At 42.9% G+C, this 144,179-nt stretch overlaps 2 protein-coding genes, 2 long non-coding RNA genes, 1 other non-coding gene and 5 pseudogenes across 8 annotated transcripts in view; 2 read left to right on the top strand and 8 right to left on the bottom strand.

Moving 5' to 3' along the window:
- LOC141571649 (class I histocompatibility antigen, Gogo-OKO alpha chain-like) overlaps positions 1-7,931 on the bottom strand; it is a 10,842-nt gene extending 2,911 nt beyond the window's left edge. Inside the window, exons 1-4 of the mRNA XM_088795801.1 lie at positions 7,720-7,931; positions 1,313-1,539; positions 468-621; positions 1-175 (exon numbers count right to left, since the gene is read on the bottom strand). The exon at positions 1-175 is cut by the window's left edge and continues 110 nt beyond it. Coding sequence (XP_088651927.1) covers positions 1-175; positions 468-540 — 248 coding nt within the window. The 5' untranslated portion in view covers positions 541-621; positions 1,313-1,539; positions 7,720-7,931. The remainder of the gene's footprint in view (positions 176-467; positions 622-1,312; positions 1,540-7,719) is intronic.
- Positions 561-1,184, top strand: LOC109439662 (uncharacterized). The gene is made up of 2 exons (XR_002136537.3): positions 561-697; positions 896-1,184. It is a non-coding gene; the product is annotated as an uncharacterized LOC109439662 (long non-coding RNA).
- An 11,595-nt stretch (positions 7,932-19,526) lies between the features above and the next one.
- On the bottom strand, positions 19,527-20,051 carry LOC109439706 (histone H3.3A-like; annotated as a pseudogene).
- Positions 20,052-21,085: 1,034 nt separating this feature from the next.
- On the bottom strand, positions 21,086-31,623 carry LOC109439705 (di-N-acetylchitobiase pseudogene; annotated as a pseudogene).
- A 2,988-nt stretch (positions 31,624-34,611) lies between these two features.
- On the bottom strand, positions 34,612-104,314 carry LOC148758844 (uncharacterized). Its single transcript, XR_016020342.1, has 2 exons — positions 104,206-104,314; positions 34,612-35,843 (listed from the first exon to the last, which is right to left on the bottom strand). It is a non-coding gene; the product is annotated as an uncharacterized LOC148758844 (long non-coding RNA).
- Positions 47,891-51,544, bottom strand: LOC109440227 (class I histocompatibility antigen, Gogo-B*0102 alpha chain-like). 3 transcript variants are annotated; one of them, XM_088795792.1, is made up of 8 exons: positions 51,286-51,540; positions 50,720-51,004; positions 50,204-50,479; positions 49,339-49,614; positions 49,123-49,236; positions 48,652-48,684; positions 48,462-48,509; positions 47,891-48,305 (listed from the first exon to the last, which is right to left on the bottom strand). In XM_088795792.1, the coding sequence occupies exons 1-8, from the start codon at positions 51,356-51,358 to the stop codon at positions 48,301-48,303; spliced, it is 1,110 nt and encodes a 369-aa protein (XP_088651918.1). In that variant the 5' UTR covers positions 51,359-51,540; the 3' UTR covers positions 47,891-48,300. The 3 variants fall into 3 exon arrangements, with proteins under 3 accessions (XP_088651918.1, XP_088651919.1, XP_088651920.1); XM_088795793.1 differs by lacking the exon at positions 48,652-48,684 and having other exon boundaries at positions 51,286-51,543; XM_088795794.1 differs by lacking the exons at positions 47,891-48,305; positions 48,462-48,509 and having other exon boundaries at positions 48,617-48,684; positions 51,286-51,544.
- On the bottom strand, positions 76,508-76,581 carry TRNAI-UAU (transfer RNA isoleucine (anticodon UAU)). The gene has a single exon. It is a non-coding gene; the product is annotated as a tRNA-Ile (tRNA).
- On the bottom strand, positions 92,479-95,421 carry LOC148758846 (patr class I histocompatibility antigen, A-2 alpha chain-like; annotated as a pseudogene). The gene is made up of 5 exons (XR_016019904.1): positions 95,367-95,421; positions 93,442-93,729; positions 93,209-93,325; positions 92,736-92,768; positions 92,479-92,606 (listed from the first exon to the last, which is right to left on the bottom strand). The product of XR_016019904.1 is annotated as a patr class I histocompatibility antigen, A-2 alpha chain-like (transcript).
- Positions 104,315-132,203: 27,889 nt separating the features above from the next.
- Positions 132,204-132,782, top strand: LOC141571782 (transmembrane protein 217 pseudogene; annotated as a pseudogene).
- A 3,076-nt stretch (positions 132,783-135,858) lies between these two features.
- On the bottom strand, positions 135,859-136,894 carry LOC109439661 (dynein light chain Tctex-type 1-like; annotated as a pseudogene).
- Positions 136,895-144,179: the final 7,285 nt, after the last annotated feature.

Here is a 144,179-nt window from a genome sequence, read left to right on the forward strand (position 1 = left end):
TGCTCCACCCAGGGCCCCTCCATCCACGCCGCCCGCGGCTCCTCTCTTAGTCTCGCCGCGTCGCTGTCGAACCGCACGAACTGCGTGTCGTCCACGTAGCCGACTTCGATGAACCGGGGCTCCTCGCGGCCGGGCCGGGACCAGGTGGTTTGGAAATACCTCAGGGAGTGGGAGCCTGGGGACGGGGAGGGGCTGAGACCCAGGCGACCCTCCTCCCGGCGCGGGTCCCGGGTCCGAGGGAGATGGGCTGGGAGGGGCGGGGACCCGGGAGACGGAAAAGGGGGGCACGGAGACGGGAGGGGGCGGGAGACCCTAGTGGGCGACAGCAGGGGGAGAGGCACGGGGCGGGGTCAGGGGTCTGAGGTCTGGGCTGTGGGGACACATCCTCCCCGGGGTCCTGTGTCCCCACTGGGCGGTCCCCTCGCTTTCCCCCCACGGAGATCGTTCCCTCCCGACCCCGCACTCACCCGCCCGGGTCCCCGTCAGGGCCAGGGCCCCCGAGAGCAGCAGAAGGAGGGCTCCGGGGCCCATGACGCGCATCTTCGGGTTCTGGAGACAGTCTGCATGCGGGCGGGTCCGTGGACACTTGATAACCAGAAAGGCGGTGACACTGATTGGCTTCTGCAGAAACCGGACACGCAATGGGACTGAGAACTGGGGCCGCGTCACGATGTCCAGACAGGAGGACCCGACACAGGTTGTGTAAAGTGAAACCGCAGGGAGGTGGGGACTCCCCAACAGTGAGCTTCTGCGCCCTCAGGGGACCTTGGACTCTGCCCTGACCCCTCCTCCTGCTCTGAGCCCTCTGTCACGCTGTCACCCTGAGTCCTGACCCAGGCAGGGGCTGTCTGAGGAAACCAGGGCTCAGCCCCTTTTCCTCCTTTTCTCTTCCCAGAATCCCTCTCCCTGAAATGGACTCCCTGCCTCCCACCCTTTACCTCTCCCCCTGGACTATTCTGGAAGAAGACACCCCCAGGGAACTTGATTCCAGAGAGGGAGCTGGCCCTGGGAACAGAGGAAGGACAGGGCTTTTGTCTTTAACACTGGAGAAGTTGTGCCTGAAAACACCAGCTAGAGATTCTCATAGAGACCAGTCCTTGTTGTTAATTAACTACAGTGGGGAACAATCTTGGAAGCCCCTGATCATCAGGAAGCTAATCTGCAAATAAAACAGTGCAATAATTCTTTGTCTCTTTGGACACTATGAGTCATGTATGGCAGCGTAACAAATTACCCAAAAGTTAGCAGCTCAAAACAACAAACGTGTATTTTATCCTAGTTTCCCAGGGTCAGGAATGTAGGAGAGGTTTACCTGAGCGCTTCTGGCTCAGGGCCTCTCTCAAGGTTGCAGTCAAGTTGTCGGCCAGGGCTGCGTCATCTGAAGGCTTGACTGGGGCTGGAGGACTCGCATGAAACACGGCTCACTCATAGGGCTGTTGGAAGGGGCTTCCTTTCCTTCCTGGATGGTCCCAGGAGGCCTCAGTTCCTAGCCGTGGGGCCTTTTCCATAAGGTGGCTAATGACTTAGGTAGGTTAGTCCCTAAGAGCAAGTGATAGGAGAGAGAGAAGGACAGGGAGAAAAAGAGAGACCGACCAAGCGGAAGCTGCAGTTTTATGTCCTAGACTGAGAATCACACACCATTACATCAGCAGGATGAGAAGTCATGATGTCCGGCCCACACTCAAGAGAGAAGGAATTACTCCACCTCTGGGAGGAGTGTCAAAGGATTTACATACATATAAAATTTACAATTAAATATTGTTTCAGGATTTTATAAAGCATAATCCTTTTATCTGATCATTTTCTTTACTGCCTTAAATTTCACTCTTAGAATGTAACGATTAAAAGTTTGAGACAGAGAAAGGAGATACAACAGTATTTGTAAGTTTTTATTGTAGACGCCTTTAATAACAATGTGTCCGAGAATAAGTTGCAACAAAGTTGAGAACATAAGAGTAGCTGATCACAGTTTAAAGACTGAGGGCCATAATGTTATTGCCTTTACAATAACTATCTTTGCTTTTTTTAGAATTTTCAAATTTGCTTCATTAAGAATGTCAGAAATATTGGCTACAATGCCAATTTTCTTACTAAACATCATCTTCAAAAATATTTGCGTAATGAAATCGCTTTTCAAAATGTTAGAAAAATGTGAATCTCATGTCTCAGTCTATACACCTTGGTATCCTGACAACAATTTTGTTGTGATACAGTGGGCAGCGATGGTTAATGCGAATCTAGGAACAGTGTTCCAAAACTGGCTGTCCGGTTGGAATCCTAGAATAAATGTCACATCTTTCACTGTGTTTTTGAATGAGATTTGGTAGAAGCCATTTGGACACCAGTGTAATTCTAAAAAGCACTGTTGATATGTGACTCTGGACGCTGAAGTTTTTTTGTTTTGTTTTTAATCTTTATTGGGGAACAGTGTGTTTCTCCAGGGCCCATCAGCTCCAAGTCGTTCTCCTTCAATCTAGTGGAAGGTGCAGCTCAGCTCCAAGTCCAGTAGCTGTTTTCAATCTTAGTTGCAGGCGGCACAGCCCACCATCGCATGGTAGAGAGCTCGTGCTCTAACCAACTGAGCCATCTGGCCACCCCTGAAGATTTTTTCAAAGCAGCTCTGTTGTATCTTCCATTCACACTATTTAGATACATATAAAACTTACAATTAAACATTGTTTCAGGATTTTATAAAGCATAATCCTTCTTTTATGTGACCATGAAGCCCAGCCCTTGCCTCGGGCCTTAGAGGGTACTGCTTCTGGGGGAGAAACTGTGAGGGATCCCTAAGACTAATGAGGACTGGGGTTCTTAGCCCGGCCAGGAATCCCAGTGTCTCAGACACTAGGTCACTTTGACTCTTCCATGTAGGGGTGAGAGTACTCAGAGGGTCTTCAGTTTGCGTAGGTAACATTTGGAGGGGCGGTCTTAGGACAGGATTTTCTCCTATAACTAAACTATTTTCATTCCTAACAACTGGAGAAGGTCCCTCCCAAGGAGAGGAGTTGGGCATTCAGGGACCACAAGAAAGGAATGAATGAAATAATACCCATCCCGCTATGGGAGCGCTCCCTCACTATAGATGGTTTAAGCCCCTTCACTATAGGAGCTTTAAGTCCCCTCAGTATAGAAATTTTAAGTGTCCCTTTCCCTAGTTTCTTAGCTCCTTAGCCCCTGGTGTTAATCACTCTTCTAATCAGTTTCTAAGTCCTAAACTAAGGATTGCTCCTGGCCTAAATCACAGAATGTGTCTCACCCCTGCCTAATAACTACTTAAAAGCCTGTGAGCTATAATCATTGCAGCCCAACATCCCCAAGCCATTCCAGACCTAACTCTTGGGTAAACAAATGCCATTCCAGAGATGAAATGGGTTTTAACACTCCTCCAGGCCAGTCCAGACCTAAACCTGGGCTTTGAGTCCCATCCCTGGAGCCAGTTCTTTTGATTTATTAATTAATAGCTGTCTTTCCTCATCTAGGGGCCGTTGGGATACAAATTATGTCCTAGTGAGGCTTCTAATACACCCCGACCAATGAAGAAAAGACCCCCCTTTTTATTGTTTAAGAACAAATAGGGTGAGAGTTCTGTGAATCCCCATTAGGTAGGGACAGCTCTACCCCCCTTCTCGGCTTGAAGCAGATACAGAAGAAGAGACCTCCTGTCCCTCAACTCCCCACAGAGATTTATGGGGATCACGTCTCTCAGGGAAAACAAGGCAGGCAGTTAGAGACAGGTAATGGGGTCTCTGCATTCCTGCACATCCAACACAATCTATGGGGAGCACCGCCTGGAGACCTCCCAAATTCTTCCCATATCTGCCTTAAGCAGTAGCCACTGTGAGGAGACAGACCATAAATTAGACCGCTCCTGTGCAGTAAAGGGCTACAGCGACCTCCGTCTCACCCTGGCCGCATTATACCATCATATGATCATACAATGGCCCAGACATTCATTAATATCATTATAACAGACTGAACTCTGGGAAGGGACATGCGCAGTCTAAGAGGGTGAGGTAATGGCCCCTTGTCAATCACAGGTGTCAATCAAGCAGTCTGGCTCCCAGAGAGGAAGAGCCCATCCCAGAGAATAAGATAAAACCCCAAGGCTCCCGTGAGCAGCTGCCTCTTGAGCCTTGAGCCCCCCCTTGAGCCCTGCCTTTGCGCGGGCAGCTGCAAACCCTTTGGGGTGTATTTTTTCTCCAAATAATGCCACCTGGAGCCCTGAGCCTTGAGCCGCTTTTCTCAGTGCTCGGCCTGCTCCTAATTCTTTGGAGTGACTATCTGTTCTCATAAACTTTCCTCTCACCGCTTCACCTCTGTGTCTCGTTCAATTCTTTGCTCAAGACGCCAAGAACCTGGACACCGTGTCAAGGAGGGCCCATCCTTTGGTAACAGTGGCGAGTTTCCCTGTTCTCCTCCCCAAGGCCCGGGTTCGACCCCCGAGTGAGAGCCAAGCCCGGACATCTCCCAGAGAAGGGCCCCCCTCTCTGGTAACATAATGTGCATCTTGAAACACTGGGAGCGGGATCACAGACTTAACCTTGATGGGCCTTGACGACCTTCATGGACAGGCCACTAAGGGGGGCCGTGCAGCAGTGCGAATGTGGGTACAAAGGCTTCAGCCACTGTGATCTCGGCTCGCCCCCCTGAACCCGGGCTCTCTCCCCTGAACCCAGGCTAGCCTCCCTGAACTAGGGCTCGCTCCCCTGCACCCGGGCTCGCCCCTTTGCACCGGGGCTGGCTTCCCTGAACCCCGGCTCGCTCTACTACACTCAGTTCTTCTAGTTTCGGTGGAAGCTCAGGGTCACTGCTGGAGTAAGACCGAAGCAAGTTACCACGTGACCCAGCCATTCCACTCCTACATATACTCAGAATGGAAAACATACATCCACACAGAAACCTTCACATGAATTTCACAGCATTATTCATAATAGCCAAAAAGTGGAAACAACGTAAATGTCCATCAACTGATGAATGGATAAACAAAATGAGGCACAGCCATATAATATTATTTAGCCATGATAAGGAATAAAATACTGATACAAATGAGCCTTGAAAACATTATGCTTAATAAAAGAATCCAGAAAAGGCCTCATATCACAATACTCCATTTATAAGAAATGTCCAGAAGGTAAATCTATAGAAACAGGAATATTAGTGGCTGCCAGGGGCTGAGGAGGGTGGGGAGGGATGGAGGGTGACTACTAATGGATATGAGGTTTCTTTTTGGGGTGTTGAAAATGTACTGAAATTAGTGGTGATGGTTGTACAAAACCATCATATCCAAGATGAATATACTAAATACCACTGAATAGTGGAAGAATTTTTATGGTATGTGAATTATATCTCAATAAAGCTGTTGTTTTAATAAAGGATGTTTAACTCATTGTGAACTTAGGCTATTTTACCAAATAAAATTCCTATTTGTTTGTCATTAAGGTTGTTGGATCATGATCAAAGAAATTGAAAGTAACCTGACATTGCTTTGAATTTTTACCTTTCAGTTTGCAAAGAAAAGTAAACTGGTTTCACTTTTAGGTTGCAATGGGCCTAAAGACAGTTGTCTATGTCATTTCCCCACTCAGGAGAAAGTGTTTCTTCACTAAAATGGAAAGACTACAAATGCAAAAATTCTATTCTTGAGAAAATGCCCTAACATTTTCCTTAAATCAAAGCACTTACTATCTAAAAGTAGTTGTCCCCATAACCAGGGGATCCTGGAGGCTTCCCGGGTAAAAGCATGTAACTAAACAATATTTCCCCTCAACAAGCAAGGTATAAAATCTATTGTCAATCATGGCAACACTTTGATGTCTCAAGATAAACAATGAACATAAATACCTAGCACCAGGGTAAGGATCTGAGTAAATGTTTACTTGTTCGCTCTAAGAATAACAGTAGTACTAATTACTAGTATATATCGAGGAACCATAATGTACTAAATAAACACTGTCCTTGGTTCTTTACAAATAGGATGTTAAATTAAGTCCCCACAGGAACCCTGAGGAAAGTATTTTTATCCTCATTTCATAGATCAGGACATTGAGGCCTAGAGAAATTGAGCAAACCATCTGTCCTTAATCACACAGGTAAAAGGGTCCAAATAATAACCCAAGTCTTTCTGAACTCAAATGGTCTCTCCTCTATCCCTCTATATTCTTCTTCAAAATGAAAAAGGAAGGCAGAAACTTGAGAAAACTGAAAAGACTCCTCTTCCTATCTTGCAAAAGTAGTGCCTTGAAAAACGGTGACTGTTCCTATTGTCCAAATAGGAAACACAGAAAACAAAAGATTGTGAATAACAACCAGCACTCAGTAGGCACAAAAGACCATGCATGTCCCACATCTCATCTACTGCCTCCTGATTTAACAGTTCTCCCATTGATTCTGATTATAACCCTAGGATGTCAACATTTAATGACCTCACTATGGAAACCCCAGAGAACAACAGTTAGTGAGACTGGAGAGCTCACTAGACCAGGAAGGAAAAGGAATCAGTTGGCAGGAAGTGGTGCTTATCTAAAAACACAGGAGTCTTTAGCACTGACATTAACACTGTGATTCCACAGCACTTTCATCTGAAGCTATCTCTGCATTCCCTTGCATTATTGCAATACTGTGTCACTAGAAGCTGATTCCCACCATTCTCCATATGTCTAATAGGATCCTAAATAAAATAAGTCTGCTATATAGCGACCACTGACCCTCATTTCTCTTTTCCTATTAAAAAACAAAGGTCACAAGTTCAAAGGATTATCCCAGAAGGAAAAGACCGGAATCAATGAGGAAAGGTAGCATGTGGGGCAACCCACATGAATTTCATCACCAAGTAGACTGTGGCTGTCAGAAATCTTAAGTTCACGACTGAAACATACACTCCTCCTTATACTTCTCAGGACTCTGCCCAAGACAAGCTGAAACTGGACATTTGATAGAAGGATGTATACAATTGTTAAGGGTCTCAACATACATCAAAAAGGAAAAAAAAGTAGCTTAGAAGGTGTGCTCTCCAACCAATTAACTGAAGAATGAAAAAATGTAGTAGAACAATACAACTCAGGAGGGTAAGGGGCCACTTGGGGTTCAATAAATCCTTAGAAAAGGCTAAAGAAATAACCTCAATTCTTGGGTCACCCTGTAGTAATTCCTAATGGGAAAAGGCCAACTGAAGATAAAGTAACGTCGGGCCTGAGAATTCTCATTTCTCCTGTCCCCCTGCAGACGGTCCCAAGCTCCCAGCAGAACCTTGTTGGAATCCAGGGAAAGGTTCCTACGTGCCGAGCTGGAGGAGCAGGGGAAGGGGCGACCCTTGTCCAAACAACCACCTGTGCGTGGGGGAGACCCCCCAGGAGAGTTCTGTTTAAAGTGAGAAGCAGTTCCAGGGCCGGGCCTCCTAACCCAGGACGGACACAGGCTACTCATCCCACTCCAGGGTCTCTTACGCGCGGACTCCGGCCACCGCCCGGCTGAGGGCAGTCCCTCCAGAGCCCTCCCCCCCAGACCCCGGGCTGCTCCCACAACCAGCCGTCCCCACAGCTTGCTGCCTGCGCCTCAGCCTGACAGCTGCCCTGCCGCCACCAGGCAGCCCCAGCTCCCCCAGCCGACGTTCCCCAAACCAGCCTGCCGGGGTCGGCGGGACCCCAGGCCCGCGAGATTTAGGGCTTCCGATCTGGAAGGGTTTGGTCCAATCCTCTTCCTCCTCTCAGCTCCTGGGATCACCTCCCGGCAGCTTGGCGCTCCTCTTCCAGAACTGCTCGCTGTTCTCGGCAGCCATTGCTCTGGCCCGGGGAAGGCCTGGTAGGCGGGCCGGCGGGTACTCGGCGAGGTGCCCCCAGGACCCCACAATCGGAGGGCCAACCCAGGCCGCTTCCCCCGCTGCCGGTCACCCGCTCCTAGCTGCTGGGAGCGCCATCTTGGATATGGGCACCTCCCCACCCAGCGCCGCTGCCATTGGTGGACTGCCAGGCCGTGGTCGGACGAACCAATCAGGAGCCGGAATCCTGCAAGCCGCTGAAGCCGAACGGTGACGTCAGGGGCCGGGCGCACAGGTGGACCGGGAAGGCGGAGCTCTGACCGGCAGGGAGGCGGGGCTGAAAGTTCCTTTACCTGGAGAGGGGAAGAAGGAGGTAAAGGACCTATAGGAAGGGGAATGGGTACAGTTTTCTTTGGGGGGGGGAAAGAGGTTCTTGAGTCAAATATTTTTGGGGAAGAGAGAGTATATGTATTTATTTATATACGTAAATCTTGACCTAAAAATGAGGTCCCATGTGTTGTTTGCAGCCCCTTTTAAAATCCCCCACCCAGATCCGTGACACTGGTTATTATCCTCCGTTTCCCTTTCCGTTTGGACCCCAATTTTTTTTTTAATCTGTGAAGGAAGATCAATCCGGGTCAGATAGCCTATGGTTGCTAACTGTTCAACACGTGAGTAACGGTTGATTCATAAGTACCTTCCTCTCTGTTCATTGAACACTATTGAAGGACTTCGGCTGTGGGTGAAGTTCCAATGATCTAATCCAGGGGTGTCCAAAGTTTTTTGAACGGTTTTCACCAAGGGCCATATGCGTAAAATACACAAACAGCCGGGCCACTCACTCGAGGTGAAGTATGTATTGCCTCACCTGGTTTATTTAAGTAAACGAAATATATTTTTGGAATTTGCTGCGGGCAGATTAACAATGGATCGCGGGCCACATTTGTCCCATGGGCTGCAGTTTGGACACCCCTGAATCCCTGTTTTACCCAGTAACTGTCACTTTCTGACCAGAACCCAGATGCTGACAAAGTATTCATCCAATTCAGACCAAGTAATGTTTCTTGCGAGGACATAATATATCTCCATGACGTGAAATACAAAGATTAAGGATATAACCCCAAACAGACTTAATTTCTCTTATTAATCTATTATCAGTTTTTCACCCTTGACGTTATTTTCAGTCTAGTTTTAAATCCAGAATGAGATTTAATATTAGCATTTTGAATCCTTTGAATACTCTTGTCGGTGGTTTTTGCTCTTTTTGAGTTTCTGTGGTTGTGCACCAGTGATGAGGGGCCTGGGCAGAAAGCACACACCAGTCAGAATAGTTTCCATCCCAACAAAGGACTGTTGAGGTGGCTTGTTTACTGCTGCCACATGTCTTTCCACATATTGGAGAATACTTAAGGACCCCCTGTCTAAAGGACATTTTTTATATGCCTTCCAGTGGTCTCTTTCTACATAGATATTACCCCCATTTTGAAGCTTCTTTTACCCCCTAATTTCACAATCATGGGATTTTATAAAAAGAGCTGTTTTTACTTCCTCTGGATCTTTTGTGCTTTTATAGACTTTCATCTTATCTTGTCTCACGTAATCACCTTTATGAGCATTTAATCCATCAAACAAAAGCCCCTCTTATCCGTTTATTCTTATCTTTCAAACATTTTAGCTGCCTCTCTTTGGCTGTGTTTTTTTTCTTTTTTAGGATGCAGTGACCAGCACTGCACACTGAGCTCCAAGAGAGGTTTCCTGAGGTTTTGCTGAAGCTGATATTTTGTCTTTATTCTGGACAGCCAGAGCTTTTGCTGGCATTTTGGACTTTACAAAAGCTGATGTCTTGAAGAAATGACCTACAGTGACTTCTAGATCCTTTCTTCAGTGGATACTGGCAACTCAGAGTTCATTATCTTAAAGGTGTCATCAGAGTTATTTCTCCCTATAGGAGCTGCCTTACCCTTTTCCTTGTGGCAAGTCACCTGTCGCTTTCCAGCCTATTCACAGAGCTTCAGAAATGTTCCAGAAGAGCTCCCTATTAACTTGCTATTTCACATGTGGAAAGCAGAGTATAATTTGTGTACTTAGAAATGTCTTAAACTGTTCCTTTTTTCTTCATTGTTTTTAAATGTTAAATAACACTGATTCCAGGGGATACTGTTAACATTGTTCAACCCAAAGAAGCCCTGTTATCCCTATTCTTGCTTTTCTACATCTAAGCCAGTTTCCCATCCAAGACTAAAAATTCACTCCAGTCTTCTGGTGATAACTTATTAAATAGTCTTTATCAGGAAAGTTGAGTTGGTTGGGACCTTTCTCACCACCACCACTACCATGACCACCCAAATCTAAACCAACCAACATCCTTACAGCAGCCTCCTATTAAGCCTCCCTGCTTCTACTCCTGCCCTCTTAGAGTGTATTCCCTCCACAGCAGCCAGAGAGAGCCTTTTAAAATGCCAGTCAGACATCACTCTGCTCAATACCTTGAAATGGCTTCATCACACTTGACATAAAACCTAAGCTCCTTAAAGACCCTGCATGATTTGGTGCCACTCTCTTCCTTGCTTAATCTGCTCCAACCACACTTATTGGCATTTTTGCTGTTCCTTGAACAATCCAAGCATGTTTCTATCTCAACGCCTTTGCATTGGCAATTTCCTCTGTTTGGAATTCATTTTTCCCAAGTATCTAGATGACTTGCTCCTTCATTTCATTCAGGTACATTCCCAAATGTCTTCAATTGAGGAGGGCTTCCCTGACCATCATCTTATTTAAGATTTATGTTGCGGGCTCCATCACTCTAGTTTTCTTTAAAGTACTGTTACTGCCTACAATGTTATTCACTTATTTTGTTGTCCATCTCCATCCCCCAGAATGTAAACTTTGCAAAGGCAGGGATTTGTCTGTTTTGTTCTCTGCTATAACCCCAGCACCTAGAATAGTGCTTGGCACATGGTAGGTGCTTAACTGAGGATTGAAGACTCTAAACTATTGTTGTCTTTTGGTTCTATGTTGTTCATACACATTTTTTGTTGGAAAAGATGATAGAAAACATTTTCTAAACCTTGTTAGGATGTGTCCACTTTACCAAAGATTCCATATGTTTGTCTGTACTCTTGGTTGAAGAACAGTCTTCCTTTCTTGGGAAAGGTTGTTCTCTTTGAACCCGTTTGCAGCTTCAAAGGAATGAACCGATACCTAGAATGATAAGGGAAGGAAGCTGCCACCTGTCCAAGAGACCAACTGGATCAATCCTGTCCATCAAAGGGGTGATAACTGTGGCAGCCAGATTAATTACTCTTACACCACATTTTGCCCCATTAGAGGTAAATATCATTGCTTTGCGGTTCCCAAGGGATCCTTAGAGCACTTCGACGGAGGCTATAGTGGCAGACACTCGCTGGTCCACTAGACGAGTGCTTCTCATGCTTTAATGTACGTGTGAACCACCTGGAGATCATGTGAAAAGCCTAGATGCTGATTCAGTAGGTCTGAGATGGAACCCACGGTGATGCGTTTCTCACCAGCTCCCAGGTGACACTGAAGCTGCTAATCTGAGGGTCTCACCTTGTAGATCTTCTGTTACTAGGACAGTGTAGCCTGCGATCCTTGAATTTATATCAAGGGTTTGACTATCTTGAAACTTTAAGCAGAGGACTCTCAATGTAGTCTCCTGCAAGTGGTTACTTTCCATTCCTTAACTTGATAGTCATTCGAAGGAAAGTAAAATAACTTAGATTAGGCCAAGTAGAGTTAAGGGAATGAGCTATGCATGGGTTGAATGTAGACTCAAAAGAGATGGGTTTATCCCAATCCTTAGAGAAGGTTGTATGGAAGAGATAACCCTGAGACATGTCAGACAGAGAGGAGAGGGGAGGGGAGGGGAGGGGAGGGGAGGGGAGGGGGGGAGGGGAGGGGAGGGGAGGGGAGGGGAGGGGAGGGGAGGGGAGAGAAGAACAGTAGAGAGGAAATTCCAGAGCAGTATTTCCATGGGGAAGATAGAAATTGAGAAAAAAAAAAAGTCTTTGGACTTTGTTACCAACAGACCACGGGCAGACTTTAACCTCAGCCAGGGAGTGGAGTGGACCCTGTCATGAGAGCAAGGGTTAAGAAATGAGAGCGAGAAGCAGCCCTCACAATGCGCTGTTGCATGTTGGACACCAAAGGGATGGTAAGGTCAAGCTGGGATCTTAGAGCAAGAGAACTTTTTTGGTACCTAAGCAACCACTAGAAAGAGCCAAATGAGATAGATCACTTGTATGATAGAAGGCAAAGGGATAAGCAGAAAGACTGAAGAAGCAAAAGGTTTTTGGAGTTAAGAGAGGAGGGAGAGAGTTGTTAGAGTCGGGGGAGGGAAGATCAAGAATTTCTTTCCTAAGAATGGATTTTCAGAAAATAAGTCAAGGGGGGCGAAGCTCTGCGTACAAAGATGTTCCCTGCCTTGTAACCAGTAATAAATAGGGGAAAATGAAAAGAAAATAAAGGTGTAAACATGAGGAGGAAGTTACACAAATTATGCTGTATGGTTTGTAAACCTAAACCACACTATGCCATTAAAATGTGCAAACTTGAATGCTACATAGCACAACAAAATAGCTTACGAATTGATGTACAAGGGTGGGGGAGCAGAATGCACAATGTCTTTGCGTGATTTCAATAAAAATATATGGGTTTTATCAAAGACTACAAAAAAACAGATGAAAACTATGCACATTTTTTAGGTGGTAGAATTACGCATCTTTTTATTTCTGGAATTTTTTTTAACATTACCATTTTTAAAATTATTATGAAATATATGTCATAGAATAAACCAGGGGCTGGCAATCTTTTTCTATAAAGGGATAGACTTTAATTATTTTTTAATTATTTTTATTTTTTATTTTATTTTTTTTTTAATTGGGGAAGGGGAACAGGACTTTATTGGGGAACAGTGTGTATATCCAGGACTTTTTCCCAATCAAGTTGTTGTCCTTTCAGTCTTAGTTGTGGACGGCGCAGCTCAGCTCCAGGTCCAGTTGCCATTTTCTAGTTGCAGGGGGCACAGCCCACCATTGCTTGCGGGAATCGAACCAGCAACCTGGTGGTTGAGAGGATGCATTCCAACCAACTGAGCCATCTGGGAGCTCAGTGGCAGGTCAGCTCAAGGTGCCGTGTTCAATTTTAGTTGCAGGAGACGCTGCCCACCATCCCATGTGGGACTCGAGGAATTGAGCTGGCAACCTTGTGGTTGAGAGCCCACTAGCCCATGTGGGAATTGAACAGGCAGCCTTCGGAGTTAGGAGCATGGAGCTCTAACCGCCTGAGCCACCTGGCCGGCCTGATTGTAAATATTTTTGACTTGGCAAGCCGTACAATGTCGTTACAACTACTCAACTCTGATTTTGTCACATGAAAGCAACCATAGACAATATGACAATAAACTAGTGTGGATGTATTTCAACAAAACTGTATTGGTAGACATGAAAATCTGAATTTTATATAATTTTCACATGTTATGACATATTGCTATTCTTTGAATTTTTTTCAACAATTGAGAAATGTAAATTCCATTCTTACTCCCAGGCCATCCAAAATCAGATTTGGCTCGTGGGTGGAAGTTTCACACAGACCCCTTTTGCCCCTCTTTTTCCTTCTTCCCCTCCCTCTCTCCAGTGAAAGCCATAATCCTGAGTTCCGTGTTCAGCATTTTTATTCATGTTGTAGACTTTTACTGTATATGTGCATATCCATAAACAACATGCTTTTCATGTTTTGAAACTTTATAAATAGCATCACACTGTACATATGCTCAGCAACTGGCTTGTTTTCATCCAGCATCCTGTTGCTACATAGAGCTCTAGGTCATCCATCTTAACTACGATGTAGTGCTCCACCGTGTGAATATTCCTCAATAATTGTTATGTCTGGTTATTTTTATTTCACACAGTGCCCGGTTAACATTCTTTTACATGTTACCATGGACAAAATTTTCTCTAATGCAGCCTTTTTCAAAATATGGTTTGTCAACTATTGAAGAATTGAAATAGATTTCAAGGTAGGTACCTTTAATGAAATAGAATAGACAGGAATAGAAGATGTTAGAGCGTGTTACATGTAACATGGATAGGCATTGTTCTGCAAAAGTTTTAAAAAGATTTTTATTAAAAATATAGTTTGATACAATATTATATTAGCTTCAGGTGTATACAATAGTTATTCAACATTTAAATACCTAAAGAAGTGATCACCATGATAAGTCCAGCAACCATCTGAAACCATATCATGTTATCAGAATATTATTGACTATATTCCCTATGCTGTACAGTACATTCCCATGACTTATTTGTTTTACACCTAGAAATTTGGACCACTTATTGCCCTTCACCTTTACCCCCCTTTTTAATTATTCAGTTGTAGTTGACATTCAGTATTATTTTGTGTTAATTTCAGGTGTACAGCATATGGTTAGACATTTGTATAATTTAATAGGTGATCTCCTTGACGAGTATGTTACCCACCTGGCACTATGCATAGTTATTACCATATTGTTAACTGCGTTCCCTTTGCTTTACTTTACCGCCTTATGATTATTTTTTAACTACCAATTTGTACTTCTTAACCCCTTCACCTTTTTCACCCTGCTCCCAACCCCCTCCCATCTATCACCCTGATAAATTTAGGACCCATCTTATACCATACAAAATTATTGCAATATTATTGACTATAATCCCTTATGCTGTACCCTACATCCCCATGACTACTTTGTAACAACCATGTGTACTTCTTAATCCCTTCACCTTTTTCTCCCCCCACCGCAACCCCCCCACCATCTGGCAACCATCAAAATGTTCTCTGTATCTAGAGTCTGTTTCTGTTTTGTTTATTTTGTTCTTTAGATTCCACATATAACTGAAATCACATTGGTTCCATCTTTCACTGTCTGACGCTCCACTCAGCACAATACCCTCCAGGTCCATCCCTGCTGCCGCAGATGGCAAGAAGCCATTCCCTTCCATGGCTGAGCAATATCCACTGTATGTATGTACCATTTTTCTATTGACGAACACCCAGGCTGACCCCAAATCTTGGCCACCCCTCACAATAGCATTTTGGGTTTCTTCAGATAAATACCTAGAAGTGGGATTACTGGGCCCTTCTTTGTCTCCTGTTATAGCCTTTGTTTTAAAGTCTGTTTTGTCTGGTATACGTATTGCTACCCCAGCTTATTTTGTTTGTTTTTTTCATTTCCATGAACTATCTTTTTCCATCCCTTTACTTTCTGTCTATGTGTGTCTTTCAATCTGAAGTGAGTCTCTTGTAGGCAGCATATGTAAGGGTCTTGTTTTCTTGTCTATTCAGCCCTCCTGTTTTTTGAGTGGAGGATTTAATCCATTTACATTGAAAATATTGTTGATAGATATGTACTATTGCCATTTTATTATTCATAATTTTGACTTTTTTAATCGTAAAGAAGTCCCTGTAACATTCCTTGTAATATTGATTTGGTGCTGATGAACAATAGCTTTTGCTTGTCTGGGAAGCTCTTTGTCGTATTTCAAAGCCTTTCTGAGTGGAGTACTCTTGGTACTCCAAAACCTTACTATTTATCACTTTAAATATTTTGTACCAATCCCTTTTGGCCTGCAAAATTTCTGTTCAGAAATCAGCTGACAATCTTATGGGAGCTCCTTTATAAGTAACTAGTTGCCTTTCTCTTGCTGCTTTTAGGATTCTTTCATTTTAATTATAATGTGGCTTGCAGTGGGCCTGTTTGAGTTCATCTTTTTTGGGACTCTCTGCACTTCCTGGGCTTTTATGTCTATTTCCTTCATCAGGTTAGGAAAGTTTCAGTCATTATTTTTTTAGATAGGTTCCCAGTTCCTTGCTTTATTTCATCTCCTTCTGGTACCCTATGATGCAATTGTTGTTACACTTGATGTTGTCCCAAAGGTCTCTTAAACTAGCCTCATTTTTTAACATTCTTTTTTCTTTTTGCTATTCCAACAGGGTGTTTTTTCCTACTTTGTCTGCCAAATCACTAATTCGATTCTCTGCTTCATCTAGTCAGCTGATGATTCCTTCTAGTGCATGCTTCATTTCAGTTATTGTATTCTTCACTTCAGATTGGATTGGTTCTTTTTATGGTCTCTATGTCTTTTTTATGTTTGCTATCTGTTTGTTGAAGTTCTCACTAAGATCCTTGAGCATCCTTATAACCACTGTTGTGAACTCCATCTACTAGGTTGCTTGCCTCCATTTTGTTTAGTTCTTTTTCTGGAGTTTTCTCCTGTTCTTTCATTGAGGATATATTTCTTTTATCCTCATTTTCATTGCTTCTCTGTGTTTGTTTCTATGTATTAGTTAGGGCTGCTATGTCTCCTAGTCTTGACCAGGTGGCCTTACGTAGTAAGTGTCCAGTGGGGCCCAGTGGCACAGTCTCCCTGGCAAATGGCACCAGGTGCTTGACAGTTGTCCCCTGTGTGGGTTGTGTACCCTGCTGTTATAGTTGAGGCTTGGTTGCTGTTGGAATGACAGTGGGATTGAACCTCAGTCTGACTAGCTTTGGGGTTTGGCCACATATAGCTTATGGCCTGCTGTGTGTGGGGATTGTTACAGAATGGGATTTGCCCCACTGTGCTCTGGTGCTTGCTGAGACCACCCTTTGGATGTGCTACTTGTGGGGCTAATTAGGTGGTACTCTGCTGTGGTCCAAAGCCAACCTACAGTATGTTGGTTCCTTGGCCTCTAGCAAGGGGCTCTGGTGCAGCCCAGGTCAGCCACTTTCTGTGACTGGCTGAGGGCTACCTAGTAGGAGCTACAATGTGATCCACAGTTGGCCGTGCCTGTGCTGTACCTAGAGGTACATGGGGAGGCCGTGCTGAAATTGAGGATGGTTGCCACCAATACTGGCCCTGGGATAGTTCCGCAAAAATCCAAAACACCCCGGGGCCTACTGCCACCTACCAGCTCCTGTAAAATGCAGGCACTGATAGAGCCTCATGTCGTCCATGAGTTGGATGAGGTGGGATCTCAGGAAATCACCAGGGTGAAGCGAGCAGAGCTTACCAAACCAAATCAGAGTCAGATTTGGCCATGAGTGTCGGGGGGAATGCTCAACACAGAAAAGATGCTACCTCCCTGTCAGCTCCATGGGAGGAGGACTCCACTCAGGGAAAATGGCCACTATCCCTCCAGTCTTAACCCCACAGCCACACAACTTAGTCTTTCCCTGTATGTCTCCAATGCTCCCCAGTCACTGTCCCTCCACTGGGCCCAGGGTGAGTGCCTACAAGTGAAAGAATCTGTGCATGGGTCCCATTAAGAGGACGTAAATAATAAATGTCTAACTATTACACTGTTTTGTGCACCTGAAACTAATAAAAAAAGAAAGAAAGAAAAAGAGGACCTCTGGTGTCCTGCATCCCTCAGTCCCACACGGATGGTCAATCCCCACTGATTTTCACAGTCAGATGTTTTCGGGGCTCTTTCTCCAGGCACCAGTAACCCTGGCTGGAGAGTCCAGTGTGGGGCTGGGACCCTCACTCCTCCGGGGGGGGGGACCTCTGTGGCTGAGATATCGCTCCTGGTTCTCAACCGCCACCTGCAGGTGTGGGGCAGCTCATTTCACGTATCCGTCCCTCCTACCAGTCTTGACGTGGCTTCTTTATATCCTGTTATAAAACTTCTATTCAGGTAGACCTCACATGGTTCTCCAGGTTGATTGCTCTATAATTTAGTTGTAATTTTAACGTGTTCATGGGAAGAAGCAGATATAGCGTTTATCTGCTCAGTCATCCTAGATCCTTCCCTGGTAATCCTCACTTCCTTTTTTAAAAATGTAATATTTTTAATTTTTTAATTGTGGTCAATATACATAACAAAATTTACTATAATAACCACTTTTAGAAAGTGCAGAGTTCAGTAGTGTCTTATATACATTCACATTGCTATGTAACAGCTCTCCAGAACTCTTCATCTGGCAAAACTGAAACTGAAACTTTACACCTGTGAAACACCAGCTCCCCATCTTCTTCTCTCCCCAGCCCCTGGCAACCATCATTCTACTTTCTATCTCTGAATTGACTGCTCTAGGTACCTCACAGAAGTGGAATAAAGCAGCATTTTGTCTTTTTTAGTTTCTCTCACTTAGCGTAATGTTCGCAAAGTTCATCCATGTTGTAACATGGTTGAAAATTTCCATCCTTTTTAAGGCTATGTAACATTGCTGTGGTATGTATATACCATATTTTATCCATTCATCTGTTGATGGACCCTTGGGTTCCTTCCACATGTTGGCTAAGAACATTGTTGTACAAATATCTCTTGGACACCCTGCTTTCAATTCTTTTGGGTATATACCCAGAAGTGGAGTTCCTGGATCATTTGATAATTATATTTTCATTCTAATTTTTTTTTAGTTCTAAGTTTTTGAGGAACTGCCATACTGTTTTTCACCACAGCAGTATTATTTTACATCCCCAGTTTCTCCATATCCTCCCCAGATTTATTTTCTTTTTTTGATAGTAGCCTTCCTAATGGGTGTGAGGTGATAGCTCAGTGTGTTTTCTATTTTCATTTCACTAATGCTTAGTGATGTAGAGCATCTTTTCATGTGCTCATTGGTCATTTATATATTTTCTGTGGAGAAATGTCTATTCGAATCCTTAGCTTATATATAAATCAGGTTGTTTTTGTTGAGTTGTAGAAGTTCTTTATATATTCTGAATACTAAAACTTATCGTATATTTGATTTGCAAACATTTTCTCCTATTCTATGGGTTTTTTCACTCTATTGATTATGTCCTTTGATGCACAGAAGTTTTTTATTTTTATGTGCTCCAATTTACATATTTTTTCTTTTTATTACTTGTGTTTGTTGTCTGTGCTTTTGAAGTCATATACAAAATACCATTGCCAAACCCTGTGTCATGAAGCTTTTCCTCTATGATTTCTTCTAAGAGTTTTATAGCTTCAACTCTTACTTTAGGTCTTTGACCCACTTTGAGTTAATTTTTTACGGTGTAAAGCAAGAACCAAACTTCACTGTTTTGCATGTGGATCACCAGTTAACCCAGCACCATTTTTTGAAAAGACTGTCTGTCCTCTCCCCCATTGAATGGTCTTGTCACCCTTGTTGTAAATCGTTTCACCATATGTGTTAGTCTGCTCAAGCTACCATAACAAACAGCACAGACTGGGTGGTTTAAATAGCAGACAGTTATTTCCTCACAGCTCTGAAGGCTAGAAATTCAGGATCGAGGTGCCAGCAAATTCAGTTTCTGGTGAGAGCTCTCTTCCTGGCTTACAGACGGCCTCCTTCTCTCTCTGCCCTCACATGGCCTTTCTTCTGTGCATAGGTGGAGAGAGAAAGAGCTCTCAGGTGTCTCCTCCTCTTCCTTTGTTAAAAAAGTTTAATGTATTTTAATAGCAAACTTATAGGAACAGCACAGAAACAGAGAACATTAAAAACATGCATTTGCATATAGGACAACTTAGAAAAGTATAGTAAATGTATGGAATCTACTGTATGATTAAAATGCTACAAACACCATTCAGTTGCCATCAATAAGAAATTTACTTGTTTAAAAAAATCCAAATGTTGGCATTGTCCAGAAAAAAAATAACAAGTTTATTTATAGTTGTTATAAAGTTGAACTGCTGAAACTTGCTCACTAAAACATTTTGACTAGCATTAATACTTTATGTCCCAAGAAAATTCACACACAGATGAAAAAAGAAAAACTGCCAATACCTGATTTCTTGCCCTGTTTTTGCACTTGCGATCATATAATTAGTACCTTTTAACTCCACGGAGAAAAAATATCTTAAGTTTAGAACTACCAATGACAGAAAGAAACGATTTTTTTTCCTTTTTAAGAATGATTTTTCCCATCATAGTGGATTCTGAAGCTCGTTCTCCACGTATGCAGCGTGCTAGCTGGGTGTCCTTTGGCGTAATTGTTACATGTTTGGCATGGACAGCACACAGGTTGGTGTCTTCAAAAAGGCCAATCAGATAGGCCTCACTTGCCTCCTGCAAAGCAGCAGTAGCTGCACTCTGCAAGCGCAGATCTGTTGTGAAGTCCTGAGCAATTTCTCGCACCAGCCGCTGGAAGGGAAGTTTGTGAATCAGAAATTCAGTGAACCTCTGATAACATCTAATTTCACGGAGTGCTAAGGTACCCGGCCTGTAATGATGAGGTTTCTTCCCTCTACCAGTAGAGGGCACACTCCTGCGAGCAGCTTTTATGGCCAGTCACTTCCTCCAGGCTTTCCCATGTGTCGATTTGCAGGCAGTCTGCTTGGTATGAGCCATGGCACAGAGATCTTCTTACCTACTTCTTCTGCTGCTGGAGCTCGGTGAGGTGGCGCTGGCATTAGAGAATGACCGCCTCTTCCTCATATAAGGACACCAATCCTATTGGATTAGAATCCCACCCTTATGACCTCATGTAAGTTTTATGACCTCCCTAAAGGCCCGATCTCCAAATACAGTCCCATTGGTGTTTAACGCATCCACATACGAATTCTTGGGATACAATTTTGTCCGTAACACCGTATATGCAAGAGTTTATTTCTGGGGTCTCTATTCTAGTCCACTGGTCTATATCTCTGCCTTTATGCCAGACACTCACACAGTTTGATTCCTATAATTTTCTCATACATTTTGAAATGAAGCCTGAGACTTTCAATTTCGTTCATCTTTTCTGAAATTGTTTTGGCTATTCGGGGTCTCCTGAGATCCCAATATGCTGTTGGGATTTTGATAGGGATTACATTGAATTTGTAGGTCACGTTAGGTAATATTGTCATCTTAACCATCTGTCTTCCAGTCAATGTCTTTCCATTTATTTGTGTCTTTTCAAATTACTTTTAGCAATGTTTTCTAGTTTCAGTGTACAAGACTTTCACCCCCATAATGGGGGTGGGGCTAATCTAATCTAATCACATGGGTCCTTCAAGTGGAAGGTGACTGGAGAAGTGTGAGTCACAGGGAGCTCTGAATTTCATCTGTAGTAATTTCTACATTTACTAAGGTGCCATCATCCCTGTTTTATTTTTATTGTTTAATTTAATGGTGAAGTGCATTCAATGATTTAAAGATTAAATATCCTTGTGCTCTTGGGATACCTAACTTGGTGAAGGTATTTAATTGTTTATAGTATATTTATATAGTATATAAACAAAGAATGTCTTTTTGAGTATTCTAATAAGTAAAATATATAGCAACCTGACAAAAAAGTATATATTTTTTTATCCCTTCGAGAAACGAGATCTGTTTATATAGGTAATATTCTAAATCTCAATAGTTTGACAGAAGATGTTTATGTTTGTACAGGTTGATTTTAAGACTTTCCACATTTCTTCAGTTTGCTGTTTGGCTACAGCAGCTCCAGAGTTTGCCTGCCACATGCCAGTGCCGTGTAAGCCACATGCCAGTGCCGTGTAAGCCACATGCCAGTGCCGTGTAAGCCACATGCCAGTGCCGTGTAAGCCACATGCCAGTGCCGTGTAAGCCACACGTCTGTATGTATGCTGCCTTTAAAGACATACTCACGGGTTATCACACCACACGTCATGGGTACGGCCAGCAGCATCTTTATAGTTATAATAAGGAGGCTTTTGATCTTTATCCCACTGGTTCCAGAAATAGAACTGTTTACTTGCTTCCTAATAATTTTTGTAGGACACCTGACATCCTGCTGCATCACTACAAGGACCCCCGGGGAGGGACTTTTGCAATGGTACAAACGTGATCCTCCAATACAGCCGGGCAGGTACAATCACAATCACACAGGGAACACCCATTACACGTGCCTTAGGGTTAATGCTCACCTTGGTGTAGTGTCATATGCAGTTAATGTCTGATCATAGGGAGACTTGGCTGCTGCAATACATTCTGACCAGACCTGCCTTTGTTCATCACAAGACATAACAAAGTCACAGCATCTGCAATTCCAGTATAATTATAGCACCTGTGTCTATGCACTTTGGAGACCAAGCTACATCACATGTTACCTGGGATCCCTCGATTTCCCGATGGAAAGGATCTGTCGTTTCTTTGACTAAAGCACTTAATGCATCATATTCAGGTGATGAACAATTAGCTTCTCGCTCTGTGTCCATATTAATTCCATCGATCGTGTTTTGGACAAGTTAACTTGTTGAGTTACCCAGGACGCTCTGAGAGTAGGATTGACGATCTTCTTTACCCACATGTCTCCTTTTAGCACTGCGCTGGCCCTTCTTGAATAAACATAGCACATAAGTTCTGAGTCAATTTTTCCAAAGACTGCCACAGTTGTAATCTGTGACCAGTCGTAAGATTCCCCAGTTTTGTCACTAACACGAAATACACAGACCTCGAAGTCGGGGTGGTGGTGGATGGGTTGGCAGAGCGCTGGATCCCGGCACGGGCAGTTGGCCCCTCCCGGAGCGGCGGCATCAGCGCAGTGGCCGTAGCTGCAGCGGAGCCATCCCAGGGGCGCTGCCCGCGGGCGGGCGAGGAGGCGCCAGAGCCTGAGCGCGGGCCTGAACGTGCTGGGGCTTCACCCGGCTGTCGGTACTACTGTATTTTATATATAGTTTATATGTACACACATAATGGCATTGTTCTCAGGATCTAATTTCTGAAAGGTGATTTTCCTAGAATGCTTTCTTCTTCTTTCTTCCTAACTGGCTTTAGGATCAGCGTTACCCCTGCCTACCAAAAGGAGTTGTTTGCTTCCCTATATGTCTCCATTCTTTTGACTATTTTATATAAGATCATGAACCGTCCTCAAAAGTTTTGTGGAACTTACCTGTAAAAGATCCCGGATATTCTGAAGGGAAACAGAATTTTTACAACCGCTTTGACTTATTTCCTTGCAGTGAGACTTTTCCATTGACATAAAGTTCTTCATAGTTTTAAGATTGTTTAAATCTCTCCTATGCCTGCAGTGACATATTTGTCTGAGACGACTCTCTTTTGTTCTTAATTAATTTCACTTATTTCTTTCATAGGAAAGGAATCCAAACCTCTCTGGGACAATGGAAAATATTCTTTGGTTAATAAACAGAGGTTTCTAATAGATGAATGATTTTTGACCATCTGAGTAGGTACTTTAAAATTTCTTACTGTTTGTCCTACCTGAAACCTGACAAGGTATTTAAAATAATTTAACTCTATGATCAGAAATTTGGCAAAATTAGAAGCCTAATAGGAGTTTTCTAAGCCTCAGTGACTTGCAATATCTTGCTAACAGATAATCAGAAATGCAAACACAGCCCACAACTGCCTGAGACTAAATAAATCAAAAAGGGCAGGAGGTGGGAAGAAAGCTTTTTCAAAAACACAAGCAGCTAAAAGAGTTCCTTTGCCTAAGCAGCACCCTCCGTCTCCTTAACTGAAGTGTTTATCAAGGACAAATACAAATCTTAGAGCCTTAGCCACCTGAATGAACACACTTAAATTATTCCAACTGTTACAAATTAATGGAGGTTTTGTCTTATTGTACCTGTCTCATGGCTAAAAGAAATTTTTTTACTGAAACTATCAGGTCTCTGGTTATGTCTGTTTGTATATGTGTATGTATGTCTGCCTCCAAAGGAAATCACTAGACTTGGTTTATATAAAGAGCTCTGTTTAACTGGTTGAAAAATTAAATGCTTATATTAATTAAGAAATATAACAGAAACTAACCCAAATCCTTTACAGGATTATGTGATATGAAAACATATTTACCATTAAAATTGATTTAAATTTGTTGGTTTAATTAAAATGGACACGTCTTTAGAATTATCATTTTTAATATATTATTTATCTGTGTTTCCAAAAAGTTAAGTTCATGTTACCTCCCTTACAGGGTTTGTCAACAAGAAAATAGCTGGGGATAATAATTGACTTTAATGTCTCATAAAATTTTCATGACTAATCCAAGTATAATTATTGAGAATTACAGATTAAATAGATGTAAATAAAATAAAAGAATTTTGGTGAAACTTCTCATCAATAAATGTTTTATCGTATGTGCACTTAAAAATAGTTCCCCAAAGTCTTTTGGTAACTTGAGACCTTAGAGATTTACTACATTAAATGAAAAGATGAAAATTATTGAATATCTTATTTCCAAGTAAGATAAAATACTGAAACATTAATTGCTAAATGAATCTAAGTTTACCTACTTTTGGTTTCTTAATATAGGAAAACTAAAGATATTTGGGTCTATTAATAAAAATGTCTTATGTTAAGGAAGCACCTGGTTCTAAAAATGATGAAATATATTTGCCAGTTGAAAACCTATGTTTCCAGAGATTACAAAATATATTCACAAATTTGTCTATCTAAAGAATGCTAATCAGTCTGAGGTATGGACATATGTTTTCATTAAGGAAAATGAAAATAAGTTTGTTCTGTTTATTTCAGAATGGGAAGAGAGAAAGAAAGAATTTTATCTCTTATAATTAAGCAGGTTAAATTTAAATTGTTATTATAAGGGCTTTTTAAAAAAATAATTAAGCTTTAACACCAATGATGTGCTTATATAGAGCTAAAACTTAATGTTATTTCTTTGTAAAAGCACAAAATTTTCCTGTATTATTGGTGTACTCTTAATAAGAAATTATAAATGGAAAGCAAAGATTTTATGTTTTATTTAAATGATTTCCTGTGTTCTTTATCACCAGGTCTTTATTTGCCTAACTAAACCAAGTCTTCTTAATATTAAAAAAAAAAAAAAAAGTCTACTAAAATTTTGTTTATAACTATGTAACCTTACGTATTTCTCTTTAAAATCTTTTCTGTTACTTTGGTTAAATGCATAATTAAGTATTGTTCTATTAAGTATTGTTCCACAATGACCTATGATTCTATTTCATGAAATGTTTTAAAACTCTTGATGTGTTTGACAAACCTCCCAAGATCAGATTCCAAATTGTCTTATTCACATAGGACTAACTTCGGGGTGTTCCAGAAGGCCCCTGAAACATTTCGAAGAAAACTTCTCTCTTTATGAAAGGGGGAAATTAAACTAATTAGGCTTATTAGGTATATATATATATATTTTTTTAATTTTATTTTATTAAATTTATTGGGGTGACAATTGTTAGTAATCTTATTAGGTATATTAATTACATGGGAAGCACTGTCAAATAAGCGATGCTAAACCTTTGATTATATTTATATAGTAGATATATTATTATGAATGTTCTACAAATTATATAAAATTCTGACATGTCCTGGGAACGCTGAAAAATGTAGTCCTTCTTTGTCTCTTAAAGCTGTAACTCTTCCCATGTCTTCGAGATGTAAACACCAAGGAGTAACTAAAACATCACCCACAGAGAGTGAAGGGGATAAAAAAGTGGCCTTTAAAACACAGACTGCTGTATAGGTTCCCTTGCAGAATGTTGAGTTATAAAGAAATTAGGTTTTTTACAAAACTACTAAAAATTAATAAAGGATAAAACAAATGACTGTACATGAAAATGGGATGTATGTTTTCAGCAGAAAAGGCATGAAGTGTGAAGGTGCATTTTTGTTGAGGGAAAGGAAAATAGAATGTGCTTTTTTTGGGACAAGGTAAGATATAAAGGACATGGGATTATTTTTGTTCTGAGGTTTTTTTGGTAAATAAAGCAAAAGGAAAGTAATTTTGTCCTAAACTAGAATGATTGTTTCAAAATTAGGAAGGAAAAGATAAGACAAAAACGGAAGGTACAGGTCAGTTGCAGGTTTGTGTATATTGCAGAAGGTTTGTGGAGGAGAGATCTTGAGAAAAGAATTTCCATAGGGTCCAGCTAACTAAGACTGGAATGGGAAACTGAGTCAACTACATTATGTGTATATGGATGTATATGAACTCTCAACAGACCTCTAACCATGGCCATCTTTTAAGCCTTTTGTAATTTACAGACAGTTATGGTTTTACTCTGATACTTTGGCAAAATATATTCCGATAAATGTGTTTCATCTTCAAATATTCATTAAAAACACCTTACAAGTCCTCTAAAATACAGGTTTCTGGTAACTTTAAAAACATAACACTGAACTAGGTAAAGATTTATACAACTCTAAGGAAAAACTGGATTTATGAAACTACTAACAAGAAGTTAAAGACCAACAAGAATTAAGAACATGGGTAAGAGTCATTATAATTTTTATAACTTTTCATATGAAATATTACTGGTGAAACAGGTTAGTTGGCATTTTGTTAGGTAGACAGGAATGTCCCTGGAGGAATAAACAAAAGGCAGCCATTTCCTAAAACTCCAGATTCTGAATTCTGATTTAACTCGTTCACTCCAAGACAAACGGAGCAGATTTAATAGATAGGAATGAGTTATTGTGCTAATGCTTTCAGGATGGGCAAACAGAGCAAAAAAAAAAAGCTGGCACACAAATTCCATTTGAAGTTATCAGTTCCTTTCTTCAAACAGGCAAGAGAAGATATAAGAATAAGAGCCTTTGCCCCACGCGGGCACTTCTTTTGGGACCCCCTCTCGCTCAGGAGCTCTGACCCTTTGCTTTTTAATAAACTATCCTCTTTTACAATTCCTTGCCTCTCCTTGGTCCGTGCTTCCTTTCTTCAGTTTCATGAGACACGATCCTGGCACTCACTCAAAAAATCTCCTACATCACTGGTTTTTACTCCCCCCAGGTATAAGAAAAATTTTTCCTAAGCTACTTATGACCTATAGCAATTTGGTGAATTACACCTTTGTAAACAAAATTAAAGCTCTGATCTTTTCCTTCCTACCTGATGCCTCCAGATTTCAGATCCTGTTAACTAATCCATGGGTGACCAAGTGTAAAGGTGTGGACTCTTGGACTCATGTTTCCTAATTTAAAGAAAGCTCTTGCACCAAACTGGACTGCTCAACCAACAGAACATTAGAAATTTAAAGTGAGTGGAAAATGAAGCAGATCACATCTGTTGTGACAGCTAACCCAAGATTCCGGACCAAGCCTGTATAATTCCCCTGCCTTTCTTCTCACTTTAGTTCCTTCCTATCTTACAAATATATGAGAGGTCAGCCACTCACTGTAATAGTTGTTTGCTTTTCCTCCTTAGTTTCTATCTGGGCATAATCTTTAAACCTACTTCACACGTCCAAATGCACCCTCATTACACACATAGACAAGGACATTGCCTGCCTGGCATGTCAGCCCCCAGGAAGGCACCAGATTTGGAAGAATACTTTTTCCTTGGGCAGGTATTAAAATGGAAAAATACATAATTATCAACATATCAAAAACCATGGAGGGAATTGCTGGAGCTACCACCAAAACAAAGCTGACCAGGAAAAATCTTTAAATCCCCGTATGTGAGTTATATTAGGCAGTAGAATTGCTCTTGACCAGCTCCTAGCTGAGCATGTGGGCTTTGCTCTGTTGTTAATACCTCTTATACTTGGATGAAACACCTCTGGAAAATAGGTAGAACTAAATAAAACCCAGGCACAAACCAAATGACTAAATACAGTGCCCAGTGACACCTCAGGTTTTTTAATCAACTAACTGCCCTCAGGCTTTGTCTCTTGGTCCAAATCTATTCTTCAAATTGAACTTAACGTTTATTTGCTTTTATAAAATGTTTGCTGTTCTAAAACATTTGTTTCGCATGTCTTGATGTTATAAAACCACCACTCTGATAATAGTTGCTCAATATTTTTGAAATGCTCACTAAGGCCTGTGAGACTTTACATAAAAAACCCTCAAGAAACTACAGACAATGTCCGCTCTTAAAGGAACACGACGGCAAAGCCTCCTCTGTGCTGGCGCTCTTGCTGCTCCAATGTAGCTAAAGTTCCTAAGAACAAAGAAAACCACTTTCCCTGCGTCGTGGGACATGACATACCAGGAATGACTTTTCCTGGCAAAGAGAGACTGACAGTGGCCCGGCACCCCAAAAATGAGCCGTCCTAACAATGGAGGGCCAGGGACGCTTTAATGACCCATCAGTGCTGCTTTCCAGTGATTTATCAGTGATACTTTGAAGGAAAGATGTTGATCAAAATAGGGGAAATGTCAAAAAAAAAATTAAACAGAGCAACTTTAAACTGGAGCGGGAGCTGCCATCCCAGAGGAACTGCTTTGCACGTCTTATGTCTCAAACCTTTGAGGTATTAAAACCAGGCAAATAATCTTTTCACTGGGCCTAAAGCAGCATTATGTCCCAGAGAACAGTTTGCAAAGATAACAGGAAAGCAGTGATTCTGACTGCTGACCTGAACATTTTAATTCTTTAGTATTAGCATCACTATGTTGCTATTTGCACCAATAGAAATGCCTTCCTTCTATTGATGTAATTGTTCCCCTTCCCTTTCTCATAAATACCCATCCTTTTGCTTCCTAACTGGAATATTATGTATGTTTCTGTCTGAATCAATGCTTCCCAAATAGCTATTTTTTTTGTTGTCTTTTTCTAATCTCAAGTGCTTGTTACTTCTCACTTTGAAAGCCTTTTTATTTTTAGGTTAACACACCCATAGAAAGAGGTGGACGAATCATAAGTGTACAGTGGATTTTCCCAAAGTGAATGTTGGGATAAGCAGCACCCACATCAAGGAACATTTCCAGCTCCAGGAAACACTCTTGAGACATATTCAGTCATAAACCAACCTCTCCCCAAGTAGCTCTTAGCTTGATTTTTAACAGCAGGTTTTGGTAGAATGGAATATTACAGGGGAACCCCCCCTCCCTGTATCTGCCTCTCACTCAACATTATGTCCCCGGGTCTCACCCCTAAGACGGTGTGTGGTTGTGGATTATTCATTCCCACGGCTACGGGAGGTCTGTTATATGAACAAGACCACACTTCTGTCCTCTGACGTTCCTGGGCATTTGTGTTATGCCCAGATTTCACAAATCATGCTGCTGTGAATGATCTTTCTATATATTCTGGCACACACATGCACGCATATCTATTAGGTATATAAATAGGAGTGGAAATTTGGGGTCATAGGGTGAGCAAATGTTTGGCTTTAGAATGTACGGCCAAAGAATTTTTCAAAGTATTTGAATCAATTTACTGTCCCACTAGCAATATATGAGATATAATTAAATATTTGCCAACAATTGATATTGTCTGACTTTTTCATTTTAGCCATTCTGGGAGGTGTGCAATGATATCCTATTATAGCTAATTTGAATTTCCCCTCTGACTAAAACATTGAGCAATTTTTGTAAATTTATTAGGCATGTAAATATCTTCAATAGGACACTGGACTGGACTAATTGCTAATAACCGAATGGGATGCCTGTAATGTGCCAGCATTTTTTAACTGTTATGGTCCTTTTGTTATAAATGGATCTGTCGTCAAAGACCTGTGATATAATAATAAAAAAAAAATTGGTCTCTGTCCCCAATTCCTAAAGCAGAACTCCTAAAACCTTTTAAATCTCCTGAGTGAGAAGAGTGACTTTGGGATGACGTGACTCTTGGCTGCAGGGTCCTCGAGAGCTTCGGGATGAGGGATGTCACCAAAAAGATTAGAAGGTTGCAACTTTCAGCCTCATGCCCTGACCTCTGGGGAGAGGAGCTGGAGGTTGAGTTTAATCACCAATGACCAATAACTTAATGAATCAGGCCTACATCATGAAACATCCATTAAAAAAAACAACACCTACATCGACAGAATTCAGAGAGCTACCAAATTGCTCATCACATCCATATGCTGGGAGGGTGACACACTCCACCTCAGTGACAGGCTCCTATGCTGGGGACCCTTTCAGACCTTGCCCTATGGACCTCTTCATCTGGCTGCTCACTTGCATCCTTTATAACCAACTGTAACAGTAAGCTTAGCATTTTCCTGAGTTCTATGAGTTGTTCTAGAAATTATTGAACTTGAAACGGGGGACCCTCAACTTAGTACCCACATCAGAGCAGGTAACATGAGGGGTACCTGAAACTTGTGACTTGCGTCTCAAGTGAGGGCAGCCTGCGGGACGGAGCCTGTAACCTATGGGGTCTCCTGTAACTCCAGGTAGGTGGTGTCAGAATTGAGTTGAAGTGAAGGACACACAGGTGGTGTCCAAGAACCAGAGAATTGGTTCAGTGGAGAGAAAAAAATCCTTCACCATCCCACAAAGAAATTTAGTGTAAGAGTGAGCAAGTCAACCTCCACCTTGGATGTCAATTATTAGTCCCTGTTCTTACAGCCAAACCTGGCTGCCTGTAAAGTACCAGAGAAAGTTCTAGTCTCAGATCTTTGCTCCAAGAATTGAAATTAGTCATTCTTTTTACATCCCTCACCTTGAACACCTGAACTCTTTTCCTACATTAGGAAAATTCCACACATAGAGTCTTGGTGGGAGGCAGAGGCCACTTCACTCCACAAGAGGGAAACCCACTGTCCTCAACTCTTGCAGCTGGACACAGCATGAGACTCCACCCTCAGGTGACCACATGCCAGACTCTGACTCAAGACGCGGTGACAGAACCGAGAAGAATGCATTTGGCAGTAACAACACAGCTTCCAGGAGCAGCAGTGACAGCAGTCATGGCCACAGGGTCTGGGGGTCCACATGGATGTCAGTGGTGTGAGCAGTGACACGTGTGCCCAGCAGCAGGGGCAGTGGTTCCCACGTGGGACCTGTCCTGGGGGGACTGTGGGTCAGTTCCTGGTGTGTGGGCTGAAGCCTGTTCTGTGGCCTTCTCCACAATAGTATTTTGCCAGAATGTTTTGCACACACACACACACACACACACACTCACACACACACGTGGGCACACGCAAGGTTGGACAATTAAGTTCGTGAACTTGTTGTAACAATGTTGCTAAACTTTTTTGATATCAGAGGGATTATTCATTATGAATTTGCACCAACTGGACAAACAGTTAACCAAGTTTACTATTTGGAAGTGCTGAAAAGGCTGCATGGAAAAGTTAGACGACCTGAACTTTTCGCCAACAATTCATGGCTCTTGTATCATGACAATGCACCAGCTCACACAGCACAGTCTGTGAGGGAGTTTTTAGCAGGTCAACAAATAACTGTATTGGAACACCCTCCCTATTCACCTGATCTGGCCTCTAATGACTTCTTTCTTTACACGAAGATAAAGGAAATATTGAAAAGAAGACATTTGATGACATTCAGGACATCAAGGGTAATATGATGACAGCTCTGATGGCCATTCCAGAAAAAGAGTTCCAAAATAGCTTTGAAGGGTGGATTAGGTGCTGGCATCGGTGCATAGTTTCCCAAGGGGAGTACTTCGAAGGTGACCGTAGCGATATTCAGCAGTGAGGTATGTAGCACTTTTTCTAGGACGAGTTCCCAAACTTAATTGTCCAACCTCGTGTGTGTGCATCTGTGTGTGTGTATGTTTAATTTAGAAAAAAATTGATTCCGTTGTTTGCTCCCTGAAATCAATCTGGGGAACAGTTTCAGGAGCGAACATTCAGAGATTTTATTATACTGACCTGTGACCCACTCCTAAATCTCCCACCTGACTCTACCCCATGGTAGAGAGAACATGTAACTCCCAACATCACGTCTCATAATTAACAACACATGTCCTCCCCTTTCTGAGGAAAAACACTTTAAAAGTATATTTAAGACCGTTCCCCTCCTTGAGCCCCATCACTGACCTCAGAGGTTCCCAAGCTGCATGAGCCCCAGGATTACTTATCGGATTGTTGCAGACACTCAGGCCTCTCCCAGACCCTCAGGCCTCTCCCAGACCCTCTGCCGTGGACCTTGACTCTCCGCGTGTTGCCGTCCCAGTACCCCGGCTCCACCTGCTCCACCCACGACCCCTCCCATCCACGCCGCCCGCAGCTCCATCCTCGGTGTCGAACCGCACGAACTGCGTGTCGTCCACGTCCACGTAGCCGACTTCGACGTACTGGGGCTCCCTGCGGCGGGGCTGGGACCAGGTGGTGTAGAAATACGTCATGGGGTGGGAGCCTGGGGACGGGGAGGGGCTGAGACCCAGACGACCCTCCTCCCGGCGCGGGTCCCGGTCCGAGGGCAATGGGCCGGGAGGGGGCAGGGGGCCCGAGACACGGAAAAGGGGGGGGGGACGGAGGGAAGGGGGCGGGAGACCCGAGTGGGCGACAGGAATGGGGGGACACGGGGCCGGATGGGGGGTCTGGCGTCTAGGCCGGGCGGTGGGGACACATCTTCCCCGGGATCCTGTGTCCCCATCGGGCGGTCCCCTCGCTCTTCCTCCTGCGGAGACCGTTCCCTCCTGACCCCGCACTCGCCTGCCCGGGTCCCCGTCAGGGCCAGGGCCCCCGAGAGCAGCAGGAGGAGGGTTCCGGGGCCCATGAGGCGCATCCTCGGGGTCTGGGGACAATCTGCGTGCGGGCGGGTCCGTGGACACTTGATAACCGGAAAGGCGGTGACACTGATTGGCTTCTCTAGAAACCGGACGCAGTGGGAGTGAGAACTGGGGCCGCCTCCTGAGTTTCTAGACAGGAGGACCCGACACAGGTTGTGAGAAGGAGAAGTGAAATCGCGGGGAGGTGAGGACTCCCCAACACTGAGCTTACCGGCGCCAGACTCCGCCCTCAGGGGACCTGGGACTCTGCCCTGATCCCTCCTCCTGCACCGAGCGCTCTGTGTCACACTGTCACCCTGAGTCCTGACCCAGGGGCTGTCTGAGGAACCAGGGCTCAGCCCCTTTTCCTCCTCTTCTCTTCCCGGAATCCCTCTCCCTGAAATGGACGCCCTGCCTCCCACCCTTTACCTCTCCGCCTGGACTCTTCTGGAAGAAGACACCCCCAGGGACTTGATGCCACAGAGTGAGCTCGCCCTGGGAATAGAGGAAGGACAGGGCTTTTCTCTTTAACCCTGGAGAAGTTGTGCCTGAAAACACCAGCTGGAGATTCTCATAGAGACCAGTCTCCTTGTTGTTTATTAACCACAGTGGGGAACAATCTTGGAAACCCCTGATCACCAGGAAGCTAATCTGTAAAACCGTGATTTGTCCCCCTTGGTGCAGAAATGTGTGTAAACAGCACTGCAGCCAGACTCTCAAAGCTCCTAAGTCTCACTTTCCCAGACGGTGCACCTGTGACTCCAGATGTTTCTACTGTAAAATGATCTTCATTCCACAGTCCTGAGTTTGTCTGTTGAGTCCCGGCATCCTCAATACAAAGAAGCAGGGGAAGCAGTTTGTTCCTGTGTGTTTCAACAAGGAGCATGTACAACCTCAAAGCTGCAAGTGTTCAAAGCAGTTAAAACGCCCTTCACCAGGGCTCCTGTGTTGCCTATTTTAATGAATAATTCACATCTCAGCGCTGTGCATATTTTATTGGGACACATTATTATTTTTAAACTGAGTATCACAAGGAGGCCATTAGTTTTTAGGCAGCGCCACAGAACACCCCACTAGGTCCTAGATAATTTACAAAATATCTATAAAACAACATATTTCAACCCAAGAGTTCCACTGCTTTAGGATTCTTTACCTCTGCCTCTTTCCCTCACCCTGCTTCTCCAGCCCTTCTCTGTCTCTCTCACCCCTCAGGCCCTCTTCCCCACTTAGTCCCCACCACCCTGATTGTGTCACTAGTGCCACCCCCTCACCTGCCAGCCAAGGACTATTCTCCCCACAGGAATCGGGGATCCTGCTAATGTCAGTGAGGCTCTGTCATTTCTTTCCTAAAACCACTCCAATGGCTCTGAATCACCCTGGGAAGCTTCTAGAATGTAAGGCACATGAGCACAGGGGCTTTGGGCTGTTTAAGTCAAAGTTGTATCCCAAGCATATGAAGCCATCCTGATAGATAGTGGGCATTAAATTATTTGTTGAATGAATGAATGATTGTATTAAAATTTATATCATGTAAAATCATAACTTGTAAAATACAAAAAAAGGAAATATTTTGTTACAAACTACTGAGCATATCAGTTCATAAATTCATTCCAGTGAAAAAAATGCTGTGTGCTTATTTGTTGCACACTTGCGCCTGTGTATTAGTTTTCTATTGCTGTGTAACAAATCATCACAACTCAGTGGCTCAAAACAACACCCACTTATTTGCTCACAGTTCCTTAGAAATCCAGGCCCGGTATGGATGGGATTTTTGCTCAGGGTGTCACAAAGCTGTGAGCTCATCCTGAGCTCAGGATCTTCCTCCAAGCTTACAGAGAGCTCTTAGCAGAATTCAGGTTTTTCCAGTTATAGGTCTAAGGTCCCTGTTTCCTTGACAAGTGTCAGCGAGGGGGATGCTGCCCCAGCCCTAGTGTCCACCAGTAGTCTTTGCCATGTGGCCCTCCATTTGAAAGCTGCCAGTAGAGAAAAGGCCTCACACTGAATCCCTCTCACTTGGAATGTTTGCTCAGGGGAAACCCCAGTCAGTCCTCACCTTGACAACAGTAGTTGTAAGTTTTTATTGCAGATGCCTTTAATAACAATGTTTCCTACAATAAGTTGCAACAAAGTTGAGAACATATAGTAGCTCCATCACATAGTTTAAAGACTGAATGCCATAACATAAATGCCTTTACAATAATTATCTTTGCTTTTTCTTAGAATTTTCAAATTTGTTTCATTAAGAATGTCAGAAATATTGGCTACAATGCAAATTTTCTTACTGAACATCATCTTCAAAAATATTTGCCTAATAAAATTGTTTTTCAAAATGTTAGAAAAATGTGAATCTCATGCCTCAGTCTATACACCTTGGTATCCTGACAACAATTGTGTTGTGATACAGTGGGCAGCGATGGTTAACGCCAATCTAGGAACAAAGTGTTCCAAAACTGGCTGTCCAGTTGGCGTCCTAGAATAAATGTCACATCTTTCATTGTGTTTTTGAATGAGATTGAATAGAAGTGATTTGGACACCGATGTGATTCTAAAAAGCACTGTTGATATTGATGCTGGACGCTGAAGTTTTTTTGTTTTGTTTTGTTTCTAATTTTTATGGGGGAATATTGGGGAACAGAGTGTTTCTCCAGGGCCCATCAGCTCCAAGTTGTTGTCCTTCAATCTAGTTGTGGAGGGTGCAGCTCAGCTCCAAGTCCAGTCGCTGTTTTCAATCTTAGATGCAGGGGGTGCAGCCCACCATCCCGTGGTGGAAAGCTTGCGCTCTAACCAGCTGAGCCTCCAGCCACCCCTGAAGTTTTTTCAAAGCAGCTCTGTTGTATCTTCCATTCACGCTCTCTATTGTGTCAATGTTTTCCCCTTTATAGCGTTTTCTAGTTTAACATACATTGATCAACATGAATTTCCATTCTGTAAAAGTAGTTAATTCAGTTGTATGTCAAGTTAAATATAACACACCAAATCCTTCACAGTTAGAATCACCTTGCAGGTCACACTGAACATTGTATCCCAGAAAATCTATAGAGATGCCAGTGATCACATGACCCATTTTTAGCCAAAGCTGTTTACTGTGACACCCCGGCCGTCTCTCTGACATGGCTCATAACAATTGTCTGTGGCTTTGTTCGAAGGTGGGTAGTTCTTTCTAAGGATCATTGCAATAAACTTTGGTATTCCTTTTTCTGTTTCCTTATAAAAAAATTAACCAGGAATGGTTCACAAGTCACAATTTGAGAAATGTCAGTTTAGGAATTATGATCAAGTAAATACCTGGGCACACACCACTGTCAGAAACGGAACCTATGAAGAAGCCACCGTGGCTGCGTCCCCCATCCTGTCCTTCAGATGGAACCTCTATCTTGAGTCTTGTGTTTACTATTCCCTGGAGATTCTCTGAGGATTTTACAATAAGTATATATATCCCAAACCAAATATTATTTACTTTTGTCCATTTTTGAACTTCCTGTCCAGTGAACTCGTACTGCATGGACTCTTCTGAGACTCAGCATTACGTAGGGAGTTACCCCCATGTGTGAGGGTGTCCTTCATTTATTTGTTTTCACTGCTGACGTCTTACATTTCATGCTGACACCACACTTTCTCTGTTTCCCTGCTGATGCACACGTGGTTGTCCCAGTTGCTGTAACATGAGTGTGCTTGTCTCCTGGGCACAGGCAAGGAATTCCCCAGAGAGGACGGTCAGGAGGGAAGGCTGGGTACAGGGGTGTGAGCTTTAAGCACAGTAGGTAAGATGATGTGCACTTGATTTCTGAAATGCTTGTGCCGATTTAAACTTTCACCAGGAGTGTGTAAGGCTTCATGTTGCTGATGTGTCTGTTCTGAAAATAAACCAAACTCAGCTTAAGTAGAGGAATTAAGAGTTGGAAATCAGTTCCTTGGTTGCAGAATCACCCAGATATTTTCTTTTCTGACATACTAATTACTCCCTTTACTTTTAGTCCATATGTTTTTCATTATACTCACCAGAGACACAGTTCAGGACACTGGTTATAAGGATCTTCAGTGAACACAGTAAGAACTTGAACAAAGAGATAACAAGCATTAAAAAAGTCATGGCGACCATAACAAAGAACCAGTCAGAAATGGAGGGTGCAATAACTGACATGAAGAATGTGCCTGCAGACTAGATGGAGCAGAGGATCAAATCAGTGATTTGGAAGACAAGGTAGCTGAAAACACCCATCGGAACAGCAAAAGGAACAAAGAATAAAAAATCATGAGGACAGTGTAAGAGACTCTGGGACAACATCAAGCACCAACATTTTCATCAGAGGGGACGAGACTGAGAAGAGAGAGAACAAAGGGTTGAGAACTTATTTGAAGAAATAATGACTAAAAACTTTCCTAACCTGGCAAAGGAATTAGACACACAAGCCCAGGAAGTGCAGAGTCCAAACAAGATGAACCCAAACAGGCCCACACCAAACACATTATAATTAAAACAGCAAAGGTTAAAGACAAAGAGAGAATCCTAAAGCAGCAAGAGAAAAGCACCTACTGGTTGTAACTTACAAGGGAGTTCCCATAACAATTTCTCTTGATTTTTCAACAGAACCTGTGCAGGCCAAAAGTGATTGGCAGGAAATATTCAAAGTGATGAAAAGCATGGATCTACAACCAAGAGCAGTCTACCCAGCAAAGTTATTATTTAAAATTGAAGGACAGATAAAAAGCTTCCCAGACAAGAAAAAGCTGAAAAAGTTCACCGTCACCAAATCAGTATTACAAGGAATGTTAGAGGGACTTCTTTAACACACACACACAAATCACAAATATGAATAATTAAATGACAATAACTACACATCTATCAACAATTACTTTCAATGGAAATGGATTAAATGCTCCAAAAACATATGGTGGCTGAATGGGTAAGAAAAACGAAATCTTTACATTTGCTGCCTATTCATAGTAACTATGTATAGTGCCAGGTGGGTACTAGACTCATCAGGGGGATCACTTCTTAAATTATAAATGTCTAACCACTATGCTTAAAATATAAAATAATTTCACCATGCCTGAAATATAAAATATAATGTAATATAAAATAATTTTGAATATCAACTATAATTGAAAATGTTAAAAAGGGGGGGAGGTAAAGAAGAAAGAACAAAAGTATCAAATTTCCAGGTATAGAACAAATAAGTCCTGGGGATGTAATGTACAGCATGGTGAATATAGTCACCAATATGGTGACAGCGTGGTACGGTGTCAGGTGTTTGCTGGACTTCTCATAGTGGTCACTTCGTTAGGTATATAAATGCTGAACAACTACGCTGTGCACCTGAGACTGATACAATGTTGTATGTCAGCTATATTTTTCAATAAAAATCATACAAAATAAGTAAATAAAAAAAATAAAGCCGAATGATTTCAGGTGTCAGCCACGTGTACAGAAACCTTCACAGCAACACCTAGACCAGTGTTTGATCAAATAACTGGGTGCTGCAGCCCAGACAAGTTGACACAAGACTCATCAAAGATAAGGTATGAAAACGAAGTCACTGTTCAGAGAGGGAGACATTCAAAAGGAGAAAACAATAAAAATTTTAATTACTCCATAAGCTCGAAGGGAACAGTTTCACTGCCCTGTGTTTGGCAATATGTGGGGGTAAAAGAAATAGAAAGCAAAGTTTATATCCTTAAAATTTTCTTTAGCGACAATATCACTTCTTAGGTGGCCTTGCGTCCACCCCGTTATGTCCATCAGGAGGAGCATGAAGTCTGGTGGCTTCACATTAGAGATGTTAACATTGATTAGGGGTCGGGTGGTGACCACCTACTATCCAACCACTATAAAATTCCCCCATCAATTTTTCATCTAATTGTCAGAGTATCCATTGATGGTCATTGCCTATAGTCATTATTTCATTAGGGCTACAAAGGACAATGTTTCTATCATTCCTTCTGAATTACTTAGTTGGAATTCTGTTAGAAAGAAAAGTGTTTTCCCATCAATAATTTGGATCCCCTCAAATAAATTTCTGACAAAGAAATAGGATAATGATTTGAATTTATTTATTTATTTATTATTTATTTATAAAAACAAGTTTGTGCCAAACATGATCAAAGATTTATTTTTCTAAATAAAGTATAAAACACACATATCATTAGTGAACATTTTAGTGAATTTCCACAAAATTACCATACCCTGATACAGCTACACAGGTCAAGAAATAGAACAGAAAACCAGAGCCTCTCACACATCCCACAATCATTGACTCAGTGGACCAGCGAAATTAAACAGTTATTTTGCCACCAAAGATGAGTTTACTCAGGAATAGCAGAGAACTGCAATTTGGGATGTATGAGCTACGGCAAAACCGTAGGCAAGTGTTAAGAACAAAGGAAAGGAACATTTACAGAGAAAAGGGGACGTTGAGAGGAGCTGTTATAAACAAAAAATCCCCCGGAGGAAACTGGGAGTTCAGACTGTAGTGGCTTTTCATTGGCTGGGTTGTGACAGTCTCTCATTGGCTGGGCCATTGCCAGGGGAGGAGAAAATCTTCCCCCTTTCTGGTGGGGTAGTAGATGATAAGACATTTTCCAACTGCAGTTGTCAGGCAGTTTCTTCCTGTTGGGGGCACCTTACAGTGGTGGGTGTGAGAGCTCCCCCTACAGGCCCTCCAGGCTCCAACCTTGGTTGAGGTCTCTAATTTTTACATCTCCTCTCCTCCCCAAAGGTAGCAACTAATCTTAGTTCTAGCAACCCAGATTATTTTTTCCTATTTAAAAGTGTATGTAGACAGAATCATACTCTATCTGTTCTTTTGTGTAACAATATTGTTTGTGAGGTTCATCCATGTCATTGTGAGTAGCTGTATTTCATTCACTTTTGTTACTGTGTAGCATTCCATTGCATGAACATATCTCAGTTTATCCACTTTTCTGTTGGTGAATTTTTAGGTTGATTCCAGTTTTTGACTATTATAAATAAAACTTTGAACAATCTATGGTGCATATACCAGTATTATCTTTTCTTGTTGTTAGTAAACTCTAAAAGTAGAATCCACAAGTGTGCAGAAGGTGACTCTTTATCTTTGGTATATAAGGACAAACCATTTTTCAAATCTATTGGACCAGTTTACTCTTTCAACAGCAGGACGCAGTTGTTTTATGTCCTTGCCAACACATGACGTTGTCAGACTTTTTTTCATTTAAAACACTACGGTCAGTGCACTAGTGGCTTCTAATTGTGAAAACAAAATGGCTCAAAAGTCACCTAGTCTCTATGCTCGATATGGGAACAAAAGAATTTCATGGTGGATCAGCTTGTGAAGCTGTGTGCTGCTTATAGACTTGCTCAGAAGTGACCAGACTGATCGAAACTTAGAGACAAACTGAGGACTGAAGTTTTAACAACAAATGGAGTAAAGACTACTCGTTACTTTTCACGCACTGTACCACAGAAAGAGAGTTGCTTTGCTTCATGTTGAAGAAAGTCAGGCCCAGGGTAGTGATAAGGAGCTGACAGAAATGACTAAGGAAGTTACAATATGTAGTGTTCCACATACTGTGAACAAGTGGTATCTGAATGCACCAGACAGAGCAAGTTCCCATGGTGATATTTCTTCTGTGAAAGACTGGGGGAAGAGGCGGGACTCAGGCAGAAGGCCTAGGATGGCAATAATAAAACAACAACCAAGATAATCTCCAGGTTCGGGTGTGAGAATCTCCTGCTCTCACTGAGCACAGTCGCTGGGTAGGGAAGTCCAGCTCAGCAGAGGGCTTAGTGCTGGACTTCCTCTCAGTTCTCACACAACTGTGCCAGGTGTTTACGGCTGCTCTACCAAGGGACAGAGGACACAGCATCATGTCTACTTGTCAATAGGTTCCCAGGTTGTAGGAAAGCCAATAAAGCACGGTTAGTCAATATATCGTTTACAACAGCCACGCCAGGGGGCAGGCACCCTGTTCACCCCAGATTCCAAGGCATCCCAAGCGGCCAGACCACGGGGTTCCCAACCCTCCTTTTGCTCCTCTCTGGGGTCCTATGGCTGACTGAGCCCAGGGCTGTTGAGCATGGAGACTGAAAAGACTGATAATGGAGGCGGAGGACAAAGGAGGGCCAGCCTGGTGGGTGCTGGGCAACGAGACTGAGCCCTCCCACCTCCCCCCGGAGCCCCGGTCACCTCCCATTCCCCACACCTTTCCACAACTTTCTGTCCTCCTACTCTGGCTCTCCTTCTCTTCCCCTACTTGCCTTGTCTCATTGTAAAGGATACACTCATAGTTCTCCTCCTGTGTTGGGAAAACCCAGGGATTTCCTGTCGTTCTTTCCTGTGTCTCATTTACTTCTACAGACACTTCACTTCTGACACACCTGATCATCAAATGTGTGGAGGTTTCCCCTACAATAAGCAATTCTCTGTTTCATCAGCTGAATGGTCGACAATTTAACTCAATTCTAACATTGTCTGCCTGGTGTCAGATCCCAGGGGTTAAGGGCTCGTCCCACAGACTGACCCCCCCCCCCCTTCAGATGCCAGTTCAAAGCCCACGTTATCACTTCTGACAAACCAACTGTAGATCAGAGGTTCTAATGACCCTTTCCTCAGGTTTAATGAATGTTCTAGAGCAGCTCACAGAACTCAGGGAAACGTGTGCATATATTTACTTGTGTATTAAAGGTTATGATAAAGGATACAGATGAACAGCCAGATGAAGAAATACACAGGGCGAGGTCTGGGAGTGTCCTGAGCACAGGAGCTTCTGTCCATGGAGTTCACCCTCCCAGAGTGGACGAGATCAAAGACAAATGTTGGAACAAGATGTGATTCTAGTGTTGCTATCACTTGCGGTTCCTATTACAGGGGTTTCAGGAGCTCTGTGTCAGGAACCAGCGACCTCTAGAGGTCAACATCTATTTTCTATTATCTCAGACCCATCCACAAAAATAACTTGCCCTCCCTTGGAGAAGAGCTCAGTCTGTGATGTAGGAAGAGCAAGAAGGATTGCCGGGGCCTGAGGCAGCCAGATGACCTTGGTGGTTCACTCAGACTGTCCCAGGATCAAGTCTCCAAGGCAGAACGGGCCCACGACTGCCCTGTGGGTAACAAGGAGCCTGGGGACACAGCTGCACAGCCACGTTTGGACTTGAGCGCATGCAGCCCAGGGAGGCGGGTCTAAGCAGAGCCCCGCCCTCAGGGGTGCCTGTCTCCCACGTCGTCTCCCAGGCTTTCATTTTCCTCCTTCTGCCTCCTTCAGCTTGTTCTGCTTGTTCTGCCTGGAGACTGATGATAGAGGCGCATTTTTGTTAGAATTAGATCTTAGGGTTCTGGAAAAGCCCATCAAAGTTAGTGGAGGTTTGTGTTTACAGCAGTGGGTGGGGATTCAGAGTTCTCCGCACACGGTGACATGGGGAGAGAAGCCGGTTCAGTGGCTCCTAACCTTCCTCCTGCTGCTGTGGGGATCCCCGACCCTGATGGAGACCCCTCCACTCCGTTCACCTCACTCTGTTCCCCTCCACCCACCCCAGCCCTGTCCTGGCTTCTCCATCTCTCCTCCTCTCACCTTTCCCCTCCACACAAACCAATAAGGGCCCCTGGGGAGCAGCTCCTGGGCACAGGTGCAGGCGATAGACTGTTGGGAGCAGCTGAGCCCAGCTCAGGACAGAGCCAGGAGGGGGCGGCAGCGGGACAGCCCCTCCCTCCTTCCCCTGAGGGCCTTTTCAGCCCAGGCTCTCACTCCCTGATGTGGTTAGATGCCCCCTTGATCCCCCAGAGTCAGGAAGCCCAGCTTGGGACACACGTGGGTGGGTCCTGTGCTTCAACAGCGACAGAGAGAGTCAAAGTGTGATGCCGCGGGCTACGTGGCTGGAGAAGATGGGACCCAACTATTGGGAGCAGAAGGATTTCATGAAAACCATAGCAGAACATTCCTGTGGCGCTGGAGGTACAGCATAGCTTGGAGCATGGAGGCAAGGCCTGTGAGTGATGTCAGGCTCCTTACAGGGACGTCAGGCTCCTCTCACCTGTGAGGAGGGGAGGGTCTTCACCAGTTGTGTGGGGCCAGTGACCCTTCACAGCCTGGACCAACGTGTGGCGTTTTGCTTTGGGTTTCATTTTCAATCTGGGTTTTGATAAAGATGAACTGGAACTTGAAGCAAACACAATCAGTGGGGAGGGTCTGTGGGAGGAGCGAGGGCTCATGGAAGGTCTTGTGCTCTAAGTGATCCCGAGACCCCTAAGGAAGAACGCTATTCTGTAATAAAGCTCCAGGTTCTAACTTCCCATCATTAACTGTCTTTCCCTCCCATCAGTACCCTCCACCTTGGCACTCACGCCAGAGTGTGCAAATGGCTGCCATCAGCATGCGCTGAGTTGCAACCCTGTCCTTTTCCCCAATGAATCCTTTGTTGGTGACAAAACACCTCGTGGTTATTATTTCTCAGCTGACAGTTTTGACAGACTCTTGGTCCAGAGTCCCAGCCTTGCAGAGGTTGCCCTGCTGCGTGATGGCCCCAACGGGAGCTTCCTCAGGGGACACTCAGTCTCCTAGGAGTGTGAGTTTCCTCTCTGTGAACAGGGACCCACAGCCTGGAAAGTGACAGGCAGCTTGGCTACAGACGTCAAGCACAATTGGGGAAAGATTTGTCTTGCAAAGACCTTGAGCCACTTCTTGACTGAAGGGCGCGTGCACCTGCTACTCAACACCCCGGGGTCTGGAATGAGACACTGCTGCCCCAGGTACTAGGGCAACCACCCCTCCATGATCGCCCTCAGGGAGGGAGACAATCCTCTGGGGTCTCACTCAGGGGAGGGCGGGGAAAGGACTGACCCTGAATCCTCCTCTGGGACTCGTGGTCCTGGCAGGTGACCGTGGTGTGTGTGGGATTTCAGACACATTCCTGGCATGTAAACTCACCCAGAGTGACCCTAATTCTGTTCATGTCCTTTTAAAGGATGCTGTGACTTTGGGAGCGTCAGAGGGAGGCCATGGGACAGGAGGAAAAGTGAGTGACAACAAAGGAGCAGCACTTCCTGTAATGGACTTTGGTCCTGAGATGTTCTGTGGGAGCAAGTGTACAAGGGAGACTCTCCTGTCCTTCCCCTCTGTCCCCAGCACCCCCTCTTGGGCCTGAGACCCCCACCCCTGAGCTGTCACTCACCCTGACGTTGCTCCCCCTCCATTAGGATCAAATGCTCTCCTTCCCTCCCCTCAGAACTGGAGCTCCCAGCACTGTGCCTAGAAAGTAGTTTGTCCCCCGACTGCTGGTTAGGGAGGAGGTGATTCAGGAGACACAGGCCCCCACTGAGAACCGAGAAATTCTGATAAAATATAGTTCACGTCCTTGAAACCCTGCACATGCCAACACAGTGAGGGGGTCCAGCCAAGATCTAGGGCAGGACCACTGCCTGGGGAGCTGAGGTCAGGGGGCCCAGAGCTCCAGAGTCACTTTTGCTCTGAGGGCATTTGCCAAACCTGAGGAGATCAGCAAGAACTCTCTCTGAGCTTTTGGCTCCTTGAGGGACTGAGCAGAAAAGGAGGTGAAAGCTGGCGCCCAACGAGGGTGGGACCCTGATACACTAACACCCACATTAAGCAGTGACTCTGAAATGCTGCTTCCTAGAAACGTGAATGAATCTGAAATAAATAGTCCGCTCAGGAACTTACAGTCACTTATGGCTTCTCCATCTCTGGGTGATAAGGGATGACACGGCCCTCAGACTGCGGTTGGGGCATCATGGCAAACATCTCCTTGGGCACCAAGAAACAACTAGGACAACCGTCCTGAATAAGATAGCACCATTTTAGGCTGCAAATAATTCCTACACACAACATTTTTATTATTTTATTTTATTTTTTTAAAACAAGCTCTGGCCAGGTTTATTAAAGAAAAAATATGCATGAGTTACTTTTCCCCACTCTGTCCTGGCTTCTGCTAATGACGTCAGAACCCCCTGGATCAGTGGTAGCCAGTGCACATGCTCTGTAGAGTTCTCCACACGCTGTGCCCAGTTCAATATTGTTGCCTCTGTGGTGATGGCCACCCATCCTGGCCAACATGGCGTCGTGCTCTGTTTCATATTACCTCACGGTTGGGCAGTGTTGGCGAGGATGACCAGTTTTGCTTTGCCTTGTCTGATCATTTTCAGAGTCTGCTTGTATCCCAACGTGTACTTTCCACTTTTCATAACAAGTTGCAGCCTAGAGTTGATCGACTCCAGCAACTTTTTCGTCTTCTTTGCAGCCGTCATTTTCCTGCCTTAGGTGTGGGTCGGTCCCCCAGCAAGAGCAGCCACCAAGACAGCAGGGGAGTTGGAGAGGTGTACACGTAGTATTTCTAAAAATGGCCCAGCATACTAGCAAAGCCAACCAAGACGACATGAGCCAGAGTACGCGGTAACAAGTTTCAGTTGAGGCAGACTGCAAAAACTTTGGAATCTGTAAATATGAGGCACATGCAGTAAAATAAGTGTGCTTTCCATGTTCAAATACAGATACAAAAGAATTTCAGCGGGGAACTAGAAATTCTTAAAGGTGACATAGCAGATTTTAAAGGGGACCTGTATTAGTTTGCTAGGGCTGCTGTAACAGGACAACAAGCTAGATGGCTTGAAACAGCAGGAATTTATTGGGTCACAGTTCTGGCGGTTGGAGGCCTGAAATGAAGGTGTTGGAAGGCCACGCCCCCTCAGAGATTCTGGCTACAATCCTTCCCGCCTCCTCCTAGCGTCTGGTGGCTGCTGGCAGTGGTTGGCATTCCTTGGTTTGCAGCTGACCTCTGCCAGTCCAATCTCTGCCTCCATTTTCATATGCTATTTTCCTGGTTTTGTCATGTAAACTTCCCTCTGTGCATGTCTGTCTCTGTGTCCAAATTTCATGTTTTTGTAAGGACACCACTTATATTGGGGTCACCACCCTAATGATTCCATCTTAACTGGTTAAATCTTCAAAGGTCCAATTTCTAAATAAGGTCACACTCTGAGATACAGGGGGTTAAGGTTGCAACATACCTTTTTGGGGGAACACAACTGTCGTACGGGAGACCCTGCTTGCTGCACCATTTGTCATGCAGGGAGGTCTGCGGGGTCTCTGCTCCCGCTCCCCACACAAGAACGCAGGATATGGTGAGGCCAAAAAGGAACACCCATGGAGCCATAGGTAGGGGAGTCATACCACTATGGTCTCACTGGAGGCTGGGTTCACCGGACATGCAACCTGCTGTCCGTTTTTCTGCCAACCGACCAACGACTCTCCTCGGCTCTCCTCCGCTCTCCTCCGTAGCCGCAGCAGTTACATCAGCAGCCAATTGGCCAACTGGCCACAGCCAACGCCCATCCACTACCCGAGCCGGCACCCCTCCACGTGAGGCCGAGAGCCTGTAAACTACTTTCTGGGGCTCTGTCCCCACAACAACTCAGCATAGAACAGAACCCAGTAGAAATTTTAAAATAAAAAAAACAGATAACTGAAATTGAGACCAAATGCATAGGTTTAAGAGCAGGGAAGACATCTTTAGAGATAAAAAGAGGGAATGAAATAATGGGAAGCTGGGTCATCCTAGAATCTAGTTTGAAATAGAATCTCCTCTTCCCACCCTCAGGCTGTGGCTATGGCTGACTTTCTTCATTATCTTCCCTCAAACCCAGTGAGTCTGTCAATTCTCTAGTTGAATGTGTCTGTTGAAGAGACTGTGATAGGAGATACTTATCTCCCAAATCCCTTCTGACTCTTCTGACCTTCTCAAGTATCACCGTCAGCATATGTGACCTGTCACGCAAGGCCTGATGGGAATCGGCCCCGGCATTTTACTCAGCAGAGATCCCTCTGAACTGTTGCAAGACGGAGAGCCCCAGATCCAGTACACAGAGCTTGTAGCCACCAGGTCTGAAAGAGACAGGACTCTCCACAGGTGGGCAGCTATCGTGAAGCCTCCTGGAGGGGAGCAGAGACGCACGTGCCACGTGCAGCATAAGAGCTGCCCAGGCCCCTCATCCTGAGATGAGGTAGGAAGGGAGGCGAGGGCTAGAAGCCCCTTCTCAGAGCCAGTGTAGCAGGTGCTGTTCTGGGTGCCTGTGGCCGGGTCAGGCTCTTGCCATTCTCTTCTCTGACCCCCGTCCCAGCACATCCCAATCACTGCGAGGACCGTGGCTGGTCTGAAGCTCCTGCTGCTCTAACCCTTGTAACTGGGATGTGCGAGAAGATACGGGGCATGGAGGGGGTGGATACGGGGTTCCCCAGTCTGTCAGGTCTCATCCCACATGGTTCATTGGCCGTAGCATCTCTCCTTGTTACTGCTGGGGCCAGGGATGGTGATCGAGGCAGGTGACAAATCATGGGAGGGAGCCAGGATGACAAATAACCTGGGAGAGAGGTCACTGGTTGGTCTCGTGGCCATTTGTCACCCAGAGGAGAGGTTAAAGGTGGGAGACATGACTCCTGGGAACTAGAAGCTCGGCAGCCAGGACGCTGAGAAACTATGGGGAGGAGGCAGAGGTGGGAGGCTGGGGACTTGGCGAATCAGTGTGTCCAGTTCCCAGGAGCCCCGGATCCAGAGTGACCTGTGTCACAAGGGAGCACCAGCCTCTGTGGTCACCTCAGGGCTTCACAGGCTTGGTCTCAGCCCATATTTCCTCTGCTTCTCCATGAGGTTCTAGGCAACAAGGTTGCAAATTTCCGTGAAAGTCCATCTTAGGGACCAGGGCGTCTGGAAATCAGATCCTCTTGTCATCAGCGTCACCCTTACAAAAATGTGTCCTTCTTTTCACATTTCTCATAATATGTCAACAAATAAGGTCCTCAGGAAAAATGAATGTGTAGGCAGGCAGGTGAGTGTAGATGGTCCCTAAGAAATGTGTGACTGGGCAGGTAAATCGAGAAACTGCTCAGATACAGACAGGAAGATCCAGGGCTGTTTTCCAGCCTGCGATCCTGGGTGTCCACACAGCCAGAGTTTATATTAATCGGGATGATCTGCTCCTGAAGAACAGACCTCCGGAAGGTGATTTTCTAGTGCCAGTATTTTCCCTTCCCCTAATTGTTTCCTGATGGTATCCGCTGTCTTAAGGTAAACCTACTAAACCATCAACACACTGAAAAGACAATCTGCTGAATGTGTGAAGATATGAGAAATGATACATCAGATAGGAGGTTAGTATCCAAGATTTATAAGAAACTCATATGAATTAACAAAAAAAATCAAATAATCCAATTTAAAAATGGGCAGAGGACCTAAACAGACATTACACCAACGAGGACATACAGATGGCCAATAGACATAGGAAAAGATGCTCAATGTCACTAATCATTAGAGAAATTCAAATAAAAACCACAATGAGGTATTACCTGGCACCTGTCAAAATGGCCATTATCAATAAACGAAGATGTGGAGAACAGGGAACCCTGGTGCTCTCTCTGTTGGTGGGGCTGTAATTGGTGCAGCCACTATGGAAAACAGTATGGAGATTCCTCAAATTAAAACTAGAGCTGCCTTATGATCCAGCAATTCCAATTCTGGGTATTTATCCAAAGAAAACAAAAACACTAAATTGAAAAGTTATATGCACTCCTATGTTCATTGTAGCATTATTAGTATTAGCTAAGATATGGAAACAACCTACGTGTCCATCAGTAGATGAATGGATAAAGATGTGTGTGTGTGTGTGTGTATACCGTGTTTCCCCGAAAATAAGACCTAGCCGGACCACCAGCTCGAATGCGTCTTTTGGAGCAAAAATTACTATGAGGCCTAGTCTTGAGGTTCTACTGAAGGGACAAGGACAGAGAGGTGACCCCGCCGAGGAGTTACCACATCAGAGCCCATGATGCATTGAGCACCGATTGGGCTCAGGCCGTGTCCATGCTCTCGGTCCTCACAGCCTCTCCTGTCTCCATTTGCGACAGACTCAGCACAGCAAACACATGGATTCTGGAAGGTTCTCAGTGCTTCCATTTATTTTCTTTCCAACTTTAGGATTTTGCCCTTTAATTAATCCCTCAACCGTTCATAGCAAGAAATGAAAACATAAATTCATATCCAGATTCTTATTTCAACAGGAAGTAAGAAGTTGCTGCTCAGAGTAACATAAAGCAAAGATGGGGATGGAAACAGCCTCTGCTGGAACAGGACAGTGGGTCAAGGAAGAGACTCGGTCAGTGTGGGGAAGTGGTGTGGAGGGCAGGGGTGTGCAGTCTCCCATTTCCTCACGTGATGCGAGAGGAACACAGACACATTCAGATACCCTTTGCAGAAAGAGAGCTCAGAGGTTCCCGTGTCACAAAGTGGGGGCAGGAACAAATCTTGCATCATTCAGTCCCCACGAGGCAGCTGTCTCAAGCTGTCGAAGAAAATAATAATGAACAAATTCAGGTTAGAGGCTGTAAGTGGTGACATTCTCAAGAGTCCACTGCTGCTCAAACTGTCCCAAAGAATCCCCAGCACCCAGTCCTGTCCTCTCTGCCCCGCCCCCCACTTCAGGCCCTCCAGGTCTCACCTTTAGAAGACGTGAGGGACACATCAGAGCCCTGGGCACTGTCACCGCCTGGGGGATAACAAAACAGGATGTGGTCAGAACTCACAGCAGATGTGGCTAAAGGAGGAATTATGGGGGTGGGTGAGCTCCCCCAACGGCTTCCATCTGCACTATCCCCCGGGTCTCAGGGATCACCCCCCTCCATACTCACCCGCAGCCTGAGCGTAGCTCCCTCCTATTCCACCTGGGGGAAGAAAACATCACATCAAAACCCAGGAAGGAGGCAGGGCCATGAGGTCCTAAAGGAACCCCCTGGGCCTGGACCCCAGAGAAGTTTCCAGAACTGTGACTGCAGACCCACTACGGCAGAATCAGGAAACCTGAGGAAGGTACATGTGTGGGGACTGGACCAACCACCCTCCTAGAGGTCTGTCCTCAGCAGGACCTTCCGCTCTGACCTGTGACTATTGAGAATCAGGTCCCCATCACCAGAATCATCAAGGTGATAAATCTGTTCCTCATTTTCACACGTGTGTTAATAAAGTGTTAGAAATAGAGCCCTAGACAGGGAAAGCACACGTGTGTGGATGGTCCTTCCCACTAACGAGGCAGGACACACATCCACCTGGGGCTTGAAACCCCCCAGTGGGACAAGACACCTCAGTCCCCGCCCCTTCCCTACCTGAGCACTTCCTCCTCCACAGCACAGCTCCAGTGACCGCAGCTCCAAGGAGAACCAGCCCAGCAGTGATGCCCACCAACATGGCAGCAGGGATGGCGGCCTGAGGAGGCGGCTCTGGAAGGGACGGGAAGGTGAGGGCCCTGACCCCCAGGCCTCAGCCCCGACCTGACGTCCTCCAGAGGCCCCTGCTTTCCCTGAGAAGAGGCCCCCTCCTACCCCATCTCAGGGTCAGGGGCTCGGGCAGCCCCTTGTGCTGCACATGGCATGTGTATCTCTGCTCCTCTCCAGAAGGCACCCCCACAGCTGCCCACTTCTGGAAGGTCCCGTCCCCCGAAGGCCTGGTCTCCACGAGCTCCGTGTCCTGGGTCAGGTCCTCCCCATCACACTGCCAGGTCAGGGTGATCTCCGCAGGGTAGAAGCCCAGCGCCCAGCACCTCAGGGTGACGTCACGGTCAGAGGTGCGGTGGTGGGTCACGTGTGCCTTTGGAGGGTCTGAGGAGAAGGGTCATAAAATTCAGGACCTTTGCATCCCTCAGGGGACACTCCAGCAGTGGTCATGTGACCATCCAGAGAATGGTCAGGACAACTGGGTGGGGGAAGGGAGCACAAAACCCACACACCACACAGGACACAGGCATCCGGGATAATCTCTAGTCTTTTTGAAAGTTCCAGAATCAGGGTGAGACAGCCCAGAGCAGAGACAGGATGGAGAGAAAAGGGATTCCTGGTCCTGAGCTGGGTGGAGGCCACATGACTCAGAAAAGCTGGGGTCAGAGCTCAGTCACACTGTGTGCGGGGCAGCGAACAAGGCCTGAGAGAGAAAGTCCCCCGGGTTCCCAGAGCAGCTGCCAGAGTCACAGGGAACCGCTGATCAGTTATTTCTGAGATGGTCCCCCCTCCACCCCCTGAGAGACCGCACCCCTAACTGTCCCTGAGAGAAGGGGGGCCCTTTGAGTCACTCTCTGGTACCGGATCTGAAAACCCAGGCGGACTCCATCTTCCGGGGTCGGGGAGGGGGGGGTGTCCGGGCGTTGATCCCATTTCCTCCTCTCCTCGTAGGAGGCCCCGCGGCCCCTCTCACCTGCGCGCAGCAGCGTCTCCTTCCCCCTCTCCAGGTATTTGCTGAGCGACTCCACGCACGTGCCCTCAAAGTAGCCCCTCCATCGCTCCGCCAGACCCGTCGCCTCCAACTTCCCCCGGGAGATCTCTGCCGCCGAGTCCGCCGCGGTCCAGGAGCGCAGGTCCTCGTTCAGGGCGATGTAGTCGGCGCCGTCGTAGGCGGACTGATAGTACCCGCGGAGGAGGCGCCCGTCCGGCCCCACGTCGCAGCCGAACATCCTCTGGTAGGTGTGAGACCCTGACCCCGCCCCGCCGTCAGCTCCGACCTTTAACCCCGACCCTTAACCCTGCCCCCCCCACCCCGCAGTGATGGCGCCTGAACTGAAAATGAAACCGGATCAAAGGCCCCGCGGGCTCTTCCCGGGTGGAGGGGCCGGGCGGGTCCCGCAGCCTCGAGGTGAAGCTCGGACCCGGAGACTCGGGGGGACCCCGGCCCGTCCGTGGGGGTCGTGACCGGGACCCGGGCCGCGTCGCTCACCGGCCTCGCTCTGGTTGTAGTGGCCGCGGATGATGTTCAGGCACATTCGGTGATTCTGTGCTTCTGTCTTGGCTCTCTGCGTGTTCCGGTCCCAGTGCCCCGGCTCCTCCTGCTCCACCCACGGCCCCTCCATCCACGCCGCCCGCGGCTCCTCTCTCGGACTCGCCGCGTCGCTGTCGAACCGCACGAACTGCGTGTCGTCCACGTAGCCGACTTCGATGTACCGGGGCTCCCCGCGGCCGGGCCGGGACCAGGAGGTTTGGAAATACCTCAGGGAGTGGGAGCCTGGGGACGGGGAGGGGCTGAGACCCAGGCGACCCTCCTCCCGGCGCGTGTCCCGAGTCCGCGGGCGATGGGCCGGGAGGGGCGGGGGGCCCGGGAGACGGAAAAGGGGGGGACGGAGGGGAGGCGGCGGGAGACCCGAGTGGGCGACAGGAGTGGGCGGGACACGGGGCGGGGTCAGGGCGGGGCGGTGGTGACACATCCTCCCCGGGTCCTGCGTCCCCACAGGGCGGTCCCCTCGCTTTCCCCCCACGGAGACCGTTCCCTCCCGACCCCGCACTCACCCACCCGGGTCCCCGTCAGGCCCAGGGCCCCCGAGAGCAGCAGGAGGAAGGTTCCGGGGCCCATGACGCGCATCCTCGGGGTCAGGGGACAATCTGCGTGCGGGCGGGTCCGTGGACACTTTATAACCGGAAACGCGGTGACACTGATTGGCTTCTCTAGAAACCGGACGCAATGGGAGTGAGAACTGGGGCCGCGTCACGAGTTTCTAGACAAGAGGACCCGACACAGGTTGTGAGAAGGAGAAGCCAAGCCGCGGGGAGGTGGGGACTCCCCAACACTGAGCTTCCCCGCCCCAGACTCCGCCCTCAGGGTACCTGGGACTCTGCCCTGACCCCTCCTCCTGCACGGAGCGCTCTGTGTCACACTGTCACCCTGAGTCCTGACCCAGGGGCTGTCTGAGGAAACCAGGGCTCAGCCCCTTTTCCTCCTCTTCTCTTTCCGGAATCCCTCTCCCTGAAATGGACTCCCTGCCTCCCACCCTTTACCTCTCCCCCTGGACTCTTCTGGAAGAAGACACCCCCAGGGAACTTGATTCCACAGAGTGAGCTCGCCCTGGGAATAGAGGAAGGACCGGGCTTTTCTCTTTAACCCTGGAGAAGGTTGTGGCTGAAAACACCAGCTAGAGATTCTCATAGAGACCAGTCTCCTTGTTGTTAATTAACTACAGTGGGGAACAATCTTGGAAGCACTGATCATCAGGAAGCTAATCTGCAAATAAAAAAGTGCAATAATTCATTCTCTCCTTGGACACTGTATTAGTCATGTATGGCAGCATAACAAATTACCCAAAAGTTAGCAGCTCAAAACAACAAATGTGTACTTTCTCCTAGTTTCTCAGAGTCAGGAATGCAGGAGAATTTCACCTGAGCCCTTCTGGCTCAGGGCCTGTCTCAAGGTTGCAGTCAAGTTGTCAGCCAGGGCTGCATCATCTGAAGGCTTGACTGGGGCTGGAGGACTCGCATGACACACGGCTCAGTCATAGGGCTGTTGGAAGGGGCCTCATTTCTTTCCTGGATGGTTCCTGTATCCCTCTGTTCCTAGCCGTGGGGACTCTTCCATAAGGTGGCTAATGACTTAGGTAGGTTAGTCCCTAAGAGCAAGTGATAGGAGAGAGAGAGAGGAAGAGAGGGAGGGAGGGAGGGAGGGAGAGAGAAAGAGAGAGAGACCAAGACGGAAGCTGCAGTTTTGTGTCCTATGAGAGTCACATACCATTACATCAGCCTGATGAGAAGTGAGTCCTTATGTCCAGCCCACACTCAAGAGAGAAGGAATTACTCCACCTCTGGGAGGAAGGAGTGTCAAAGAATTTATATACATATAAAATTTACAATTAAATATTGTTTCAGGATTTTATAAAGCATAATCCTTTGATCATTTTCTTTAATGCCTTAAATTTCACTCTTAGAATGTAACTATTAAAAGTTTGAGACAGAGAAAGGAGATACAACAGTATTTGTAAGTTTTTATTGTAGATGCCTTTAATAACGTTCCCTACAATAAGTTGCAACAAAGTTGAGAACATACAGTAGCTGACCACACAGTTTAAAAACTGAGGGCCATAATGTTAATTCCTTTACAATAACTATCTTTGCTTTTTTAAGAATTTTCAAATTTGTTTCATTAAGAATGTCAGAAATATTGGCTACAATGCCAATTTTCTTACTAAATATCATCTTCAAAAATATTTGCGTAATGAAATCTGTTTTCAAAATTTTGGAAAAATGTGAATCTCATGCCTCAGTCTATACACCTTGGTATCCTGACAACAATTTTGTTGTGATACACTGGGCAGCGATGGTTAACATCAATCTAGGAACAAAGTGTTCCCAAACTGGCTGTCCGGTTGGAATCCTAGAATAAATGTCACATCTTTCATTGTGTTTTTGAATGAGATTTGGTAGAAGCAATTTGGACACCAGTGTGATTCTAAAAAGCACTGTTGATATGTGACTCTGGACACTGAAGTTTTTTTGTTTTGTTTTTAATCTTTATTGGGGAATATTGGGGAACAGAGTGTTTCTCCAGGGCCCATCAGCTCCAAGTCGTTCTCCTTCAATCTAGTGGAAGGCGCAGCTCAGCTCCAAGTCCAGTAGCTGTTTTCAATCTTAGTTGCAGGCGGCACAGCCCACCATCCCATGGTAGAGAGCTCGTGCTCTAACCAACTGAGCCATCTGGACCCCCCTGAAGTTTTTTTCAAAGCAGCTCTGTTGTATCTTCCATTCACACTGTTTAGATACATATAAAACTTATAGTTAAGTATTGTTTCAGGATTTTATAAAGCATAATCCTTCTTTTATGTGATCATGAAGCCCAGCCCTTGCCTCAGGCCTTAGAGGGTACTGCTTCTGGGGGAGAAACTGTGAGGGATCCCTAAGACTAATGAAGACTGGGGTTCTTAGCCCGGCCAGGAATCCCAGTGTCTCAGACACGGTGTCACTTTGACTCTTCCATGTAGGGGTGAGAGTACTCAGAGTGTCTTCAGTTTGCGTAACTAACATTTGGAGGGGCGGTCTTAGGACAGGATTTTCTCCTATAACTAAATTATTTTCGTTCCTAACAATTGGAGAAGGTCCCTCCCAAGGAGAGGAGTTGGGCCTTCAGGGACCACAAGAAAGGAATGAATGAAGTAACACCCGTCCCGATATGGGAGAGCTCCCTCATTATAGGAGTTTACGTCCCCTCAGTATAGAAATTTTAAGTGTCCCTTTCCCTCGTTTCTTAGCTCCTTAGCCCCTGGTCTTAATCACTCTTCTAATCAGTTTCTAAATCCTAAACTAAGGATTGCTCCTGGCCTAAATCACAGAATGTGGCTCACCCCTGCCTAATAACTACTTAAAAGCCTGTGAGCTATAATCATTGCAGCCCAACGTTCCCCCAAGCCATTCCAGACCTAACTCTTGGATAAAGAAGGCCATACCAGAGACCGAATGGGTTTTAACACTCCTCCAGGCCAGTCCAGACCTAACCCTGGGCTTTGAGTCCCATCCCTGGAGCCAGCGCTTTTGATTTATTAATTAATATCTGTCTCTCCTCATCTAGGGGCCGTTGGGATACAAATTATGTCCCAGTGAGGCTTCTAATACACCCCGACCAATGAAGAAAAGACCGCCCTTTTTATTATTTAAGAACAAATAGGGTGAGAGTTCTGTGAATCCCCATTAGGTAGGGACAGCACTACTCCCTTCTCAGCTTGAAGCAGATACAGAAGAAGAGACCTCCTGTCCCTCAACTCCCCACAGAGATTTATGGGGATCACGTCTCTCAGGGAAAATAAAGCAGGCAGTTAGAGACAGGTAATGGGGTCTCTGCATTCCTGCATGTCCAACACAATCTATGGGGACCACCACCTGGAGACCTCCCAAATCCTTCTCTTATCTGCCCTAAGCAGTAGCCACTGTGAGGAGACAGACCATAAATTAGACCGGTCCTGTGCAGTAAAGGGCTACAGCGACCTCCGTCTCACCCTGGCCACATTATGCCATCATTATATTATCATACAGAGGCCCAGACATTCATTAATATCATTATAACAGACTGAACTCTGGGAAGGGACATGCGCAGTCTAAGAGGGTGAGGTAATGGCCCCTTGTCAATCATAGGTGCCAATCAAGCAGTCTGGCTCCCAGAGAGGAACAGCCCATCCCAGAGAATAAGATAAAACCCCAAGGCTCCCATGAGCAGCTGCCCCTTGAGCATTGAGCCCCCCCTTGAGCCCTGCCTTTGCGGGGGCAGCTGCAAACCCTTTGGGGTGTACTTTTTCTCCAAACAATGCCACCTGGAGCCCTGAGCCTTGAGCCGCTTTTCTCAGTGCTCGGCCTGCTCCTACTTCTTTGGAGTGACTATCTGTTCTAATAAATTTTCCTCTCACCGCTTCACCTCTGTGTCTGGTTCAATTCTTTGCTCAAGACGCCAAGAACAGGGACACCGTGTCAAGGAGGGCCCATCCTTTGGTAACACAGTGGCGAGTTTCCCAGTTCTCCTCCCCAAGGCCCAGGTTCAACCCCCGGTGTGAGAGCCAAGCCCGGTCATCTCCCAGAGAAGGGCCCCCATCTCCGGTAACACAATGTGCATCTTGAAACACTGGGAGCAGGATCACAGACTTAACCTTGATGGGCCTTGATGACCCTCCTGGACAGGCCACTAAGGGGGGCCGTGCAGCAGTGCGAATGTGGGCATGAAGGCTTCGGCCACTGTGATCTCGGGCTCGCCCCCCTGCACCCGGGCTCGCTCTACTACCCTCAGTTCTAGTTTCGGTGGCAGCTCAGGGTCACTGCTGGAGTAAGACCGAAGATCTCGTGCGTGTGCATGCTCACCAGTGTGTCAGGAACCTACTCGTCCTCTTTGCCCACAGTCACAGCCACTCCCCAGAGCTCACAGAGGAGCAGGTTAGCTTCTCCAGGAGGCCCCCCCCCAACCGCTGCCCACCACTGCGGAACCACTCGGCCTGTACAAATGTCCTGTACGCTGTTTTCCTAAGTGCCCACAATTTGGCACAGCAGCTCATGTTCTTCTAAACATACACTGAGTTTCTGACTTTTGGAGGTGTTTTCTTCCTCCCAGCAACTCCTCTTGTTTGGTTGTGTTACATGGTGGCACACTGACCCAGGGGTGTGTTCTGAGTTCTCACTCAGAACTCCCCCAGATTTCCTGTTGTCGTGCGGGAGACCCTGATCGCTGCACCATTTGTCGTGCGGAGTGGCCTGCGGGGTCTCTGCTCCCGTTCCCCACACAAGTACGCAGGATATGGTGAGGCCAAAAAGGAACACCCACAGAGCCATAGGTAGGGGAGTCATACCACTATGGTCTCACTGGAGGCTGGGTTCACCGGACGTGTGACCTGCTGTCCGTTTTTTTGCCAACCGACCCACGACTCTCCTCCACTCTCCTCGGCTCTGTTCCTCTACTCTCTTCGGCTCTCCTCTGCAATACTGGGCTCTCCTTGGCTCTCCTCGGTAGCCGCAGCAGTTATACTAGCGGCCTATTGGCCAACTGGCTGCAGCTGACGGCCAATCAGCCACAGCTGACGGCCATCTACTACCTGAGCCAGCACCTTTCCACGTGAGGCCCAGAGCCTGTAAACCACTCTCTGGGGCTCTGTCCCCACACCTGTCCTGGGTTTGACATGGGGAAGTCTCCCCCAAAGTCTGACGCCCACACCTGCCTCAATGGTGTTCTCTACCCCGAGTGTCAGGAAGAAGCACATGTTCTCCAGGGACCTAACTCTGCGGCTTTCCCAGTCCCTCTTAACCTTCCAGGCTCAGCCCCGGCCCGATGGCAGAAGCTGGCAAGTACACTCCTGTTGCTGTGATTTTGTTATTTAACAACAGACTGTACATCCCTGGGACTCGGCTGGCTTTGGGGTGGGACCAAGGCATCCCTCCCCATCCCATATCCAAAGAGCTGGCAGTGCAGGTCAAGGCGCAGACATTACAGGGCCAGGTTTCAGGGCTGACTGCTGATGTGACAAAGGAAGGGTGTCCAAGTTTCCCTGATGTAGAATCAAGCCCAACCCCCTTCCCACGGTCTTCAGCAGCGCTCTCCCCTCACCTCCTGACACTCCAGCCACCGTGCCTTCCCTCTGCCTCCTCCCTTCCCCAGCACCTCAACCTCTGACCCCTGTAGGGCCGTTCCTCTGCAGGGAAAACCCTTTGGCAGACCTCTGCGTGGCTGGCTGCAGCGGCCTCTCCTCTACCTCCCCATCAGGGAGAAGAACCTAGAGCAGGGCAGGCCCCAGGCAAGTGCTGAGAAGGGCCTGCTCTCCGTGCAGCCTCACATCAGAGCAGGGACAGCTGTCACATGCGCGGCCTATTTCCCTGCAGAGTCTCTTTTGCTTCCCTCCTCCTTCCAGGACCTGTAACAGCCTGACAGGCCCCCTTGGGCAGGTACAGCCCTCCTCAGGCTCACAGCTGGGGGAGAGAAACCCCCACTCCCTCCCTCTGCAGTTCACAACTGCACATGGAGGCCCCACTGGTTATGAATTATGATCTCATGTCCAAGGCCAATGTCAGCCTATCTGACCACCATTACAGTTTCCCTTCAGCCAGGAGGGTTTCCTACCATCACCGCTCACACCCCAACACTCTCAGTCCTGCACAACCTCTTGTACAGCCACCACCTCGCATCTGAGAAGCTCTGTGACTTGTCAGCCCTGAATCCTACAGGTTACACTGTTTTCTTCAAGTCTCCAAGCTGCCAATATCAAGATCCTCACTCGATACCAAGATTCAAGTACAATCACTTACTCTTCAGTCTTCCCCTGTGAGAAAGGAAGCTTTCATCCATTTCAATTTGGGCAATTTTCACATGGTCAACAGTCTATCTGGTGGGTAGATTTCAGTGTTGCTGCATTTTCCTCCACCACTTACCCACTTACTTTCCTCCCCACCCTTCAATGGTGGCCTCATGACAGACTGAAACATGTGCCCTTCTTCTACCATGGGCTCCCCTGTAGTCTTTTTTTTTTTTAACTTTTAAAATGTGATATAACTTGCATACAGTAACTACACAAATCTTAAGTGTATACATGGATGACTTTATATGTACCGGGGGTGTCAAAAATATGTAGACAAGTGGACACTTTGGTCAACGTTGCTCAAGCAGTAGTTCCCCGTCATCAGAAGTGTCTGGACGCTGATGGGAACCACTCTGGGCACCTCTTGTAAATGCAGACATCAAACGTGACTTGTATTCATCTTTTGTAATCGGTATATAGTGAGTATTACAATTTTAATAGTTTTCCTTTCTTACAATGTACATACATTTTTTTGGCACCCCCCCCATATACATAAAACCACCCGCATCAAGGTGAAAAACACGTCCTGCCCCAGAAGGCTCACGCTCCTCCCCAGTCAACACTCCCCACCAACCACTGACCTCAATCAACAATCAACTAGTTTTGCCTGTTCTTGAACTTCACATAAATGCTTTCCTTCCATCTTATTTCAAGTCAGGTTCCAAAGCCTTCACCTTTTAAAAAATTGTTATTTGAGATATAATTGACAAGCATTGTGACAATTGACAAACATTGTGAAAGTTTAAGGTGTACAATGTGTTGGCTTGATACATTTATCTATTGTAATTTATTACCACCAAAGGGTTAGCTAACACTTCCATCACGTCCCATAATTATAATTTCTTTTTTCTGGTGAGAACAATTAAGACCTAGTCTCCTAGCAACTTTGAAGTTTATAATGTAGCGCTGTTGGCTATAATCCCTACGCTGTGCGTTAGATCTCCAGGACTGACTTATCTATTAGCTGCAAGTTCCCGAAGCCTGATTCTTAACCACGTGGTACATATCACCTCCTAGCTTCCTAGGCATCCGTACAAGGACCATGTGACGTATTAAGTACACAGGGCTCTTATGTACACATGCGACTGAGAGAACTTAAAAAGATGTTTAATTCCGCCAAGTTACCATGTGACCCAGCCATTCCACTCCTACATACACTCAGGAGAATGGAAAACATACATCCACACAGAAACCTTCACATGAATTTCATAGCATTATTCATAATAGCCAAAAAGTGGAAACAACGTAAATGTCCATCAACTGATGAATGGATAAACAAAATGAGGTACAGCCATATAATATTATTTAGCCATAATAAGGAATAAAATACTGATACGAATGAGCCTTGAAAACATCATGCTTAATAAAAGAATCCAGAAAAGGCCTCATATCACAATACTCCATTTATAAGAAATGTCCTGAAGGTAAATCTATAGAAACAGGAAGATTAGTGGCGGCCAGGGGCTGAGGAGGGTGGTGAGGGATGGAGGGTGACTACTAATGGATATAAGGTTTCTTTTTGGGGTGATGAAAATGTACTGAAATTAGTGGTGATGGTTGTACAAAACCATCATATCCAAGATGAATATACTAAATACCACTGAATAGTGGAAGAATTTTTACGGTATGTGAATTATATCTCAATAAAGCTGTTGTTTTAATAAAGGATGTTTAATTCATTGTGAACTTAGGCTATTTTACTAAATAAAATTCCTATTTGTTTGTCATTAAGGTTGCTGGATCATGATCAAAGAAACTGAAAGTAACCTGACATTGTTTTGAATTTTTACCTTTCACTTTGCAAAGAAAAGTAAACTGATTTCACTTTTAGGTTGCAATGGGCCTAAACACAGTTGTCTATGTCATTTCCCCACCAGGAGAAAGTGTTTCTTCACTAAAATGGAAAGACTACAAATGCAAAAATTCTATTCTTGAGAAAATGCCCTAACATTTTCCTTAAATCAAAGCACTTACTATCTAAAAGTAGTTGTCCCCATAAACAGGGGATCCTGGAGGCTTCCCTGCTAAAAGAACATAACTAAACAATATTTTCCCTCAACAAGCAGGTATAAAAACTACTATCAATCACGGCAACACTTTGATGTCTCAAGATAAACAATGAACATAAACACCCAGCACCAGGGTAAGGATCTGAGTAAAGGTTTATTTATTTGCTCTAAGAATAATAGTAGTACTAATTACTAGTATATATCGAGCAACCATAATGTACTAAATAAACACTGTCCTTGGTTCTTTACAAATAGGATGTTAAATTAATTCCTCACAGTAACCCTGAGGAAAGTATTTTTATCCTCATTTCATAGATCAGGACATTGAGGCCTAGAGAAATTGAGCAAACCATCTGTCCTTAATCACACAGGTAAAAGGGTCCAAATAATAACCCAAGTCTTTCTGAACTGAAATGATCTCTCCTCTATCCCTCTATGTTCCTCTTCAAAATGAAAAAGGAAGCCAGAAACTTGAGAAAACTGAACAGACTCCTCTTCCTATCTTGCAAAAGTAGTGCCTTGAAAAACGGTGACTGTTCCTATTGTCCAAATAGGAAACACAGAAAACAAAAGATTGTCAATAACAACTAGCACTCAGTAGGCACAAAAGACCATGCATGTCCCACATCTCATCTACTGCCTCCTGATTGAACAGTTCTCCCATTGATTCTGATTATAACCTTAGGATGCCAAAATTTAATGACCTCACTATGGAAAACCCCAGAGAACAACAGTTAGTGAGACTGGAGAGCTCACTAGACCAGGAAGGAAAAGGAATCAGTTGGCAGGAAGTGGTGCTTATCTAAAAACACAGGAGTCTTTAGCACTGACATTAACACTGTGATTCGACAGCACTTTCATCTGAAGCTATCTCTGCATTCCCTTGCAGTATTTTAATACTGTGTCAGTAGAAGCTGATTACCACCTGTTGGGACAGAGCCCCAGAAAGTAGTTTACAGGCTCTCGGCCTCACGTGGAAGGGTGCTGGCTCGGGTAGTAGATGGCCGTCAGCTGTGGCTGATTGGTCGTCAGCTGTAGCCGGTTAGCCAATTGGCCGCTAATATAACTTCTGCGGCTACGGAGGAGAGCCGAGGAGGGCGGAGGAGAGTGGAGGAGAGTCGTTGGTCGGTTGGCAGAAAAACGGACAGCAGGTCACATGTCCGGTGAACCCAGCCTCCAGTGAGACCGTGGTGGTATGACTCCCCTACCTATGGCTCTGTGGGTGTTCCTTTTTGGCCTCACCATGTCCTGCGTTCTTGTGTGGGGAGCGGGAGCAGAGACCCCGCAGGCCTCCCTGCACGACAAATGGTGCAGCGAGCAGGGTATGGTGTCGGCTGAAATTCTCCGGAATATACTGGAGCAATTTACACTTATAAAAGCTCATCTTCGTAAGCAGAGTATGGTGCCTGCCAACACCTACTGAAGCACGGTGGAGCGGTTTGTGCGTGTGAGAGCCCAGCTTCGGGAGGCCCATGAGGAGCGACACCTGGAACGGGAGGCACGGTCTGCCTAGGAGACTCAAGCCTCCAGCTGGCACATCACCCTCTTGGCCATGGACGGCGTTGCCTTCATTTTGGTGATCTGCTGCAGCCTTAAGCTCCGAGAGTTGTGGACATATTACACCGAGGCCTCCACCCACTCAGACACCTGGCCTGGCGAGCAAGATTCCGACCAGGTAGGAATGGCGTCTGACTCTGGGCAGGAGGACGTGTGACCCCCACACAGTGTATGGTGTCCGGTGGCCACTGTTCTCAGGAGTTGGACCCCAAGGAGGGGTGGGAGGACATGGACGGCTCTCCGGCCAGCGTGGAGAGGGCCCTGCAGGCTCTGGCTGAGTGGTTGCTGGAGGAGGAGAAGGCTACAGCCGGCCGCAGGCTGGATGTTCCTCACGGCCTTGAGTCTCAACACGGAAAATGCGCTTAATGAAATGGTCCAGGTGCTGGACCAGGTGTCCCGGTGGAAGCACTGGAAGCCCGGGTCCACTTGTTAGAACAGGGGCCCCAAGGTGGAGACTCTGAGGCAGAGGCGGAGGAAGCGAGTGGAGACAATGTAGCTCCCAACCGCCAAGCCCCGCCAATCTTGAAGCAAAGGGTAAAACGTGAGCAACCTTTGGGCCCTGGGGGCGTTGCTGCTGGCAACCCAGCTGTGACTGAGTTCACTACCTACACCCCATACGCTCCCACTGAGTTGCAGGAGCTGGGGAGGCGGTACAGACAGCGCCCTGGAGAGCCAGTCTTGGCTTGGCTATTACGTTTATGGGATGAGGGAGCAGACAGCATTCTCTGTTCTCCAGGCGAGATGGAAAAGCTAGCCTTCGTGACAGCGCATCCGTCCCTGCGACAAAGGTTAGAAAACTGTGATAGGTTGGCCAACAACCAGGGCAACCATTCTCTAATGCAGTGGCTCACGGCTGCGGTATGCACCGTATGGGGACAGGCTGCCGAGCTGCCAGACACTGTGAGTCAATGGCAGTCATATACAGAACTTACGCAAATAATCCGTGACATGGGTATGAGACATGCTATTTTTAACCTCAACATGCAGGGCCCAGATGACGAGCTTTTTACTGCCAGCATGAGAGATCTGGTTTTGGATACTGCACCTGCGAGTGCTTTTGGATCCTTGGTTGCTATTCTTACACCCTATGTAGGGCGACGGATCCATGAAGTTACAACTTCCATGGCCACCCTAGGGGATGTAGAAAGCTGGAGGCGAAGGAAGTTAAGACAGAAGGTCCGCGCAGTTGAGACCTAGAAGCCCAAACCAAAGGTAAAGGGGCAGGCCTCAGAGAGTAACACACGCACAGATGTGGTGTGATCTCGTGGCAGCAGGGGTCGATAGGAAGAAAATAGACCAGCAACCCAATGCACTCCTGCTTGAACTTTGGAAACAGTTGCATCCAGAACAACAATTCCGGAAAAAGCATAAAGGAGGAGTCTGGGAAAGCGGGACCCGTGTCCCTCCAGGACTTCATGCAGCCACTTGAGGCCGACTCCTTTCAGGTCAGAGGGGATGAGCAGGGACCGGAGGCCCCACGTGGAACTGTCCATACATTGGTCCCTTCTAATGTACAGAGGGTTTTGGCTCTAGTTGATACTGGAGCCGACTGCAGTCTCGTTTATGGGAACCCAGAACTGTTCCCCGGACCAGCAATCTGCATTGATGGCTACGGGGGAAAAACTGTGACTGTGAAAGCCGTTTCCTTACCACTGGGTATAGGAAGGCTTCCTCCTCGTACCTACAAGGTTTATGTCTCCCCCGTTCCGGAGTATATTCTAGGGGTGGACGTGCTACATGGCCTCAGCTTACAGACGTCGGTAGGAGAGTTCCGTCTCCGGATCTGGGTGGTGAAAGCAGTGACACACGGGCATGCTCACCACCCTCCTCAAGTGTTGCCACAGCCCTGGCACGTGGTTACAGTGTGACAGTACCGCCTGCCAGGAGGACAGGAGGAGATTGGTCGTACAATATTGGAATTGGAGAAGGCACATATTGTGAGGCCAATGCACAGTCCCTTTAATTCCCCAGTATGGCCTGTCAAGAAGCCAGATGGGACCTGGCGAATGACTGTGGACTATAGGGAGTTAAATAAGGTGACGCCACCCTTGCACGCTGCAGTGCCTTCAATTCATGATTTAATGGAGCGTCTGACTGTCCGCCTGGGGACATATCACTATGTAGTGGACTTGGCCCTGGCAGGTCAAAAGGCCCCACTGTCGATGGTTGGGCCTGATAGCCCCCATGGGGGGCCGGTTTGACTCATGATTTGCAAGTGACGCCAGGGGTGGTGGCTGAGTGGCCACCGCAAGTGACTGTAGTATACAGAGGTCCTGATACCGGGATGATTTTGCGAGGAAACTATGTGCTCTCACTATGGCCTATTATGGGGTCCCCTGTTCTGTTACATGTTGAAACTATGCAAGGGACCCCAAGCACTGCCATAAAGTTCTGGTACCACAAACCGGGAAAGGTGCCAGTGGCAGCGACCCTCCTTTCCCAGGACAAAAACTAGCATGTATCGTCCCAGATGGAAGGGATTTGCCATTGTTGGTTCCTAAGACTACCGTTTCTTTTCGTCCGTTGGTGTCAGTAGACGAATATGGCACAGGGACCCTCGCGGAAGACGCTTGTCTTGTAGATTGTGAGGCGAGATCCTATAGGGGTGGAGTGTGGGGACAGAGCCCCAGAAAGTAGTTTACAGGCTCTCAGCCTCACGTGGAAAGGTGCTGGCTCGGGTAGTAGATGGCCGTCAGCTGCGGCTGATTGACCATCAGCTGTAGCCAGTTAGCCAATTAGCCGCTAATATAACTGCTGCGGCTACAGAGGAGAGCCGAGGAGAGCCAAGGAGAGCCGAGGAGAGCCGAGGAGAGCCAAGGAGAGTGGAGGAGAGTAGAGGAGCAGAGTCGAGGAGAGTGGAGGAGACGTCGGTCGATTGGCAGAAAAACGGACAGCAGGTCGTATGTCCGGTGTACCCAGCCTCCAGTGAGACCATAGTGGTATGACTCCCCTACCTATGGCTCCATGGGTGTTCCTTTTTGGCCTCACCATATCCTGCATTTTTGTGTGGGGAGCGGGAGCAGAGAACCCGCAGGCCTCCCGGCACGACAGATGTAATAGAACAAACATGAAGCCAACTCACCAGGTGGGAAAACCAGTAAAATGCTCATACATTGTGACCTGTATAATTATGCAGAAGAAGGGAGCAGGATTACACATGGCAAGTTCTTGCTTCTGGGACAACTCTGCTGACGGGAGCCGCACCGTGCGATTGGAGGAGGAGACCAGGTGCTTCACTGTCAGAGCCTGTGGACCGTCCATTTGAGCTCCTCGTCTGCCTGTGAGCTTTCTCCTTTTGTCTCAGCATTTCTCTTCCATCTTCTACCACCCGCTGTGAATTCAGTGAACACGATTTTCATTCTCTGTAAGTGTCCTTTCTTGCACTCCCAAAATGTAGAGGAAAAAAACCCCAAATGACGGCACTGTTCTGTGAGCTGCACACCCTAAGTCAGAGGAATCATTCTGTGAACCCAGAGGTTTGGTCACTGAGACTTTATAGCTTGAAGTCAGGTAGTATTTTTCTTCTAACTTTGTTCTTCTACTTTAAATTTACTTAATGTTAAGTTGTTCATGCTTCTATTCCACTTTCGAATTGATCTGAGACTTTTTTGAAAAATATGTGCTTTTATTTTGACTGGGATAGTTTCATACATACTTTTGTTTGTTAGTTTCATATATATAATTATATTTATATTCACAGAGATATGTGCCATTTTATGTTATCATTCTCAAAGATTGGAATTTCCCTCTGAAATAATTAATTCAGTGTTAAGTTTATTTAACATATCTCCCTCATAGTATGGACCTAGCAGCAGCAGTTTATCTTAGATTTACTTTATGTAAATCTACTCATATTTCAACGTTGTTCTTTTTGTTTTTCTTTTAACCTTACAAATGTTTCTTTACTGCCTTTTGGACTCCATGGTTTCTGCTGAGACACAGATTGTTAGAATCATTGTGCCTCTATATTTAATGTGTATTTTTTAAATTGATTTCAAGAATTTCTCTTAATGTTGGTTTTTAGTAGTTTAACTTGGATGTATTTGTGTGTGTGTGTTTGTGTGTGTGTGTGTGTGTGTGTGTGTGTGTGTTTCTAATTTATCCCAAATGGATTTGGTTGAGCTTCTTGAATCTATAAATCTATGTTGTTCCCAAATTAGAGGATATTCAGCAATTATTTGTACAAACATTTTATTTGTTCAATTATCTCACTTTTCTTCTTTTGTCATTTCAATTACCCATATGCAGATAAATAAATGGTCAAAGCCTATGGGGGGAAAATATCCCACACATCCCAGGGCCTCTTACAATTTTATTCATTAATTTTTCTCCCTCTCTCCTTAGAATGGGTGATATTACCACCATTAATCTATCTTCAAACACACTAAACCTTTCCTCTGACATCTCCTTTCTGCCATTATAGCCTGCTTCTATTTTATTTCAGAGATTGCATTTTTTCATTCTAAATTTTCCATTTAAAAAGTATTTTCTATTTCTTTGATGCAATTGTCTATATTTAATTCATTTACCTCAATAACAAATATTAAAAACTGCTTTAAACTTTTTGTCTGATAATAACAATATCTGAATCATGCTGGTGTTTGCTTCTTTTCTTCTCACTGAGGAAACATTTCCATTTACATGGTTTTTGACATGTTAAGTAATTTGGGATTGTATCATACACAATGTGAATTTTGTATTGTGTGTATTCTCAATTATTTTATATTGTCCTGAAGGGAATTGATGTCTTTGTCTAACAAAATCTAGATAGGGCTAAAAATCTGCCATACTTTATGTGGGTAGGGGCTCAGATCTCAAATCAGACTGCTTTCAGTTTTCCCTGCACATGCATACAATCTTGACAAACTCATACACGTATTTTGGAGTTTGTTTCTCTGGGTCTCTGCTTCCCCGAGTTACCTGGTCACTTGGTGACTCTTATTCCCCAGGCTCCTTTCAATGTTTTTCTATTTAGAAATAGAAAGTACAGCTGTACTTTATATCGGTATTTTAGCTACCCAGGCCCTAAAACACAAAACGTAGTCATGTGATCACTTCCTTGAATCCTGCACTTCTTCCAAATTCTCCCTGTATTTTTGTCACTCATCAGAGCCCTCGGGTAGCTTTATTTTATGTTTTATCCACAGTTTATAATTGCTCTTTTGTTGTCCAAAATGATTGTGACATTTTAAATGGTTAAAATTATACACAAACATTTTAGACAGCAATACAGTTAAAGTTTAAAATAAGCAACAAATGATGATTGACTTCCTTACAACCAACAAAGAACATTTACTTCAAAATTAATATCCTTGCTTAATACTACTTGTGATCTAAGAAATGTTCACAATGACAAAATATTAGCTGTAGAAAGCCCATCTTGGCATATTTCTATTGAAATCATGTGTAAACTTAATGTAAGTCAGACTCTTGTATGTTTATTATTCATTAATTCGTAGATTTTCAAATTTAAATTTTATTTTTCTTGTGATAAAATACTAAAAGTTATTTATTAATAGTCCTTATAGTTTTATATATAGTTCACATTAGATTGTACAAATAAATTATATTAAAAGCAATTCCGTTAAATTGCTTTCAATAAATTCAAATTTAATAAATTCAATTTTGAGAATTTGTTTTGAGAATCCTAACTTACTATTAAAATAGTACTTTAGTACAATACATATTGAAGGGTATAAAGAACATACATTTTCACTTCAAGACTATTGGGAAAGAACATAGTAATAATATAAAACTACTTCATTGAGTGTATGCTACATTTTCTTTTAGAGGAAGACTTTTAAGACTTATTCTAAACACTGCTTCTAAATACTAGTACACTCATTTCCATAGCCTTTCATATTTTATTGTAGCTCTCAAATATATAACCTTTGCCAAATACCAAGCTCAGTTCAACATCTCTCAGTGATAATACTAAACTCTCTTTTAATCTAATTCCTTAATCTCTACCATAATATCCTTATTGTCCTGCTTTCCTGCACCTGTTGGTAATTCCCAGACATTCAAATATCAGGTGGGGTTTGTTAGCTATGAGGGCATTTCATCTTACTGTGGGTAGTGTTTTGCCCAGTGCAAGGTATGCTTCTTTCTATGGGCAGGCTAATGATATTCATGGAAAAAGTCTGCCAGACAAGTAGGCTGAACATTGCAGCAAATCTGCACCACTGTGCACGGCCATCTTTTGACGACTCTGAGATAGAAATAGAAGCTTTAAGGGCATTTCCTACGACCTTACTGTGTAGTTCATGTAGAAAATTGGCTTGGGATCTGATTGTTTAGGAGGCTAGCTCACAAGAATGTTAAGCAAGTAATAGAATGCACAATCTGTATCTTGTCTTTTTCATTCCCGACAAACTTCTGAGCTTTTTTTTTTCTTCTTTGGAAAAAAATACTTCCACTTTTAAAATTAAATGGAAGAAACAGATCAGGTGCAGTATAACTTTTACAGGGATGTATGGCTCTATGCTGACATAAAAAGGATAAAGCAATGGTCTTGGGAAGAGGCAATGTGAAAGAAAACAGAAAGCCATCTGATTATATTCTGGCCTTGTACAACCACAGGTAAGAAATCTAATAATGACAATTTTGTAGGTTATATGGGGGTTCGTACACCCAGGTCCAGAATCACAGTCATAAATGTTATGAATACCACGGTATATGCGTGGCTGTGAATAGGTAGCACCAGGAAAAGTTCAAGATTATTTTTCAAGCAAAATACTTATCAGTCAACATAAGTTTGTTGATTTCCCGGCATTAATTACTGCCAAAAATTCAACGGTGGAAAAAAACAGATATGATTCCAGGCCATATAAAGCTCATGGCCATGTGTGATAAGCAGAGAGTAATTAAATAACGACAAATTGTAAATTGTAAACTATGCCAAGTGCTTGTAAAGAAAAGCAGAGGGAACTAGGTGGCCATTAGTCACAGGCTTAATAGAGGTTCCCTTGAGGAAATAACATTGAGCTGTGAACTGAAAGTTAAATAGGGATTAATCAAGAGAAAAGGGCAAAAGTAGCCATCTCATTAGAGAAAATAGCAGTTTTACAGGAACTTTAAGAGGTACCAGTTACAACACTTTTGAGAACTGCTATGATGTTGTAACTAAAACGAAGAAAGCACGTGGAAAATAAACTCAAATTGGCCAAATGATACAGGACTTTGAAATCATATTAAGATTTATATCTTGTTTCTATGAGCCGTGGGAAAGCTTTGGAGAGTTAAAGAAAAAAGCATTGACATGCTCATATTTGTATTTTTTATGTGATCTGTATGTTACACGTGTAGTGACCATATTGAATGAGACATATACTTGTAGATATGGAGGAACTACAGACTATTTGCTTTAGGAGGAAATCTGCCTTGATGAAACACTGGATTATTATAGTGGTACTGTGAGGGAAAGAAGTTGATTATTTGAGAGATATGTAGTAAATTAAATAGAATGGAATTGATGATAGACTACTTGTTCTATAAGCAGACCATGATCAAAATTATAAGTTTCTGATGTGAACAAGAGTTGCTTAAGGACACTTTCACCAACATGAGAAATACTCTCTCAGTTTCCCTTATTCACGGGTAAAGTTTTAGCTAGAGCAAATGTGAGGTACTGTTGAGATATTCTAGAAATAAGATGGAGGAGTCCATTGGCTATATAGGTGTGGAACTGAAAGAAGAAATCTGGAGTAGAGATACAAATTTGAAAATCAGACCTGTATAGGCAGTAAATGAAATCATGAATATGAATGAAATCTACTTCAACATCCTGTCTCCAACTCAAAAAGACACCAGATCTTTAAAGGAATTTAAAGAAAGAAACTAGTAAAGAGGAACAAGTCCTGTGATGTATAATAAATACTTCTCTTTTCTTGCAACTATATGAAGAAAACTGAAGAAGTTGATACTAGGGATATAAAACTCAATAAAAATTCTTCCCCTCAAACTATTGTAGTCTAGTATAATATATATATATATATATATATATATATATATATATATACACACACACATATATATATACATGTACATATATATGTATACATATATATGTATACATACATATATATATATACATATATATATATATATGTTCTTTTATGAAGTAATTTATTCTGTTTTATTAGAATCACTTCCTTTCAAATTGTTGGCCACATTTATAAACTTTTGAATTAAACATTTCATTATGAGATCTTTTTCAAAGAGCAAGTATATACAACAGCAAAAATTCTGGATCTTCTTAGAATTCTCTTTAACGAGTTTAAAATGTTGCTTACAAATATTATTAAATGAGATTCAGGTACAAACTGTGCAGTTTAACCAAATTTTGCAATCAATGACAAATTTCCAAAGGAAGTATAGCCACGATATTGTCCAAAGAAACTCAAGAAACAGCTGGGAGTGTAGACAGCGATCTCATTGCTGTGCGAGCAGGTTCACAAATACAGACGCTGATAGGAAGAGGTTTCAATACACGCTGCATTTAGTATTTTACCCCAAACCACCGTCCTGACAGAAATTGCAGGTTGGTTTATCTGCTGTCAGAAAGATCTGTACTCCTAGGCCTCTCTGTGGGTTTGTATAACAATCCAAAATTACTGTTTTAAGTGAATGCAAGCACATTCAATTTCAAACTAGATGTGTCACAAACTGTAAGGCAAAACCAGGAACATCTAAGTATAGATATGGGTTTCTGCCTGACCACAGACTTGATTAAACTGATTAGCTCTTTATCAGAATATCAGAAAATCAGTTTAAGACTAAAATTGTTCTAACTTTGGAGGAAATAAAGTGTAAAGACATACGTGGACTCTATCTTAGTAATATGCATCTCTTACTTGAATGCAGTTTTCTTCTTTGTAACAGGATATACACTTCCCTGGAATTTTGCTTTAATTTATTAATTAACAATGAGAAGGAAAAATATTTAGAGCCTATCTTTATTGTTGTTACCAACATCAGCAGTAATGTGGTATCATTAGCTGATCAATTTTAAGTCACAACGAACACAAACTGGAAATTAAACTGTAGAATATAAACCATTTAAAAAAAGCTACACTTTATAAAAATAAAACCAATAACCAAGTTTTTTTTTTTTCTAGGTATGTGCACAACACTATAAGAAAGCAAACAAAAAGTGACCTTCTTGAAAATACAATAGGTGTGATTTTTATCAGTTTAGCTTTTCCTCAGGTAGGAATAAAATATGCAGCTCAGACAGTCTATTTTTTTAATCTCACATCACCAAATAAAACCAGTAAAGGAACCAATTTTCCCATGGGCACAAATATATAAATAAATGGATGGATAGATAAAATGCTGATGTTACTAATACTTCTAGAGTAGTTTTAAGAGTATTTAAATAGAAGGACGAAATTCCTGTTATGACTTGGTACATTCAACAGGGTGTTAAACTGCAGTCTGATTACTTACATGTTCAAACGCTTATGTTGGTAATTGGTAAAAAGTTTTTTCCATTTTGTTCAAACTTTCCGTCAGCTCATTACTTCATTTTCCTTTTTTGTTTAGAAATGGATAATATCCTCCATAAAAGGAGAATAAAATTCTGTGGTAAATGAGTAAATCAATGATTGGGCACTAAGGTCTCTTGATATCCATTGTATTTACCAAAATACTTCCATTATTTCCACTATAAATAAATTACTAGATATCAAATTTAATCAGTCATTTTAAAATTCAATATAAACTGGCAGATTATCTATACCAAAAATTTTAAACAGGTCTGTGGTATGCCATAAAAAAAATCAAACAAAAATTCAATTTGATTACTTTTCTTACTTGTATTTAATTAACTGCAGAAATTAAGTTACTTCTAGGTTAAAAGTATAAAGCATTTAAAACTGTGTTTAAATATGAAGATGTATATGCTACAAATATTTGACTTGATAACAAGGCAAGAACAATTTTCATGCCGGGCAAATATTTCACACTTGTCAAATTGTCAAAAGTGTTTATGAGACAAAATAAAAAACACAATTATCCTCTGCTATCATAAAAATCAGAAACAGTCAGTTCCTTTCTTAATCTAGAATTGTTTTATTATTTTTCCAAATACAAGTAGACATGTTAGTATCAATAACCTGTCCTGAAAAACAGAAGCACTGCACCAACCGCAGCTACTCACCACTATTTCAGTGGAGGGGATTATGTTACATGTCAAGTCCAAACCCTTAACCAAATTACTTAAACTTGAGTAAAACACAGTACACACTTATATATACAACATCCATAGTGCTAGGATGCAAAACTCTTTAAAAAAATAAGCACTTGCTGTTCATTAAGCATTTGATATGATTGTCAACAAACAATTGCTTTTTATACCGTAACACTGATGATTTTCTGCTGGCAACATTAGATAATGAGTAAATGACATAAACTAGATAATTATAAGGAATTATATAAGTCCTATAAGAAAACAGAATTGGTTACTAAGTGAAGAAAAGATTAAGACACAGCTGAAGTGCTAAAAGATCTGTTACCATTTAATAAGGAGTACACTTTAGGCTTTTAATCAGAACCATTCTCAAGGACTTATGGTATATGGTACAGCCTGGCACATACTATCTTATTTAGGTTATAAAATATTTGGAGAAAGAGCATCACTTTACAGATGAGGAAACTGAGGCAGAGAGAGATTATTAGACCTCTCTATGTAGAGATCGCTCTCAAAAGACAGGTTTGCTGTGAAGAAGATATTGAAAGAGTTGCACCAACAGCAGAGTATGTTTAGAGTTTAATATTAGAGAAGAGGGTACTGCAAATAAATAAATAAATAATAAGGTCTATTTATGTACAAACTGGTGCAATCGGAATAAGGTCTATAGAGTGTAGTAATGTCAGTGTCTGGGTTTTGATAACTATTCCCTAGGTATGCAAGATGGAACCATTGGGGCATGCTGGGTGAAGGATACACCAGACTTCTCTGTACTAATTTTGCAACCTTCTATGAGTCTATAATTATTTCAAAATAAAAAGTTAAGAACATACAGACTCTAGAAAAGTTTCCAATCCCACAAACTGAATTCCAATTGTCTTCATATCAGGGGTGGCACCTGAAAGGACAGACTACGTAATTGGAAGGGCCCAGTGAAAAATGAAAATGCAAGACCTCTTGTTCTAAACTATTAAGAATTTCAAGATGGCTACAGCAAAGCTTTGAACCAGGGGTGGAGCCCTTCTGAAGGTGGGGCCCTGTGAGATTGACTGCACAAGTCACATGACCACAGCTGCTCCTGGCAGCTGGAGACAAAAGTAAATTTACATGCATACATGGATGAACTGATAATATTTGATTCTCCTGAAACTTTCTGGGCAGCTAACTAAAACTGAGAATAAGTATTTATCCGGGAGACAAAGAAAGACATAAAGTGCAGAACCCCTCCTTCAGACTACAAAACTTGAATGATGTTTTATAAACAGCCAGCAAAATGGCATTGGCAACAGCACCACTGCAGTGTGGGCCCATTGTACCTACACGGACTGTACTGAAAGATAAAGTTCATGGTAGGTGCAGTCCCTTTGAAAAATTTATACTATGAATTAGAGCAGATTTAGGTAGCAAATATTTGATAACTTTTTAAAAAGTTATAATAATAAAATAAAGCCTCCTGTATACATGTAGTCTTGTTGAGGATTTTTCCTCACCTTGCTTCTTCCATCTTGAAAGAGACAGACCTCAGACAGCCCTGATCTTATACTCATCCTTTATGCACTTGCAGGGCCTCTGATGACGCTGGCTCAGTTATCAGACATAACAACAATCAATGGATTTCAAATCCACTCCAGAAATACTTTTTTAAAGATATATAGTTTACACCACTACATAGAATTTAAGAGATGTCAGAAGGCATGCAAATGGATATACAATTACTTAACTCATTTACAATGTTGAACTCACTGAAATTTACTATAAGGCCAACTCTCAGTTGGAACATCATCTAAGAGATATTTAGCTCCAGAAGCATCAGAAAAAAGCTTGTCTTCATTCAAGTCCCAGGACCAATTACAAACAGGCTGTGGTATGTGAAAGCTTGCATCTATATGTGCACATCTATTGATCAACATTTTTAAGTTATTCATTTCTGTCTAATTTTCTTACGGTGGCTCTAAATTATACATATTTTATTAAATTATGAAAATAAGTCCCTTCTTTTATAACTCAGTTCTTTTCCAAATGACCATCTTATCTGATCACATTAATTTAAACAATTTTTATATAAAATTTTGTCAGCTACCTTACACTGTAAAAAATATGACAGGAAATCGATGTGTATATTTTTAGAAATGTATTTGTATGTGTGTGTGTATAAAGTCACTAACTGGACATTTCCAAAAATGGCATTTATAGCATTGTACTTTGGGGAAAACAAGTGGATCTGAGCCGGTGCTTTTTATAAGTACAGTCAATAAATTAAATTTAAAAAATAGAAATACTATGTGTATGTTATATACATTTTTGCTTGTTTATGACTATATAAGTCCATTATCATCATGTTGATGAATGTAGCTTTTCTTTTAAGTATACCATGATTAATTTAACCAGTCTCCTACTAAAAAACATTTAAGTTGCTTCCAAGTTTTCACCAATACATCTTTCTAACCACAACTTTACACACTTGCCCATTATTAGCTGAAGATAAATTGCTATAAGTGGATTGCTGAAACAAAGGCCATGAACTTTGAAAGATTTTGATGATAAAAGGCAGTTTATGCTTTTGCACTGTAATCTATGAGTGTTATATATCATTCATAATAGATATTTAACAGATAAAAATTATCTCATGCTTTCATGTTTTTCTTTGATTTGCTTTTATGTTTTTACAAGTGTGGTGAAATATGTTACATGTATTTATTTGTCTTTTACATGTTTTCTTTTCTAATTAGTCTATTTCTGTCATTTTTCTTTTATATCAATACATTAAATCTCCTTATTTGTAAAGACACTAATCAGATCTTTCACCTGTGGTACTGGCTGGGATGTATTTTGTTTTCTTTAGTTTTTCTTATTTTACCTTTGATTTTCCTCTTGCTTTTCGATTACAGTAACTTTTTGCTGTCAAATTTACCACTTTCATTCTTTATTTTTATTTTTGGCGTCTTGCTAAGAAAATAATGTATAGATAGTAATAAAAAATTTTTTTCTTGATCATTGTGGTGTTTTATTTTACATTTAATAAATATTCTTGTTGTAACTTTAATTCATATTGAGTTCATTCTGGTAAAGTTTAGAAAAAAGCATATAACTTTGTTTTAGATCTAAGTATCTAACAATGATCCCCGTTTCATTTTTAAATGTCTAATTATTTTTCTATTAATGTGAGACTTGTGGTTTATGCATTCTAATTTCTGTTTCTTTTGTCTCAGTTTTTATTCAAGGACCAATATCACACTGGTTTAATATTGTAGGAACATATTGTAATATCTGCTAGGACAAGCTCCTCTCATTTCTCTACTCATAAACAATAAGCTGGGCTGGTTCTATCTATTTTAAAATTTATTTTTCCCAAACCACACTGGCAGAAAGAGCCCCTTCTTGCCTAGCATATCTATCAAGATGAAAATATAAGATTCTAAGAGACTCTGTTTGCCAGAGCGATTTTCTACCAATATGGGACTCAACGTTACAATAACATGAATTCTCCCCAAATTAATTTGTAATCAATTTCTAACACACTTCTAATCAATATAAACGGACTATTTTAAAGATAAAATGTAATTCTGTCAGATAAAAAATAAGAGAATGTGTATATGAATATTTATTGTATATTTTACAAAAATTTGTTCAGTTTAGTACAGGGGTAAAAAAGTCACTTGTAGACAAACAATATTTAGAAAAATCCTCTAAACTCTCACCACTTATGACAACAGATCATCTCAAGTAACTCAGACTCTAATTATGAAAACCTCACTGGTCAAGTCAGCCAATTCTATGGAATTAATCTGTATGATTTTTACCTGGCTTCAGATATAGCACTTGGAAACAAGAGTGAATCAACTGAGACATTTATTCTCTCTAAGGACAAATTAAAATTTTCAGAGTGAAAATTACTCTTTGAGATAAATTATCAGTTGAGGAGCCAGAAGTCTAGAGAATTTAAGCGACTTTCCCCAGGATGAAATACTGTTTAAGTGCTCGAAAGGGAGTAGCAGCCAGTCCTTTAAATACAGGTTCAATCCCAGGCGCTTTCTACTTAATCTTACTTGTTTTTTCACTAGTTTTATTGCAGCCATGCTAAGAACAAGTTTTTGTTGTTGTTGTTTTTGTTGTTGCTTTTCTAACCAAGTTAACTCAGATATAGCTGGGCAAAGACAGTAGAATTATATGTGATTAAAGGCCTTAGGTACTATTGTAGCACTATGATAATTGCTAGATATTAAAACATTTTCCGGTGAAAAACAGATCGTTGGGGAACTATAAGACCAATCTTAAAGAAGGCTGATGAATTCTCTTCAGGAATATATTAAGGAGAAATCCCACTCCACTCATATATCAACACCTTGAATTCTTTTAAAATATATTTTTTTGTGTTTAAAATGGTGTTTTCATCAATTATAATTTCAACAACAGGGAAATAATTACATTAAATCTAGTATATATGTTTTAAGGAATACTATACAGTTTTAAAAATTATGTAGTTGAATAAATATTAAAGGCACTGGAAAATATTTTTTTTATAAAAACCTTAAATGAAATAAAGTTATATAAATGATTTTATTTATCAAAACCATATATAGCTGTATAACTGATATATATTTGTACATACTTATGTATATAACCAGAAACGTATAGGAGATGTTTAACCTTGGTAATTTCTAGGCATTTATTGTTCAGTCCCTGTTTTATGTTTTCTGAAGTCGATAATTAGCACATAATTTTTTCCAATAATAAGAAAAATAATATTGAAAAAATATGTCCTCAGTTGTGTCACAGCAGAGCTGGACTAATATCTTTACAGGGCTTTACATTTGAATAACTTTTTAGTTTATAAAGGTTTACATATGTGTTTTATATTCTAGAGTTCAAGAAAGATTAACTATTTTAAAAGTGACATTGCCATTGCTTTAGATAAACCAGCTAAACCTTAGTCAATGAATTGAAAACAGTAAGAAAAACAAATTTAGTCTATAAAGGAAAAACTAGATCTGCATCAAGAGTCACGATTTAAGAGTATATACAGTTCAAATATTGGAAAAGTAAAATTCCTTTTCTCATTAAAAAATTTTCATAATTGTTCTATTTTTAACTGCCTGAAATGGTGGAAATCTGTTTTGTCTTTTCTTTGTTTGTTTGTTTGTTTTTATATTTACGGAGGGTGCAGCTCACAGTGGCCCAGGCAGGGATCGAACCAGCAACCTTGGTGTTATAAGCACCATGCTCTAACCAACTGAGCTAACCAGCCACCCGTTTTGTCTTTTTTTAAGTAGATTCAGAGAATGTAAAAGCTAGGTAATGCTTAATAATCAACATAGTTAGGAAACCTTAAATCAATTAAAACATTAATGAGTAAATAGAAAATAAATCAGAAAACCCAGCGCTCACGTAAATTTCAGGGGAGTTGGATTCATATCAACATATAGTAACTTAGTTCAGAAAGTAATTATCCTAAGGAAAATAATTGCTTCCTTGTTGCATCAATGTCATGTGATTTGGGGATAATTAGGTGAGGCCATGCATATAAATCGCTTACCCAAGTATCGAGCACATAAGTATTCAGTTCAGAATATTAGGTTATCTCTAGTGTTACCATTATCATCATCCATGTGTATTAGTTGTCACTGTTCTGTTTTTGCTCAAGCCATATAATCATGGCTGTTTCACTATTCACATGAAACTTGTGGGAGAAGTGAATCATGCGAGATACACTGTATCAAAATATACCTTATTTACCCCAACAGATAACTTAATACCATTTTCTGTGTGTTTTACTTTTATTCTTTTTTTCTGTGTGTTTATCTTTTATTCAATGATGCATTTGAGCTTCAGAGAAATCTAAGATGAAGAAAGGAAAACTTATATATGTTCTTCTCAACCATGAGCTGAATGTTCCCTAAAATAAACATGCTGAAATGATCTCAGAGACTAGCAATCTTTTTAAGAACTTGAGCTGAGAGAAATAATGTTTATTTTTTAGTGTTCATTTTAATCTCCCACCATGAAGCTCTCATATCTAGTTTCCAAGTCCCCATATATCAATATGGCACATTCCGACCTAAGTAAACTCTTATTGGCTTGGTCGTATCACTACACAGAGGTGCCCCTAACATTCCTGTCATAGCCCTCTACTTTGTCTGGAATACATAAAAAAATTCTACTTTCTGCCTTGGGGTTTTAAAATTTCCAAAAATTCTTCGATTCTTTTCATCAATAGGTGGAGCTTAATTTCCCTCCCCTCCATGTGCTGACTGTCTCAGTGATTGGCTTCTAATGAATGAAATGTGGTCCATGGAAGTAATTGTGTCACATGGGAGAGCTCTGCTGTCATGACATAATCACGTCCCAGTATACTCATCTCCTAATACCTTCCCCTTGGGGGTTAGGTTTCTACACATGAATTATAGGGGGACACAATCATTCAGTCCACAGAACCATGAAAAACCTAACCAACAAAAATAAAAAAATTCCAGATGAAGGATATTTTCAATTTTGTTATTGATCTCTAGTCTTATTAAATCCTGATTAGAGAATATTATTTATAATAATTTCATTATGTTAAACTTATTTGCCTTCTGTCTTTAATATTATAATATATTTAATATGTTTCTTTTGCTCTTGATATAAAATAATATTCATTATCAGAGTATAATATATATTTCTCCATATTATCTATCATTTGATATTGATTAGATGATTAGATCTTCTATATGCTTATTTATTTATGTGTCCACTTGAACTATATTAACACAAACTTGAAAGAAGTATTGAACTTTCCTAGTGTTATTCTTCTATTTTTCCTTGTATACACTTTAGGTTGCAATAAAAAAAGAGTTACTGTATTACTTGGTACATAGACCTTTATACCTGTTAAAATGTTAAATACCTGTTAATTGTATCATTTTGCATCATAATGAAGTTTCTTTGTCTACTTTAATGTATTGAGGGCTGAATCCTATACTGTTTGATAGAACACCACAATCCTGCTCACTTGGTGTTTCCATTTGGCTCACGTCTCTTTGCTCCTCTTTCTCTCTCTTTTCCACCCTCCCTCTCTCCCTCTGTGTCATTTCTGAATCACATTTTTAAAATAGGTGTTTCCCAGATTTTACTCTGGAAGCACATCTACAGCTGATCTTTTATTAGCTTTTCCTTTACTATTCTTTTAAATCTATTTTTATTTACTGATATGTCTAATGTGACCACACTCAACGCTACCATATTTTTTTATACTCGCTGTGTCTATTATTTTATATTTGATATATATGGGGTGGGGAAGAGGGAAGGGAAGACATTTTTTTTTCGAGGCAGTATATCACTTCGCTATTTTTTTTGTGTATTTATTTTAGAACTAATGAAAAGTTTTATAATCTTTGTAGCAGTTATTTCCCTTTTAATGTCTTTTATAATAGCCTTATAATGTTATAATATCCTTAATTTTATAATATCCTTAATTCCTTTTCCCCCCTTTAACTCTCATCTATGAACTCTCCTTTTGTTTTCCTTATCTAAGCTCTACTAGTTGATTTGACTATCACCTATTCAACAATCAGTAATTTTTTTTTAACTTTCTTGTTTTCTTCTGTTCCCACTTTTTGGCATAAGACATTTAAATTTTGTCACAACCTTGTTTTTGTCTTAGATTATAGTTAAATATATTTACTTCATACTATTATAGAATATGCTGCAAAGTTGATTGTTCTATGTCAATATTTCTGGGTAAGCATTAAGTCTTTTCCAAGCAGTTTCAGGACTTTTATTTTGAAAATTTTCTTGATTGTAGTTTAAAATACTAGTTCTCTTTCATGTCCTTTTTTTTCTTTTTTGAGATTTCAAGTTATAAAAAACATATATATTTACATATATATACATACACACATATATATGTCAGAATTTGTCTTCTATATCTATATATTCTGATCTACATACTTCCTTTTTATTTTATTTTATTTTCATTTCTTAATGTCTCTTACTGTATATTCAGTAAATGTAATTATCCTTTACGCATCCTAATTTAATCACTACTTACAATAAGTTAATATCATCTTTTACTTCTCATTCTTTACCGAGTTTCTATTTCAAACTATTTTTCTGTCCATTGTTGTATTAATTTTTTTACTTAAGCAGTCCTTTCATTTCTACAAATGAAGTTTAATGTTATTTAATTCTGATTGAGTACACTAAGTTACAGTTTGGGTCAACTTTATGCTTGATCTGCCATAAGCATTTTACTCAGATAGAATGTTTCAATTCTGTCTGTGTTTTATTTTTATGGTAACTCTTTTTCAGGCTTTCATGATGTTTTTGTTCATTTTATGATGTTTTGAACTTTTCTGAACTGACGGTAACAGATATGTCTCCATTGGAGGAGGCTTCAGGAATCCAGCTGAGGCTTTCTAGGATTCTGCATTCAGATGGCCCCTTCTTGCTGGTATAGCGAAATGAAGGTGGTTTTGTTTGTTTGTTTTAAAGGGGGTGATGTCTGATTCTGTCATTTTCTCTCATCTCTGCACAACCTATCCTGTTTCCCTGCTTACTTTCTCCTGTTCTCAATGTTTTCCAGTAGTGAGGCCTTTCTGAAACTGTTAATGCTGGTCAAGGGCAGTTTCAAACCTGTTTCACTGTAGTACCCAGCAGCCAGCATGCAGATCTGCCACCTCTCATTTCTGTTTTGAGTTTTACAGTCACAGTAGAACCAGCTTCTTCAAAGGAATGAATTTCGCTCTTCCCCAGAGGTCCTTGATATATTTGATTTTTTAATAGTCACTGCCTGACTCTCCCCAGGAGTATGACATCCAGATAGGTCCTGATTGTTTTGGAGGTTTATTTACTTGCTTACATGTATGTTAACATTTGTATGATTCTTTATGTTCTGGTTATCTTTCAGACATGAGCTACTGTGGTTTGAATTCTCTCCACTTTTGTTTACCTATGATTTTGGAAAATGTGTAGACATATTTGTATTTTGTAGGCCTCACTTTTCTATTTTTTCTTATATTTTCTAATTATTTTAATATTCATTTATTTTACTTTCAGTCTTTTTATGTACTAAGAATATTTGTATTTATAACATTTTTTATGATCACATTTTTCCCCACTAAACAATACAGGCTGGGATTTAATGTATTTTTCCCATTATTTTCTAGACAACTGTTAAGTTTTTTTTTTTTTTTTTTCGAGGTATATATGAGGCTTTTATAGTACATCATAAATGTCGCACGTAAAATTAGTGCAGACAAGATAGATAATTTAACAAGTGATATCCGGCCAACTGACTCGCCGTTAGTGACAAAATAAACTGGATCTCCATGTCAGACAACTATTAAGTTTTATATCCTAAGGGGCAAATTTAAAAATATTTGACTAGCGTTTCTTTATCCTCAGTTGAAGAATGCCTTAAGTTGTCTAGTTAATTAGCTACAAAAATAGAAATCCTAAGCTAAAAGTTTAATCAATGCTATATTTTTGTAAAAGTTTTAATTACCACCGGAACAATATTATAACAGCATTATGGGTAGTTTGTCATTGTTCGTTAATTCTATATGTTTCAAAAGGCTCATATTTCAGCAAAACATTTTAATAAAAGATCCCTTGAATAAGTGGACCACACCTAAATTTTTGTCTGAAATCTTTAGCTTATAGTCACTGATTAATAAGCATAATGCATTAATGCTATATTTCTCAATATGAAATCTATATAGAAAAGACATCAAAATCAGAAGTGTTGAGCTATGCATTCATAGCATCTACCTTATTCTTAATCAAAATCTGTAGGATGAGGTATAGGGTTCTTCATTACATTTAACATCTAAAATGGAACTATTATATTTATTGACAGGTAAGGGTCACAATATAACAGTTCATAGGACAGAAAGGAGTTAAAAAAATAGTGTAAATGCAGTATACAAACTAACATTCTTTTCTCAGATTCTTTCCCTCAGCAATATCTAATCTAATGCTTTTATCATTCTTATCCAGGACAAAGATGTGACCGTGTGGTCCTAAAAACTCACTCATCACGTTCTCTTCACCTAGGTACCAGGAAGTGCCTGGCCTTCATCGGGCACCTACGTGGTCCTGCCAGCATCAGGCACAGCTGTAGTGTTTCTGCTGCTCAGCACGCACACAGGTTACTGTTCTATGATCAGTTCTCTACCAGGAACCACAGCAGGACACTTGTCATGAATGCCAGCTGTGAAAGCAGGACGCCATTCTTAGTCACGATGGCAGCATCAGCAGCTTTGGGATCCATATCATGATGACACAATAGGCTGTAAATGATGTACTAACCATGGCAAAGGGTAACTATCACCACCGAGTTTCCTGGCTCAAGCACATGCTTTCAGTTTCTGCTACAGTCATGTGTGTATTGTAGGCTTCTTTAGCAAATATAACTGGGACTTACATGGCCGGAGGGAAATAATATAGGAAGTATGCTCCAGATAGTTATGAAATTCTGTTAGATCAACAGTCAGGGCACCATCATATCTGAATGAAGCACTTGCTGGCTACTGAAGCAGTTAACATGATTGGATGTAGTGTGTGTAAGCCTCGTGTAAAAGTTGGTTCTAAAATATTGACAGGATGGCTACCCTTCTTGCCTTGAAAGAAAAAAGCAAATTTCTCTAAAATAGTGTGGATGGTGAGGATTGGGTTTTAGGTTGGAAATGTGGAGAGCTGAGTGATAAAGAACTTCAGATTGAGCTTCTTGTCACAGCAACACACAAAAGTTTTAATCAGCAGTGAGGTAAATACAGAACCATTTCTTCCAATAATTTATGTCTCACCAGATACCAAATAAGCTAACATCTTGATTTTGGACCTCGTAATCTCCAGAAATGTGAAAAATGAATGTTTGCACAAGAGCCCATAGAGGCCAAACCTCATTTAAGTGGTCAACCCTCACGCAGCAGAACATCTTGCGGCGGGCAGAGCCAAGTCTCACAACTAGTCAGCCTAGGAGTTAACCCTACCTACTCACAAGCAAAAAGCAATTAAAGATCTTCTTTAACAGGACAATATACACAACACAAGAGTCACCTTTGGAACACACGCAGAGGAAAAGAAGGAAATGGTGCAAGTCAAATATAAAGGACACATACTACATAAGATAACCCAGGAAGAACTAAGAACTCTAGGGGATCTACCTAATACATCGAAGGAAATACAGAGTGTCAGCCAGAATGGGGAAACAAAGAAACCTGTACCAAATAAAAGAACAGAAGAAACCTCCAGAAATGGAACTAAATGAAGCAGAGGTAACCAGTCTATCAGAGACAGAGTTCAGAACACTGATGATAAGAATGTTTAATGAGCTTAGAGACGACATCAAGAAGGATGTAGAAATCATAATGAACAACCAGCTAGAACTAAAGAACACAATTACTGAAATAAAGAACTCACTTGAAGGAATTAACAGCAGGTTAGATGAAGCAGAGGATCAAATCAGTGACTTAGAAGACAAGTTAGCAGAGATCACCCAAACAGAACAACAGAAAGAAAAAAGAATAAAAAACAATGAAGATGGTTTAAGAGACTTCTGGGATAACATCAAGCACAAGAACATGCGCATCATAGGAATACCAGAAGGTGAAGAGAGGAAGCAAGGGATCAAGAACATATTTGAAGTAATAGTGTCCAAAAACTTCCCTAACCTGGTGAAGGAAACTGACATACAAACCCAGGAAGTGCAGAGAGTTCCAACCAGGATAAACCCAAACAGGTCCACACCAAGACACATAATACTTAAAGTGGCAAAGGTTAAAGACAAAGAGAGAATCCTAAAAGCAGCAAGAGAAAGACAGAGGGTTACATACAAGGGAATTCCTATAAGATTATCAAATGACTTTTCTACAGAAACATTGCAGGCCAGGAGGGAGTGGCAGGAGAAACTCAAAGTGATAGAAAACAAAGACCTATAACTTAGATTGCTTATCCAGCAAGGCTATCATTTAAAATCGAAGGAGAGATACAGATCTTCCCAGAAAAGAATAAGCTAAAGGAATTTATTACCACCAAGCCAGCATTAAAGGAAATATTAAAAGGACTTCTGTAAACAGACGAAAGATGAAAACAATATAACTACAAATTTAAAAAATGGCAATAACTACGTACCTATCAATAATCACTTTAAATGTAAAGGGATTAAATGCTCCAATCAAGAGACATAGGGTGGCTTAGTGGATAAGAAAGCAATACCCTTATATATGCTGTATACGAGACTCACCTCAGATCAAAAGATACAAACAGGCTGAAAGTGAAGGGTTGGAGTAAGACATTTCATGCAAATGGAATGAGAAAAAAGCTGGAGTTGCAATACTTATATCTGACAAAATAGACTTTAAAATGGAGAATACATTAAAAGACAAAGATGGGCACTATATAAGAATAAAGGGATCAATCCGACAAGAGGACATAACCCTAGTAAACATCGATGCACCCAACATAGGAGCACCTAAATATATAAAACACATATTGACTGACATAAAGACAGACATCAACAGTAACACTATCACAGTAGGACACTTCAACACACCTCTGACAACAAGGGACAGGTCTTTCAGACAGAAAATCAATATGGAAACAACGGCCTAAAATGACACATTGGACCACTAGGATTTAATCGATATTATCAGAGCATTTCACCCCAAAGCTTCAGAATACACGTTCTTCTCAAGCGCACATGGAACATTTTCCAAGATAGACCACATGTTAAGCCACAAAACAAGTCTTGATAAAGTTAAGAAAATTGAAATCATACCAATTGTCTTCTCTGACCACAGTGCTATGAAATTAGAAATGAACTACAGGAAAAAAAACTGGAAGATAAACCAATTCATGGAGGCTGAATAACATGTTACTAAATAATGAATGGGTCAACCATGAGATCAAGGAAGAAATCAAAAGATATCTCGAGACAAACAAAAATGAAAACACAATGACCAAAAATCTATGGGATGCAGTGAAAGCAGTCCTAAGAGGGAAATTCATAGCATTGCAGGCCTACCTAAAGACACAAGAAAAATCACTAATCAACAGTTTATCTTCACACCTAAGGGATCTGGAAAAAGAACAGCAAAATAAGCCCAAAAGGAGTACAAGGAAGGAGATAATAAAGATCAGAGCAGAAATAAATGAAATAGACACCAGAAAAACAATACAGAAGATCAATGAATCCAAGAGTTGGTTTTTAGAGAAAATAAACAAAATTGACAAACCTTTAGCCAGACTCATTTAAAAAAAGAGAGGACCCAAATTAATAAAATCAAAAATGAAAGAGGAGAAGTGACAACAGATACCACACAAATACAAAAAGTGTTAAGAAATTACTATGAGCAACTATATGCCAACAAGTTTGACAATCTGGAAGAAATGAACAATTTTCTAGAAGCATGCAACCTTCCAAAGCTAACTCAAGAAGAAACAGAAAACCTGAATACACTAACACCAGGGAAATTGAATCAGTAATCAACAATCTCCCAACAAACAAAAGCCCTGGATCAGATGGCTTTGCAGGTGAATTTTAAAAAACATTCAAAAAAGAATTATCACCTATTCTCCTCAAGCTCTTCCAAAAAATCCAGAAGGAGGGAAGGCTCCCAAACACTTTTTACGAGGCCACTATCACCCTGATCCAAAAATCGGACAAAGACACCACAAAAAAAGAAAACTACAGGCTGATATCTCTAATGAACATAGATGCAAAAATCTACCCCGAAAATGAGCCACCCTAACAATGGAGGGCCAAGGACGCTTTACTCACCGATCAGTGCTGCTTTCCAGTGATTTATCAGCGATACTTTGAAGGAAAGATGTTGATCAAAATGGGGGAAATGTCAAAAAAATATTAAACAGCTACTTTAAAATGGAGCGGGAGCTGCCATCCCAGAGAATTGTTTTGCACATCTTATGCCTGAAACCGTTGAGATATTAAAACCGGGCAAATAACCTTTATATTGGGCCTAAAGCAACATTATGTTCCAAAGAACTGTTTGCAAAGATAACAGGAAAGCAGTTATTCTGACTGCTGAACTGAAAATTTTAATGATTTAGAATTAGCCTCCCTGTGTTGTTATTTGCACCAATAGAAATGCCTTCCTTCTATTGATGTAATTGTTCCCCTTTCCTTTCTCATAAATATCCGTCATTTTTGCTTCCTAACTGGAATATTATGTGTGTTTCTGTCTGAATCAATACTTCCCAAATTGATATTCTTTTTTTTTTCTAAATCTCAAATACTTGTTGCCTCTCACTTTAGAAGCCTTTTTTTTTTAGGTTAACACACCCATAGAAAGAGGTGGACGAATCATAAGTGTACAGTGGATTTTCCCAAAGTGAACGTTGGGATAAGCAACACTCACATCAAGGAACATTTCCAGCTCCAGGAAACGCTCTTGAGACGTATTCAGTCATAAACCAACCTCTCCCCAAGTAGCTCTGAGCTTGATTTTTAACAGCAGAGATGAGTTCTGCCAGGTGTTGGTAGAATGGAATATTACAGGGAAACCCCTCAGTATCCACTCTCACTCAATATTATGTCCCCGGGTCTCACCCCTAAGGCTGTGTGTGGTCGTAGATTATTCATTCCCATGGCTACAGGGGGGTCCATTATATGAACAGGACCACACTTCTGTCCTCTGATGTTCATGGGCATTTGTGTTATGCCCAGATTTCACAAATCATGCTGCTATGAATGATTTTTCCATATATTCTGGCACAAATATGCACTAATGTCTAGTAGGTATATAAGTAGGAGTAGAAATGTTGGGTCACAGGGCAAGTGAATGTTTCGCTTTAGAATGTAAGGCCAAAGAATTTTTCAAAGTATTTGAATTAATTTATTCTCCCACTAGTAATATATGAGATATAATTAAATTTTTACCAACAATTCATATTGTCTGACTTTTTCAATTTAGCCATTCGGGGATATGTGCAATGATATCCTATTACACCTAATTTGAATTTCCCCTCTGACTAAAACGTTGAGCAATTTTTGTAAATTTATTAGGCATGTAAATGTCTTCAATAGGACACTGGACTGGACTAATTGTTAATAACTGAATGGGATGCCTGTAATGTGCCAGCATTTTTAACTGTTATGGTCCTTTTGTTATGAATGGATCTGTGGTCAAAGACCTATGATATAATAAAAAAAATTTGGTCTTTGTCCCCAGTTCCTGACACAGAGCTCTAAAACCTTTGAAATCTCCTGAGTGAGAAGACTGTTTTTGGGTGCCAATGATATGACTCTTGGCTGAGGGATCTTAGAGAGCTTTGCGATGGGGGATCGTCACCAAAAAGACCAGCCATGATCAGAAGGTTGCAACTTTCAGCCTCACGCCCTGACCTCTGGGGAGAGGAGCTGGAGGCTGAGTTCAATCATCAATGGCCAATCACTTAATCAATCAGGCCTACGTCATGAAACTTCAATTAAAAACAAAACCTAACTCGACAGAATTCAGAGAGCTGCTGAATTGCTCATCACATCCATATGCTGGGAGGGTGACACACTCCAACTCAGTGACAGACACTCCTGCACTGGGGACCCTTCCAGACCTCGCCCTACGGACCTCTTCATATGGCTTCTCACTTGTGTCCTTTATAACCAACTGTAGCAGTAAGCTTAGCATTTTCTTGAATTCTATGAGTTTTTCTAGCAAATTATTGAACTTGAAACGGGGGACCCCCAACTTACTACCCACGTCAGACAGAAGTGCAGGTAACATGGGGACCTGAAACTTGTGGCTTGTGTCTGAAGTGAGGGCTGCCTGTGGGACGGAGCCCGTAACCTTTGGGGTCTGATGTAACTCCAGGTAGTGGCAGAATTCCCCGATAGTGGGATCCCCAGGTGATGTCAGCGCATCAGAGAATTGGTTGGGTGAAGGGAAAAAGCCCTCATTATCCCACTAAGAAATTCAGAGTAAGAGTAAGTAAATCAACCTCCCCCTTGGATGTCAATTATTAGTCCCTGTTCTTCTGGCCAAACCTGAGTGCCTATAAAGTACCAGAGAAAGTTCTAGTCTCAGATGTTTGCTCCAAGAATTGACATTAGTCATTCTTTTTACATCCCTCACCTTAAACACCTGAACCCTTTTCCTACATTAGGAAAATTTCACACAGAGACTCTTGGTGGGAGGCAGAGGCCACTTCAACTCCATAAGAGGGAAACCCACTGTCCCCAACACTCTTGCAGCTGGACACGGCATGAGGCTCCACCCTCAGGTGACCACATGCCAGACTCTGACTCAGGACGTGGTCACACAGAGGCTGGAACCGAGCAGAATGCATTTGGCAGTAACAACACAGCTGCAGGGGGAGCAGCAGTGACAGCAGTCATGGCCGCAGGGTCCGGGGTCCACATGGATGTCAGTGGTGTGAGCAGTGACACGTGTGCCCAGCAGCAGGGGCAGTGGTTCCCACGTGGGACCTGACCTGGTGGGACTGTGGGTCAGTTCCTGGTGTGTGGCCTCAAGCCTGTGGCCTTCTCCACAATAGTATTTTGCCAGAATGCTTTACACACACACACACACACACACACACACACACACACACACACACACACACACGGGCACGTGCAAGGTCAGACAATTAAGTTCGTGAACTTGTTGCAACAATGTTGCTAACCTTTTTTGATATCAGAGGGATTATTCATTATGAATTTGTACCAGTGGACAAACAGTTAACCAAGTTTACTATTTGGAAGTGCTGAAAAACCTGCGTTAAAAAGTTAGACAACCTGAACCTTTCGCCAACAATTCATGGCTCTTGCATCACGACAATGCATCAGCTCACATGGCACTTTCTGAGAGGGAGTTTTTGGCCAGTAAACAAATAACTGTATTGGTACACCCTCCCTGCTCACCTGATCTGGCCCCCAATGACTTCTTTCTTTGTCCAAAGATAAAGGAAACATTGAAAGGAAGACATTTGATGACATTCAGGACATCAAGGGTAATACGACGATAGCTCTGATGGCCATTCCAGAAAGAGTTCCAAAATTGCTTTGAAGGGTGGACTAGGTGCCGGCATCGGTGTATAGCTTCCCAAGGAAAGTACTTCAAAGGTGACCACAGTGATATTCAGCGATGAGGTATGTAGCACTTTTTCTAGGATGAGTTCCCGAACTTAATTGTCTGACGTCGTGTGTGTGTGTGTGTGTGTGTGTGTCTAAATTAGAAAAAATTTGGATTCTGTGGTCACACAGCAGCCTAGCCGTTTGTCCCCTCCAAACGGCTTTCCCTTCTTAGGGAAAGAAGACTCTGTGGGACTGTCCCTCTTTGGGGTTGAGTTCATATAGCCTAAGTCTCCCTATTTGGTCCTTGTAAACAGGGTCTGCAGTCAAAGACGGGTAAAGTCTCCTCATGGGAGGAACGACTTAAGCCAGATGGGACCCCATTGGGACCCCCATGAGTTAACATAATAAAAGTCAGGAGGTAGCCATACCCCTCCTCCTCACCATGATGGGAAGCTGCTGATGCATGCCCCAGTTGTTGTCCTGCACTCTGCTGTGCAAAGGACTTCTTAGAGTGATAAGATATCGCTCTTCCTGCTTAGCTCATGGGATGGTTTTACCTTGTGAGACTTGCTCCCCCAGGGGGTTGTACACACCCACCTTAGTCACCTGGGGACAATGAGCATCGGTTGCTTTGGGACAGATATCTGGGAATTGGAAGAATTTTTATGGTGTGGTGTGAGAGTTTCGTGGACCCTGCCTTTAATCTTGTGATACTTATTGTAAGAAATCAATAAATACCCATGACGACCCGATTCGGGGCTCCAGTCCCTTGAGGCTACGAGTGCCTCGGTCCTCTGTGATTTAACTGTATTTGAGTGTCTGTCTCTTTATGATAGTTTAACCCTCGCCGCCTCCCTCGCCTTCTCACGGCTTGTGTTGTGCAGGTCGCAACAGGATTCCATTGTTTGCTCCCAGAAATCATTCTGGGGAATAGTTTCAGGAGCGAGCATTCAGAGATTTTATTACACTGACCTGTGACCCACTCCTAACTCCCACCTGACTCTGCCCCATGGTAGAGAGAACACGTAACTCCCAACATCATGTCTCATAATTGATGATATATGTCCTCCCCTTTCTGAGGAAAAACACCTTTAAAAGGTTATTTAAGACCATTCCCCACCCTGAGCTCCATCACTGACCTGAAAGGTTCCCAAGCTGCCTGAGCCCCAGGATTACTTGTAGGCTTCTTACACACACTCAGGCCTCTGCCAGACCCACCGTCTCAGAGAACCGGACACAAGACCAGGAGTCGTTTCTGTAAAAAGCCCTGCAGGCGAGGCTGACGCACAGGCCTGTGGGAATTCTGATGATGGTCTTGCTATTAAAAGTGGGATCTGAAGACCAGCAGCGGCACCAACCTCCTTATAAATCCAGAGTCTCTGCTCTGCTCCAGACTTTCTGAGTCTTAACAAGAGTCCAGGGGATTCCTGTGCCCAGGGAAGTTGGGGACTCGCTGGTCTACGTGCCTTATCGACGTGGGGCCAGAATTGTGCCATCTGCGGGGTGTGTGGTCTGATCAGATCACAGCACTGGGGGTCCAGGGTTCAGTCCTGTTCCTTTCTCTTCTATGGCCATCACTCCCTTGGTGACCTCATCTGTGCTCAAGGCTTGAAATATCATTTATATGTGTCACCTCCCAAGTCTATTTCTCCAGCCCTGACATTTCCCCTAGTCTCTAGACTCATCTGCCCAACTGACAGTCCGATGACCTCACTTTTATTTCTAACAGACATCTCAGCTCCAGCATCTTTAAAATGAGTATCTGTGAGACCCCCTCCCCTCAGATATGCTCCTTCCAGAGCCTTCCCCATCTCTGCTGATAGCAACTCCATCTATCTACTTGTATCCTCTGAGATGTTGGGTGTCCCTGACTCTCACACCTCAGACTCACCCATTAGGAAATGCTGTAATGTCCACCTTCAGGACGTACCCAGAACCCCACTCCCACTATTCCCACCGCTCACCCCCAGTGGCAGCAGGTCCAGCCCAGAACCCTGCAGATTCCTCCAGCTTCCCGACGGCCTCCCTCCCCGAAGTCTGTTCTCAGCACCGCAGCTCCAGCGGTCCTCTAAAAGGAGGTCACACCATGTCCCCTTCTGCTCCTAACTGTCCTGTACCTCCCATCTCACTCCGAGCACAGCTCACTGCCCTCTACCATCCTCCTGGCCACGTGGTCGGGCCGCACCTGTCTCTTCTCCATCAGTCTCTGCTGCAGCCTCACCGGCCTCCCTGCTCTTCCCAGAAACCAGACACACTCCTGCCCCAGGGCATTCCCACTGCAGGTTCCCTGCCTGGAAAGAATGTGCTCAGACGTCCTCATGGGTAATTCCTCGTGTCCTTCACATCTTCCCTCAAGGGCAGCTGCTCAGTGAGGCCTCCTGAGCAGCCCAATCTAAACAGCTGTCTTCCGTGGCCCCACACCCCACATTCTGGATCCCCTTCCCCACTACATTTTCCCCAGAACACTTATCTCCTTCTAACATAAACACCTTCCTCATTTACTGTGCTTATAGGATATAGTCTGTCTCTTCCCACTGGAACAGATGCTCCCCAACTTCAGCCATTTTTCTGATTTTACTTCAGAGATGTTTCCCAGATGCAGACACTGTCACACATCTGGCAGACACCCAATGTCAGTGAATGGTCAGTGACAGTGACTCAGTCCCCATCCCTTCCCTACCTGAGCTCTACCTGTTCTGGATACAGTATGTTTATTAACGTAGTCTCAGGTCAAATGCTGTTTTGTGGCAGATACAGCACAAAGTTCCCCCACACTGGCATCAGGGTCACCTCCACTTTTGTCCCAGGTGCTGCTTTCCCCCTCCCCCCTTCTTTCGCCCACGCCTGCCCTCCTGCTCACCACAGCACTGTTCTATTTCCCTTTTCAGAAAACAATGAGCCCCGAATTATGGGTCCTGCTTTCCAACCAAACACAATTCTAAAGTGGACTCTGCTTCACAAACCCCCGAGTTTGGACTGGAGCCAGCACTAGAGCGCAGGGCAGGGAGAGAGGGCGGCGAGCAGAGCAGAATTCCAGCAGGAACTTATCTAAGATGGGAAAGCATGGGATCCCTCCTCTGCTCATTCCAGAATCTGGTTCCTCTGATAGTTGGGAAAAGATGGAAAGAACCACCAAGTCCTAGAAGGAGGCAAGAGCTGGATGAGCCTGAAATGCATCTCTCAATCCACAGACTCCTGTGTGCAGGGTCCCCCTGGGCCTTGTGGGGACAATGACAGGAAAACACCATTGTGCTGCTGACAGACAGGGGACACCCAGAGGAGAATGAGACCAGGACGTGTAACAAGAACAAACACAGTCATATTCCTCTATAGAAACAACAAACGTTGTTGTTTGGGGGCCGAGGGCCGGGCCAGGCCTGAGCCTTGGTGACCTGGCCACACGAAGCCGTCACTGACAAGACCAGATCTGGGTGATGCTCGAGTCCCCATGATCACAGATCCTGGTGGGACAAGGTTCTACTGAAGGGATGAGGACAAAGGGGCAGAGAGGTGACCCCGCCGAGGAGTGACCACGTCAGAGCCCACGATTCACTGAGCACAGACTGGGCTCAGGCCACGTCCACGCTCAGTCCTCACAGCCTCTCCTGTCTCCGCTTGCGACAGACTCAGCACAGCAAACATACGGATTCTGGAAGATTCTCAGTGCTTCCATTTATTTCCTCTCCAATTTTAGGATTTTGTCCTTCAATTAACACCTCAACCGCTCATAGCAAGAATTGGAAAAACAAATTCACGTCCAGATTCTTATTTCAATAGGAAGGAAACGTTGCCGTTCAGTGTAACATGAAGTAAAGGTGGGGATGGAAACAGCTTCTGCTGGAACAGGACAGTGGGTCAGGGAAGAGACTCGGTCAGTGTGGGGAGGGACATGGAGGGCAGGGGGGGTAGTCTCCCAGCTCCTCACATGATGCCAAGAGGAATGCAGACACATTCAGATGCCCTTTGCAGAAAGACAGCTCAGAGGTTCCTGTGTCACCAAGTGAAGGCAGGAACAAATCTTGCATTATCAGTCCCCACAAGGCAGCTGTCTCACGCTGTAGAAGAAAATAATCATGAACAAATTCAGGTTAGTGGCTGTAAGTGGTGACATTCTCAACAGTCCACCACTGCTCAAACTGTCCCTAAGAATCCCCAGTACCCAGTCCTGTTCCCTCTGCCCCCCCTCCCCACTTCAAGCATCCAGGTCTCATCTTTAGAAGCCGTGAGGGACACATCAGAGCCCTAGGAACTGTCACCGCCTGGGGAAGAACAAAACAGGATGTGGTCAGAGCCCACAGCAGATGTGGCTTGGGGGTGGGTGAGCTCCCACAAGGGTTTCCCTCTACACTGTCCCACGGGCCTCAGGGATCGCCCCCCTCCATACTCACCTGCAGCTTGAGCGTAGCTCCCTCGTTTTCCACCTGCAGGAAGAAAATATCACATGAAAAGCCAGGAAGGAGGCAAGACTATGAGGTTCTAAAGGAACCCCCTAGTCTTGGACCCCAGAGAAGTTTCCAGAACTGTGACTGCAGACCCACCACGGCAGGATCAGGAAACCTGAGGAAAGTACATGTGTGGGGACTGGACCAACCACCCTCCTGGAGGTCTGTTCTCAGCAGGGACCCTCCGCTCTGAGCTGTGACTATTGAGAATCATGTCCCCATCACCAGAATCATCAAGGTGATAAATCTGTGCCTCATTTTCACACGTACGTTAATAAAGGGTTAGCAAATAAGGCCCCAGACAGGGAAAGCACACGTGTGTGGATGGTCCTTCCCACTAACGAGGCAGGACACAAGTCTACCTGGGGCTTGAAACCCCCCAGTGGGACAAGACACCTCAGTCCCCGCCCCTTCCCTACCTGAGCGCTTCCTCTTCCACAGCACAGCTCCAGTGACCGCAGCTCCAAGGAGGACCAGCCCAGCAGTGATGCCCACCACCACCAGGCCAGCGGGGATGGTGGCCTGAGGAGGCGGCTCTGGAAGGGAAGGGAAGGTGAGGGCCCTGACCCCAGGCCTCAGCCCCAACCTGACATCCTCCAGAGGCCCCTGCTTTCCCTGAGAAGAGGCTCTGTGCCCACAGCCCCCTCCACACCCCATCTCAGGGTCAGGGGCTCAGGCAACCCCTCGAGCTGCACATGGCACATGTATCTCTGCTCCTCTCCAGAAGGCACCCCCACAGCTGCCCACTTCTGGAAGTTCCCGTCCCCCGCAGGCCTGGTCTCCACGAGCTCCGTGTCCTGGGTCAGGTCCTCCCCATCACGCTGCCAGGTCAGGGTGATCTCCGCAGGGTAGAAGCCCAGCACCCAGCACTTCAGGGTGACGTCATGGTCAGAGGTGCGGTGGTGGGTCACCTGTGTCTTTGGAGGGTCTGAGGAGAAGGGTCAGAAAATTCAGGACCTTTGCATCCCTCATGGGACAGGCCAGCAGTGGTCAGGTGACCATCCAGAGAATGGTCAGGACAACTGGGTGGGGGAAGGGAGCACAAAACCCACACACCGCACTGGACATAGGCATCTGGGATAATCTCCAGTTTTTAGAAAGTTCTAGAATCAGGATGAGTGTCGTGCGGGAGACCCTGCTTGCTGTGCCATTTTTCGTGCGGGGCGGCCTGCGGGGTCTCTCCTCCCACTCCCCACACAAGAACACAGGATATGGTGAGGCCAAAAAGGAACACCTACGGAGCCATAGGCAGGGGAGTCATACCACTATGATCTCACTGGAGGCTGGGTTGGAGACACAGGAAAGAGGAGCCACACAATTCTCAACCCTCACTGCACCGCTTGCAGGCTCAGCCACCATCTTCTTGCTAGCCCCCATTTTCTGCTAGTGTAGCCACAGCAGTTATATTAGTGGCCAATGGCTCACTGGTTAAAGCTGATGGCCAATTAGCCACAGCTGATGGCCATGCAATCACAGTTGATGGCCATTTACTACCTGAGCCAGCACCTGTCTATGTGAGGCCGAGAGCCTGGAAACTGCTTTCTGGGGCTCCGTCCCTACAGTCCACTCCTACAGGCTCTCGCCTCACAATCTACGCGACAAGCATCTTCCACCAGGGGCCGTGTGCGAGGAGCCTGGAGGTGAATGCAATATCCTGGACACAGCCAGGCTCTCTGGACACAGCCAGGGTTTCTCAGGGCACCACCAGTACTTCTGGGCATGGCCAGACTTCCCGGACTTCTTAGGGTACCACCTGTCTTCCCGGACACAGCCAGGGTTTCTCAGGGCACCACCAGTACTTCTGGGCACGGCCAGACTTCCTGGACTTCTTAGGGTACCACCTGTCTTACCGGACACGGCCAGGGTTTCTCAGGGCACCACCAGTGCTTCTGGGCACGGCCAGACTTCCTGGACTTCTTAGGGTACCACCTGTCTTCCCGGACACAGCCAGGGTTTCTCAGGGCACCACCAGTGCTTCTGGGCATGGCCAGACTTCCTGGACTTCTTAGGGTACCACCTGTCTTCCCGGACACAGCCAGGGTTTCTCAGGGCACCACCAGTGCTTCTGGGCACGGCCAGACTTCCTGAACTTCTTAGCGTACCACCTATCTTACCGGACACGGCCAGGGTTTCTCAGGGCACCACCAGTACTTCCGGGCATGGCCAGACTTCCTGGACTTCTTAGGGTACCACTAGTTTCCCCGGGTACAGCCAGGGTTTCTCAGGGCACTGCCACTCACTCTGGGAACAGCCTGACTTCCTGGGCACAGCCAGGGCATCTCAGGGCTCAGCCAGACTTCGTGGATTCAGCCAGGGCTCTCAGGGCACTGCCACTCTCTCTGGGCCTCTCAGGGTACTGTGCTGGAACAACAGCGACTCACAATCAAGGTGCTTACATATTCTCAATGGTGGCCAGTCAAGACACAAAAGCAAATATCCCCCAGTTCCACTACATGGTGGTATGTTCCCAAACAAATAGTCAAGCGGTCCATTAAACTAGCAATGGAAGGCAATTCCCCATAGTCTATAGTCATTCACAAGGGCTGTCCTGGGGCTGAGGGACAACCTTGACCTCACCCGCATCTCCCACGGAGGACACAGCAAGGCTTTCCTCCTGGGACAAGTCCCGCATCCGGGCTGTCTGAGCAGGAACTTCCCAGCCCACAGGGCCGCAACGACCTTTGCTTTCTCCGGCCTGTGCTGGTTGGGGAACCGTCCACATCTTTCCATCTCTCCACGGGGCTCCATCTCTCCAGCAGCTGCATGGCTTTCCTGTGTTGGTGGGAGAACCGTCCACGTCCTCCCACCCCTCCATGGGGGTCCAGCTCTCTGACAGCTGCTCCTCCTGGTCTTCCAGACACCAAGTGTTCATACACACAAACTGCTCCACCACTCTTCGGGGAGCTTTGGCCGGCACCATACCCTGCTTGCTGCGCCATTTGTCATGCGGGGAGTCGGGCAGGGTCTCTGATCCCGCTCCCCACATAAGAACGCAGGACATGGTGAGGCCAGAAAGGAACACTCACAGAACCATAGATAGGGCAGTCATACCACTATATTCTCGCTGGCGGCTGGGTTGGAGACACAGGAAGCAGGAGCCACACAATTCGCAACCCTCACTGCGCCACTTGCAGGTTCAGCCACCATTTTCTTGCTAGCCCCCATTTTTTCCTGCTAGCATAGCCACAGCAGTTATATTAGTGGCCAATGGCTCACTGGTTACAGCTGATGGCCAAATAGCCACAGCTGATGGCCATCTAATCACAGTTGATTGCCATTTACTACCTGAGCCAGCCCTGTCTATGTGAGGCCGAGAGCCTGGGAACTGCTTTCTGGGGCTCTGTCCCCACACTCCACCCCTACAGGCTCTCGCCTCACAATCTACATGACAAGCGTCTTCTGCGAGGGGCCCTGTGCGAGGAGCCTGGAGGTGAATGCAATATCCTAGACACAGCCAGGCTCTCTGGACACAGCCAGGGTTTCTCGGGGCACCACCAGTACTTCTGGACAGGATCCTGCCGACTACGCCATGTGTCCTGCAGGCCGCCCCGTACAACTCCCCAACCAGCACAGGCCAGAGAAAGCGAAGGTCGTTGCGGCCCTGTGAGCTGGGACGTTCTTGCTGAGGCAGCCCAGATACAGGACTTGTCCCAGGAGGAAAGGCTTGTGTGGGGGCAGAGCCTCAGAAAGTAGTTTCCAGGCTCTCGGCCTCACATAGACAGATGACGGCTCAGGTAGTAAATGGCCATCAACTGTGATGGGATGGCCATCAGCTGTGTCTAGTTGGCTGTCAGCTGTAACCAGTGAGCCATTGGCCACTAATATAACTGCTGTGGCTATGCTAGCAGGAAAAAATGGGGGCTAGCAAGAAAATGGTGGCTGGGCTGGCAAGCGTGGATGGCGGTTTGCGGACAGTGTGAATCCAGCCTCCATTGAGAGTATAGTGCCGCCAGAGAGAATATAGTGGTATGACTCCCCTACCTATGGCTCCGTGGGTGTTCCTTTTTGGCCTCACCATATCCTGTTCTTATGTGGGGAGCGGGAGCAGAGACCCCGCCGGACGCCCTGCACGACAAATGGCGCAGCGAGCAGGGTCTCCCGCATGACAGCTTGCATAGCATCATTTCTTTTTATAATTCTGAAGACTTCATAAGTGTCGTGCGGGAGACCCTCTCTCGCTGCGCCATTTGTCCTGCGGGGCGGCCTGCGGGGTCTCTGCTCCCGGTCCCCACACAAGAACGCAGGATATGGTGAGGCCAAAAAGGAACACCCACGGAGCCATAGGTAGGGGAGTCATACAACTATGGTCTCACTGGAGGCTGGGTTGGAGACACAGGAAAGAGGAGCCACACAATTCTCAACCCTCACTGCATCGCTTGCAGGCTCAGCCACCATCTTCTTGCTAGCCCCCCATTTTCTGCTAGCATATCCACGGCAGTTATATTAGTGGCCAATGGCTCACTGGTTACAGCTGATGGCCATCCAATCAGATTTGATGGCCATTTACTACCTAAGCCGGCACCTTTCTATGTGAGGCCAAGAGCCTGGAAACTGCTTTCTGGGGCTCTGTCCCCACAATGAGACAGCTCCATCAGTGACAGGTCTCTGATGGAGAGAAAAGGGATTCCTGGTCCTGAGCTGGGTGGAGGCCACATGACTCAGAAAAGCTGGGGTCAGAGCTCAGTCACACTGTGTGCGGGGCAGCGAACAAGGCCTGAGAGAGAAAGTCCCCCCCCCCCCCCCCAGGTTCCCACAGCAGCTGCCAGAGTCACAGGGAACCGCTAATCAGTTATTTCTGAGACGGTCCCCCCTCCACCCCCTGAGAGACTGTACCCCTAACTGTCCCTGAGAGAAGGGGGGCCCTTGGGGTAGCTCTCTGGTACCGGATCTGAAAACCCAGGCGGACTCCATCTCCCGGGGTCGGGGAGGGGGTGTCCGGGTGTTGATCCCATTTCCTCCTCTCCTCGTAGGAGGCCCCACGGCCCCTCTCACCTGCGCGCAGCAGCGTCTCCTTCCCATTCTCCAGGGATTTGCCGAGCGACTCCCTGCACCTGCCCTCAAAGTAGCCCCTCCATCGCTCCGCCACACCGGCCGCCTCCCACTTGCGCCGGGTGATCTGAGCCGCCGTGCCCGCCGCGGTCCAGGAGCGCAGGTCCTGGTTCAGGGCTAGGTAGTCGGCGCCGTCGTAGGCGTCCTGATAGTACCCGCGGAGGAGGCGCCCGTTGGGCCCCACGTAGCAGCTGGACATCCACTGGAAGGTGTGAGACCCTGACCCCGCCCCGCCGTCAGCTCCGACCTTTAACCCCGCCCGCCCCTCTGTGATGGCGCCTGAACTGAAAATGAAACCTGATCAAAGGCCTCTGTCAACTCAGCGGGCACTCACTGCATCTCCCTGTTTTCAACTATTTTACAAAAAACATAACACAGAGCATAAAGCAAGCTCAGGTATGAATTTATAAAATGACAGGTGACAGAAGAGGGAGGACGTGGGACAGAGGCCAGTGGTCTAGTGACATGAGGATCCCACAGCTTTAGGAGGGCAGGTCGTCCACGTTATAGCTCAGTGCGATGGGGCGGAGGGAGAGGCTGCCCGCTGAGACTGCCCAGGATGCCGAGGGCAACACCTGGCCTGTTCCATGGGCAAGGATACCTGGGGCCTCCTGCACGAGGGAGCGTCCCATCAGAAAGGTCATAACAAAACACGTTTTCCAGCAGCTGCCCTGTTAGGATGCGACGCCATGGGAGAAGGGGGAGAAAGAAGCGTTGTTACTCAGACAAGAGACATTCTTGAAGGTCACACACAATGTTGTATCTATGTTCAAGAAAGACCTTGGGGCTGGAGAGAAGTCGGTATGACTTGTTTCTTTGAAACTTAATTTATGACAATCAACGGAGGAGCAGATAAAGTGTGGTATATCCATTCAGTGAAATATTTGACCTTAAAAAGGAATGAAGTACTGACACATGCTACAACGTGGATGAAACTTACAAATATGCTAAGCGAACTGTATTTAAATAATGGCTCCCAAACTTTTTGGTCGTCTGACCTTGGGCAAGTTATTTAACCTCTCGAATCCTCAGTTTGTTTATCTGAAAAATGAGGATAATGACAGTACCTACTTCACAAGATTATTGTAGGGATTAAATAAAATAATAATTAACAAGGCTTTCGCCCACACATGGTAAGCATTCTTGTGTGAATAAATAAATGGTAGCTATTATTATTCTGTTGTTAACCATCCATAAAGCCTGATAACCATCGCAGAGGCTCAGAGGTGTTCTCCATGTACTAACTGTACACGGACATTCTTAGGAGAGACATCTGGAGGTGGCTAAACCAGCCTTACTGAGACTTGTAATTGTCCATTCCTGATGTTTTAGCCACACCCTGTGTGCTCTGGAAGACTCTGCATCTTTAAGAGGTGGCCCATTATTCAACAGAGTATCCAACTCGGATGCAAAGAATCAGAAAGCTGAAGGGGCAAAGTAACAGATAAATCATTAACATTGTTCTAAATGCCAAGGTTATTTGGGATTTAGCTGTCTTTACCTTAAAAAATAGACTAAAAACCATGTCCTCTGTGTGGAGGATGATACCAAAAGCTGAACTTCTATGTGCTAGAACACTAAATCTCAAACTTCTCTTCTAAAGACTAAGTCAGGGCTTACCCTTAGATCCGCCTGTTGGAAATGTTGCGTAATGAATATGTTTAGAAGAGATCGTCTGATAATAAAAGCGAGCTAAACATAAAAAAATTATGTTAAGTGAAAGAAGCCAGACACTAAGACCACATATAGTATGATTCCATTTTTATGAAATATCCAGAAAAGGCAAATCCAAAGAGACATAAAGTAGATTAGCAATTGCCTGGGGGCAGAGGGGATGGGGGTCTTGGGGCTGATGGCTAAAGGGTACAGGGTTTCTTTTGGGGTGATAAAAATATTCTAAAATTGTGGAGATGCTTACACAACTCTATATACTAAAAGCTACTGAATTGTACATTTGTATGGGTGAATTATACAGTATATTAATTACATCTCAATAAAGCTGCTATAAAAAATAAACCCCACAAAAATTAATTTATAAATTTACTGCAACTCCAATAAAAATGCTAAAGGGTTCCCTATCTCCTGAATTTGGCAAGTTGATTCTAAATTCCATCTGGAAGAAGAGCCAAGACAAGTTTTTAGAAAGGGTGAGAAGAGACTGGCCTAGGACTAATAATAAAACATACTATACAGCTCAAAAATCCAAGCCATGTGGTACTTGCATAGAAATGGAGAGAAATAGAACAGAAATAAATAGAACCATGGAAGTAAAGGAATTTATATTACATTATGAGGAGGGATTTCACATCAGTGAAGAAAGGATGTACTCTTTATAAATGGTGTTGAACTAAAACTATCCAGTTAGAACAGTAACTGTAAATCTCAACCCCTACCCACAGGAAAATAAATTACTAATGAAATTTAAAAAACTAAATGTAAAACCAAACCCACGGGAGTATTAGAAGAAAACATGGGAGAGTCTTTTTTATAATATTGGGGTGGGAAGGAAAGACTTCCTAAGCAAGATATTAGATCCGAAAGCCATAAAGGAGAGATTATTTCCTTCGTGTCTCCCTCACACATTGCAGTGACTTATTTACTTGTTTCTGAGCCACCCCCACCCCCACTAGGTGGGAGGAGCCACAAGGGCAGGGCCAGTCCATCATCTTAGTCACTTTATTCCCTGCCACGTAGTAGGAGTGCAGTAAATACCTGTCAAATGGACAGATTTGACTACGTAAAAATCAGGAAGTTCTATATAAGGAAACATGATAAACAAAGTTAAAGAGATAAATGATGATCTGGGAGAAAAAAATATTAGGTTGAATCATATAAAATTCCTGTGGGGGAGGTAAAAAATGGTTGAATTAGCAATTTCATACAGTGTAAGCTATTTTTAACCTATACGAGATAAAGAATGAATATATCTAACCTGCAAAAAGCTCTTACAAAATAACAAGACCAAAAATCCTATAGAAAAAAATAGGTTTGAACAAGCAGATCACAAAAGAAACAAATGCTAATACATATAAAATAACCTCACTGATGAGCAAGTGGAAATAAAAATTAAAACAAAAACAGTAGTTTATTTGCCAGATTGGTAAACTATTTGATTAAGAGGCCCAGTTTTGCTAAGGACGTGAAGAAAAGTACACTCAAACATCAATGGTTGGAGTGTAAACTGGGACAAATTTTCTTGGAGCGTAATTTAGCAGTGCCTATTTGGCGTGCTGGTAGGACTAGCAATTTCACTTCTAGGGACTCTCTTTCGAGAAATATCTATTTTAACCCAAATGCACAAGAAAATATGTATGAGGATATTCATTTCAATGCTATCTATAACACCTAAAAATTATAGATGATTTAAATGTCCTTCTATAGAAGAATTTTTAAATAAACTATAGTAAAGCCTTATTATGGAAATAAATGTAACTGCTGAAGAGGATGAGGCAGATCGATATGTCCAGACTTAGAAAGCTGGCCACAGTATTTGTCAATGAAAAAAAGGAAGATATAGAAAGTACGGATAGTTTGATCCCATTTTTCTGAACATAACAAAGAAAAATAATATACGTAGGTGTTTCCACACACAGGAAAAGGTCTGGAAGCACACACACCATCTCTGGTTGTGGGGGGTGGAGGTAGGGTAATCACACTTCTAAATTGTTTTGATTTTTTTTAATGAGCATGTCATTCTGCAAGTTTTCTCTTTTTTTAAGACAAGGAGCAGTAAGAAATACCCTCCCTGCTTTGGAGCAGAGAATGGAGCAGAGAGAGCCATTAGAGGTCCAAGGACATGGGTCTCAGTTGAGATACCACCAAGTCATATAAAGATCACAGGTATTAAGATCAGAACACCTGGGTGTGGGTTGGGAAAACTCGTTAAATCTCTAAGCCTTAGGTTTCTCACCTGTAAAATGGGTTGATGCATCTACCTTAAAGAGATATTGGGGTCTACTAAATGAATCCAGGTATGTCAGAGTACTTTGCAAACGGTAAAGCGCTTTAAAAATCAGGGTGGTATTACTGCTTGGTACGGCAAAGCCCTGGGCTGAAAACTGGAAAAACAAGGGCTAACACAACCAAGTTCCAAGGACAAGAGAGAAGGATGGGAACTAATGAGACATGTCAACCAGTTAGAGCGTGTGGACTTGATTCAAGCTGTTAAACACATTTATGAGAATCAGGAAAAACCTGAATACTGTTGTATATGAGATTCTATTACGGCGCTATTATTACTTTTTAGATGTAATAATTGCATATGGAAATATTTATGGATGAAATTACATGATGCTTGATATTGAGATTTGCTACCAAGTAATTCACAAAGCTGAGGGGAATGGAAAATGGATAGAGATACAGATGAAACAAGACTGGCTGCTGAAGTTGGATGATAAGTATATGGGGATTTACAGTATTACTTTTCCTTCTTTTACATGTTTGAAACTTAAGATTATTAAAGTTTTTGTAAAAAATGAGTGCCCCCCATCTGCCTAGGTCTGGGAGAAGGTTATCAGAAGTCTGTGGCAGAGGTGAAACTGAGTGCAGCCGTGACACGAAAGGCTTCTGTGCATGGGAAGGGCAGAGGGACCCACATTACATTGCACATGGTTTCACTGGGAAGCAGGTGGGGCTGACAAATCAAGTGCCAAGAACAGAACGCAGTCACATCAATCACAGAAACAGGCACAGCACTGGTGGAGCTGATGGGGCTGAGGCAGTAACGGGATGGACACCTACAGAACGTAAAGCAAATTTTGGTACAAAATACCAATGGCAGCTAACAAGAGAATTAAATATCCCACTGGCACTGCAGCTGCTGAGGACTATTTCTAATTGGCATAATAGTGTTACCAAGATGTCACGCCAGCGTTTAGACTTCAAATGTAGGTTAATGAACGGATTAGTACCTTTCTAGGCTCATCCTTTAACACTATTTTACAGAAGTGCTACTGCAAGAAGCTACCTCAGAATCCCAACACATCAGCTGCACTATTCTTAATGAAATTAAACACACAGAATTAGGCTGCCACCAAGAACTGACCTATTAACGTGAAGGGAAAATGAAAAGTCCTCTACAAAAGCTTTATTTATATGCTTTCAGTAGCTAAATTTTCACTAGTCCAGCCTTTGCTTAGGATCACGTGATAGAGTTGGCAGAGTGACCTCCCACCCTCACTCCCGGTGCGGCCCTGGTTGCTGCTACTTCAGGGGAACAAGGGATAACGTCATTAGGTTGCCTTACATTTGAGACCTGCCTCATGAAAGACCAAACACCACCCCTTTGAGCCCCATCAGACAACATGAATGAGATGAATCAAGTGAGACATTTCCCATGCCCTCCGCCTTCAAGGGTCTGTGCTCTAGTCCACTTCTCAGTACCCCCTGCCCCCCTGCAATGGCTTCCTGCACAAACTACAACAATCCACCACCCCAGCGTCCAAAGAAAAGGGTTCTAGTCCTCGCTCTGCCACTAGTAAAAAGGCAGGGAATCTTACAACCCATCTGAGAAATGAGGGGATTATAATGATGGATGGTTTTATAAGACCCTTTCAATGTTCTTACTCCCACATGAGAGTCTCTTTACCTAAGAGAACAAAGCCTCAGGCCATGACAGACGGGTTTGCCTGTGAATCTCTAAGCCAAGTGATTAAGGAAACCAGAAGCAGTGGGAGAACCTCAAGTCCTTGTAACGGCCTAATTTAGGCACGGCCAGGGGAGGGGGCTGGGCTGTAAGGAAACCTACCTGCCACCGTGACATCTAATCACTCCATCCAAAGTGACGAGAACCCGGTGGGGTAAGAGCCGAGGGAGGAGGGGAGAAATCAAGGTGCTGGAGGTCTCCTCGGTCCGTTCCATTACCTGCAACGTGAGCTGGATTCTGGGGCCACATCCATTGCTCCTTACAAGTCCACACCCCGCTCCTAAGAAGCAGCATGTGAACTGAAGTGGGAAGGCCTGATGTATTAGGTTGATGCAAAAGTAACTGTGGTTTAAAAGGTTAAAAAAATGGCAAAAACCGCAATTACTTTTGCACCAACCTAATACAATCTAAAATTCCTGTCTTTCCAACAAGTTCAAAATAATCCTAAAATGACCTCAAATAAACCATCAAACCATCTGTTTATGGCAGAACACAATGTATCAGTGTGGTTGTTCTTATGACAAAGCAGGTCTTTTTAGGTGAGATCTGTGACCATCTCGAGAGAGAAATTCCAGGCTGTTACCGCTGTTAAAATAGGTTTAGGTGCGTACGCTTCAGCCACTGTCCTTTTTTAGCACGACACGTGTACTGGCTACATTCTTGGGAAAAACAGACTGAAGATAAGAGCGAGAGCTTGTTCAACTTGGTCCTCATGCTTCTTACCCACATATTCTGAGAGGAAGACGACAAAGAACGGAGTGACCAGGTCATTAATTCCCTGGACATACCCACTGGCAGGGTGTCGGATGGCCCAAATATATAGAATTCTTTTGAAGATCTGGGAAAATGAGAAAGAAAGAAGACAAGACTGCTAAACCGTGGGAATACGCTCTCTCTCTCCATTTACGTAGCTCACAATTTATCTCAGGGTGGCTACAGAATTTGGAGGGAAAATTTTTAAATACTATGGATAAAGGAAGTATATAAATATAGTTTCTAAGATGCTAATTGTTATTAAGCAGGGGCAGATATTTCTTGCCCTTTATTTATCTTTTCAGTATCTAGTAACTGTGATATAAAATTGGGAAAAGAAAAGGATGGCAATACAAACGGCTTAGAGAAAGGTTTGCAATGGATGTCATTAATTCAGGATGTCATTTGTAGATACTGTTTCTCTATTTCCAGGAGAAAAATGTCAGAACATCTAAGTTCTGACGCCTTTTCTAAATCTCTTTCTGTCATTGCAGGATTTAGAGAGGAAATGCCTTCTCTACCATCCTCTCCTTTCTCCCTGCTGAGACAGAAGGAGATCTAGATCTAGATTTAGTTCTAACTCAGCCTGACTAGAAACTAGTGACAGACTATAAATGCAGGAAGTCACCTCACATATCAGGATGCAGCCCAGACATTTGCTGGGGATAGGAAGTCACATAAACCAAATCCCATGGAGCGTTACAGCTGGGAACCTGAGAACAGAGACAGCAGCGAGGGCCTCCACAGCAAAGCCTCTGGAATGAAGTGTATTAGCACAGAGGCCAGAGGCTTAGAAGGGGGAGAGAGAAAAGCTCTGTACGGTCCATTTACAAAGTCTAGCCCGGACTATTCAGCTACACTCCCCTCTGCTTTCATCGGGCCCTCTGAACTTTCCCCCGATCTTCTCTTAACCTGAAAATCCTCCTTCCCTGGCTTATCCTGCTGACCACAACTCCAGGGCTGCCTCACATCCCTGTGAACCACCCAGAGGGGTGGCAGAGGTGACGGCGACCACATGCCAAGGACAGGAGATTACAGGGCCTCCCCAGCACATGGCTTTGCAGAGCCCTAACCAGCCGCTCTGGGCAGACTGAAGAGGCCCTCCTGGAGGTCAGGTGGAGGGAGAAATAATGCTCCCATGGAGAACAGTAAAAGAGAAATGGTTGTATGGTTTTGGAGTTGGTTGCCTAGTGTAGGAGAGAAGCAGAGCATATAAAGACAATAAAAGCTGTTTCCCAGCTGGGGTTGAGTCTGCCTTGCAGCTGGCAGAGCTGAGAAACTCCCACTGCCAACACCCCTGCCCTTCCAGGCAGTGAGAACAAAGCCCTGCCCGGAAGGGGCTGCCTCTCTGCCTCCGCTAGACCTGCCCACGTGCTCCCTGGGGCTGAGGGAATGCTGTGGCATCCTCACTTCTGTGAGACCCAACATTCTCATGGGAGCCCTCCGACACATTTCCTCTCTGCTGCTAAATGACCCCTCCCGCCCTTGAAAGTGGAGCTCAAGCTACACCCTCCAAGTGCAGGAAGTTCCCAAGGATGCCCCGCCCCCCGTCTCCTCACACCTCCTGTGGCGCGTGTCTGTCTGGATGTCTCTGTTAAAGGCTCCTCCAGGTCAGTCCTTCTGAAAGCCCTGCCAGGGCTTCTACTGCACACTCCCGATCACCCCTTGTGAACACACAATACTCGCTGACTGGCATTAACAACGGCCAAAGGGTGAGAACCAGCCATTCAGAAGCAGGAGACCTGCGATACGTCCTAGTCAGGATGGCACATCGCAGACACACTCACCCTGTACAAGTGAGGATGACGCCAAAGAGACGGGAATTGGCCAGCACCCAGCCTGGTACCAGAGGAGACATGGCATCGTCACCACAGAGAAGCTTGGATAGTCCTGCCTCGCAGAGAGGAGAGGAGAGGACAACCCCGAAGGATTTTCTACACCTCTTCTACTAGTGCGGGTAATGCTGACTTGCTATAGTTAATGCTCAAGTATCTTTCAGGTTTGCAGAGCAAGTCTTAATATTCAGGGTTACTGAGTTCTCTGCTCCTTGGTTGGCATTTCACATCTGCTAGATGGAAAGGGGATTCTAGAAAAATTGGAAAGTTTTGATTTTCCTCCTTTGTATTCAGGTTCCACTAGCAGGAGAAGCCTTTTAAATAAACTCCTTTCCCTGTCTCCAAGTTTAGAGTAAGCTTGCACAGGTGAAAGTATCTGAACATCTCCAAGTTCAAATGAGGAACGAGCAGGGCTGAGCCCTGGGAAAGTGTATGGGAGACACAGAGGGATCCTGAATCAGTGTTTAACTTCCTTTGAGCGGACTCTTAGAGCTAAAATAATGGTGTCACCCTCAAAATCTTCTTTAGGCGATGGGTAAGTCATGGGGGATCCCACCAGTAGAGACATCTATATAATTAAACAGAGTTATGAATATAATCTAAAGTTAATAAAAACTATTTTACCACCATCTCTCTCTATTATGTGGATACATGAACGGGAAATTCAAAGAGCACTTAAACCCAGCATCCTAGCTACTATAAAGCTGCAAAGGCAACATCTAATCTCAAGGAGATTATAGTTACTGCTCGGGCAAAAGGCAATAGACCCACTGAGACCTTCCATGTGCTTTGCTAACTTGTTAGGTCTCAAAGTATCATTACTAATTCAACTTCTGGGCTATACCCAAAAGAACTTAAAATGGACTCAAACAGAGATTTGCCTGCCCACATTTATAGCAGCAGTATTCAAAATACCCAAAGGTGGAAGCAACCCAACTGTCCATTGATAGAGGAATGGATCTATAACACGTGTTATATACATACAATAAAATATTATTTGGTCTCAAAAATGAAATTCTGACACATGCTATAACATGGATGAACTTTGAAGATATGCTCAGTGACAAGCCAGACACAAAAGGACAAATACTGTATGATCCCACTTATTTGAGGCACTGAGAATAACTAACTCATAGAAAGCAGAATGGTGATTGCTGGGGAATGGAGAGTTATTGTTTAATGGGTACAGAGTTTCAGTTTGGGAAGATGAAAAGGTCTAGGAATGGATGGTGGTGATGGTTGTACAAGGGGCATGTATGTAATAGCACTGAACTGTACACTTAAAAATGGTCACAATTTAAAATTTCATGTTATGTATATTTACCACAATAGAAAAAAAAATCATTATCCCAACTTGATAAGGTAGAGCAAACACAGGACCAGGAATTCTAAGATGTGGGTCCTCATCTTCATTCTGTCCCAAGATGCCTCAAAACTCTGGGTAAGTCCCTACTCTGCCCCCAGGTTTGCTAGCAGATCAAACGAGAATGCACCAGAAAGTGCTCTGAAGGGACCAAACTCTGTATCAGGTACTATCACTGTGAGCCGTGAACCTGCCCGTGGTGGAGGGAGGGTGCTAGCACGCGTCCACACGGAACAGGTGCCTCAGAGGTAGGATGGGAGAAGAGCCGAGAACATTAGGTGCTTCCCTCACCACCTGTACAAGCGGTTGCTGGAACAATGGAATGAGAGGATTTGTCCTTGGAATGTCAATGTGAATCTGAAAAAGAGAAGCCATGTCCAAAAACGCAAATGCCAGTTTGTTCTTTGAGAAGTTATTTTCTTAATGAGAACTAGGAATTAAGGGAGTAAGAGTGAGAGCACAATTTATCTTGGAAAAGAACTGACATACGAGAAAAGGCTGGTTACACCTACCTGCCCATCTGGAATACGTTTCCATGACAGCAATAGCTTATTGAACAGTGAGCAAAACTACCCCCCCAAAAAAACCACTTCTCTCAAAAAGCAATACGCTTCACAACCAAAGAGAATCTCCTGTTTTTCCCTATTGCTATGAAGTCTGTTTCACTCTGAGTTGGTACCTTTAACAGGTATGATGATCAAAATATGTACCCCTCTTTCTGAATCTTACTCATCAAGTTTCCAAGAACTGAAAGAGCTCTGACAGCTGCAGAAACATGCCAGGATAGGGAACCAGAGAACCTGCCCATGAAGTCATGACAAGTAAGAAGTGAGGAAAACCCGAGGGGAGCTGAGCTCCAGTAACTGGCACCGGAAGTTCTGACTCCTGTTACTAAAGAGGTCACTACATTGGTGTTGGCCTTGGGATTCCCGCTGCCCCGTCTAACAATCCTAAAAATGATGCTAGCAGCGGCAGGGGCTACTTCTATTCTCAGGGCTCATTGCTGATCCGCGTCTTGTCCCCTCTTTTGCAGCCACCAGACTCCTGTCTGCCCCCTCCAGGTTTCTTCAGGCTGTAGGGGCCCCTATGGGCAATCACGGGATACTCCCTGCCAAGTCTGCTGCTCACTACAGCTCCAGCAGACAGACAGACAGACATGGGTGCTGAACAGGCACTGCCAGCGCCAGAAGGACACAGTGACATCCCAGTTGGGTGTCTGCACCACTCCTGAGGGATCTCATCTCTCCTCGTCTCCCATCACCCTCTCTGCTCGCAGTGACTTCTGTGAAACAGCAGCACTGGCATCACCCAGGGGCTCATGGGAAGGGAAGGGCTCACTCCAGACCTACTGATTAGGGTTTACCCTTTATCAGAATCCCCAGGTGGGATTTTATCAAAATCCTAGGTGATGTGCCTGCACATTACGTTTGAGAAGCCACTGACCAGTGGAAAACTATCTATTTAAAAAGGACTAAAATCAGAACGACTGATTAGATGGAGGGGACCTGGCCTGGGTATAAATTTTTTTCCAACCCCCCCCCACACCTACTCCACATACCCCCAGGAATAAATGCAGCTCCACAGCAGCACACCACAGCCTTGGAGGACTTGGAAAACCCACCTGTGGGGACAGAGCCCCAGAAAGTAGTTTACAGGCTCTCGGCCTTGCGTGGAAGGGTGCTGGCTCGGGTAGTGGATGGCCGTCAGCTGTGGCTGATTGGCCATCAGCTGTGGCCAGTTAGCCGATTGGCCGCTAGTATAACTGCTGCGGCTACGGAGGAGAGCCGAGGAGAGCCGAGGATTGCCGAGGAGTCGAAGAGAGTGGAAGAGAGTAGAGGAACAGAGTCGAGGAGAGTGGAGGAGAGTCGTCGGTCGGTTGGCGGAAAGGCGGACAGCAGGTCGCACGTCAGGTGGGCCCAGCCTCCAGTGAGACCATAGTGGTATGACTCCCCTACATATGGCTCCGTGGGTGTTCCTTTTTGGCCTCACCATATCCTGCGTTCTTACGTGGGGAGCGGGACCAGAGACCCCGCAGGCTGCCCCGCATGACAAATGGCGCAGCGAGCAGGGTCTCCCGCACAACACCACCTGTACCCCGACAGCACTTCCAGGGCCCCTGGAGATCAGGACGAGGAAGGAAAAGGCAGCAGGGATGACGGTACCTGTCTGTACGTGTCCTGGTGATGCTCCTCATTCCGAGAGTCATAATACTGCTTGATGAAATACCACCCCCCCCTTCCGCTGCAGCGTCAGCACCCTCCTCTTGGTGTTGGCGGGGAGATGGCCCTGCAGACAGGACTGCAGGTCAGACGGGGACACACACTGGCTGGAGGACCCTCAGTTTCATTTTAGCCTGAGCACTGACTGGGAAACTATCAAAGGGACAGAAGGAAAGCTGCCAGCAGGACAAGGGTCAGTCCCACTCTGGTTTGGGCCACACAGTGTCTGTCGGCTCCTCACAACAAGCTCCACCTGTGGGCAGTGAACCCCCTTCCCGGGCTCTTTACTCTCACCGCCCTGCACCGCCCTCGGGCTGGTACCGCTGGTGGCACCAGGGTTCCCGGAGTTGGCGCAGTGGAGCAGTGAATGCAGGTCGGTCGGAGGGAACTGGACCCACATCACGACCTCTGAGGGCTGTGTGTGCGCAAAGCAGTAGTTAAGAGAATCGCGTGGAGGGGCCATCTCTGCGGCACATCTCAGTGACGTGCCGTGTAAGTTTGGGCCGCTTCCCCATTCTTTACACGGTAACACTCAGAATGACCAGCTTAGGAAGCCAAATGGAAGCTGTGACACAGCAGCTGCGACGCCCAGACACAGAACTGGCAGCAGCCCCACCCCCACCCACCCCAGTCAAAGCTCCAGACCAACTTTCATTCTTGTCCCTGGTCTAGATCCCACTCTCACTGCTGACGTCTCCTGTTCCTGTTCCATTCTCATGAAATCGACTCTTAATAGCATTCACACTTATTAGAAGCGGCAGAGGCAATGATTATGTGGTTGCCAGACGGACGGTGGGAGCCCTCAGGAGAGACCCTCCTCTCGCAGGGGGCTATGCGCCATTGCACAGCGGTGCCTAGAGGGTAGGGCCTCAGTTTCTTCATTCTCCTACCCTCCCAGCACCTGGCACTGTGCCTAGCAAATAGCAGGCCCTCGATAAATCCTTACTAGGTGAGCGATGAATGTCACAGGCTTAGGAAATCCAGGCGTCCCTATCGCAGTGGCCGGCCTGGCGCACTGTACTTTAGTGAAATGGGACTAGAGCAGCTTCCGAGGGAGGCCCATTTATCAACTCTTCACAGCTGCAAAGTGGGTTTCAACCACTTTGGTTACTCCTACCGAGCAAGCAGTGAAACACTGGGACCAGATCATGAGGCCTTTGTATGCAGCGGTGTGATTTACTGTCCGAATTACCTCATTCAGAGTTGGGGCTGGTTTCCCTGCTTGTTGACTGATTCACCACCAAAACATGACGAGCATTTTCTCTTTGTAGGTTTAAAAGGAATGCCCTTGTCTCCCCCATTAGGTAGTTAAAAGACTTTTGGTGTGGACCATCTAGGCTCTTAAAGGCAGAGCTCTAGATTCTGTGGGTGTGTAGGGGATGTTGACTTGAGAAGTTGAGGGAGAAGCGAATGGATCCCAACCCCTGCAACAGGTGGGGTTTCCTTATTCTTGAGGGAATAGAAAGCTGTCTAGTTCTGCCCCCCTTGGAGCCCTAGTGTGACTTCCTTCCAGACCCTGGAGAGACAGGATGTCTAATGGGTGAGCTGCATGGACACAGGAACTGAGCTTAAGCCACAGCCTTTGGGGCGATGAGCAGTGTGACAACCGCAGCTCGGACACACACCAGCCTGAAGTACAGAGCCCTTCCCTGAGGTTTCAAGATTGGGTGAACTTGGGAATTCTATTTGATCGAGATAGAATTTCTCTTTAAATCCTAGAGAAAGAGCACTGAGTCAGATTTTATATTATTAAAAAAATAAAAATAAAATAATAAAGCCACTTCTTGCATTAGTGTGTTCAATTATGGTACGTATTCTAACTGTGCTATACAAAGCCAAGGAAAAGGGTGTGAGAAGAGGTCATAAATTATCTCAGTAGCTTTCTTTTAAGCTGATGGATGTTTTACAAGGAAATATAGAAGATACGTCTCTAAGAACTCAAATACATATATATACATATATATACATATGTGTGTGTATAAATATATGTATATATGTATATATATACATATATACACAAAGTATGCATTTTAATTAAAAAAAAACTAATTAAATTGGCCTGATACTGCTACCGTATTTTCCTGAAAACATGACCTAACCGGAAAATACCCTAGCATGATTTTTCAGGATGCTCGCAATATAAGCCCTACCCAAAAAATAGCCCCAGTTAAGAGCATTAGCCAGACGGATGCGTTTAGTACATCTGCTGCGAAACACTACGATGTATTGAATTATAATAATGTTAATATATAATTAAATATAAATAAATAATATCATTGAAATTAATACTTAAAATAAATGGTAATATAAATTATAATAAAGTATTTGTAAATACTGAAACAGGAGTCTTTGGACGAGAGGTAAACACCTATGTAAACAGATGAACTTGAGACTTATTGCTGAATGACCAATCAGACTACTCATGAATAAAGTGCGCACTTGATAATGAATGGCCATGGTTGTGTCTAACGTGAATTTTCATAATTCAATACATCATATGTTGAAACAGACATACTTAATGCACTTATGTGAAATAAAGACATGTTTTCTGAATTTGGGTGCCTGCAATTTTTTGTCGCTTTGTGTGGACCATCATTCTTAACTGTCATGATTTCTGCTGCCACTTCTGTCTCGTAAGTCTTCAGCTAACATTTGATTTAATGGTAGATTTAAAGGGAATAATATTTTGACCCCCAGATAAGATGAGTGCAAAAAGAAAGAGCTATTCTGCCGAGTACAAGAAAGGAATCGTGGAGGACTCCCAGGGCAAGAATCTGCAAAGGGAAGAATTTGGATCTCCAAATGGTCCGAAAATGGCGAGCAGAGTATGATACCCTCAGTCAACAGGTGGACGAGGGAAACGTTAAGTGCAAGTGTGGATCAGGTCACCAACCATTATTTCCTGAGTCGGAAGACATCATCTGTGAGTGGATTGCTGACAGGAGAGCAAAGGCTTTGGTTGTGCGCAGGGCTGATAGTCAAGCATTTGCCCTTGCAATGGCAGCACAGTTAGAAATACCCCCAGAAGAATTCAAAGCATCACAACACTGGCTGGATGGCTTCCTTCAGCGATATGAACTGTCTCTAAGATCAACCACACTGTTCAAGCTGGAAGATACTGAAGTTATTAAATGTGCACTTGCATTCAAGTCCTTTGTTGATGGCATCGGCTTTTCTAAATACCACCTCTCCAACATGATTGCTATGGATGAAACTGCAGTGTTTATGGGCCAAGGATTTCAAACAACAATTGGTCAGAGGGGTGCCTCGTCAATCTGCATTCCCTCCACTGGTTACGAAAGGGCACGTATTACCTGTATTTTGGCAATTCATCTGGATGGAAAGAAAGCCCCACCTCTAATCATCAGTAGGGGCAAGAAAGATAAGGTTGAATGTGTTTCAGGCATTTATGGTCTTGAAACCGAAAAAGCCTGGTGCACACAAGTGGTTATAAGGAAGTGGGTCAATTTAATGCTGCTACTTGTTTAGCAAGGTGGCCAAGGAGGTCTGCTAGTCTGGGATTCAGCCAGCACTCACTGCACTAAAGACATGAAGAACTCCCTTGCAGAGAGAGGAATAGATCAAATAATGATTCCAGCAGCAATGACTACCTATCTCCAGACTCTTGGTATTGCATTGAACAGGCCATTCAAGGACCCTTTGTGCATGGTAATCAATGACTACATTGAAAACAGAATGGAGAGAAATGAGTGTGGAAACTTTGTGAAGCCTAGCCTGCAAGAGGTCGTGACTTGGATGAAGAATTCATGGGATAAAATCACTGACAGCTCTGTTGCCAATGCACTACGAGCAGACTGCATGGACAAGAAGTGCTCATTTAACAAGAGCTCTGTTGCTGGACATGAGAGATTGGGGCCAATGGTTCTACCAGAAATGGGGTCACAAGAATTTCAAACCAGAATTCGGGGTTTGGAGAGTTATGACGATGTTCCAGAAGAAGATGACAGGACTATATTTGAATAAATGTAGATTTTTGTACATGAATAAATGAATAAATGTAGACTGTTGTACATGAATAAATGTAGATTGCTATACACGAAAAAATAAGACATCCCCTAAAAATAAGTCCTAATGCATCTTTTGGAGCAAAAATTAATATAAGACCGGCCTTATTTCTGGGGAAATATAGTAGGCTAGAAGTAAATCCAATCACTCTTTTCACCAGAATTCCTCTGGCTCTCAGAGATGCCTCAGAATCCAGACGTAAAGCCTGGTGTCAGAAACGGGCAGCCTCTCACCTGTGCCCGTCATGGGGGTGCTGAGAGATGCCTCGTGCGTGCCCACCAGCTCCTTCTTCTAATCCACGTGAGTTATATTCGTAGGTATTTTTACTGAGGTTGGGGAGTGTTAAAGAAAACATTGTTGATGATACTTGTTAAAGACTGTAAGGATGACTTTATTCAAGAGGGACTACTGCAATGGAGGTTTTGTCGTGGGGGAGAGAAATGGGGCCCAACTCCGAATACAGCAAGGACAAGTGGAGATTTATAGCTAAGTAGCAGGGTGGGGGTGAGTGGATGGAAAAGTACCAGGAGGAGACGTAAGGCTGGGAGGATGTTTGCTGAAGGCAGGCCAGTAACAATTGTGGGGATTTTCAGTCAATTCACTCACCCCGATTCTTGCTAAAACTGGACTAAGAGGCCGAGGACAGAGCCCAAGGTTGGGGCTAACTCAAGAAGAGGACTTGGAGGAGCCTGACTCAAGTTTGGTTTGGGAGGAGTTCCTAGTACTTGGGGTCCAGTCCCTCCCCAGTTCAATACCCAGACATTCCTTCTGAGGTCCTGCGCCCTCCCTGCAGCTCTGCCCGTGAGGACTGCAGGGTCTCAACGCTCCACACCAATGAGACAGGAGCATCGTTTTTCCTTTATTATATAAGGAACTTACACAAATTGGAAAAAAAAAATGACTAACATCCTAATACATAAATATATTAAATAAAGGACATAAATAACTTGTAAAAGAGACAATGAAACTGGTCAACAAATACGTTTTAAATATTCAGTTTTAGGAGTAATCAATAAGGTTCAAAAATTAAAGTATGATTTTTTTTACTTACTACATAAGTTACATGGAAAAAATATATCAAAATAGGAAATAATTTTAAAATAATAATAGCAAATGTTGGCAAATATGTGCTAAACCAGGTGGCTACCCTTCAAGTTGACCCTCAATGATCCCACCTCCTGGTATTTCCATCCTTGTGGAGCCCATTCCCCATACCCTCCTCCTGGGTTGATGTGTGTGACCATCGCATGCACCTGAAATAATGGATGTCACTCCTGAGATTAGGTTATAAAAGGTACTACAGCTTCCATTTCGGTCTCTCTTACTCTTGAGTCACTTGCTCTGGGGAAGCCAGCTGCCATGTTGCGAGGACACTCAAATAGCCTCTAGAAAAGTCCACGAGGTGAGGAACTGAGGTTATCAGGCCAACAGCCAGCAAGACACTGAGACTTCCTGCCAATAAGCACACGGGTGAGCTTGGATGAGGATCTGAGGGTCTCATCCACCGCCCCCCCCCGACTCCAACCCCCACAGAGCATTCAGGTGACCACAGCCCCAGCCAACGCTGGACGCCACTGCATGAGACACTTTGATCCAGAGCCACCCAGCTAAGCCACCACCAGGATCTATGACATAAAAAATATGTCTTATCATAAGCTCCTAAGGTTTGAGGTAATTTGTTACAAAGCAAGAAATAATACAGTATTGAGGGGGGGAAATAGTCACATATACTTAAAGTGTGAAAAAAACAGGTTTCTATTCTACCTCTTCGTAGCCACCCAGACGTGCTCCTCAGAGGCCAGTGCCCAAATGCCAGACCGCCACTGCCAGACTTTCTGTTATGAGAAGAAAATTAAATCTTTCTTTATTTAAAGGCTACCATTGTTTGCGTTTCTGTTCTTTGCAGCCAAATGTACTCTTAACTGATACAGGGGCCTTAGGCTGTAAAGCCTTATAATGTGCTCACTGTCATTGTTATTTTCTTCCCTGACCTAACAAGGCAAGCGATCCAGCTGAGAGGAGCTGGCAGCAACGTGTTCTGCTGGGATCACAAGGCAAATTGTGAAAGGAACTGTAAATATAAAGTTCTTACTGTAATTGACTTAATCTAAGATTAACTCATCATGATAAGATTAATGGCACCATTTCAGGAACTGAGAGAAAAAGCCTATGAATTAAATTATGCTTGATGCTTTCTCATCACTTTGAACTTCAGTTTTCTACTTATCACACTAATTTTTAAACTTAGGTAGACATGGATTTTTCAATCATGTGTCAATAGTTATAAGAACATTCAACTTTAGGAGTAACCGATAAACTGCAAAAAGACTCTTTCGCGTTGACATCCTTAGCATATTTGCTTTTGTCTTCCTGCCTGTTGCCTCATAGTAACAAAATAGCTGCTGAGGCTCTAGGCATCACAGCACATGCAAGTTAAGAAGGGAGATGTAGGGATGGTGCCAGCCACATCATCCTCTTTTATCAGGAAAAGCAAGTCTTCCCAGAGCCCCTAGCGGTTTTCTGCTTATGTGTCATTTGCTATAACTCTGTCCCATGGACACCTTTGGTACAAGCTAATATCTGGAAAAGCAAACATTTTGCCTGTGTCTGGGTTCATTGCCATCCTGAACAAAAGCAGACTTCTGTTAGCAAAGAAGGAGGAAATGGGTACTGGGAAGGAAGCTAATGGTGTTTGTTGCATCACAGCTTAATAAATAGCAGTTTTATATGCATAATAAATAGTAATTATCCCTGGGCGTACAGTAAAAATAATGATAGCAAAAATACTATATAGTACGGTGCTACTGTGTTCCAGGCACTGTTCTGAATGTTTTAAATATATTAACTCATTTCATCCTCACAGCCACTTTATGAGGTAAATGCTGTTATTATCCTTGTTTTATGTTATTTTTTATTGGGCCGCATCTGCTCACAACTACATTTATTGTAATCTTTGGTGCAGGACATATTCCTTATTGCTCCATGTATGGCTCTCTGTTGTTTACTTTTCAAATATTAGTTATTTTTAATATTATAATATTCCCTTGAAGCCTCCACCCAAAATAAAATGAGGATCTTGTCAATAATTCGCCTCTGACTGGATGGTCCACCCAACCCATGTCACTTCCTCCCTGGGCCCAAAGTAATCCTCCAGAATCCTAAAGTCATCATTTCTTTACTTTCCTTATACAATTTTATAGTTTTATTGCATCTATATATGGTCCTAAAAATGTGTGTGTGTGTGTGTGTGTGTGTGTATGTGTGTTTAATATGTATCTATGGTTGTTTTTAACTGTCTTATCATCTTTTGGTACTTTTTTCTCACTTACTATTACATTGCTAAGATTCATTCATATTGTTGTGTGTTGCTACAGTCATTTTGACAACCATTTAAAATCCAGTGTGTGAATATGTAACAGTTTACTCATCCTCAAACCATTCTTTATTGAAGTACCTATTACATACTTATTGATTTTTTCTTTTCTGATTATTAACTAGTTTATCTCTGTCACTTGCATGTTTGCTAATAGTTTCATGTGATTCCAGCAGTTTTTCTGCATCCTCTATAATGGCTGCATGGGATCCTGCTTCATTTGCAAGACTTGCCATCACGCTTTGCAAATGATTTGCCTTGGGTTGTCAGCTGTTTACACTGGGCTACGTGAGAAAGTCTGACTAATAAAGACTTTGATCTGATGGGCTTATTAGGGCACAGAGAGCCCAAACTCTCAGCCAAGAGGAATATTGGGGGGAGGTGGGGAATGTCAGTTCATTGTTGAATATTTCATTGTTATGATCTGTAAACAATACTATAAACAGGGCCCCTTGAGAATGGACATGGAGCTGCCATGAATGTCTTATACCTCACATCTTTGGAATTGTTAAAAAAAAAAGAGCAAAATAACCTTTGCACTGGGCCTAAGCAACCTTGTGCCTTGCAAAAAACTGTTTGCAAAATAACGAGAAGCAGTTATTATGACTACTGGACTGAAAATTTAAGACATTGTTTAGAATTACCATGACTACGTTATATTATCTGCCCCAATAGAAATGTATTCCTTCTATTGACGTAACTGTTCCCCTTTCCTTTCTCATAAATACCCATCGCCTTTGTCTCCTAATGAGAACACTACTGGGGCTTCTGCCTAAATCAGTGCATCCCAAATAGCTACTGTTATTGATCTCAATAAATGCTTGTTGCCTCTCACTTTGAAAGGATTTTTTTTTTTTTTTTTTTTTTTTTTAGCTTAGCAGGTCACTTTTGCTTCCCTGGGCACCTGGGAAATGTGGGAACTTGGATCATGACCACTGAGATAACCAGAAGGCCCAGCACCTGGGCAAAATCTTTAGCTCCTCCCACAAAAGGTAGAACCTAATTGCCTCCCCTTGAATATGGGCCGGCCTTGGTGACTAAAGAATACAGTGCAGTAGAAGCCGCGTGGTGGGGGTACTTCGGAGGCTAAGTTAAGGAAGGGTGACACAGCTTCCAGTGGCTCACTCTCCTGGGGACACTTGCTCTGTGAAAGCCAGTCAGCAGGCTGTGAAAAAACAGCTCTGAGCCCCCACAGAGACCACACTGGAGAGGAACTGAGGCCCCCAACTGAGCCAGCAGCAAGTGCCAGGCTAGTGAGCAAAGGAGTCTTCCAGGAGAGGGCCTTCAAATTCATGAGCTGTGACAAGTCACCCTGCACGTGCCATGTCCAAATTCCTCATCACGCATAGTGAGTATTCAGCTAACCCCGTGTTGTGTCCAAAGTTCTTACCTACAAAATCAATTTGCATAATAAATGGCTGTCTTAGACTTCTATGTTTTGGAGTAGTCATTTGTTATGCAAACTGGTAAAACTAGTAAAAAAATAGTAACTGGTACACCCAATTTATTTTTATTTTTATTTCTGCTATTACATGCATACAAATTTAAGATTGATATTTCCTTTTGATAATTTGACCCCTTTATTGCTAGAAAACATACAATCTTATCTCTGGTAATATTTCTCCTAAATACACTTATTTTTTATTTTAATACAGCCAGTCCAGCTTTCTTTGGATTAGTGTTTGCATAGACTATTTTATCCCGTCTTTGTACTTTAATCTATTTGTAGCTCCATATTTAATGTGGGTTTGGTAGTTTTTTTAAATTCTATTTGACAACTTTGTCTTTTAAGTGGAGTGTTCAGATAATTTATACTTTATGTAATTATTGCTATAGTTGAATTTAAATCTACCATCTTGCTATCTTATTATGTGTTTTCTATTTGTCTTATCTGTTCTTTTTCTTCTTTTTTTTAAATTTTTTATTTCACCCATCCCTTCACGCCCTCCCCTTTGGGAACCATCAGCTTGTTCTCTATGTCTATGGGTCTGCTTCTGTTTTGTATTGTTTATTCATTTGTTTTGTTTTGTTTTTTAGATTCCCATTGTAAGTGAAATCGTATGGTATTCGTCTTTATCTGTCTGACTTATTGCACTTAGCATAATACGCTCTAGGTCCATCTACGTTGTCGTAAATGGCAAGATTTCATTCATATGTGTGTTTTTTTTGCTGAGTAATTGTACACCCATTTAAAGATGTGGTAGCTGAGGATAAATAAACAGTAAACGGAGAAACCAAGGATTGAACTCTGGCCATTTGAATTGAAAATTTGCTGTTCTTAACCTTGACACTTCCCTTATAACTATCTAATCTGTTTCTTCCCTTGCATTTTCAGGATACCCTTCAGAACATAACTAATTAACTCAGTCCCCTAACCTTGGGATTAAACCTGGGAGTGCAGTGTTTCCAAAAAATGCACATGCCAATGCCCTAAATACAGCCCACTCAGGAAGGACTAGATTTGCACATTGTCAAATGAGACCTTCCCAAGTAAGATAAAACCCTACTACAGGGCCGAAAAAAACAAAGAATATTTTAAAATAAACATTATGTACTTTTATTAAGTTCAAAAGGGTGATGCTAATGTGAAGAAAAGGATAAAAATCAACTCTTTCTTTTACACTATATTGTTGTATTAAAAAATTTTTATTTTCTAGTGTAGTTTATTTAAAAATCAAAAGAAACATCTTTAATTTAAAACAGTTTGGAATGTTGTAAATATTCAAAGATGGAATCAGAATCATTTCTAGTTATGTAGTATTTGAACTAATGTATCGTTTTCAGAAAATTTTACAAATAAACCAAGAAGGTTATGCTAACACCAACTACTTTTCAGGATAACATTTTTAGCTCTTGGTTTAGAGTAGAGCAAAGTTATCCAGCTGTCTTTCCATGATGCCAGCTTTAACCCTTTCTGGAGCTAAGGAGGCACTTTATTAAAGAAAATACCAGTGGTTACCAGAAGGGAAGAGGGTGGGTGAAGGATGAAGAGGGTAAAGGAGGTCAACTATATGGTGACAAAAGGAGACCAGACTTTGGGTTGTGAGCACACGGTTCCATATATAGTTGATGTATTATAGAATTGAACATCTGAAATGTGTATGTTATTAACCAATGTTACTCCAAAAATTTTAATTAAAAATAGAAAGCTACACCAGGATTAAGGCAGCCAATGGGATTTATTTAATGATCTGGATTTATTACGAACTCATGAAATAAGTATATTTTCATAAATGTATTTTGTTAATATAGTGTGTGTGTATAGTATTATTCTTAAAGGCTTATAAAAACAGTAGTCCTTTGCTCCCTGTCCCTACCCCTAGTCATACCTCCCACAGGCAACCACCTTCAATTCTTCTATTTCTCCTCCTGTTTACCTTTTATCTCTAATTTATACACTTATACTGATATTTCTTCATTAATCATTTTTAGACATTATTTATTGACCTCCCATCATGATAATGAGGACTTATCATCCTTTACACACATGTCCACTGGCTTTTTACCCAAATTCCCAACATGGCTGTATCATCATTCATGGCTGTATGAAGATGACAACTTTACAAAAAGTGTTAGATGCAATAGCCCAGAGGAGACCTGATGGTGATTAGATTATGGCGGTGACAGTGGAGATGGGAAAAAACATGACTGATTCAAGAGATATGTGGGAGGAAGAGTAGATGAAATGGAGTATTTCTGGATGTAAAGGATGAGAGAGAGGGAGGTACATGGGGAAATGGTGGAGATGGATACTGATATCATTTACTGAAATGAACACTGAAGTAGCAGTAGGTTGCGGTGGGGATGGGAGAATTGTAAGCTCAGTTTGTGACATGTTGAGTTTGAGCAATCTAAAAAGTTCCCAGAGGGAGGCAGAATATGTGAATATGCAGGTTTAAATCTCTACACAGACTGGACTGGATTGGGAGTCGTCATTGTGATGGCAACTGAACCACGGTGATGAGTGACAATATCTTAGGAGAAAGGAGAAAGTGAGAAGAGTGTCCTGCTTTGTGTACAGAGGAAGACTAACATTTAAGAATAAGCAGAAGGAAGCCAGTAAGGAATTTTGAGAAGGAGTTGCCAGAGACATGGAAGGAAAACAAGGTGAGTTTGCTGTCAGAAGCCACAAGAAGATCCTTGACGAGATACAGAGGGGTCCAATGAAGTAATAAATGGAAAGTTCCAGAGAGGGCAGGAGGAAGGGGCTCTGGAACACAAACAATGGTAGAAGGAGAAAGTTAGTCACTAACAGAGGAAGAGGGTTTGTATGTGAAAATGGGATTTGTGCATCTGAAAGCAGAAGGTTTAAAATAGTTGTTGCAAATAATAGGAGAGGAAGTCACCAGAGATGTGTAGTAGGAGTTCCTAGCGTTGCTGAAGGCCCAGTTGGAACTGGTGACTATGAATACTGGTACAAAGTATCTCGTAGGACCCTTGGTATATATTACCCTTGGAGGTTCAGAAAAAATGTTATGTATAGAAAATCCATTATGGGCAGGAGCCTTTTGGTGGAGAGTTTTGCTATGTCAACGTGTGTTTGTGATCCCTAATTCTATTTGCATCAATTTGGGAAAATTCTATATTTTGGAACAAGACATCTTTTTGTACCTGGTAACCAAATATATTAGCCCAGAGTCAAAAATAAAAAATTTTTATACCTCCTCAAAAGATATACACAAGCAAAAAAGAAATACTTTGTAGGGTAACTTTTCCTTCAGCTTTATTCTGTCCCCCAGTTTTAGGCACAAAGAAGACAAGTAGCAAGGTTGGGATTTTTCTCTGGGTCCACGCCTTCAGCAGGTCTGGTCTAGGGTCTGAGATTCTTTCATAGTTTATTTCATTTATTTTATTATTATTTTTATTTTTAGCTACAACATCAGGTAGACCTAGGAAGCAGGGTTTTGAAGTGGAAGTGGTAAGAAAATCAGGAACACGGCAGCTCCACATCCTAAAAACATTTCCCCAGAGAAAATGAGTTTTTTCTTGACTTCTTAATATTAAATGGCATTTACTGACAATGATTTACTAGGTTTTTGAATGATTTGGTTTAATCCCGCAGCCTCAGTTAAAAAACAACCTTGTGTTGTTATATTGTTTTCGTCTAAAAGAAAACTGATTGTTAAAATACCTTTTCCAAAGAACTAATTTTTGTAAGAAAGCATCCCAGTTGTAGACAGGCAATGTACCTGGATCCAAAGAAGAATTGGAGGACAATTCATGACAGCGGTTGGCAGAATTGTGGCCACTATATTAGTTTGCTGAGACAGCCATGACAGAGCACAACAGACTGGGTGGCTTCAACTACAGAAATTTATTTTCTCACAATTCTGACGGCTAGAAGTGCTAGGTTAAGGGGTTGGCAGGGTTGGTTTCCCCTGAGCCCTCTCTGCTTAGTTGTAGATGACGCTCTTTTCCCTGTCATCACATGGTCTTCCCTCTCTCCATGTGTGTCTATGTCCTAATCTCTGCTTATGAGGAGACTGGTCATATTGGGTTAGGGCCCACACGGATGACCTAATTTTAATTTAATTACTTCTTTAAAGGCCTTATGTCCAAAAGTAGCCAGAAGGTACTGGGAATTAGGACTTCAACATAAATTTTGGGACACACAAAAGGTCCTTTTGACCCTTGCCCCTTGAATCACATCTATGAATATGGCAAAGGAACTCTGTAATTAAGGTAAGATGTAATTAGGGTAAGAGATCTAAAGATAAAGAGATTATCCTGGATTAGCCATGTGTACCCAATCTAATCCCATGAGCTGGTAAAAGGAGAACTTTCTCCAGCTAGAGGCAGAAGTCAGGGAGGTCCTAAGCATGAGAAGGTTGGTGAACCGTGCCAGCTCTGAGAGCCCACAGGCAAAGACAGAGGGGGCCTCCAGGAGGACAGGGTGGCCCTCAGCTGACATCCAGCAAGGAAATGGGAACCTCAGTCCTACAGCTGCGAGGAACTGAATTCAGGCAACAACCTAAAAGAACTTGGAAGCGGATTCTTCCCCAGAGCATCCTCCCACCAAGAACCCACCCAGCCAAAGACACCTTGATTTCTGCCGTGTAAACCATGAAGCAGAGAAACCATTTGAGTCTTGAGGCAGCCAAGACTTCTGACCTACAGAACTGTGAGATAGTAAGTTTGTGTTGTCTTAAGCTACTAAATTTGTGGTGATTTATTACAGTTAGCAATAGAAAACAAATGAAGAACAAACTGAAGAGTCAGCAACTTAAGGAAAAGTATGTGCTAGAAATTAAATCTACAGGTGACTTTAACTTATAATAAAATAAATCAAATAAAGTTACTAGTACAATTGAAGGTACCTTGGGAAATGAACCAGGATTTCTTCAAAGCCCGTTTGAAGAATCAGAAAATTAACAGAACGACCTCCTGAATTGGAGCTAAATTCTGAATGGTTGTCAGTAGCTGTGAATGATTCCTCTCCTGACAAATAAAATCAATGTCTGGGAGTCTGAATGCACAAATAATTCAAATACACGTCTCCTCTCTCACCTTCAACAAGAAAATAAATTGTACAATTATAGCTACACTGAAAAGAATGTTGTGAAACTCTCACACAATGTCTGGCACAAAGTAAGATTTTAGTAAATGTTTATTATTATTATTATTACTCATTTCATTTGATTGGTATATTCCTGAGAAGTAAATATTTTAATTTGCAAAAGTAAAGGATAATTTTCTATTGATTTAGCATATAATTTAAGAGATTTTTTTTGGACTGAGTCCGAGTTGTTTTAAAATTTGCGCCTGAAAAGCCGCAAGCCCAAAGAACACGCCAGCTAGCTGAGTGCAGGATGTAGGTTCATTGAGACTTACTGACCAGCGAGAGTCTCCGGTGGCGGCCGGTAGGAGGGGCAGTGATCGGCCCCAAGGTGGAGAAGTGAGGTTTTATAGGTCCTGCAAAACAAAGAGTGTTCCGTGGGAGAAAGGATCTGGCGGGCCCTGCAGGCCTGCTCTCGTGCACACTGCATCCCAAGAAGCCGGGAGATCTTGCAGGCTGGCCAGCGTACAGAACTGGCTGCTAAGCAGCATTACCATGGAGCCAGGAGACCCTGACTGCCTTGCCTGGTAGCTTGTCTGCCTGTGGGCCAGGTCCTTACAGAGATAATGCTCTGGGGTGGGGGGGAGCCAATACTGAGATTTAAAAAGTCACAAATAAAAATACAGAAAAAGATTAATAATAATATTTTTATTATTAAAATATTAATAAAATATTGTGGTTAACATTTTCATGTTACATAAAATGTCACATCTGCTCTATCAAATGAGATAAAGAGACTTCTGAAGCAAGAGTCTCAAACTGCAAGGCCTTCCGGGGCCAGGCAAGTAAAATAAATGTATGAGGTGAAGGGGTGTAAAGATAAGAGGGAGTGATGAAAAATTAACAACAGGACAGTATCCACCTTGCCTGAGAGCATTTTAATTCAACTGCCTTTAAAAGACTGCTGTTCAAACAAAACCTGTTTGAGGACCATCGTGCAATTTTTTTGCTCCCTTCATTTCCTAGTCCTTTCTACTTTCTCAGGTTAAAGACCATCACCTTCTCTTAGAGCGATCAAGAGCACACACTTAGAAGTTTTACAATATTGGAGGGAAGAAGACAGGGAGGGAGGGAAGGGAAGAAAGGAGAAAGCCCAGGAGAGAGGGAGAAAAAGGAGAGAAGAGCATAAGGGCCCTCAGAGTTACGGAGAACAGATGACTGAGATGAGAGGCAATGGGGAGAGAATTGTCTGTATTTTCAAGGGCCTGCTCTAATCCAGGCCCTGCTCTAGTCAAGACCATCTATTAGGAACTGGGATGGATGGAGTCTGTGGGCTCACGGAGCTCACAAATCTCTGAGGAAGATAAGGCACAAGTGGATTGAGAGTTGAGATTGGTCTTGGAGCCAGACAGGTATATAGGTTAAAATCCGGATTTTGCCACTGACCAGATGTACAGCCTTAGGCAAAATTAATTAACTTCTCTAAGGTTCCCTTTGGTAGCCATTGGGATGATTCTTATACATACAGAATATTTAAATAGCAATTTAACACAATACAAAAGATGTCACAATACATGATTTATTATCAAGTTAATTGCAAAGACAATAGTGACCCTGAGATAAAAGGGAGACATCTTTTTCAGGGAGATAAACATATAGACGGGAAGAACCTGCTGGTTTCTTCCAAAGGGCAAAGTCAAGGGAGGAGCTAGATCCCCGCGGATGGCTAGTCCTCCCTGGGTTTAGCACCAAAAAGTGAAGTTTAGATATATTATGGCACAGGCTAAGTTATTGTAACAAAGAAACCCCCAAACAGTGGCTTATTTATGGTAGGGGTTTATTTCTCTCTCAAGAACAGTGATCCATGGCTAAAAGGGTGTTCACCATATTCGACAAGGGCTCCAAGTCTGGGTCAAAGATCAGCTCTGATCATGGCCAAGAATCAGGAAGGAGGAAAAGGAGAAGGTGAGACCCTCCTCATTCTTTTATGAATAAGACTATAAATGGCACATGTCACTTTCACTCACATCCCATTGGTCACGTAGCCACATAAGTTGGTAATCACAAAATAGTCACAGGATATGAAATACAGTATGGGGAATATAATCAATAATGTTGTAAAGATCATGTAGGGTGCCAGATGGGCATTGGACTTATCAGGGGGATCACATCATGGACGGTGCAGATGCCTGAGCACTGTGCTGTACACCTGAAGCTGAAGTAGAATAATATTGAATGTCAACTGTAATTAAATATATATATATATATATATATATATATATATATATATATAGTCACAGGATGTAAAGTACAGCATATGGAATATAGTCAATGGTATTGTAATAGCTATATATGTTGTCAGAGGGGTAGTAGATTGGGGGGGTTATCACTTTATGAGGGGTATAAATGTCCAATTATTACATTGTTTTGTAAACCTGAAACTAAAAAAAAAAAGAAAGAAAAAGGTGTGCCCTCATCCACCTTATTCGCTGGATCTGGCACAGTGCAACTTCTCGCTCTTCTCCAAAGTCAAAATGACCATGAAAAGAAAATGTTTTGAATCAATTCATGACATCAAGGCAGCCATGACAGCACAACTAAAGACATTCACAAAACAGGACTTCCAGAACAGCTTCAGAAAGTGGTAAGAATGATGGGATAAGTGTGTTTGAAGCAAGGGGGAGTATTTTGAGGGAGATTAGTGGCAATGTGTCTTTTACTGTAATAAATTTTTTTAATTACAAAGAAAAGCTACAAGGGAGGCTGGGAAATGTATCATTAGTCCAGTGGCCGTGTCTCTAGCTACAACAAAAAGTAAGAAGAGGGAAATGGATGTTGGGAGAAAATGAACAATCTTTGCCATAGAAAGACCAATGGAAACCCCAAAATTTTAATGCGCATTTTAGAATAGAAGGAGGAAGTTTGCCGTCTGTTTCAAGTGGGTGAGAGTCAGTAAACACAGCAGGGTCAATTACACCACAGGGACATTTGTTGTGAGACTAGTATTTATTTATCTTATAACTGAAAGTTTGGTTTGTCTTTTTCCATCCTTGTTTCTCCTTAGGGAACTCAGGTATCCCGAATTGGATTACTCATAATCCCATGTCATCAAAAACAGACATCATTAATACAATTCATGGCCTACTTTTATTAACTAATTTATTTTATGGTTTAATTAATTTTTAATTAAAACCAACATTAATGTACATCATACACCCATATCTGTGAATAAATGCATGAAAGGGTGCTAAGTGAATTTTTTTATGTAGAAAAAACACTGCAAGAAAGCCAACCAAAATGAATAGTGATTTTTTTTTCCTAATCACTAGAGATTAAATGATGACCAAGAAACTCTATTTGCATAATGGGAAATATATTCAATGGTAGTTATCCAATTTGTAGCATGCCACATGGGTAAACCAGGTCAATAGCACCCTTTGTATTTAAACAGATAATCTATTCAGACACATAGCAGCAGATACTGGCATGGCAGCCAGCCTTCTTGCTGCACCTTCACTCCAAAGTGTTTTAGTTCTCATTTTTGGGGTGATATTCATACGACCATCACAGTTCCCATGGAACTTTGCTTTCTGGCTATAAGACAATCTATTTATCATTTGTATTTCAGCCTTATTATTAAATCTTTCAGCCTTATTACCTTAGTTTTGGTGGTAAATTCCTAATTATTGAGGCTTATTAACTTAAATTTGATTCTCCACAGCGTTTTTTCCAGTTTTATTGAGAAATAATTGACATAGATCACTGTATAAGTTTAAGGCATACAGCACGAGGGTTTGATTCACATATATTGTGAAATGATTACTATAATAGCTTCAGCTAGCATCCATCTTCTTACCGTGTTTCCCTGAAAATAAGACATAATTGGAAAATAAGCCATAGCATGATTTTTCAGGATGACATCCCCTGAACATCAGCCCTAACACATCTTTTGGAGCAAAATTTAATATAAGACCCCGTCTTATTTTCAGGGAAACACGGTGTATAGATACAATAAAAAGAAAAGAAAGAAAAAAAGAAACGAGGCAAAATTTTTTCTCCTTGTGATGAGAACTCTTAGGATTTATTCTCTTAACAACTTTCCTATACATTATACAGCATTGTCAGCTATACTCTTTATGTTGTACATTACATCCCTAGTACTTACTTATCTTATAACTGGAAATTTGTACCATTTGACCACCTTCATCCAATTCCCTCTTCCCTCACCCTTCACCTCTTGTAGCCACAAGTCTGATCTCTTTTTCTATCAGTTTGGTTGGTTTCTCTTTTCTTTTCTTTCTTTTGTCGTTTTCTTCCTTTTTCTCTTTTCTTTTTTAAGATTCCACATGTGAGATCACACAGTATTTGTCTGTCTATTTGACTTATTTCACCTAGCGTAATGCCTTCAAAGTCATAATGCCTGTTGGTATGTCTTTTTTGGAGAAATGTCTATTCATGTCCTTTGCCCATTTTTTAAATTGGTTATTTGTTTTTTGCTATTGAGTTGTATGATTTCTTTACATATTTTAAATATTAACTCCTTATCAGATTTATGTTTTGTGACTATATATTTCCATTCCATAGCTTGTCTTTTCACTTTATTAATGGTTTCTGTTGCTGTGCAGAAGCTTTTTAGTTTGATGTAGTCCCACTTGTTTAATTTTTATTTTGTTGCTTGTGCTTTAGGTGTCATATCCAAAAAATCATTACCAAGACCTATGCCAAGGAGCTTTATCCCTGTGTTTTTTTCCTAGGAGTTTCATGATTTGAGGTTTTACATGTAAGTCTTTCACGCATTTTGAGTTGATCTTTGTGAGTGGTGTAAGGGGTTCAGTTTTATTCTTTTGTGTTTGAATATCCAATTATCCAGCACCATTTATTGAAGTGACTGTCTTTTCTATTCTTGGGTCCCTTGTCAAATATTAGTTGACCATATATGTTGGGTTTACTTCTGGGCTCTTGATTCTTTTCCATTGGTCTATTTGTCTGTTTTTGTATCAGTATTGTTATGATACATATAAGCTTTATAATATAGCTTGAAATCAGGATGTGTGATGCCTCCGTTTTGTTCTTCTTTCTCAGGATTTCTTTGGCTATTTGGGCTTCTTGTGGTTCCATATAAATTTTAGGGGTGTTTTTTCTACTATTATAAAAAATGCCACTGGAATATTAATAGGGATTACATAATGGAAAATATATTTAATAGTAGTTATCCAATTTGTTGCATGTCAAGTAGGTAAACCAGGTCAATAGATGGCTTTTGGTAGTATTCGCATTTTAACAGTATTAATTCTTCCAATCTATGAACATGGATTTCCATGGCTCACTTTTATTTCCCAATTTATTTGTGTTTTTTTTTATACTATACTGAGCACTTCTGACTACCCTCATTCAACCCAAGGAACAGAAGATTAACTATAATTCACATTTATCTATATATTCCTTCCCTATCTCAACCCCTGCACTTCAAGGTAACCACTATCTCATTTTATGTTTATTATTTCCTTACTTTTTAAATAAACTTTAATCCACATATACATGGAGGCCAAATAATATATTAAATTTTTGTTGTTTTCAATTTTACAAAAGTATTAATATACAACATGCTTTCAATTTTGAGTAATAATTTAGCTGGGTGTAGAGTGAGTCCTAGGTTGGCAGTTATTTTCTTTTAGCACGTTTATAATTCCACTGGATTTTGGTTTCCTTTAGAAGCCTAATCATTGCTCTCATGAATAAAAATACCCTCAGTTGCTTTTTGAGAATGTATTTTAGTATTTGGTGTTCAACAGAATGAGTACCAAATGTCTAGGTGTAGATTTCCTCTTATCCATCCTACTAGCAATCAGTTAGGATTCTTGAATCTGCGTAGACATTTTTCTTCAGATGTGCAAATCTTTAGCTATTATCTCTTCAAATATGCTACCCAATTCTCTTTCCTCCCACCTTCCTTCTCTCTCACTCTCTATGAATCAGAACATCTTATTATATCATTTTTGTCTCTTAACTTCTCATCCATATTTTTAATCTTTTCATTTTTCTGTGCTATATTCTGGATAATTTCTTTTGATTTATCCTCTGGTTAAGTAATTATCACTTCATCTGCGTCCAATCTTTTACCCAATGCCTACCGTATTTTTAATTTCAGATATCGAGTTTTCTATTTCTAGAAATTCTATTTGGCTCTCTTTGAAACATATTAGGTTATTTTCTATGGTTTCCTATTCCTACATAGTTTTCAATATTTTCTTTTAAATTTATTTAAAGGTAGTAATCAAAGGAAATTATGACACATGCTACAATGTAGATGAACCTGAGGACATTATGCTAGGTGAAATAAACCAGTCGCAAAAAGACAAATACTGTATTATCCTACTTTACTACTCTGAATATATCATACCAGATTTATCATATATCATATCCAAAGTAGTAAAATTCATAGAATCAGAAAGTAGAATGATGCTTGCCAGAGGCTGGAGGGAAGGGGAAGTAGGAAATTGTTTAATGAGTATAGAATTTCAGTTTTGCAAGAAGAAAAAGTTCTGGAGATTGGCTGCACAACAATGTGAATATAATTAACACTGTTGAATTGCACACTTCAAAATCATTAAGGTGGTAAATTTTATGTTATGTGTATTTTACCACAATTAAAACTAAAATTAGAAAGTAATGCAAAAAAAGTAGCAATTATAATTGTTTCATAATCTAGTATTCTTGCAGTTCTGTTTCTATTGTGTGTTATTTCTGTTGGTTCTCACTCACAGTGGCTTGTTCCTTGTTTGGTTTGTTATTTTTTACTGTGCACTAGTCACTGTCTTTGAAAAATTACTCATGGAGATTCTTTGAGGACCAAGACAAAGATGCATTCTTTCAGAGAGGATTTGAGTTTGCTTTTGCCGGCACTTAGAGACACTTCCAGTTTAGGGCTACTTTAAACTAGATTTATGACTTAAAAAAGTGCTTTGAATGATTCATGTCATTTAGGCTACAAACCCACAAAAAGGCTAGCTATGATTATAATGTCTCAAGGAGAGTGTCCCGCCCCCCATAAATTCAGTGCACAACTAAGTTAACTTTCCTTGGAATCTCTTGGGAGAAAGGTGTGGGGGCAGACTTACTTCTGATTCTGTCAGGAAAGTTTTTTCCTGTGGGCAAGCCCCCCCAAGAGCTCCATCGCCATATTTGAGATGTCTCCTGCAGGCATCATAGTTAGAGTTTTCCCTGTCAAAACAATGTTGAAGCATCACAGCTGCTAGGGACGGACTTCCCGGCACGCTGGCCAGATTTAACCAATCCCTAGCATGGCAATGGCAATAGCGCGAATCTCCCCCAAACCCGGAGGCCTAAGTGATAAAACAAAGCTCCCAACCCCGGGAAGTGCTCAGTTCTTTGGGAACAATCCCGCTGAGTCCACCGGTATAATAAAGCTGTGTTCTCCCTGATTGCTGCATGCCGCTTGAGTCTCTCAGTCCTCCTCATTCTTCCGCAACAATTCACTTTTAATCATATATCTTTGGGGGTTCCATGACTAATATAGGGAGGGCCATCGAACAGATTCCCCATCTTGGCAGACCCTGAGCTTTGATTTCATTTGTTCTTACTCTGCAGAGCTCTCTTATAAATGAAATTCAAATTTGGCCAGATTGGCAATATCCTCAGAGCAAAATTGATTTCCAAGCTTGCTGACCTGTCCCAGTTCTTAAACTCAGTAGACTTTGGCTTTCTACCTCGTACCTCCTACCTTGTCAGCACTTCTCTGCTCTTAAGAATATTTTAAAACTATTTTATCCAGCATTTTTAGTTGTTTTTAGCAACAAGTTGGCCCCCAAAACCTAACCAATCAGAAATCCCTCTAGTTTTTAAAAATTTCCTTTCCATTGTTTTCTGTTCTGCTTATTTTTTCCTTCGATTTTTTGTTGTTCTTGTTGTTGTTGTTGTTTTTACCTAACTTCTTGAGTTGAACACTTACCTCATTACTGCTTTTCCTTTTCTATTACAAGGCTTTTCTATCCTAAGGCTCTCAATTTTCCTTAAGGTACACATTTCATTGTATTACTTAAGTTTTGATTTGTAGTGGGGGAGTGATTACTCAAAGTCCCCTGTTTCCACCAACTCCTCACCCCAGCAGGGCTATCGTGCTGCCCAGATTTTTCTCCTAAGGAGACCTGCACTCAAGGTTGGACAAGTGCTGCCAATTTTCCCCATAAGGGGGCAGCAGTGGTTGCCCAAGGCAAAGCTAGGAAAGATCATTTAAACTACCTTTCTCTGCTCAGTGTTTTCCAGTTCTGGCTACACATGAAAATAAGTAGGAAGTTTTGAAAAATTCTGATATTTGGGACCCACTTAGAAAATGTTCTAATTGGTCTGAGATAGGGCCTGGGCCTCGCACTTTCAGTGATTTAATGTGAAGACAGGTTGAGAACCACTCCTGTAATTGATCTGCTCGCTGCCACCAGACTGCATCCTCCCTCCTCCCCACTCCCACTCCCAATCAATTGTAAACAGTCTTCTGTCTTCCTAAAGTTATTTCCCGGTTTCATATTTCTCTCTGTCATTTCTCATTTAAGACTGGAGGCAGACACCCTGGTAATTTAATTTGCCATATGGATAGGAACCAGAATTCCCCTATATTGTTTGTCTCCACAGAATTCTCAGCATGACATAGAAACACTGGTGTGGGATGACCGCCAAAACAGACACCGTGTTAGCAGGGTTTTTACCATCGTAGCCACTGACATGTACGTCATCTTCGAACAGAAGCCACTGAGGAGCAGCAATTGCACTGAGGTTAACCAATGGAACAGGAGCGTAATTCTCCTGATACGTCAGTTCCTCATCTGTTGGAGTTTGAATATCACCCTCTTCCTGTCTTGCATCACCATCATCATCAGCTGCTTGCTCATATACTCAGTACACGCCCAGCTGTGCAGGGGCTTGGTGATCTACACCATCTGGATCTTCTTCTATGAAACTGTAAACATCGTACTACAAATCCTTACCGACAATGACACCAGCATTGGGGAGGTCAGAGTCATGCGCTGGGTTTGGCTTGGTGTCCCGTATATTCATGCACTGTTTCTGGATGTTCTTTGTCACCACTTATGCCCACATAATCTACAAAAGTAAAGCCCAGGGCAATATAATTTTCTACAACAGACGTATTTCTGCAGGCAGTAGAGAGTTCCCACGGCGTAAATCAAAGATAATCAACTTTACCTGCCACTATAATGAATAATTCTGGCCCTTTTCTCTCCTGTGAGTGGTAGATCTCCCAGGTTCTCATAATAGTTCTATTTCCCATGTCTTTCACTTTTGCTGGTCTATTCAAGTACAGACCCTATTGCCACCCTTTTGGCCAATGTGGAGAGAAATCCTGCTCACTGAGGATGGTTACTTAAAGGGTATTGTCATTTATCAAGCACTCCTGGAGTTCTCCTTCCTTTTCTGGTCAGTACCACCTTCCCGGTCAAAATAAAGAGGGCAAGGGAGTGAAATGAAGTGAATTGTAGTCAGGCAATCCTTTCACCTCAGTATGTCTTCATCAGCCTTCAACCCGGAGCTCTCTAATGTAACCCTGGGACAGGTGCATCTGTATGTGTACCTCAGATCGCATAAAGGATTCTGTCAGTGACTTTGTGCTGTAGTTTTTCCCCTGTGTCCTCTCTGCTATATTCCAGATAAGTAAAAGAATAAAAATAGAGAAATATCATTCTTCCTTTTCTGTTTTGAATCCCCCCTTTCCAAATTTGTGAAATAGTGCAAAAGATACTTACTTGGTTCATCAAAAGGGACTTGCTAAACTTTTCTGTGTCTGGCACTGTGTCTGGCCACTGGAGGAGGATGCAAGAAAAGTGTAAGATTTGAGGCCTGACCTTGAGGATTTTGCAGTTATGAATCACTTAGCCAACCATATGAGACAGTACAAGATTACACATTATCACAGATCAAGAAAGTTCACTTTGGGGCTGGCCCTGTGGCTCAGGCAGTTGGACCTCTGTGCTTCTAACACCAAAAGCTGCCAGTTTGATTCCCACTGGGCTAGTGGGCTCTCAACCACAAGGTTGCCAGTTCGACTCCTCGACTCCTGCAAGGGACGGTGGGCTCTGCTCCCTGCAAGTAAAATTGAACACGGCACCTTGAGCTGAGCTGCTGCTGAGCTCCCGGATGGCTCAGTTGGTTGGAGCGCGTCCTCTCAACCACAGGGTTGCCGGTTCCACTCTGGCAAGGGATGGTGGGCTGTGCCCCCTGCAACTAAGAACAGCAACTGGACCTGGAGCTGAACTGCGCCCTCCATAAGTACGATTGAAGGGACAACACCTTGACTAGTAAAAAGTCCTGGAAGTACACACTGTTACCCAATGAAGTCCTGTTCCCCTTCCCCAATAAAATCTTAAAAACAAACAAACAAACAAAAAGACAAAAAAAAGAAACTTCACTTTGTGTTCAGGTTTAGAAACTATCAGAGCAGCTTAAGCCAAGATAGAAGACAAGTTGAGCAAACTTCTACTTCAAACATTTGATATTATTTTAAGTATTTATTTAATAGCTTTCTTGAGGCATAATTGACATACGATAACACATAATGTTTAACGTATACAATTTGACATAAGTATATCCCAGTGAAACCATCACCATGATTCAGTTCATGAACATATGTGTTACCTGCAAACGTTTCCTCATAATCTCCGCCTCCCGCCCTTCCCTGCGCTCCACACCCCACATCACAAGATTTGCTGTCACTATATATTAGTTTGCATTTTCTAGAATGTTACATAAGTGAATTCATACAGTACGTACTCTTTTTTTGTCTGGCTTCTTTCACTCAGCCTGATGCCTCTAGACTCATCCATGTCGTTCTGTATGTTAATAGTTTGCTCTTCCTTGCTGAGCAGGTGCCATGGCAGGAGTGTGCCACAGTCTGTTTATCCATTTGCCCAGTGAAGGGCATGTGTGGTTGCAGTTTGGGGCCATTAGGAATAAAACACTATAAGCACTTTTGTACAAGACTTTATATGGACTTAAGATTTCATTTATCTCGGGTAAATACCATTTTAACTTTTAAAGAAACAATGTTTTTTCTAGAGCGGCTTACAATTTTGCGTTCCCAGTGACAGTATATGAGAATTCCAGTTTCTCCACGTCCTTGCCAGCACTTAGTACAGTCGATAAGTTTTCCATTTTAACCATTTTGATAGGTGCATAGTGGTATTTCTTTGTGGTTTTAACCTGGGTTTCTCTAAGGACAAATGATGTTGAGCATCTTTTCATGTGCTCATTTAGCACCTTATATCTTTTTTGGGTAACATGTCTCTTCAAATTTTTGCCCATTTTAAAAAATTGGGTTGTTTGTCTTTTTATTGCTGAGTTTGTGGATTTCTTTCTATTCCTCCCCTTCTTTTTATCATTGTATTGGGGAAAGGGAACAGGATTTTGTTAGGGAACAGTGTGTATTTCCAGGACTTTATTGGGAAATAGTGTATATTTCCCAGGACCCATCAGCTCCAAGTCAAGTTGTTGTCCTTTCAATCTTAGTTTTGGAGGGTGCAGCTCAGCTCCAAGTCCAGTCGCCATTTTCAATCTAGTTGCGGGAATCTAACCAGCAACCCTGTAGTTGAGAGCATGCGCTCTAACTAATTGAGCCATTCGGCCACCCGGGAACTCAGTGGCAGCTCGTTGTCTTCACTGTAGTTGCAAAGGATACAGCTCACTGGCCCATGTGGGAATCCAACCAGCAATCCTGTTGCTCAGAGCTCGTGCTCTAACCAACCGAGCCATCCGGCCTCCCTATATTTTCTAAAGACAAATCCTTTATCAGATATATGACTTGTAAATATTTTTTCCAGTTTGTGCCTTGTCTTTTCATCCACTTAACAGTATCTTTTGAAAAGCAGAGATTTTTAATTTCAGTGAAGTCCAGTTTATCAATTTGTTCTTTTTTAATTGGAATAATTTATTAATCTGACAAAAAGCACAAAGTATGGAAAATTAGTGTACTTGAATCATTTCAGAGAGTAGACAAAGCTTCACACTAGCAGATTTCTGTTTTTAGCATCTTTGAACAGAAATATTCAGAGTGAAGGCAAATGACAGGCCAGGCTCTGACCACCTGTGGTGAGTGATTCCACTGACTTAGGGTGTGCAGCTCACAGAACAGTGCTGTCATTTGGGGTTTTTTCCTGTACATTGTGAGAGTGCAACATACGACACTTACAGAGAATGAAAATGGTGTTCACTGAATTCACAGCGGGTGATTAGAAGATGGAAGAGAAATGCTGAGACCAAAGGAGAAAGATCACAGGCAGAGGAGGAGCTCAAATGGACGGTCCACAGGCTCTGACAGCGCAGCACATGGTCTCCTCCTCCAATCGCACGGTGCAGCTCCTGTCAGCAGAGCTGTCCCAGAAGCGAGAACTTGCCCGTGTGTGATCCTGCTCCCTTCTTCTGCATAATTGTACACGTCACAGTGTACGAGCATTTAACTGGTTTCCCAGCTTGGAGAGTTGGCTTCATGTTTGTTCTGTTACATCTGTGGTCCACTGATTCACTTTGCTGTGGTGACAGGTGTTACCACCAACTGCACTTTCTACAGCCTCTTTTACTAGGTTGCTCACTTCATCAACAAGGAAAGCAGTCTCTTCCGCAGACTGTGGTCTTCCATCTTTCCTCCAGCATCGCCTCTGCCTCCCTAAGTAGAGCGCACTCAATTTGTTCTTTTATGAATCACACTTTCGGTTATCGTATTTACCCCAACCCCAGGTCATGAAGGTTTTCTCCTATGTTTACTTCTAGAGGGCATAGTTTTAAACTTAGATCTATAATCCATTTTGAGTTATTTTTTTATGTATGGTGAGAGATATAGATCAAAGTTTACTTTTTCCTCCTGGTTTTCTAATTGTTCCAGTGCTAATTCTTAAAAGATTTCCTTTCTCTACTGAATTGACTTCGTATATACGTACACACATGCCTGTTTCTGGACCCTATTTTATTACATCGACCTATTTGTCTATCTTTATGCCAATGCCACCCTGTCTTGATTATGGTAGCTTTACAATAAGTCTCTAAATCATATTCCTCCATTTGTATTTAAAATTGTCTTAGCGATTTTCAAAATTGTTTTGGCTATTCTAGGTCCTTTGCATTTCCATACGAACTTTAGAATCAGCTTAAAATTTCTATTTTAAAAACCTCTGCTGGGATTTTGATTGGGATTGCATTGAATCTATAGATCAATTTGGGGAGAATTGACATCTCAACAGTATTGAGCCTTCTAACCCATGACAATAGTATTTCTCTCCATTCACTTAAGTCTTTTTTGATATCTCTAAGCTGTGCTTTGTAGTTTTCCATATACAAGTCTTTTACATCTTTTGCAGATTTATCTCTAAGTATTTTATATTTTTGATGCTATTGTACATGGCATTATTTCTTAAATTTTAATTCCAACTGTTTCTTTTTAGGATATAGAAATACAATTTGTTTTTTGTATATTATACCCTGCTACACTGCTAAACTCATGTATTAGGTCAAATATTGTTTTTGTAGATTCCATCAGATTTTCTGCATAGTCAGTTATGTTGTCTGCAAATAAGGACAGTTTTACTTCTTCCCGTTCTTCCCTTATTTCACTGGCAGCACCTCCAGTACAATCGTGAGTAGACGTAGTGAGATGGGACATTATTGTCTTGTTCCTTATTTTAGAGGGAAAGCGCTTAGTCTTTCTTCAATGAGTATGGTGTTAGCTATAGGTTTTTTCATAGCGGTCCTATATCAGGTTGAGGAAGTTCCCTTCGATTCCTAGTTTGCTGAATTTTTAAAAATCAGGAATGAATGCTGCATATTCTCAAATGTTTTTTCCTGCATGTGTTGAGATGATCACATGATCTTTATTTTTTTTAAATTATTAATATGGTAAGTTATTTCGATAGAATTTTAAATGTTAAACCAGCCATGATATTCTTGGGATAAACTGTTTGGTCATGATGTGTAGTTCTATAGTGGATAAGATTTGTTAAATTTTGTTTAGAATTTTTGTATCTATGTTCATGGGAGATATTTGTCTGTAGTTTATTTATAATCTCTTCATCAGGTTTTGGAATCACAGTAATGCTTTCTTCATAGAAAGGAGTATTTCTTCCTTAAATGTTTGGTAGGATTCAACACTGAAACCACCTGAACCTGGAATTTCTTTGTGGAAAGTTTTTAACTACAAATTCAATTTTTTATAAACAGATAAGGGGCTATTGAGATTATCTAGTTCTTCAGTAAGCTTTAGTAGTTTGTGTCTTTTAAAGAAATGTTTTTATCTAAATGGTCAAGTTTATTGCCATAAAGCTGTTCATAATATTCTCTTGTTATCCTTCTAATATCTGTAGAATGTATAGTGAAGTCATTGCTCTAATTTCTGATATCCATTTGTTCTCTCTCTCTCTCTCTCTCTCTCTCTCTCTCTCTCTCTCTCTCTCTCTCTCTCTCTCTCTCTCTCTCCCTCTCTCTCTCTTTCTCTCCCTCATTAGCCTGAATAGAGGTTTATAAGTTTTTAATGAAACCAGCTTTGGGTTTCATTGATTTTATCTATTCTTTTTCTATCTTATGTCTCCATCTCCACTGATTTCTGCTCTGATTTTTATTATTTTCTTCTACTTACCTTGAGTTAAATTTGCTCTTCTTTCTAAACTTTCTTAAGGTAGAAGCTAAGGTCATTGATTTAAGATCTTTCTTATTTCTAAGCTAGGCACTTAGTGCTATAAATTTTCCCCTAAGTGCTGCTTAAATGGCATCACACAAAATTTGATGTGTTGTGTTTTCATTTTTGTCAAATAAATATACTTTCTAATTTCCTCTTGATTTCTTCTTTGAGCTATGTGTTATCTATAAATGTGCTACTTTGTTCCAAAATTGGCGATTTTCCAGAAATCTTTCTGATATTGATTTCTAATTTAATTTTAGTATGATCAGAAAACATATGTTGCATGATCTGAATCATTTTAAATTTATTGAAAATAGTTTTATGGTCCAGAATATGTGCTATCTTGATAAATGTTCCATATCCATCTGGAAAGAATATTTATTCTGCTATTGTGGGTGCAGTGTTCTATAAATGTCAGTTAGATTAAGTTAGTTGATAGTATTCTTCAAATTTACCATCTTTTCTAATTTTCTGTCTATTTATTCTATTAATTACTGCAAGAGAGGTATTGAGATCTCTGACTATAATCGAGGACTTCTCTAGTTCTCTTTGTAATTCTATCCACTTTTCTTCATGTATTTTGAAACTCCATGGTAGGTGTATAAATGTTTAGGATTGTTATATCCTTCTGATGAGTTGACCCCTTTTCACTGTGAAATGACCTCTGTATCTCTGCGATTATTCTTTGCTCTGAAATTTTCTTTGTCTGATATAAAGGTAGCCACACCAGAATTCTTTTGATTTGTGTTGACATATCACTTCCCACCTTTTTATTTTTAACTAACATATCTATATTTAAAGTATGTTTATTATAGGCAGTACATAGTTGGTCTTGCTTTTTTATCCAATCTAACAACCTTTTAATTGGGACATTTAGATCATTTACATTTAGTGGTCATCTTATCATTTGTTTTCTATTTGTCCCATCTGCTCTTTAGGGGCTTTTTCCTCTCTTTTTCTACCTGCTTTTGGATTAATTTAATATATCTTAGAATTTCATTTTATCTCCTTTGCTACCTTATTATATGTAATTCCTTATTGCATTATTTTGGTGATTGTTTTAGAGTTTATAGTATATACATCTTTAAATTATCACAGTCTACTTTCAGATGATATTATGCCACTTCATATATAGTACAAGAACCTTATGATAGTAAACTTCCAACTTTCCTCTCCTATTTGTGCAATTGTTATCTATCATATGTTTTGCTTTTATGTTATAAATCTCTACCTACATTGTTATTTTTGCTTAAATTATCTCTTACAGAGCTTTAAATGACAAGAAAAATATCATGTATTTATCCAAGTTTTTACCATTTCCAGGCTGTTCATTCCTTTGTATAGATCCAGATTTCTATCTGATTCCATTTTTCTTCTGCCTGAGCACTTCCCTTAACTTTTCTTGTAATGCAGGGCTACTGATGATGAATTCTTTCAGCTTTTGTATGTGTGAAAAGATTATTTCACTTCCTTTTTTATAGTTCACATAATTTTTTCTTAAATAAGCTTCACATTGCTAATTTTCCTTATGTAAAACTAAAATAAATATGAATAGAATATTTAGTATTCTTTTTCTTACTCAGTTAATTATCTTTCCCCCCCCCAATTTTTATAGACTTTATTTTTTAGATCAGTTTAGGTTCACACTTTGAGTGGAAAGTACAAGGAAGACATAAACCTCCTGCCCCTACACATCCACAGCCTCCCCCACCATCACTAAACATTTACAAGAATGCTAAACACCTACTATAGAGTTTCAAAATACGTGAAGCAAAAATGGATAGAATTACAAAGGGAAATAGGGACATCCACAATTATACTCAGAGATTTCACACCAGAGTGCTACATTTGTTACAAATGATGAATGTACATTGATACATCATTATCCCCCAAAGCCCATAATTTATGTTAGAATTCACTCCTGGTGTTGTACATTCTATGGGTTTGGACAAATATATAACGACATGTGTCCACCATTTACAGAATAGTTTCACTGCCCTAATATTTTTCTGTGTTCTGCCTATGTATCCTTCCCTTTCCCCTAACTCCTGGCAACCACTGTTGTTTTTACTGTCTCCATAGTTTTACCTTTTCCAGAATGCCATATTGGTGGTATTGTAGAATACATTTTTCTCTTATATTATTATTTTGTATTAATATCAGGTGTACTGCATAGTAGTTAGACATTTATATAATTTAAGGGTTGGCTGGATGGCTCAGTTGGTTAGAACACAAGCTCTGAACGACAGGGTTGCCAGTTCGATTCCCATATGGGCCAGAAAGTTGCACCCGCCACAACTAGATTGAAGGACAACTACTTGGAGCTGATGGGCCCTGGAGAATCATACTGTCCCTCAATATTCCCCAATAAACAAAAGTTAAAAAAAAAAGTGATCCCCCTGACTGGTCTAGTACTCACCTGGCACTATACATAGTTATTACCATGTTATTGACTATATTCCTTATGCTTTACTTTACATTCCCATGATTATTTTGTAACTACCAGTTTGTACTTTTTAATCCCTTCACCTTTTTCACCTTACTCGCCAACTCCCCTCACATCTATCACCCCAATAAATCTAGTATGCATCTGACACATACATAGTTATTACAGTATTACTGACTATATTCCTTATGCTATATCCTACCTCCCCATGACTACTTTATAAGAACCAATTTGTACTTCTTAAATTTCTTCCCCTTTTTAACCTATGCCCTCAACCAACCTCCCATCTGGCAACCATCAACATGTTCTCTATATCTATGAGTTTCTGTTTTGTTTGTTTGTTTATTTTTGTTCTTTAGATTCCACATATAAGTGAAATCATATTTCATCTGTCTTTCTAATTTGACATTCTCCAATCAGCACTATACCCTCCAGGTCCATCCCTGCTTCCACAGATAGAAAAAAAACCCATTCCCTTCCATGGTTGAGCAATATTCCTTTGTATATATGTACCACCTCCTCTATATTCATTCATCCACTGACAGACCCCCAGGCTGCCTCTACATCTTGGCCATTGTAAACAATGCTGCAATGAACATATGGATGCACATGTCCCCTCAAAGTAGGATTTTGGGTTTTTTTAGATAAATACCCAAAGTGGGATTACTGTGTCCTTCCTTGTCTCTTTTTATAGTCTTTGTTTAAAGTCTACTTTGTCTGGTATAAGTATTGCTACTCCAGATTATATCATTTGTTTGTATCTATTTTCATGAAATATAGTTTTTCCATCTCTTTACTTTCAGTCTGTGTGTGTTCTTTGAGCTGAAGTGAGTGTCTTGTAGGCAACATATGTAAGGGTTTAGTTTCCTTATCCATTCAGCCCTCCTATGTCTTTTGAGTGGAGCATTTAATCCATTTACATTGAAAGCAATTGTTGATGGATATGTAGTTATTGCCATTTTATTATTCATATATATGACTATATGATGAATATATATATATATATATATATATATATATATATATATATATATCATCATATATATATCATCATATATATATCATCATATATATATCATCATATATATATGGTCTTAAAGCAGTCCCTCTAACGTTCTTTGTCATACCCGTTTGGTGTTGATGAACTCCTTTAGCTTTTTCTTGTCTGGGAAGCTCTTTATCCTTCTTTGTCCTATTTCAAGTATAGCCTTGCTGGGTGGAGTACTCTTGGAACTCCAAGTCCTTACTATTTATCACTTTGAATATTTCATCCCAATCCCTTCTGGACTGCAATATTTCTATTCAGAAATCAGGTAACAATCTTATGGGAGCTCCTTTATAAGTAACTAGTTGCCTTTCTCTTGCTGCTTTCAGGATTCTCTCATTTTAAATATAATGTCTTGAAGTGGGCCTGTTTGAGTTCATCGTTTTTGGGACTCTCTGCCCTTCTTGGGCTTTTATGTCTCTTTCCTTCACCAGGTTACAAAAGTTTCAGTCATTATTTCTTCTTTTAGGTTCCCAGTCCCTTGCTCTTTTTCTTCTCCTTCTGGTACCCCTATGATGCAATTGTTTCTACACTTGATATTGTCCCAAAGGTCTCTTTTGGGACCTTTATAACTTTCTTTTTTTAACATTCTTTTTTCTTTTTGCTATTCCAGTTGGGTGTTTTTTGCTACTTTGTCTGCCAAATCATTAATTTGATCCTCTGCTTTATCTAGTCAGCTGATGATTCCTTCTAGTGCATTCTTCATTTCAGTTATTGTATTCTTCACTTCTGACTGGTTCTGTTTTATGGTCTCTATGTCCTTTTTCACGTTTGCTATCTCTTTGTTGAAGTTCTCACTAAGAACCTTGAGCATCCTTATAACCACGGTTTTGAACTCTGTTTGTGGTAGGTTGTTTGCCTCCATTTTGTTTAGTTCTTTTTCAGAGTTTTTCTCCTGTTCTTTCATTGGGGATATATTTCTTTGTATCCTCATTTTGGTGGCCTATCTGTGTTTGTTTCTATGTATTAGATGGGGCTGCTATGTCTCCCAGTCTTGACCAGGTAGCCTTATGTAGTTGGTGTCCAGTGGGGCCTAGAGGCACAGTCTCCCTGGCCAATGGCACTGGGTGTTCCAGGAGTGTCCCCTTTGTGGGTTGTGCATACCCTCCTGTTATAGTTGAGCCTTGGTTGCTGTTGGCATGACAGTGGGTGGGATTGACCCTCAGGCTGACTAGCTTTGGTGTTTGGCTACATACAGCTTATGGGCTGCTGTGTGGGGGGATTATCGCAGAGGGGATTTGCCCCACTGTGCTTTGGTGCCTGCTGAGACCACCCTTTGGGTGTGCCGTTTGTGGGACTAATTAGGTGGTATTCTGCTCTGGTCCAAAGCCAACCTCCAGGCATGTTGGTTCCTGGGCCTCTTGCAAGGGGTCTGCTGCAGCCCAGGTCAGCCACTTCCTGTGACTGGCAGAGGACTACCTAGTAGGAGCTACAATGCAATCCACAGTTGGTCGCTGCCTGTGCTGTACCTGGTGGTAAATGGGGAGGCCATGCTGAAACCGAGGTTTGCTGCCACTAGTAGTGGCCCTGGGGTAGTTCAGCTAAAATCCAGGACATCCTGGGACCTGCTGCCACCTAGTAGCTCTGACAGTCTCATGCAGTCCATAAGTTGGGTGAAGCGGGGTCTCAGGAAATCACCAGGGTGAAGCAAGCAGAGCTTACCAAACAAATTCAGAGTCAGATTTCGCCATGGGTGTGGGGGGAATTCTCAACACAGGAAAGATCGTAACTGCCTGTCAGCTCCATAGGAGAAGGACTCCACACAGGGAAAATGGCCACTGGCCCTCCAGTCCTCACCCCACAGCCACACAACTTACTCTTTCCCTGTATGTCTCCAACGCTCCCCAGTCACTGTCCCTCCACTGGAGCCCAGAGTGAGTGCCTACAAGTGAAAGAATCTGTGCACAGGCCTTTTAAGAGGACCTCTCGGTTTCCCGCATGCCTCAGTCCCACCCAGATGGTCAGAATCCCCACTGTTTTTCACAGCCAGATGTTTCGGGGGCTCTTCTTCCAGGCACCAGTAACCTAGGCTGGAGAGTCGGGTGTGGGGCTGGGTCCCTCACTCCTCCAACGGGGGACCTCTGTGGCTGAGATATCATTCCCGATTTTCAACCTCCACATGCATGTGTGGGGACAGCTCATTTCATGTATCCGTCCCTCCTACCAGTCTTGATGTGGCTTCTTCATAGCCTCAGTTATAAAATTTCTATTCAGGTAGACTTCAGATGGTTCTCCAAGTTGACGGTTTTATAATTTAGTTGTAATTTTAATGTGTTCATGGCAGGAAGCAGATATAGCATTTATCTGCTCAGTCATCCTAGATCCTTCCCTGGTAATCCTTACTTCCTTTTTAAAAAATGTAATATTTTTAATTTTTTAATTGTGGTAAATATACATAACAAAATTTATCATAGTAACCATTTTTAAGTGCAGAGTTCAGTAGTGTGTTATATAC

This window comes from Rhinolophus sinicus, chromosome 2 (assembly GCF_057876585.1).
Source record: "Rhinolophus sinicus isolate RSI-liver-muscle chromosome 2, RSI-T2T, whole genome shotgun sequence".
Classification (NCBI taxonomy): domain Eukaryota; kingdom Metazoa; phylum Chordata; class Mammalia; order Chiroptera; family Rhinolophidae; genus Rhinolophus; species Rhinolophus sinicus.

Excerpts from the sequence above, each read along its gene's own strand:
- LOC109440227 (XM_088795792.1), bottom strand. The coding sequence starts at position 51,358 with ATGCGCGTCATGGGCCCCGGAACCTTCCTCCTGCTGCTCTCGGGGGCC. Across the intron at positions 50,480-50,719 it reads CTACAACCAGAGCGAGGCCG|GGTCTCACACCTACCAGAGG; the intron begins GTGAGCGACGCG and ends GGGCGGGGTCAG. Across the intron at positions 48,685-49,122 it reads GTGGAGGAGGAAGTGCTCAG|GTGGAATAGGAGGGAGCTAC; the intron begins GTAGGGAAGGGG and ends TTCTTCCCCCAG.